General features: G+C 38.8%; 3 protein-coding genes and 1 pseudogene across 8 annotated transcripts; 1 reads left to right on the top strand and 3 right to left on the bottom strand.

Moving 5' to 3' along the window:
- Positions 1 to 52815: 52815 nt before the first annotated feature.
- On the bottom strand, positions 52816 to 54868 carry LOC132151249 (oxytocin receptor-like). Its single transcript, XM_059559360.1, has 2 exons — positions 53910 to 54868; positions 52816 to 53099 (listed from the first exon to the last, which is right to left on the bottom strand). Exons 1-2 carry the CDS (start codon positions 54784 to 54786, stop codon positions 52891 to 52893), a joined length of 1086 nt encoding a protein of 361 aa, XP_059415343.1. The 5' UTR covers positions 54787 to 54868; the 3' UTR covers positions 52816 to 52890.
- A 6992-nt stretch (positions 54869 to 61860) lies between these two features.
- LOC132151662 (CCA tRNA nucleotidyltransferase 1, mitochondrial) lies at positions 61861 to 68356 on the bottom strand. 4 transcript variants are annotated; one of them, XM_059559947.1, is made up of 8 exons: positions 68228 to 68356; positions 67833 to 67978; positions 67347 to 67540; positions 67010 to 67148; positions 66728 to 66854; positions 66325 to 66518; positions 65577 to 65830; positions 61861 to 62850 (listed from the first exon to the last, which is right to left on the bottom strand). In XM_059559947.1, exons 2-8 carry the CDS (start codon positions 67969 to 67971, stop codon positions 62602 to 62604), a joined length of 1296 nt encoding a protein of 431 aa, XP_059415930.1. In that variant the 5' UTR covers positions 67972 to 67978; positions 68228 to 68356; the 3' UTR covers positions 61861 to 62601. The 4 variants fall into 4 exon arrangements, with proteins under 4 accessions (XP_059415930.1, XP_059415932.1, XP_059415933.1 ...); XM_059559949.1 differs by having other exon boundaries at positions 67833 to 67933; positions 68228 to 68336; XM_059559950.1 differs by lacking the exon at positions 67833 to 67978 and having other exon boundaries at positions 68228 to 68277.
- A 2871-nt stretch (positions 68357 to 71227) lies between these two features.
- On the top strand, positions 71228 to 72058 carry LOC132151661 (PRA1 family protein 3-like; annotated as a pseudogene).
- A 5157-nt stretch (positions 72059 to 77215) lies between these two features.
- On the bottom strand, positions 77216 to 132627 carry LOC132151659 (FERM domain-containing protein 4B-like). Of its 3 annotated transcripts, XM_059559944.1 has the most exons (24): positions 132392 to 132627; positions 109419 to 109484; positions 109213 to 109307; positions 108351 to 108443; positions 107983 to 108067; positions 106284 to 106340; positions 105834 to 105856; positions 96254 to 96337; positions 94923 to 94988; positions 93762 to 93819; positions 93350 to 93436; positions 87226 to 87302; positions 83691 to 83829; positions 83428 to 83569; positions 83205 to 83338; positions 82990 to 83106; positions 82670 to 82898; positions 82420 to 82467; positions 82109 to 82232; positions 81342 to 81506; positions 80346 to 81055; positions 79705 to 79825; positions 78100 to 78297; positions 77380 to 77513 (listed from the first exon to the last, which is right to left on the bottom strand). In XM_059559944.1, the coding sequence occupies exons 2-23, from the start codon at positions 109482 to 109484 to the stop codon at positions 78126 to 78128; spliced, it is 2892 nt and encodes a 963-aa protein (XP_059415927.1). In that variant the 5' UTR covers positions 132392 to 132627; the 3' UTR covers positions 77380 to 77513; positions 78100 to 78125. The 3 variants fall into 3 exon arrangements, with proteins under 3 accessions (XP_059415926.1, XP_059415927.1, XP_059415928.1); XM_059559943.1 differs by lacking the exons at positions 78100 to 78297; positions 132392 to 132627 and adding an exon at positions 112879 to 113055 and having other exon boundaries at positions 77216 to 77513; XM_059559945.1 differs by lacking the exons at positions 107983 to 108067; positions 108351 to 108443; positions 109213 to 109307; positions 109419 to 109484; positions 132392 to 132627 and adding an exon at positions 106429 to 106749.
- Between the last annotated feature and the right edge of the window lie 6304 nt (positions 132628 to 138931).

Below are 138931 nucleotides of genomic sequence, written 5' to 3'. Positions count from 1 at the left end.
TTATTATGGAAATGACTGAGAGGCTACTACATCTTGCCACGGTGATCTACATTAGTAATGGCTAATTATCTTTTAACGAAGTTGGAAACCAAGCGGTGTGTTCTGAAGGGTCATAGATCACCATGTTCAATCGCCATTTCTCTCATTTCATCATATCTTTGGATTCCTTGTGATTAGAATGGATTATGTGGCATGAATAAAACATAACATGTATATATATGTAAAGCGTGCATAGGTAATGAGCACATGTCACAAAATAGGCCTTGTTGTGAAGAATATGCCTGGGGCTAGTGTCAAAATTTATAAAGATGACCTAAAAACAGCAGAAGTGGTTTTACCCCAGTCACCAATGTTCCATGATAAGCACGACCTTCTGCAAAGACAGGTAAGGCACATCTAAAGCATGCCAGTCTGTGATGACAGCTTCAGAAGGTTTTTGACAGAGAGGAGGACTCAGCCACCCTTGACAATATCCAGTTCTGTTGTCAGTGCTTTGAAATTAAAATGCAGTTTCCCGTTTCATATGGCACCAAAGATGTTTCCATGCTTAAAACAGGAAAACAACTTCAATCTGACTGATATTACAGGGAGGAAAGAGAACGAAAAAAAAAAAAAGAATGTTGCCATTCATCAGAAGTGTGGTAATGATAAATATGTTTTAGCGCATTAATGACTAGAGATATAGCTCAATGATTGGACCACCTACTGTGAGAGAATACGATTAGAGCTTTACAACTCTTAACAACAGCAACTGCTAGAACTTATGCAGTACGAAACAAATTTATAAACAAGACATGAAGAATAAAACAGAAAAAGGCTTTTTCAGACAAGACAGAAACTATTTTTCTATGCGTGATCATCCAGTTTAAGATCAACAAAACTAAGAAACTAAAGAATTAAGGCAAACATATTCTCCTGACATTTAGCGAACTCTGTGCATAACAATACAACTTAAAAAATTATTTTAAAAAATAAAATAAAAAATACTGGAAAATGTTTATAGAAAATACTACTTCAGAATTTCTAATTGAAAATTTATCTTTTTTTTCAATATTTTACTTGCAGTTTCTTAATTTGCGAGTGAAATTTGTTTCTATACAATAAATTTTGTTCAGTGTAGTACAATTCAGACATTTCTAAGAATTATAGAACTAGCCTACCTGAAGTGAAGTGTGGCCAAGTATGGTGACCCATCCCATACTCGGAATTTGTGCTCTGCATTTGACCAATCCATGTCCAAACACACAGTAGTGAACACACACACACCCGGAGCAGTGGGCAGCCATATTGCTGCGAGGTCCTGGGAGCAGCTGGGGGTTTGGTACCTTGCTCTAGGGTCTCACTTCAGTAATTGTACTGAGGGTGGAAGAGAGCGCTGGTTATTCATAAACACAAATCAAGCCAAGAAAAAAAGGGTCATTCACCCCTTTAACATTCATTTATAATCTTATGATACCAATTGTTTAATGACAAAAAAAGCCTGAATAAAATAAGACAGATTAGCCATCATTGCCTGATTACAGTATCTGCGTGGCAGTGACCTTCTGAATGCTGTGTGAAACTCAATTTATAATCCCTGTTTGACAGAGCTGAGATGAAGAGGTTTTTGGGATGAAAGAAATGCACTCAGCCACAGGGCCATCATAGGCTGGCTGTGTACATGCAGGGTGCTAGATTCAGTTTTATCACACAGAAAGCAGAAACACACCACCGATGTGACACACACTCATTTGTTTTAACTTATATATATATATATATATATATATATATATATATATATATATATATATATATATATATATATATATATATATATATATATATATATATATATATATATATATATATATATATATATATATATATATATATATATATATATATATATGTCAAACCAGAATTTATTCAGACACCTTCAACATTGCACACATCAGTTTATTCACTATAGTTTAGAAAATGGTAATAAAATATGACAAGAACTCAGAGTTAAACTGTGTCAGAACATATTTATCTTGATAACGTCAGATAACAATTAAGTCAAAGTGTCTGAATACTTTTTGGTCCCAAATGTTTATCAATTTTACTGGTGGTCCACTGAATGAAGAAGTTTTGGGTATAAAACATCACAGTTTACTTTATTTTGCTATCCTCACTTACATAAATGAACTATAGTGTCCTGCACCCACTAGCAAAAAAATAAAAAATAAAAATAATATAAATATAAAATTATATCTGGTGTCGGACTAAATTTTGGGTCGACTGTAAATATATTTTTATTGCAAAATAGAGGTTTTCTGCAGAGGAAATTCAGTCAAAAAGGTTTGGCACGACAGAAAAGCTATTTTTATTCAAGAACTGTTCCTGCACAAATAGAAGATTTAAAATAGAACAGAAGATGGCAACTCTTCTCCTGCACAAATAGAAGATTTAAAATAGAACAGAAGATGGCAACTCTTCTTTAAAATAGAAGATGGCAACAAACCACAAATGCATAAACATATACGGCTTTTGACAGCAGAGGATATCTGTGTGTGGTTTTCAGGTTGAGGCAAGAATTAGGAATTGTAAGGAGCACCAGTTCTTGTGCAAGCAGAAGAAGATTAGAGGGTTAAAAATCCAGAATGTGTTGCTATGGAGCACAGAAGAAGAATCCTTGGAAACACTATAGATTCATAGATACAGAATTTCCTGAGGGAAGGAGGATATTCAAAAAAAAAAAAATTACTTTCCTAACCTAACTTTAATCTTTCTTTCCAAAAAATAAACACCTTCTGTTTGCATCTAAAGTCCCCGCAGTGATGGACAGAGGCACAGACAGGATATGACATGCGGACAGGCAACCATGGAGCCTGGGCTGAATTCTGGGCAGATGAAACACAGGTGGTGGCATTGTGTGTGTGTAGTAAGTAGAGCTGCAGGCTAAAGTGCTAAAGACCTGACAACAGACACACTGAACTGCATCAGTGCTCAATGAATCGTTACAGTGCTGGCTGTCATTATGCCATTCTAATGGCTGGCCGCTGTTATCAGCATCACAAGCTGCCAAGCTCAGCAGATGAAAATCTGTTTGTAAATAGCTGAACATTAAAGGGCTATTAGAATCACAGATAATTATACAGCCTATAACTCGTGTGTGTGTGTGTGTGTATTTATATACAAAGTACTTCATTAAGTAAGGAAGTTACCAAAAGTATTTGTTATATATGAGTCACATTAAGAACATGTCTCTGAAATAAAGGGGTTTTCAAAACTGTTCTGGAGCAGCCCAGCAATGTCTCCTTTATCAAACACTCCCAATTCAACTTGTCATTTCATTAGTAGAGACTTTAAGACTTGAGGTGGGTCAGAAAAGGTAAAGAGATGCGTGTCAGATCTGCAAATCATGTGGCATTTTAAAATGAAAACAATTTAATCTGCATTGGCGTTTTCAATCTCTGTTCACACGGAAAAAACAAGAAAAAAAAATGCTTGTCACATGACCATTCATGCAGGTACAACAATAATCATGATGTTGTTGTTTACACGGTTGTCAAGGATACACCGAGCAAATGTGGACAACACGCCATCGTTTTCAATAGTCTCCATTTTGGTCTGTTTACACTGAAATGCAACCCTGGAGTTTTCTAAAGTGAAATGTAAATTCGGCTCTTCAAGAGGGCTTTAAAAGTAAAGCATTACTTAGACGTTCTCAATTAACCAAAATCTTGCATCAGAGATCCAAGTCACTTCTTTGCCCTGTCAGCAGCAGCAGATCTTAGTCACTGAATAATTTGGGGTGGGATATGTCCCAAGCAATTTGACTAAACCAACTCTCAAAGAAATATCATCAAGCTAGAGTTAGGTAAAGAAATATATTAATCATTCAAGAGATCAGTTCTTATATCAAGTGTACTCAACCAGAAAAAAAAAAATATTATCTAAAAGCACTATAATATTAAGCTCTGACGCTACCTTGCATCTAAATTTTTGCATCTAATTTTGCTGGACTGACTTACATGAACTATAGTGTCCTGCACCCACTAGTAAAAAAAAATATATAAAAAATTATATCTGGTGTCCGAATATATATATATATATATATATATATATATATATATATATATATATATATATATATATATATATATATATATATATATATATATATATATATATATATATATATTTGACTATGGATTAATTCTTGTTAAAACTACAAAGTAATTCAGTCAAGAGCAGTGAGTGATTTTACACAGGACAGACATTAGCCGAGCCGAGCCAAGCCAAGCGACGACAGAAAGATAGAGATGGCGGATTAAAAAAACTAAAGAGGAAAACGTCTGTAGAACAAAAGAAGGCTTACGATAAAGCAAGAAGTAGGACCCGGGTAAATTTCTGGTCAGCTTTCCAGTTCTGGAGAGAACTCAAGGAGCGGAAACCTGTGATAGGACGCCGAGGTTGCTTTATTTCTTCTCGATAGTTGATTAAAACTAGTTTTTGCTTGAATGTGTTTGTGTGTCATATGTGCTTGTTTGTTAATCTGCCTTCATATTGTCGTTCCCTTCAGCTATGATAAAGACACATTCATTTCCACACCCTATAAGCCTGGAGCGTCTAAACTTCCTCCACTGTCTGTTTCAAGTGTCAAAAAAGTGTGTCCGAAAAGTACGATATGTTTAATACAGCAGATAATAATCCTAATCATACAACAGATTCCATCATAATCGTTGCCTGGGTTGCGCACGTATATGTGGGGTGGAGCTATCAAAATAGGGGCAAGACCCTTTTGGGGTAGGTGTGTGTTTGTTTTGGTGATTTGAAATATCAACACTGGCTACCAGAAATTACTTACCCCACCTTTAAGAACACGACAGCAGCAAGCAGCTAAATTAGGCGGGGTCACTTTAAGAGACAATGCAGCCAATATAATAATAATAATATGTTTAATTTATATAGCGCCTTTTCCAAGCTCAAGGACGCTGAACATTGTACACCAAAGCAACAAAAATTGATAAAAAGGAACAATTTCATTGGACATTTGCCCAATGGAAATAATGCTGTTGCATATAACACAGATTATGTAGTGAACACATCCATCCATCCATCCATCTTCTACCGCTTATCCGGGGCCGGGTCGCGGGGGCAGCAGTCTAAGCAGAGAACCCCAGACTTCCCTCTCCCTAGACACTTCCTCCAGCTCTTCTGGGGGGACACCGAGGCGTTCCCAGGCCAGCCGGGAGACATAGTCTCTCCAGCGTGTCCTAGGTCTCCCCCGGGGTCTCCTCCCAGTGGGATGTGCCCGGAACACCTTCCCGGGAAGGCGTCCAGGAGGCATCCGGAACAGATGCCCGAGCCACCTCAGCTGACCCCTCTCGATGTGGAGGAGCAGCGGCTCTACTCTGAGCTCCTCCCGGGTGACTGAGCTTCTCACCCTATCTCTAAGGGATCGCCCAGCCACCCTGCGGAGAAAGCACATTTCGGCCGCCTGTATCCGGGATCTTGTCCTTTCGGTCATGACCCAAAGCTCATGACCATAGGTGAGAGTAGGAACGTAGATTGACCGGTAAATCGAGAGCTTCGCCTTGTGGCTCAGCTCTTTCTTCACCACGACAGACCGGTACATCGACCGCATTACTGCAGAAGCTGCACCGATCCGTCTGTCAATCTCCCGTTCCATCCTTCCCTCACTCGTGAACAAGACCCCAAGATACTTAAACTCCTCCACTTGAGGCAGGAACTCTCCACCAACCTGAAGTGGGCAAGCCACCCTTTTCCGACTGAGGACCATGGCCTCGGATTTGGAGGTGCTGATTCTCATCCCAGCCGCTTCACACTCGGCTGCAAACCGTCCCAGTGCATGCTGAAGGTCCTGGCCTGATGAGGCCAACACGACAACATCATCCGCAAAGAGCAGAGACGAAATCGTGTTGTCACCAAACCTGACCCCCTCCGGCCCCTGGCTGCGCCTAGAAATTCTGTCCATAAAAATCATGAACAGAACCGGCGACAAAGGGCAGCCCTGCCGGAGTCCAACACGCACCGGGAACAAGTCTGACTTACAGCTGGCAATACGAACCAAGCTCCTGCTCCGTTCGTACAGGGACCGGATAGCCCTTAGCAAAGGGCCCCGGACCCCATACTCCCGGAGAACCCTCCACAGGCCGCCGCGAGGGACACAGTCGAATGCCTTCTCCAAATCCACAAAGCACATGTGGACTGGTTGGGCATACTCCCATGAACCCTCCAGCACCCTGTAGAGGGTATAGAGCTGGTCCAGTGTTCCACGGCCTGGACGAAAACCACACTGTTCCTCCTGAATCCGAGGTTCTACTATCGGCCGGATTCTCCTCTCCAGTACCCTGGCATAGACTTTCCCAGGGAGGCTGAGAAGTGTGATCCCCCTGTAGTTGGAACACACCCTCCGGTCCCCCTTCTTAAAAAGAGGGACCACCACCCCGGTCTGCCATCCCAGAGGCACCGTCCCCGACTGCCACGCGATGCTGCAGAGGCGTGTCAGCCAAGACAGCCCCACAACATCCAGAGACTTGAGGTACTCAGGGCGGATCTCATCCACCCCCGGTGCCTTGCCACCGAGGAGTTTCTTGACTACCTCGGTGACTTCAGCTTGGGTTATGGACGAGTCCACATCTGAGCCCTCAGCCTCTGCTTCCTCAATGGAAGACGTGACACCGGGATTGAGGAGATCCTCGAAGTATTCCTTCCACCGTCCAACGACATCCCCAGTTGAGGTCAACAGCTCCCCACCTCTACTGTAAACAGCGTTGGTAGGGCACTGCTTCCCTCTCCTGAGGCGCCGGACGGTTTGCCAGAATCTCTTCGAGGCTGACCGATAGTCCTTCTCCATGGCCTCACCGAACTCCTCCCAGGCCCGAGTTTTTGCCTCCACAACCACCCGGGCTGTAGTCCGCTTGGCCTGCCGGTACCTGTCAGCTGCCTCTGGAGTCCCACAAGCCAACCAGGCCCGATAGGACTCCTTCTTCAACTTGACGGCATCCCTTACTTCCGGTGTCCACCACCGGGTTCGGGGATTGCCGCCTCGACAGGCACCGGAAACCTTACGGCCACAGCTCCGAGCGGCCGCTTCGACAATGGAGGTGGAGAACATGGTCCACTCGGACTCAATATCTCCAGCCTCCCTCGGGATCCAGTCGAAGCTCTGCCGGAGGTGGGAGTTGAAGATCTCTCTGACAGGAGACTCGGCCAAATGTTCCCAGCAGACCCTCACAGTACGTTTGGGTCTGCCGAGTCTGTCCAGCTTCCTCCCCCGCCATCGGATCCAACTCACCACCAGGTGGTGATCGGTTGACAGCTCCGCCCCTCTCTTCACCCGAGTGTCCAAGACATACGACCGGAGGTCGGATGAAACGACCACAAAGTCGATCATCGACCTACGGCCTAGGGTGTCCTGGTGCCACGTGTACTGATGGACACCCTTATGCTTGAACATGGTGTTCGTTATGGACAAGCTGTAACTAGCACAGAAGTCCAATAACTGAACACCGCTCGGGTTCAGATCAGGGGGGCCGTTCCTCCCAATCACGCCCCTCCAGGTGTCACTGTCGTTGCCCACGTGGGCGTTGAAGTCCCCCAGTAAAACGACGGAGTCCCCAGTCGGAGCACTTTCCAGCACCCCTCCCAGAGACTCCAAGAAGGCTGGGTACTCTGCATTGCCGTTCGGCCCGTAGGCACAAACGACAGTGAGAGACCTATCCCCGACCCGAAGGCGCAGGGAAGCGACCCTCTCGTTCACCGGGGTAAACTCCAACACATGGCAGCTGAGCTGGGGGGCTATAAGCAAACCCACACCAGCCCGCCGCCTCTCACCATGGGCAACTCCAGAGTGGTGAAGAGTCCATCCTCTCTCGAGGAGTGTGGTACCAGAGCCCAAGCTGTGCGTAGAGGTGAGTCCGACTATCGCTAGTCGGAACCTCTCTACCTCACGCACAATCTCGGGCTCCTTCCCCGCCAGTGAGGTGACGTTCCACGTCCCTAGAGCTAGTTTCCGTGTCCAGGGATCGGGCTGTCGAGGCCCCCGCCTTCGACTGCCACCCGATTGTCTAAGCACCGGCCCCTTACGGTCCCTCCTGTAGGTGGTGAGCCCACGGGAAGGCGGCCCCACGTCGCTCCTTCGGGCTGAGCCCGGCCGGACCCCGTGGGGGGAGGCCCGGCCACCAGACGCTCGCATACGAGCCCCAACCCCGGGCCTGGCTCCAGGGTGGGGCCCCGGCTGCGCCATACCGGGCGACGTCACGGTCCATTGATTTATTCTTCTCATAAGGGGTGTTGAACCGCTCTTAGTCTGACCCGTCGCCTAGGACCTGTTTGCCTTGGGAGACCCTACCAGGGGCATATAGCCCCAGACAACATAGCTCCTAGGGTCATTCGGGTACTCAAACCCCTCCACCACGTTAAGGTGGCAGTTCAAGGAGGGGTAGTGAACACATAAAAATTTGTTTTCCATTTTTTTTTTTTTTTTAGTGAACATAAAAATGGAAAACAAAATGGACAAATACACATGTAAATTAGTGATAGTGTTGATTAAACAAATAAGTTTTGACTAGAATTCACTAAAAGAGGTGACTGTTCTGAGTGCCAGAGGACCAATAATGAAGATAGGTGGAACCTAGGTACAGAAGGAAGTTCAGAATTAGAAGATATAATATTATGATACACATCCGATTTCTTTCTCCACTGTTTACTTCCACTTTAGACATAACCGACAGTTTTTTTGAGGATACTCTTTAAGACGGGTATTTTGAAATAATTTTGTATATTTGTCGGTACAAGAGCAAAAACAGGCAAATTCTGTGTTCAAGTGCATTGAGACACATCTCTCTGCATGCACCCTGTGCAAGTACTTAGATGAGTTTTTCCGTGTCTTGTGTTTAAATGCTTTAAACTCTTTTGAATTGCCAAGGCTTAAAAACACATGCAAATGATAAGCTTTCGTGACAATGCACAACAGTGGCTTGAGCGTATTTTTAGGCTGGCCTCAGCCAGTCGGCTGAAACAAAAAATAACTCCCCCTCCCCCCTCAGCTCAGTGATGGGCCTGTAATCATAAACTGTAGTATGTAATGGTCTTTGGTAATAATGCAGACTTCTCTTACACTGCCAGTGAACTCCTGCAAAGAATACAGCACTCATCCAGCTGTGCATCGTACTGATGAACATTGGTATACATGCATGTCAGTCGGCCCCATCCTGTCCCACTCCTGTCTTCAAATACTGCCGCACAACTGAGCCTTCATCCTGGGATTCTAGATAGTGCAACCTCCCTACTATGAATAATTCAACAGTGAGAAAAACAATTACATAAAGTGGGTGATCAATTATTTAGCCCAGGTTCTATGTATTATTGAGCATTCATGAAGCCTGAACTTTCTTATAACTTAGTTATTATTTCTGCAACCCAACAGAAAACTGCATAGGGGTTTGGGGACATGGTTAACATGATTGTGTGGGGTGACCACTAAGGGGTATTATGTATTTGCTCAAAGGGTAGCTTCCAAAAACACTGGACTGTGCCATTGTAGCATGTCTGGACCGGTCACCCTCACACACACAGAGACCACACGACCACTCTTCGATGAGATTTAGCACTTTCCTTTACTTGATCTGTAGTAAGGAGAAATAATCAGTGGATCAAAAGGCGACCGCTTCTCCCTCTCTGGCACACAGAGTCAATTACGGGGAGAACTCAATAATACATGTGCTCCTTAGCCTCGCACACAGGTAGACTGCGATTATGCTATAATGAAAAATAAATTATACTGTTTCCAATATGTCTCTGTCTTTCTTATACATCACATTTCTATTAATACATCACAAGGTAAGGGTATAAAATATTACAATAAATAGATTACAATATTACATTGGATATAAAATCTATGTAACATTAACTTATGCATTAATTCCAGTATTTACACATTAAACACACTGCAGTGAAATAAAACTAAATATAATACCATTTGTATGAATAAATCAGTATTCCTATACATTACATATCTAAATTAATCATTTAATACATTTAGCACTGTACTATTTGTAGGCCACACCACGTGCGTCAAGCACTGCATGAATCATTAAATCAGATTTTCTCCCATAACACTCTACATTGAATACATTCACAGTCACTAAATCTCTTTTCCTTTATAAAATAGAACCAATTAAACAACATACCTGTAGTAAGGAGAATTAATCAGTGGATCAAAAGGCGACCGCTTCTCCCTCTCTGGCACACTAATGATAAGCATTTGATGCTAATTAGTTAACGTCACAATGCACATCGTTAAGGTCAAATAACACCTCAAAATATACATTTTCATCATAACTAATACAATCAAGTGCTAGTATAAAATAAATCACATTCATCCAGCGATAAATACGCATTTTGGACAAGAAATATCGTCATACCAGAGTCAATTACGGGGAGAGCTCAACAATACATGTGCTCCTTAGCCTTGCACACAGGTGGACTGAGGCTAATCGCACATCGCACGCGGGGAAAACCCAGGCGGCAAGGAAGCCGACCGGAAGTTGAAGTCGGCCGGGTGCTGCCATCTTGTAGCAGAACTTCACTTGCGTTAGCATCCCATTGACCTCCCATTCATTTTGGCATCACTTTGACAGCGAATAACTTTACATCTGAGGCGTTTAAAGACTCCATTTGTCCATTATTTATTTCTAAAGATACACGACAATGTATAAAGGGCTCCATTACCTTCTATGTTACATTATGGCCCCGTAGAAACAGTTTTTGTAAAAAATAGGCTAACGATTGCGTCATAACCACTCGACTCTCTGTCGCACAGTAGAGAAATTACCGTACAGACAGGAGGAGAAGCTCGCAGGCAATTAACTTAATATGGCGTACTGGCGTTACATTTTAAAATACTATATAAAATAATTAATCAGAATACTTACTCCTGCTCACTCACGCCAAAGAACTCCCCGCTCAAGCTCGCCGTCTCTGCAAGATTAACGAAGGCAGTTTGCACGCACAGCCACTTAGAAGATTTACATCTGTCAGACAGGTTGCTGACGTCATCAAGCTTAGTTTGAGTCTGCGCGTCAGAAACGGAAGTGCTAAAAATAGCTAAAACTGGGCTTCACTTGTCTCTATAGATGGTTTCATCGGGCGCACGCGCCTGGACCTAAGTTAACTTCCGGTCTGTGTTGTGTATATCGGTCTGGCTGCAGTGCCTTCTACAAACGCAGGTAAAGTCAAGGTGATGAGTAGACTGAAGTTGAGCTCAGGTGGTTGTGGTGCGGGATGTGTTTCCCATACATTTATTTATTTTTGGAGACTCACCACAATTTTAAAACTGATCGATTTTCAAAAAGGCTTCGTTGAATAAACATGAGTAACGTTATGTACTGCACGTTTAATAATAATAATTCCTTACATTTATATGTTTAAATATCAAACCGAGGCACAGGTGTTTTTATATCGCTGTATTTCTGAAGGAAGACTTGCATGTTGTATGCCTGATAAAGCAGCGTGTGAGCGTACCAGCTCTGCTTTGTTTACAACTGTTACTGGGCAAACCTCTATTTCTCGCGCTTTATGTCTATGCTTTAAAACATCTCCTATTGGCAAAGAATGAATTTGCATTTTCATTAAGTCCGCCTGATCCACGCAGCAAAATTTTGTTTGTTATCAAAAAATATCTACTCTAGAGGGACTTGGCTGTTGTTATTGAGTTGTTACTATTTGGAAGTCTACCGGAAGTTAAGTTAGGTCCACAAAAGCGCGCATGCGCAGTATCGTTTGTTTATGTTGTTGCCGTTGAAACCGTCTATAGAGCATCACAGTCCCGCCCACAGCCCGAGAGAGCTCTGGTGCCGGAAGTAAATTTCCCATTCATTTCTCCCATTGACTTTCGGAAAAATCCGTATTTAAAGAGTTTTAGAGCATGTGTGAGGATAACCAGCTACGGCTGAACTCATAAGCATATAACATATCATTTTGAGTGAAAAAATCCAAATAAGAGAAATAAGAGAATATCCAAAAAAACTCAAAGGTACAAGACTGTGTACATATTTTCATTTCGAGCGCAGGAACTACTCATCCCATAAACCACCGCGCCTCATTGAATTCGACTGAAGCCACAACCGCGAACGAGCCTTTTGAGCGACTTCCAAATCTGATGATGGCCGCTCGCTCGAACTTTTTCCTCCAGTGAATTTTATTTTATACAGTGAACGTATTGAATTTACAATCGTGTAAATAAATAGTGTTTTATATAGGTATTGTGTATTGATTTTTATATTTATCATCGTGTATTTTATATATTGTGTGCGTGTGTGGAAGTTGTTAACAATAACGTCAGCAACATGGTGCAGTGCTTTGTACCTGACTGCAATCACCGCTCAGTCGTCAACACATGTCGTTTCCATTACACAAATGTTCAGTAAATGCACAAAAAGGTATGCCTAGGCTAAATATTGTTTTGACAGTGGCAAATGCTTGATATGACTCATACCATATGAAGGCTACGGGTAACTAAGGCTAGCTAAGTTACCAACCTCCCTGCAAAACTCTCATGGCAGCCAAGGAGATCATGATTGCACTGATAAGTCTACTGTGCAAAAACGCAACACTGGTTTTTATTTTATTTTATTTTTTTATTAATGATCTTCAGTCTTCACGGACCTTCGCGGGGTTTAACCAGACGGTTACACGAGCTCCACCAATCAGATGCATCACTGTGGGATTGTGGGATTGTTCAGGATTGTGGGTAATGAAGTACTTAGCCAAGACATCGCGAATAAAAGGCATTTATATCAAAACAAGGTTAGTGCCCCATGATCCTTTGGCATTTATATGAGCATATACTATCGCTTAGTACAGCCGTAGCTGGTTTTAAGTCTACCATGTATGATTACGTTTTTATGGCTTATACCCCAAATGTCAATGCAGAAATTGCATTGAATTTTTACTTCCGGCACCAGCTGTGGGCGGGACTGTGATGCTCTATTGAGTTTCAATGGGGTCGCTGTGTCCATTTCTTTTACTGTCTATGGGAAAACCCCGGATGTTTTCCACTGATATAATTCCCCTCCCCAGGCAGAATCCCAAAGAAAAAGTTTCACGAATTGAATATTATGTAATTGTATTTTGCAAACAATAGTAAATGAACAAAATTTTGTGGAGTTCACTAACCCATTCTTATTATGAACCTAACAGAATTTATAGTTGCATAAACAGAATATATACATACAAAAAAAGAAAAAATAAATAATCCTATATAGGCATTAAAAGAAAGCAAATTAAATTAAGTCAATTATACACACCAGTTACACCATGAAGTGAAATATGCCAGATTTGTAGAGATCCAAATGGTATCACTGTGATGAAAAGTCATACAGAGACACAATCTTTCTGCATGTTCTGTGGTGATTTTGCATTCCAAATGCAAATGTTAATAAAACATATAAAATTAAACAATCACAAAAACATCACAAAAGGACATGGAATATGTCAAGTATAACCTGCAAAAATATAGTATAGAACATACAGTATAGAAAGACTTATTAGTGAACATTGTCATTGATTTTAAAACTTTGACACAGAACCCCAGATTAGATTTTTCCCATGTGAGGGACCTCCTTTCCTAAAACTTGAAGACAGCTTTGAAAATAAAAATATTTCAAATATGTGTAAAATATTATTTGTAAAATGTATTTATTTCCCATTACTTGCTATCTTTTTCTACCCACCAAATTATGAAAACAAATATTAAACTATTGCTGTTAATAGAACAAAATAACAGAATAAAATGGAAATAATGTATTGGTGGTGCACAGGCAGCAGTTTAAAAACCTTTGGGATTTGAATGAAAAGATGTCTGCCTAAGCCAAGAAAAAAAAACAAAAAAAACAATCAAACTAGGTTTCAAACAGGTTAAAACAGGTCCAAAAATAGAGAAAGTGGAAATTCTTGATCTTTAAACGTGCCAGACATTGGCTGCAACAGAGGTACGTGCCACCTGAGAGACTGTCGGATGTGTCCGTGATATGAAGGGGATGCTTGCCAGAAGCCTTGAGAAAAATGTCAATAAAAAAATGTTTTCCACTCCACCTTAGTAAAAGAGACAGCAAATCAACAGGGATATCCATCTTAGAATTCAGACACACTGATCATACTGATAAGTATCCCATGTGCCGGCAAAAGTTTGACTCAAGTTTGAAGAAAACTGAAAATGGGTCTTTTTAAAGCAAGCAGAGCTCAACCATGAATCAATTTGGAGGCTAAGAAATAACGCTTTCACAATGAAACACAAACCCATTGTGCCTACACATGAAACTGTCATCTGGTAAACTGTGGTTTTAGTTAATTTTCTCATGGAAATTTAAATCAGAAGTCTCACCAAGATCACTGAGCTGCTGTGGGAACAGTTTCTTTCTCTGGTGTCAGCATCTGATTATAAGTCATGACAGAGTGTGTGAGCTTCATTCATGACACTGGGCTGGAGAGATGCTGTCCCCTCATATAACAATCACAGCAACCATATATCACACTGATTGTAAGGACTAACTTAACATCCAACAATGCCAAAGCCTAGACAAGCAAAATTACCTTACTTAGGAATTTGGTTTTCATTGTTTTCATACTGAGCTAATGAAACAGTCTGTATCCTAACCTCACACTAACATTTTCATTAAGACACTATTTAGCATATTTATTAATATGTTAAATTCATGGAGATTGTGGGCTAATTCTCACACTGCAGTTTTCAGGTTTTACTTTCCAACATAATCACACAAAAGCCTCACTCTGAATCAATGATAGCTGTTCTTTCAGTAAGAAATTCTTTAAATAAGAAATCGTGCAACACGTGTTCTGGGAGAACTGTTTCCCTCACAAGCTGTTGTAATAAACAAGGCCGCTAAGGCGAGATCTCAAGAGGGACAACAGTCAGAAAAAAACAAGCCCAGATCCCAACACGATAAGAGCCAACTAGTACTCCTGAGGCAACTCAAGCTTGTTTTAACCCAGCTCATGAAGTATGGTAGCACACTGTGCTCCACTCTCTAGATAGTTTCATTTCTAATATTGGGCTTGTTGCCAGATGATGGTCCCCACCAAGAAATATGGTCTGTCACAGCTGATTCTGTTGCCATATTCATCTTTAGGTGTGTGCGGTGGGGGGTTGGGGGGCAGAATGAGTTTCTGAAACTAACAAATAATAAAAGGCAATCAAAAACTAGAGCTTTGAAAGACAAACATTCAAAATGTATGCAGTACACAAGCTCAACAGGGCATTTTATTGATCATATGACCTTTATCATTACAATGTCAAAACTGTGGAGCCAGCAGTCAGCAGAATCCATCAGTATTTCAATGAAAAAGGCAACACCAAGACATCTCCAAGCTTTATACATGATTTTAAAATGACCAATTTGTCCAAAAAAATTTATTAGAATATGGGCTCATTTAAAAAACGAATATTCACCAATACAGACGTTCCAGAGTCACAAAAAGTCTCATTCAGACTATCAGTTTACATAAATTTTTTGTGCAAATCTGATCAAAATCCAATTTTATTTGGATAGGCTGAATGGCAACTTCAAAGATAACTGTGTGCTAAGTTTCTTACATCACTTTGTGTTTCCGATTCTTACACACTCACTCGATTCTTACGCTCTCTTCTAGGCTCACTCGGGCTACAGCTGCGCTGTGCTCATAAAACTCAGCACTGCACCTGAGGCTCTGCTACAGGCATTGTCCGGTCAACAACAAAATTCACAAACATAGGCAAAGAAATTCAATTATCCCAACCATACATTTCCACAAATGCCACTGCAGAGGAAACTGAATGTTGATCTTCAGATTCAGTTGGCTCTCCAATGACATGTAATAGCATTAAATAATTGAATGAGTGGGAAAATGACAGGGTAAACAGAGGCAGGATGTTAAATATGAACTGTGCTCACACAGGATGTTGAGGAGATCAGATACTCAAGGGCAGGAGTCAAACTGGACTTAAAAAGTGTTGATAATGTAGTATAGATTTTTTGTTTAAACAGTCCAAGACAGAAAAGAACTGAAAAGAAAGTACTGATTATGCATATATTATTCGGTACATTCACAAACATAACATGCTTGCTGAATTACTGAGGATATCTCTTTCAACAAAAGAAAAAAATTATCCTCAAACTGCTTTCCCCTGGAAAACAGGTGGCATGTAACCATACCCAGTGAGCTTGGAGTTATTCAGAATGACACACAAACAGTAGACCGAATCCACTGTCTGTTACAATAAAGATGGTCTTAACTACAATAATTTCACATTCCACCATCTGTCAACTTGCTCCTTAAAGCAAAACCCCATTTGAACAAACTACCCAATACACTACATAGGCCACACCCCTAACAGATGTTAAAGACTTCAGCACACTGGATTATGTCATAATAATTAGACAGCACAAAGATAAACTGATATTCATGTGAAATTTCCGTCATAAATAAAATTTTATGACAATGTCATCACTTAAATGTCTCACAGTCCCAGAGCACAAGTATCATTGTGATTTTTAATTCATTGATGTAGCAACATACAAGCAGGCAAACACCCAGACCAAAAATGTATTCAAGGAGAATGCAAATTGGTTCATTAATATTAATAACTTTTACAGTAAGCTTCCAGTCAGGAGAAAACGGCGGGAATTTGCAAGTCTAATCCTGACTTTAGGACTCAAGGAAGGGTTTGTTCCACATCACAGCAGAAAGATGTCTTACTGTAACTGGAGGGAACAAAATACCTCTGTTACATCAGATTTTATCTGTTTCGAGACATTAAAGGTTAACTAAACCCCTGGTCAGAGCCTGACTCCACCCACTGGCAATATTTGAAAAATGCTGAAAAGTGGGCAGAGCACAGCGGAGATAGAGGGGATGAACCGAAGGCGGGGCTGAGTGCGTGGGGCGTGAACCTGCAGACCGGCAGTGACGGATTGATTGACAGCTGCTGTCAGAGTCGCTAAAATGGAGAATTGTAGGTATGACTGTAGAGGCGCAAGTAGCTTTGCAACGGAGCGTTCATTTGAAGTAGAGGACTTTTCTCCCCCACCTTCACCTGAAAGTGGATGATGTCGAGGTGTCTGTGGCCTGAGCCATATCAATTCAAGCCGCTGGCTCAAACTGTGGTCTTAACTCCCGCACCGCGTCGCTTTTCAGTGCGAGCTGTGTGGAGAAGCCCATTTCCACCTCCATTGCCAAGTGCATGCAAGCACTGGTGCCTAATTTTAAAGTCTGCTGGAAAACTATGCAGGTCAGCAGTGCTGTCGCAACCAGCAACACTACACATACATACCATCCTGACCACTGTACTAAATACAGATAAATCTACGCCAACTTGAAGCTATCCTAACTGATGCAATACTATGCTACTAACTATGCTTCTAACAATACTAACGTTACACTAACAACTATGCTAATTAACTACATAGGCTACACGAAATAATCTACTATATAAATGCTATGCTAAATAGATGCTATAATAGTCTATCCTGGTCGTTTTCAATACTCGCAATTCCAACTTCTGACTCACTACTACAGTAATTTTGACGTAGCAAGATGGTTTTATACTGCCAAGGGCGTGGTAGCTCGTACCAAGGGGCGTGGTGAGCTGGAAACTGCTTACGTCACCTGCCACCGCTTACGTCACTTGCCACCACAACATCCAATAGGAAAAATCAACTGCAGTAGCCACCGTTCAACCTGAAGAGGGCAGCACTCAGACGTTTTTACACCACATATTTTAGAATTAAAACACTTTATACTCAAATGTCAAAAAAGCTACTCGAATCAATGAACAGCACTAATAAAGCCCCATTCTTACAGATCATTAACTAAAAAAAGTTGGTGTAGGGTTTAGTTACTCTTTAAGATAAAAAAATAAAATACAAATAAAATAAAACATAATATAAGTGAGTCATAAGGGTCACATCCACCAGTCTAGGCCCAGTTGCCATCAGTTTCATATAAATAACTATGCTGACCTACACACTGTCCTCTGATATACAGTAAAACACATCCTCTAATGTTGACATGCTAATACCAGACTTCCTTCATGTAATGGTGCATACCACATCAGCTCATCCCTCTGCTTCCCTGCTTTAGTTCTTTCCTCATTAAGACCCTAGTTCTGACTACTGACACCTATATTCTCCTTTGAGCTCTACTGCCTACTTATCCTTTGACAGTCCTTTACTAATGAAGCCTAATTTGTTGACTCTGTTGAATTTGTTGAATTTGTTGAGTGATTAGACTTAATCTGGTCTTAAAAGACCTTGAGGTCACAAATGCAAAAAGGCAAAGGCTTGTTAGCCTGGGAGAGTTTTTGTACAGGTGCATCTCAATAAATTATAATGTTGTGGAAAAGTTAATTTATTTCAGTGATCCAACTCAAATTGTGAATTAAATAAATTCAGTGCACACAGACTGAAGTAGTTTAAGTCTTTGGTTCTTTTAATTGTGATGATTTTGTCTCACATTTAACAAAAACCCACCAATTCACTATCTCAACAAATTAGAATATTTCATAAGACCAATAAAATTAAAAAAAAAAAAACATTTTAGTGAATTGTTGGCCTTCTGGAAAGTATGTTCAGTTACTGTACATGTACTCAATACTTGGTAGGGGCTCCTTTTGCTTTAATTACTGCCTCAATTCGGTATGGCATGGAGGTGATCAGTTTGTGGCACTGATGAGGTGGTATTCAAGCCCAGGTTTCTTTGACAGTGGCCTTCAGCTCTTCTGCATTTTTAGGTCTCTCGTTTTCTCATTTTCCTCTTGACAATACCCCATGGATTCTCTCTGGGGTTCAGGTCTGGTGAGTTTGCTGGCCAGTCAAGCACACCAACACCATGGTCATTTAACCAACTTTGGGTGCTTTTGGCAGTGTGGGCAGGTGCCAAATCCTGGAAAATGAAATCAGCATCTTCAAAAAGCTGGTCAGCAGAAGGAAGCATGAAGTGCTCCAAGATTTCTCGGTAAACGGGTGCAGTGACTTTTGTTTTCAAAAAACACAGTGGACCAACATCAGCAGATGACATTGCACCCCAAATCATCACAGACTGTGGAAACTTAACACTGGACTTTAAGCAACTTGGGCTATGAGCTTCTCCACCCTTCCTCCAGACTCTAGGACCTTGGTTTCCAAATGAAATACAAAACTTGCTCTCATCTGAAAAGAGGATTTTGGACCACTGGGCAACAGTCCAGTTCTTCGTCTCCTTAGCCCAGGTAAGACGCCTCTGACATTGTCTGTGGTTCAGGAGTGGCTTAACAAGAGGAATACAACAACTGTAGACAAATTCCTTGACACGTCTGTATGCCTTGACCCCAGCCTCAGTCCATTCCTTGTGAAGTACAAGTAAATAACAGCCCATGCCGAAAAGAAGACAAGCGAAGAAACAGCAACACTCCACCATCCGGAGAAAACACAAAGCATGACATTAAAAAAAGGTCAGCCTCTTGCTGTCTTTCATTCGCAGAGAGGTGAACACGCACCCACACAACTCAAGCAGGTATCCACACACAACCCTTACCACAACTTCCAGTTACACTGCCGAAGTCAAATCTATTCTTTCATTCTTGAATTATAAGATCCCATTTATTCCCTAGTTTTTACTAACGTGTCAGGTTTACAACAAAATAGTTCTAACAGTGCATGCATGACTTAAATACAGACAGCATGTAGTAATGCAGATTTTATATTAAGTAAGCAGTTATGAATTTTATGGCCCACAACAAAGAAGTTCTATAATGCCTAAAAAATACATCTACTAACATTCCTATTCTGAATATCAGCTTCTCAGCTGGCATATACAGCCCTAGAAATATGCGATGAAATCTGTGATATTTGGTCATTGTAACCACAGAAGACTTTGAGGCCAATCATTAGAGTTGTAAATATCATGTTACTATTGACATCATGACAACGATGACTAGACAATGCCGGCACTGGAACATGAGCATCTGAAAATGGGCATCTGAACATGTGTTTTATTTATATATATATATATATATATATATATATATATATATATATATATATATATATATATATATATATATATATATATATATATATATATATATATATATATATATATATATATATAAAACACATTTCAGAATGCAATGAAACACCTACACCAAGCTTATGTAGCTAGAAGCATCTGTATATATTAATGTGTATATGAAAATGCACACATGCAAACACAGTCAGCACAGTCTCTCCCAGGTTTCCTCATCAGTATTCCATGGCCACAGCATGCTGCAGTGACACTGCTGTTATCTGGCCTCTCTTTCACACTGCTATGTGGCTTTGGGAGAGGCTACATAGAGCTTCATGCTTATCTGTGACAAACCTGCCCATCTGAGACTGTTTGCATTCATCTACTCACTCAGTCTCTCTCTCTCTTGCTCCGTCTGTCTGCCTGCCTGCATCTCTCTTTCTCCCTATTGTGGTCATTCAGAGTCTTTTATCTTGATTATCTGATGAAAACGATTAATAGTGTATGAGAGCTTCAAAAAACTCTGGCTTTGCAGCTGTATTAAGAACTTGATATGGGGAAAGGGGAAAAGACTTTGTCACTTGTCTATGTTCTCATTTTAATTCTCATCAGCTTCAAAGGTAGGTAGAAAAGACATCTGGTAGAATTAAACTTCTAAAAATATCGATGAGGACACTCAGAGCGGTAGACATCTCACCATAAAAGCCAGAAGACATCAAAGATTTGTATGGAGCATATTCGGGGGCACAGTCTTATTGATTTTAATGAAGGCACTTTTTCTGCTGTGCTACCTTCACAAGAGTCTCCCCATCTGAGATTTATTAGCGAAAGAATAGTGGCTACTGCTAGCTTCCTGTTACAAAATAACTTTTGTACTGTGGCAACATATTTGATTGATTTAAAAAGCTGTATTACAGAGATCATTATATAATTGTTTTCATTGGAGAAGATCAGTCCTCTAACTAAATAAGATTAATTGAATGCAAACAGAGGAATCAGTGTCTTAAGCTCAAGACTAGCTGCCAAGTTAATTTCCTTTTCCAAAGAAGTGGAACAGTAGTTTGTTCACTGGCCCCCTGAATCAGTGCCCTATAAAAGGACACTCACAAAAAGAATGTTTCTCTTCATTTGGTTGACAGTCTGAGTTGCACTGCAAGCGGTGAGCAGTAAAGAATTTTAAACAGACTGTCCTTCAAGGAGCAATAATCTGTCGCCCTAACTATAATCAAATAATATGATTAAAAAAAGTAACAAAATTAACCTGAACCTTTTTTTAATCCACAAACTGTTCATTGAGTTTATTTACATATTGCATTAAACCAAAATTGTAATAGGGATGCAATGACAATATTATTTTAAGTTTTAGAACAGGTGAGTCAAAATAAATTCCTGGAGGGCTTAAGCACTGGAGCAGAGTTTAGATTCAACTAACCCCATCGACTTTATAATCATTAAAAAGCTGTCACTCCGCTCAGATCATCGCGAGGTATTACAGCCAATCACAAAAGCAGACATTTCTCAGCTAACCATAGACACAAATATACCACTACATTTTTATTATTATATATGGATATGTGCGGAAGTCTGATCGCTTTCATAGGCTATTGAGATAAAATATAGAAATTTAAAACAATATAAAATGACAAAATGAAATGTCATGGCCTAATGGTTAGAGAGCCTGACTTTTAACTAGTGGTTGACCGATATATCATAAAGGATGATATATCAGCAGGTATTTGGCATTTTTCAAATATTGGCATCGCCGATAAGTTTTTCTGCTTGGATAGAAGTCTGTATAATAAACAGATAGAATGGGTAAACAAAGGAATTCATGTATACAAAAAGTATTATAACGATTGTTTTTATATTATTATGAATAGAAAGGCAAACATTATAGTACTTTCTCATTTGCCGTCGACATTAAGCAAATACACATTTAAATTTAAACAAATCTTTGAACGACTAATGAACATTTATTTTCACAAACCTTGCAAACTTACTCTAATCCAGCTGTGAGATCTTGTGAAGTGTGCATTTTTATCCAGCATGATCACGTGTTTTTTGAGTGACTGTCTGTCCGTGTGAATTTAATGCTTTAAACTTTAAACTCGTCATTTCAGATTATGCTTGGCTTTATGCACTTGCCCACTGCCATGTGCATGTCATTTTCTCTATGTGCTGTATGTAAAATGAGTGTTACCCTGGCTTTAATGAAAAATATGATGCACACAGACTTTCCAGAATACTAAGTGCACTGTTGGTTACAGTGATTACTTCCTTTTAATTATTATTATTATTAAATATTCATTTATTTGTGAAAAAATACTTTCATCTAAAGTATAAGTATGTTTATTTTACACATTTATTTTTTAGTCCATTGTTTATCCATAAATATGAAAAAAAAAAATCGGCTATCGGCCCCTGCTTTTCAAGATATTGGCATCAGCTGTCAAAAAAAAAAAAAACAATATCAGTCGACCACTACTTGTAACCTAAAGGTTGTGGATTTGTCTCTCAGCACGGGCAGGGAAGGTGGGGGAAGTGAATGCTTGAGCAAAGCACCAAACCCCCAACTGCTCCCCAGATACCACAGCAAAAAATGGCTGCCCACTGCTTTGGGTGTGTGTGCACTTGGATGGGTTAAATGCAGAGCAATATTTCAAGTATGGGACACCACACTTGGTTGCACATCACTTGATCTTAATCTTTATTTTTTTTCTATGAACTAGAACGGCATCCCCACAGTTTCCACCCCTGGTTAAAACTAAACAAACCCATGCTTTCCCCTGCTCACCCGTCCTGTGAGAGAGGATGTAACTATGCAATTTAAATTTGTTACTTCGTTAAAGTTTTTTTTTTTTTTTTGCCATTCCATTGTGCTACTTTTCCATTGTTTGTCTATGTAAACCTTGATGTGCTTGATGACATGTTTTAACCATTGAGCCCACGTCTTGCTCTGCTGTGTTTCTTTCGTAAAGCTGCTTCGCCAAGCACACACTTGCAGTGTTGCCATGCCCACTTACATGCATCTTTGATGTGGATTGACAACTTAATTCAGTTGGAGTGTGTACATGGCCTTTGTGCCAGTGTCAGTTATTTGAATGAAGAAAAATCAGATGTTTATGTGGTCAAAATACTTGCGCAAAAGGAGTGGCACTGGCCACCACGTAGATATGCCCCTGACTACATGGTATGTGTTGTGGAGCAGGGTTGGATCAAAATTTTGCAGGGCTCTGGCCCTCCAGGAATTGAGTTTTTTACCCCTGCTTTAGATTATCAGAATGTCACATAATAAAAATATATCCTTAATATCCTCCATAACTAATGTATCAAACACATAACACACACTTTTCTTATTTTCTTAATGTATGCAGCAAATTTTCCTGACTAACTCTTGTCTCCCATTCACGATAATGGCATGCTGTTCTGTATCTTGCTGGTAGGGTAATTATTCCTGCCTCCTTATTATCTCAGATGCTGAAGATTATAAAGACAAATGTGAGAGCCATTTTTAGAAATGCAGAGTCATGCCTGCAGTGTCATTGCACCTCATCAATGTCCTTGGTAAGCATCTGCATTGGACATAATTTTGGCATGAAGGCACCCAACATAACAAGCCAACAGGGATAAGTCACTAACTTCTAATGTCTTCCCTCTGTTCTTGTGATCTCAGATCTCACTGCTGTCATAGGAACTTCACTTATCAACAATTCAGATGAATCACATGGATAATCTGTAGAACAAGAACTTAACTTTAGAAGGAATACAAAAAAAATTCAAAATCTTTCTGAATTATCTGAATTATATTCTCTCCACTGTACCAGTTCAGCAAACATGACTATGTCTAAATGCCCTTTGCTGATCAGTGGACTGGACCAGATGTTGTGGTGTAAGGTCAATTTCTTGACCACACTGCACTTTCTTCAGTCTGCTAAAGGTGGAAAGTCTTCTCTGGAGCATTAAGTCACAGTTAAAAGGCGACTCATCTTCATTCCTGCACTTCATTGCAAATGTATCACTCCTCACAGTAAGCAGGGTTGAGTCCTTATAATGGCTCTTTAATGCCCTCTAGAGCTCAATGCTTCTTCTTCGTTTTCTGTGAATAACATAAATATTGTAGTACTGCACACAACACACATACACACAGAACTACATTTGTGGGGACAAAGAGCCTATAGATTAGACATATTGGCTATTTATTTTTATACTGACATATACATTTTTTATCCACTAAACCTACCCCTCACATAAACCTTTTTTTTTTTTTTCATTTTTACATTTTCAATAAACGTCATTTAGCCTATTATTTTAAATACATGTACCTCGTGAGCACCGCTGGCCCGCCCCCAGAACATCAAAAATGTCAGTTTTACTATCCCTGTGAGGGCATTTGGTCCTCACAATGGAGTATAAACACGTACGTCTGTGTGTGTGTGTGTGTGTGTGTGTGTGTGTGTGTGTGTGTGTGTGTGTGTGTGTGTGTGTGTGTGTGTGTGTGTGTGTGTGTGTAAGCAGGCCACGGCCACAGCAATATGAAAAAGAACCAGAAGATTTCATACTCATTACCTGCCACACTGTACGTGTATGTAATAGATGGTCGTCAACAGCAATAATTTTTTTTTTTTTTTACAAAATAATCCTAATTTACTCACCATCATATCGTTCTAACAGCTATGCTAATTATGTCTCTATTTGTTTCTCTGTTTTTGCCACACGTTTCAGTCTGGATCCAGAACACCTGAGAATAAATTATTAGATTAGATTAGATTCAACTTTATTGTCACTGCACATGTAAGGTACAAGGCAACGAAATGCAGTTAGCATCTAACCAAAAGTGCAATAAGCAGTAAGTACAGAATATACAAGGTCTACAATATGTACAATAACTATACAGATAAGTATTATGAACATAATTTACAGATTTTAAATACTATTAGCATGATATACAGATAGGTGTGCTATGAACATACTATACAGGTGGATTATGTAAAAGTGTATGTACACTATAGGCAGAACTATGAACATATGAACATAATTAATTAATTAATTGTTTTTTTTGCTTGTTGTAAATAAATAAATAAATCAGTCAGATGTAGTGTTGAAGAGGGGGAGGAGTCTGTGTGTGTGGTGTTGAGGGGTGTCAGAGGGCCGAGTTCAGCAAGGAGACAGCTTTAGGGAAAAAGCTGTTCCTGAGTCTTGTGGTCCTTGTCCGGAGGCTCCTGAAGCGTCTCCCGGAGGGCAGAAGGTTAAACAGTCCATGGTCAGGGTGAGAGGAGTCCTTGAGAATGCTGCGAGCTCGTCGTAGACAGTGTTTCCTCTGGATGTCCTCAAGAGCAGGAAGTGGTGTCCCTGTGATGCGTTGGGCAGTTTTCACCACCCTCTGCAGTGCCTTGCGATCAGCCACTGAGCAGTTCCCATACCAGACTGTGATACATACTGGTCAGGATGCTCTCGATCGCACACCGCTAAAAGTTCACCAGGATGGATGAAGACAGCTGGTTCTTCTTCAGTGTCCTGAGGAAGAAAAGGCGCTGGTGAGCCTTCTTGACCAGGCTGGAGGTGTTTGTGGCCCAGGACAGTTACTCCGAGATGGTGGTTCCCAGGAACTTGAAGCTGGAGACACGTTCAACAACCATCCCATCAATCTGGATGGGGTCATGCGTGCTTCCTTTCTTCTTCCTTAAGTCCACAAAGAGCTCCTTAGTCTTATTGGTGTTAAGGAGCAGGTTATTGTCAGCACACCATGTGGCCAGGTGCTGTACCTCCTCCCTGTAGGCAGTCTCATCGTTGTCTGTGATGAGGCCAATCACCGTGGTGTCGTCTGCAAACTTAATGATGGAGTTGGATCCATGCACAGGCTTGCAGTCGTGGGTGTAAAGGGAGTAAAGGAATGGGCTCAGCACACAGCCCTGTGGTACGCCAGTGTTAAGTGTGAGGGTGATGGAGTGGGTGTGGCCTGACCGAACATACTGAGGCCTGTTGGTCAGAAAGTCCATAATCCAGTTGCAGAGGGAGGTGTTAATGTCCAGGTCTCCAAGTTTTGGGGTTAGCTTGGAGGGAATGACGGTGTTAAATGCTGAACGGAAGTCAACAAACAACATCCTAACATACGTGTTGTTATGGTCCAGGTGTGTGAGTGCAGAGTGCAGCACTGTGCATACTGCATCCTCTGTGCTCCTATTCCTACGGTAGGCAAACTGGTGTGGGTCCAGTGTGGGTGGGAGGCAGTCTTTGAGGTGTGCAAGGACCAGTCGCTCAAAGCAATTCATAATGATGGGTGAGTGCTAAGGGGCGATAGTCATTCAGGCACATTGGGGAGGAGTGTTTAGGTACTAGCAGAATGGATGTGGACGTAAAACATGTTGGCACAGTTGCTTGGGTGAGGGACAGGTTGAAAATGTCTGTGAAGACCCCTGCAAGCTGCTCTGCACATGCCCTAAGCACATGTCCAGGAATGCCATCTGGGCCAGCAGCCTTGTCCACACCTCCACAGTATGGACATCTGTGGAGGTGAGTTTGAGGGTTTGGTGGTCTGCTGAGTGTGTGATTTTGTTGGCCGTCTCCTTGCTGTCACTGTTGAAGCGAGCATAGAAGTCATTTAGCTTGTTAAGGAAGGAGACGTCTGTGACCATTGGAGTGTAGTTGCTTGACTTGTAGTCACTGATGATCTGGATGCCCTGCCACATGCGTCGGGGGTCAGAGTTGGAAAAGTGTTCCTCTACCTTCAGCTTGTAGCAGTACTTGGCCTTTTTGATGCCCCTTTTCAGGTTAGCCCTGGATTTACTGTAGGCCTGAGCGTCATCTGACCTGAAGGCAGTGTTGCGGGCTTTCAGCAGAAGTCGCACCTCCTTGTTTATCCATGGCTTCTGATTAGGATATGTTGTTATCTGTTTCTCTGTTGTAACACTGTCAATGGTGGTGTTGATGTGATCCAGTACAGAGGAAGTGTAGATATCAATGTCCATGTCAGAGCCACAGGCAGCCTGAGAAGCAAACATACTCCAGTCAGTGTGTTGAAACCTGTCTTGAAGTAAAGAGTCTGCTCCAATTGGCCACACTTTGATGGTCCTCACTGATGGCTTCACACGGTTGATGAGGGGTGAGAAACAAAGAAAGGGGATCAGACTGTCCGAGGTGGGGGAGGGGGGTCGCGATGTAAGCTCCTTTAATGTTTGTGTAAACATATTCCAAAGTTTTGTCTCCTCTGGTGTGGCAAAAAACATGCTGGTGAAATTTGGGGAGCACTGTCTTTAATTTGCAGTGATTAAAATCACCCGCGACAATAAAAGCAGCCTCCGGGTGAGCAGTCTGTTGTTTACTAATGGCTGCATGAAGTTCGTTCAAAGCAAGCTTGGCATTATTATTATGTTATTATGGTTATTATGGTGGAAGTGAACTCCCGTGGCAGATAAAAAGGTCTACATTTAACCATGAGAAACTCTAGGTTAGCTGAGCAGTGTCTCCCAACAATGACAGTGTTCGTACACCAAGCTTTGTTGACATAAATGCACAATCCACCACCTCTTGTCTTGCCGGAGTCATCTGCCGTTCTATCTGCCTGGAGCATGTAGCGTCCGGCTAGCTCAATAGCATTATTGGGTACGTCGCTGTGTAGCCATGTTTCTGTGAAAACCATGACATTGCAGTCCAAAAGTCTCTTACTGTGGGTGATGTGGAGTCGTAACTTTGTTCACCAGTGACCACACATTAGCGAGGAAAATGCTGGATAAAGAGAGCCGGAGCGGTGTTAGCTTTAGCTTGACTCTTAGACCTCCGCGCTTCCCCTGCCTTTGTTTACGATCTCGATGCCGCCTGCGAGCACTTCCACCCGGCCGGGTAGAGTGCATAGCCTCGGGTGTTCTAGCGATATCAGGGATGAGTCGAAGATTGGTGATAAAACTGTTGGAAAAGTCCTCACCGATATCCAAAAGCTCCTGTCGGTGTATGATGTTAAAGCAAAGCTGTTCAGTACGAACAGACCCAAGATGAGCAGGAATAATACTGCAAAATTGCAAAAACTGGAGAGACGCTGAGGCTTGCGATGTGTTCGCGCCGCCATCCTGGTCTACCTACCCCTGTAGAGAACCTCAGATGATGCCAACCCTGAAACAACATACAGAACTACCAAGTTTTGCTATAAGATAGATTGCTACATATAATAATTGCTGTTAGTGTTAACGTCTGTTTGATTACATCTTCAATTGATTTTTCAGCACATTTCTGCCATATGTACATTAACTGACAGTCACTACTGATAAGCTTCTACTAAATATATTGTAGAAATATAATTTTCTGTAAAGTTGCTTTGCAACAATCTGTATCATGAAAAGTGCCACACAAATAAACAAATTAAATTTAATTGAAAATATCAAGTTATTAAAATAAGCAGTTTTCCCCATTTGCATGCTTATCAGTAACCTAACAAGGCAAGTAAACCGCGTTTGCATGACTTTATTAATAAATAAATCCGGTTATTTCCCTTTATTGATGTCAAAACATAATCATTTGCATAACTGACTACGAGTATTACATATGTTGTCAGTACACCTGGTCACTTCATGCGTTAAAAGTCCAAGTGTAAATGCTCTCTGAACCACTTTCGAGATTTAAATCCGACCACTCAAATCACTTCAGGAGGTGGTACACATTCCAGACAAAACTGTCTTCACACGTGTAAATGCATCTGGTTGTTGAGACCACATATGTAAATTTTACTCCTCACAAAATATTGAAATGGGCTACTAAACACGTGAGAGCATTTTAAAGGATATATGACATGTCCGATATGACAGCGCTAATGCAACATGCATCACCGCGGATGACTAACAAATCTCTTCAGTGAAATGAAACGTACTTGGTTACTAACGTAACCTTGGTTCCCTGAGATGCGGGAATGAGTACTGCATCTGCTAAGACGCTATGGGTAAAGGCCTTTTTTCTCCTAAACTGAAGCCTTTTTTTCAATCATGGCCATTGGTTCGTGCAGTATATATATAAAAAAAGTTATATAAGCAGGCATTCGCCACAGGATTCTCAGGTTACTTCGACTGAAGTGACGACAGCACGACTAGCAACACAGTACTCGTATGTCAGGAAACTGAGGTTACATTAGTAACCGAGTACGTTCCCTGTCTATACTACACTTGTACTGCGTCTGCTAAGATGTTTTGGGGACACAGTACAATCATGCCATGCAATGATAGAGGAACGACTATAAGAATCATAACTTCCATAAGCAAACAGGTGACAGGTGAACTAATGCCAGAGAGTTTGAGCGATATGGTCAAGGGCTCTTTGTAATATATGTTTGTGTAACACAGCATGTGTCTCTTCAAGCGGAGAAGATCCTGGCCTGCAAGGCTGGGACTTCCAGGTTGTAAAACTTTAAGAATGTGGACAGCAAGGCCCAGCCAGCTGCCAAACAAATATCCGCAATGGACACAACGCTGGACCATGCCCAATACGAGGCGATGCCTCTGGTAGAATGGGCCCGTACTCCAATGGGACATTGAAGGCCCAAGGAAGAGTATGCTAGCATGATGGCATCTACTATCCATCCAGAGATTCTTGGCTCCATGACCGGATGCCCTTTGGTGTGGTTACCAAAGTTGACAAAGAGTTGTTCCAACTGTCTATAAGAGGCTCAACACTCAATGTAAATTCTCAGAGCTCTGATGGGGCAGAGCAGAGATAACTCTCTGTCCTATTCAGAGGGAGGAAGTGCAGAGAGTGTAATAACGTGTGCGTGATGGTTAGCAGACTATACAGATTCAGCCTCCTGGCGCCCCCTAAGAAGAGGATAACCATGCTGTTTCTGCCCAGCGATTGGCCTGCAATAGGGGCACGAGAGGCCACTATAGCTGCCACATAGACTTTGAGAGTGGATGGGTAGCATCTCTTATCCAGCAACTCTTGCAGGAATGACAACAACTCGGAAGTAGGAAGGTCTTTGCCGTGGTTTAGACACCAAGCAGAGAAAATAGACCACATAAAGGCATAGAGGCATCTTTTAGAATTTTGGCATGAAGGCACCCAACATAACAAGCCAACAGGGATAAGTTACTAACTTCTAATGTCTTCCCTCTGTTCTTGTGATCTCACTGCTGTCATAGGAACTTCACTTATCAACAATTCAGGTGAATCACATGGATAATCTGTAGAACAAGAACTTAACTTCAGCAGGAATACAAAAAAAATAAAAAATCTCTCTCCACTGTACCAGTTAAGCAAACATGACTATGTCTAAATGCCCTTCGTTGATCAGTCGACTAGACCAGATGTTGTGGTGTAAGGTCAATTTCTTGAACACACTGCACTTTCTTCAGTCTGCTGAAGGTGGAAAGTCTTGGGCCAGTTGTGGGCCAACGTTTCCTTGGTGTTTGAGTTATAAATTGGGCAGTGAGAGTTGTCTTCTGAGGTGAAGAGGTCTACCTCGGCCTTGCTGAAGATCTCCCAGATCCTCTGAACCGTCTGCGGATGGAGCGTCCACTCCTCTGAGGGGACATTGCTCCTTGATTGAATTTGCCCGGTACTTTGTAAAAGTGCGGGAGCCAGGGACAGCTCAAAGAGAAGGACTGTGTATTGGTAACCCACTCCCTCGAAAGCGAATCTCAAGAATCACCTGTGACAGGGGGCAATCTGGATGTGAAAATATGCAACCTTCAGGTCCAGAGAAAAGAACCAGTTACCTGAGCAAATTTCCACAATGATCTGTTTCAGCGTATTCATCCTGAACAACCTTTTCATGAGGGCGTATTTCAGGTGTCTGAGATAGTAGTAGGAGTAGTAGGTGTGGCCAATAGGAAGTAGCGGCTGTGGAAGCCTGACACGTTCTTATGCTGGGGTAACTGTTTCTATGGCTCCTATCGCCAGCAGATTCATCACCTCTGAGTGCAGGACGTGTGCTTTTTGCTCTTAACTGCGGTGTCAACAATGCAGCAAATTCAGAAGAGGAAAAATGCTTTGCTAGACTTAATGCTCTCATAGGGAGAGCAGTCAGACCCCGTGGCTCGTGGCCTCAGCATAGGCATGGCCCAGACGGGTCCAATTGAAGCTGTCAGTGATAAAATTCATTAGTGCCAACATTCTCTTGTAATCTGTCTAAGAAGATCAAATGGCTCGTTAGAAGAGGAGTTTTGATGATCTTTGTGTGTAAACACTCATGCTGCGGACATTCTCTCAAATCCGCTCATAGCGGACAAGGGGAGGGGCAGGGGCTGACTTCATTGAAGAAGGCAAGCCACCCAAGCAGAGTGAAACATGAACTTTTGTAGTAAGAGCGCTCTGTATAAGCAGCGCAGCCTCAGCATGTGTTCAATTACACGAGGCGTGTTCAATTACAAAGCTGTCAGCAATATTGAATCACTGGAGACAGCGTTCTGCTCCAAACTGACTAGAACAGCACAGTCAGTCTTATGTAATATTCTCATTCCCACGTTCAGCAGCAGCTGATGTCAGTCAAGTTTCTGTGCTTATAACACATTATTTCCCTGCTTGATTGCAATCAGCATCCCATGTTTGGACCATTTACTTTTTTTTACTTTTTGATTTTGACTTTTTAGAAGGTTTAATCAATTATGCATAAATTATATGTGAGTTTGCTGTGTTTTTATTGCATGCGGTCTGTTCAAAAATAGCACAAATTGTGTAACTATAACACATTAGTGTGTAAAAAAATTCAACACTGTATTAGCAGGAATAACACATGGTTGAGTTTAAAGTAACACAAAATGTGTTGTCCTTAACTAGACACAGAGGTGTATTAAGAAACAACACAGGTTGCATTATTTTCAACACATCTTTTTTTAAGAGTGTATAAAAATTGTATATACTCATAGGCATAAATCTATCCCCCCCCCCTTAAATTATGACTAAAAACCAAACTGTCTATTGTAAATAACAATGTTTTATTCTTTTATGTAATTCTGTAAGTAGTAAAACAACACAAACAGGGCAAAAATGCATGTTAAGTTTAGTTAAGTTTAAGTTAAGTTTCTCCCCGTCCTTTGCCTCACAGTGCTTTGGTCCAAATGCCTGTTTCCTTTTTTACATCACCTACACACACGAGTCCAGTGAGAGAGAACAAAGTCAATAGTTGTGGAACTCCAGTAAGTAAGGCTGTCAAGGCTATTTTATTCACTTAAACATAGGATGAAGTGATTATTTTCTCTTTAATACAGATGATGCCAATGTATTTTTCCATGAGTCCGTGTTAGCAATAATAATGTCACCTGTTTGATGGAAAAGGTTTTCATGATAAACCCACACAATTTGCTACTCAAAATTAGCCCTAACTAACCGCGTTTCGAGGGGGTCCCCTTGTAAAAATTGTATTCCTGGGGCTAAAATACACGTTATTGGGGTCGCTTCAACCTACAGACATGAAAAACAAGCCGTGGCAACAGTGATAAAGTAGCCCAATTCCACAGGAAAGCCTCAGACTTGGCAACACTTCAAAATTTGTTTTTTAAATATTTTATTTTTATTGCATAGCTGTTAGACGAAATTTACTTACCTGTATATACTGTAGATAGGCTAGCAAGATCAACAGATACAAAAACTCTTCTAGTTTTGAGTAGGCCCTCTGTGTTTGTTTGTAGGTAGATAACAACGAACTTCCCTCAAGTTCACCAAGAACAAATCCAGACATGGCAATCAAGTGAGACTGTCAGGTGAGGTCTTGCCATGACAGCTGATTAGCATGACCCCTCACCATGCCAAATGTGCACTATGGGCCTCTCATTAACATCTAATAATACCTTCTATCTACAAAAACTTCCATCAGAACTGTCTCTGATGTCCTTTTTCTTGACAAAATGATTAGCCATTGCTTTCCATGCTTCATATTCTATCAGTGGCATGTTTAATCCTTGTTCACATAATATTGGCTTTCAAGTGTCATTTAATCATGGAAACCTTGCCTGGTAGAGTTGTCCTTGACTGTGTTCTGGACACTGATAAACCTATGTACAACAAAAAAGTACAGGTACAAAAGATACAAAATCCTCAGGAATGGTTGCCCTGGACCACCATTTTGCAGCTAATGAAGTAAAAACATGGCATCTCACATTGTTCAGTTTTTTTTTTTACTGGAGAAACCCATTAAGAACGTGTGAAAATATTGACTCTCTCTGATGTCCTTTTTCTTGTTGTTATGGAAACCCTGCTGACAAAATCATTAGCCATTGCTTTCCAGGTCCTGCTAGTATATCAGTGGCATGTTTAATCCCTGTTCACATATTATTAGCTTTCAAGTGTCATTTAAAATTGTAATGAATCATCATGGTCATGTTGGTGCAGATAACATCCAAAGTAACCAACATTATCATAGATTTACTTACAATTCCCCAATTCACAAATTACTTGAAATTAAAGGGGGGTGATGCTTGCTTATGCAGTAAATGAGATCACATTGCAAAAACAGCAGTGACCAACATGGCCGGCAAGCCATTTGGTCCTTAGTCCTACTAAGTAATCAAATCAAATTCACTCCGATTTGTCTCCAGCCACAAAGCGTGCTGGAAACCAACAGTGCCAAAACCTTTTCTTCCTCCATTTTGACAAACTACATTCATACGTATTGACCATTATGTTTTGTTTGGTGGTCTGAAGTCATATTATTTTATGTTCTGTTCCCATTTATTGTACACAAATGTCATAAAATTTATTTTAAATGACTGAATTGAAAATACTCCATGGACTTTATAAGTCAAATTAAGTGAATAAAGAGGTTAACAGTCTATTTGAGCTGCATTCCGCACAGGTGAAGAGTGTGTAAATGATGCTAAACTACTGGACCAATCTGAGAATCTGCCATCACAAGAGAATCTTCAACCAAGATGCTGAAGTCACCTACTATTACTATATATATATATATACAACCCGAATTCCGGAAAAGTTGGGACGTTTTTTAAATTTTAATAAAATGAAAACTAAAGGAATTTCAAATCACATGAGCCAATATTTTATTCACAATAGAACATAGAACACGTAGCAAATGTTTAAACTGAGAAATTTTACACTTTTATCCACTTAATTAGCTCATTTAAAATTTAATGCCTGCTACAGGTCTCAAAAAAGTTGGCACGGGGGCAACAAATGGCTAAAAAAGCAAGCAGTTTTGAAAAGATTCAGCTGGGAGAACATCTAGTGATTAATTAAGTTAATTGATATCAGGTCTGTAACATGATTAGCTATAAAAGCTTTGTCTTAGAGAAGCAGAGTCTCTCAGAAGTAAAGATGGGCAGAGGCTCTCCAATCTGTGAAAGACTGCGTAAAAAAATTGTGGAAAACTTTAAAAACAATGTTCCTCAACGTCAAATTGCAAAGGCTTTGCAAATCTCATCATCTACAGTGCATAACATCATCAAAAGATTCAGAGAAACTGGAGAAATCTCTGTGCGTAAGGGACAAGGCCGGAGACCTTTATTGGATGACCGTGGTCTTCGGGCTCTCAGACGACACTGCATCACTCATCAGCATGATTGTGTCAATGACATTACTAAATGGGCCCAGGAATACTTTCAGAAACCACTGTCGGTAAACACAATCCGTCGTGCCATCAGCAGATGCCAACTAAAGCTCTATCATGCAAAAAGGAAGCCATATGTGAACATGGTCCAGAAGCGCCGTCGTGTCCTGTGGGCCAAGGCTCATTTAAAATGGACTATTTCAAAGTGGAATAGTGTTTTATGGTCAGACGAGTCCAAATTTGACATTCTTGTTGGAAATCACGGACGCCGTGTCCTCCGGGCTAAAGAGGAGCGAGACCTTCCAGCATGTTATCAGCGTTCAGTTCAAAAGCCAGCATCTCTGATGGTATGGGGGTGCATAAGTGCATACAGTATGGGCAGCTTGCATGTTTTGGAAGGCTCTGTGAATGCTGAAAGGTATATAAAGGTTTTAGAGCAACATATGCTTCCCTCCAAACAACGTCTATTTCAGGGAAGGCCTTGTTTATTTCAGCAGGACAATGCAAAACCACATACTGCAGCTATAACAACAGCATGGCTTCGTCGTAGAAGAGTCCGGGTGCTAACCTGGCCTGCCTGCAGTCCAGATCTTTCACCTATAGAGAACATTTGGCGCATCATTAAACGAAAAATATGTCAAAGACGACCACAAACTCTTCAGCAGCTGGAAATATATAAGGCAAGAATGGGACCAAATTCCAACAGCAAAACTCCAGCAACTCATAGCCTCAATGCCCAGACGTCTTCAAACTGTTTTGAAAAGAAAAGGAGATGCTACACCATGGTAAACATGCCCCGTCCCAACTATTTTGAGACCTGTAGCAGAAATCAAAATTGAAATGAGCTCATTTTGTGCATAAAATTGTAAACTTTCTCAGTTTAAACATTTGCTATGTTATCTATGTTCTATTGTGAATAAAATATTGGCTCATGTGATTTGAAAGTCTTTTAGTTTTAATTTTATTAAAATTTAAAAAACGTCCCAACTTTTCCGGAATTCGGGTTGTATATATATATATATATATTTTTTTTTTTTTTATTAGAGATTTTCAAATAATACAAACAACCGAGACAGAAACAATCAAACAAACAGACAAACAAACAAACCCCAAGTGCTGCAAGTTAAATAAAATGTACAAGTGTATCTGTTAACAAAAAACATAATAAATCAAAACAGAAGAAGCCAAAAATCTCTAAAAAATAAAATTTCAAATTTTGTGTAGGAAGGATTGGAGAGGTTCCCAAAGTTTCCTGAATTTGTCCTGTTTGTGGTTGAGGTCATAAGTTAATTTCTACAAAGGAAGAAAGGTTGACAGCTGAGAAATCCACATGGAAATTGTAGGGATCTGAGATGTAGACCATTTTAGTAATATACATTTCTTAGCCAGAAATATGAGGGTAGTAAACAGAGATTTGAGGTCCGAGTCAAAAAGGTCTTTAGGAATGTCATTCAACAAAAAAAGTGAGGGGGATAACATAAACCGTTTCCCTGTTATCTCCTGGATTGCAGAGTGGACCCCTCTCCAAAATGGTTGGATGTGAACACAAGACCAAAATACATGAAAGAATGTGCCCTTACAAGCTTTGCATTTAAAACAGAGGTCGGAACAACCTGGGAACATTTTATGCAGTCGAACAGGTGTAAAATAAATTCTGTGGAAAAATTTGAAATTTTGTTCATGTATGGAAATTGAGGTACATTTTGGAAAGATACCATCGCAGATCTTGGTCCAATTTTCAGAATTAAACAGAACTCCTAGGTCCCGTTCCCATAGTGGTTTCAAAGAATCATACACTGAAGAATCAGAATGAGTTAATAAGGCATAAAATTTTGAAATAAGTCCTTTGAACGATTTAACTGATAGTATGGTTTCTTCCAATTCCGATAATTTAAATCGGAATCTATTTTGTTTTAAAAGAGACTCTATAAAATGCCGAATTTGAAGATATTTGAAAAAGTCTTCGGAGGGAATATCGAACTCTTCTCTAATTTGTTCAAATGATCTCAAAGTTTCAGAGGTAAACATTCCTGAAAAGTCAGACAAGCCTTTAAAACTCCAATCCAGCAATCCAATGCTCCTAATCTGAATGGGAATGTCTGGGTTCAAAGCCAGAGGGGAGTGTATGGATATAGTTTGGGGGATATTCAAATGTTTTTTCACATCATTCCAAACCAGTAATGTATTATAGACAATCACATTATCATTAAGAGAGTTTGTCTGAGTTATATTATTAATAAACCACAGGGAATCTAATCTTCTTGGATGGCAAAATAAAGATTCAAAATCAATCCACATAGCATCCTGCTTATTCATAACCCAGCTTGTTATCATTTTGAGTTGAGCAGCCCAATAATAAAGCTGAAAATTGGGTAAGGAGAGACCCCCAAGGTCCTTTGGTTTACAAAGTTTAGAAAGACCAACTCTCTGCTGCTTATTATTCCAGATATAACGAGATATGTAAGAATTCAAAGTTTTAAAAAACGATGTAGCTAAACAGCATGGGAGATTTTGAAAAAGATAGTTAAGTCGAGGAAGTATGTTCATTTTTATGACGTTAACTCTCCCAAGAAGAGAAATTGGCAGAGGGGTCCACTTTTCTAAATCTTTTTTAACTTTTTGAACTAAAGGGGAGTAATTTGCTTCAAATAAATTATTCAAATCAGGGGTGAGGAGAATGCCAAGATACTTAAAACCTTTTTTAGAAATCTCAAAAGGAAATTGTATTGTAGGGTTATTAAAGTAATTAAAAGACATAGAAACAGACTTTTCGATATTAACTTTGTATCCCGACACAGTACTGAACAAAGCCAAGGAAGTCAGAACTGCAGGAGTAGATGTCTGTAAATTTTCTAAATATAAAAGGACGTCATCTGCATACAGAGAGCTGACGTGTTTTTTCCCGTTAATTATAATTCCAGATATCTCAGGATTAGTCCTGATAGACTCTGCCAAAGGTTCAATAAATAGTGTGAACAATAAGGGCGATAAGGGGCATCCCTGTCTGCAACCTCTACGTACTGAAAAACCTTCGGACATCAAACCATTTGTGTTGACGGAGGCAGTAGAGTCTGAGTAAAGATGCTTAATAACATTAATAAAATTAGAGCTTAATCCAAATTTTTCCAAAACTAAAAACAAAAAAGGCCACTCCACGCGGTCAAAAGCCTTTTCGGCGTCCAAAGATAATATCATTGATATCTTTTTCTGAGTATTAAAATAATGTATAGCATTAAGAGCACGACGTACATTATCCGAACCATGCCTGGATTTCACAAAGCCTGCTTGATCAGGATTTATAACCTTAGGAAGAATTGATTCCAGTCTGCAGGCCAGAACTTTTGCCATTATCTTATAGTCTACATTAAGGAGACTAATAGGCCTATAAGATGAACAATCTAGAGGATTTTTATCTTTTTTTAGGAGTAAACTAATTGAAGCCTGTCTCCAAGATGGGGGGATTTCACCTTTCCAGATATCATTGATCGCAGGCATAAAAATCGGATGGATATTGGGCCAGAATTTTTTGAAAAATTCCAGTGGGAAACCATCTGGACCGGGGCACTTCCCATTTGGCATGGATTGAATTGCTGCCCAAACCTCCTCTACTGAAAAAGGAGCATTTAGGTTAAAACGGTCCTCCTCAGAACATAACGGTAATGTGATATTACTTAAAAAGGCAGCAATGTCAGAGTCTGTCGCTTTACTATTACTATATTGTGCTTGAAGCAGACTTTTACGCACCTGCTGAATCTCAGACACCTTTTCTGGTAGAGTTGTCCTTGACTGTGATCTGGGCAGAGATACAACTTCTGTATAACAAAAAAGTACAGGTACAAAAGGTAAAAAAAAATACCATTTTGCAGCTAATGAAGTAAAAACATGGAATCCCATATTGTTCAGGTTTTCACTGGAGAAACCCATTAATAATGTGTACTTTTCCTTGATTTGTTTAAATGAGGCATCACTCCTTTCATCTATCAGATCTTAAAACCCTGTAATAAAAAATAGAAAATGAAAAGAAACAAACTCTTATTTTTTGTTTAGCTCTCAGATCCAACAAGGAACAAATAGTATGATTATAAAAAAGGCTCACGTGGAAGATACTAGGCAGCCTCAAAGTGTGAGATGACTCAAACCTTTCAGAGGTTCTGTCTAATGGCAGAAATATGACCAGGATGGGGAACGTGCACGTGAATGCATGGTCAGTGCATTCAGTTGTCTATTTAGTCCTGTGAAAGATATGTTCAACCTGCAGTCTTTGATGATTTGGATTTGAATATATGCATGGGCAGTTAGATGGATGGAATATAAAATGCCTACGAATTTAGAGTGCAATGTTCTTCATCCCCACTGTGTTCTAAGAGATGCTTTTGTGCCCTACTTTCAGCCAGATGCTCAAGCAGTGCACAGTGTGGCATTAAATGGAAAAGGTTACTCTGGTTGCATTTGTTTTATGTCCATTGGGTTGAGTGGAGAATATGGAGTGGGGACATCAGTATCTATGTTGAGTGCTCGTGCTCTACACACGTGTTCAAGAGGGAATAGATGATGAGCTTATTCCCCCGAGAGCATCAGGAATTAAGATCAAAATGCCTTGATCGGCTTCTTCTCACGTACATGTAACATACAATATAAGGCACAAGAGGGGGAAAACATGGTGCTGAAGTGGGAATGTATGATTTAGCAGTGGACACAGACATCTGCTTTTGTGGTAACTAAGTTAATTTTAAAAGAAGAAGAAGAACTGAAATAATAGAAATGATATATACTGTATTGGTAGTTGACAAATAGGCAGGATTTTTTGTAAAAGACAACTTTTTTGAAGATGAAACATACATTTATGTATGTATGTAAGTTTGATGTTTAATAAAATAAAAGGGGTCACTAACTTTGTCAATTCTTTCACAAGTTTTTTTTTTTTTTTTTGGCCAGCTTGGCCATTTCTAATTATTAGGGGGGACTGAAAATGTTCGAGATTTTGTTTGATTAATTCGGACAGTTCCCTCACGCACTGAATTGTTTAAAGCAGTTTGTTTAAGTATGTTAATTAAAAATCATTTTCAAAATCAAAACTGTCATTTTTCTGTGATTTTTCACCATCATAGGGTAACCATAAAACAAGAAAAAAAAATATGGCAGAGGTGTAATTGACAGAAATATTGAAGACCATTTTAGGTGACTACCTCTTGAAGCTCATCAAGAGAATGCCAAGAGTGTGCAAAGCAGTAATCAAAGCAAAAGGTGGCTACTTTGAAGAACCTAGAATATGACATATTTTCAGTTGTTTCACACTTTTTTGTTATGTATATAATTCCATATATAATTCCACATGTGTTAATTCATAGTTTTGATGCCTTCAGTGTGAATCTACAATTTTCATAGTCATGAAAATAAAGAAAACTCTTTGAATGAGAAGGTGTGTCCAAACTTTTGGTCTGTACTGTACTGTATATATATATATATATATATATATATATATATATATATATATATATATATATTTATATATGAAAAGCCATGAACTGTCTGTTGCTTTAATGAACTAGCCAAACATAAAACCCTTAAAGGGGAAAACTCCCAATCACAGGCAACTAAAACATTCTTAAAGGGGAAACATAACAAGCACTGTATGTGAACTCTGTCACATCCTTAAGTGTATGCAGTCACAAAATATAGTTTCATCTGATAATTTGTGCATTGATTTTTCTTGTTTCCCTCAACCTTGTGCATCATCACAATTATTATTAGTAGCTGTCATTTTATTACCAAGTAGAGAAGTATATTGAAGAGAATTGTCTCTATTACAGGAGCAAATCTCTTATGTTTGAGTGCATATAATCTCATTTAAATTAAGGATAGCAGGTAGTAGAGACATAAAGTGATTGATCCTCAAAATCTTGACTAGATTGATTGGATGCAGTGTCAAGCAGTGGAACCTTTATACAGAACACGTGCGGCTCATTGGTGTCATGGGGTTTTTCTGAGAATCCCAATGCTTATACTTAATATAATATTCTTAGATGGAGTTGATATGTAACATGTGGATACTCAGAGGACACGTATACCAAATATTCATACAAATGGTGCCACGCATGTGCACGGATGCTCTCAAATTGATCTCACACTGATTGAACTGCAGTTGCAAAGTGTTTGACTGTCCATGTAAGACAAGTCAGAAAAGAAGCCGGTTTCTGCTCCTACTATCTGTCAGAATAGAGAGTGATTGTAATGACTTTACTTTGAACGAAAGTCATTTTGAGGTCCATCTTCCCTACCACACTTTAACTCAAAGTGTACAGGAGCTTTTGTTTTTAGGATTTTGGATAAAACCATTCATCAGTGTTTACATTATACATTTTGTATTATTTATATTATTTTATTTTATAAATTATTTAAATAAAAAATTATACATTTGATCAGTAACCAGCATCTGTTTTTAGCCCGGAAATGCACTGGGGTGTTTCTATTCTTTTTTTGGTTAGCTATCCCTTCAAATACAACACGCATCTGGATAAATGATACCACCTGGATCTAAATTAATTAGAAATTCTGTATATATTTTTTTCTTTCTAAGATCTAACAATGCATGGTTTACATCGAATCAATCTGACCACATTAGCTAAATCAGTGAAAGTAAAAAAAAAAGCTTACTTTTTACAGTACTGTCCAGTAGTAGAGTATTATTATCAGAATATGCTCTCACAACGAACTGACATTGATTTTTTCCTTCTACATATGCCAGACCCTTTGTTTTTGTAAAAACCACAAGTGAATGTGATTTGGAAACACCTGTTTAAACAGCATGTGTACATGTAACATGATATAGGATCAGAGCAGACAGCTTCAATAATTGAGTCTTGGTCAGCAAATGTAGTTATTGCAGAGTTAAAAGCATCAACAACTGCATTCTGACTAAAACGGTCAACAACATTTCAGTGCAACAGCTTGTGTTAAGACAGTATACATTTTAAACACATTCATAGAACTGCAAAACACACTGGCAAATTCATATTTCAAACACATTCAGTAACAAAATTCAAGTTTAATATAAAAAATACTGCTTTTCTCTAATTAGTGAAAAGAGCTAGATTAAATTTGAAGAGTTCAAAGCCTGTCTGAATAAAGTCTTCCACAATTAATCAGTAGTAATCTTTAATAAAGTTTTGTTTTCCAGTAAAAATATGAAAATACTGTTAGATAAACTGATGAAAAATAATAGCTAATAGATAATTAGACATATTTTCAAAGAAGTGTATTTTCTTACCAAAATTTTATTTTTTACGCATAAATCTTACACCTAGATTTAACACAATAAAAAAAAGCATGTCAAATTTGTTTTACAGAAACATTTATTTGTAACTCATGATCTTGCTACAGACATACAATGTAACATGCAAATATTGGCCACTAGTAACCATCAATATGGGAGAAAATATTTTAGAAAAACATCAAGAGGTTTATTGAACAAGCCACTGGAAACACTGTCTCACATTTTCATCGTACAGCAGGTTCCAGCAGACATGAGTCACACAGAGATCTGAAGACGCTAAATGGGAGCAGTTGTGCAACACAAACACATCCAGCCTCATGCTGTTTTCACACAAATAATAAATCAATTCTCTGTTTTGTAGCCTGTAAGTGCTTTTCTCTTTGGTCTGTTCAACACAACCTGTTTTTAGAGTGTGAAGTAAAAAAAAAATCTAACAAAGCACCAAATTTAAAAAACTAATTAATGATATGTAAAATAATACCTGTGAAGACAACATGTTGTTTCCAAAATTGTATGTATGTATTGTTTGTTTGTCACTGTACTACGGTGGCCGAGAGAGCTCAATGCACTGCAAATAGAAAAAAAACACCTGCAAATTAAGAAAACAATGTCATAAATTAGACAACACACACACACTGTAATTTCTCACAACACAACCAGATATAGAAACACACTGCAAATAAAATTGCCAAAACAAATTATTCAAATATTAAAGAAACACTGTTTTAATTCAATGGAAATGTATTTGTATAGTTTATATAAAAATGAATTTGTTCCAAAGCAATGTATAAAAAAAATTATGAACATATGTACTTTGCAGGAAGAGAAATGAACTGAAACCTGAACTACTGTATACACAAATCAGGGTTATTATTTTATCATATATATATATATATATATATATATATATATATATATATTTATATATATACTGTACAGGTGCTGGTCATATAATTAGAATATCATCAACAAGTTTATTTAATTCACTAATTCCATTCAAAAAGTGAAACTTGTATATTATATTCATTCATTACACACAGACTGATATATTTTAAATGTTTATTTCTTTTAATTTTGATGTTTGTAACTGACAACTAAAGAAAATCCCAAATTCAGTATCTCAGAAAATTTGAATATTGTGAAAAGGTTCAATATCGAAGACACCTGGTGCCACACTCTAATCAGCTAATTAACTCAAAACACCTGCAAAGGCCTTTAAATGGTCTCTCAGTCTAGTTCTGTGGGCTACACAATCATGGGGAAGACTGCTGACCTTGACAGTTGTCCAAAAGATGACCATTGACACCTTGCACAAGGAGGGCAAGACACAAAAGGTCATTGCAAAAGAGCTCTGTGTCCAAGCACATTAATAGAGAGGCGAAGGGAAGGAAAAGATGTGGTAGAAAAAAAAGTACAAGCAATAGGGATAACCGCACCCTGGAGAGGATTGTGAAACAAAACCCATTCAAAAATGTGAGGAAGATTCACAAAGAGTGGACTGCAGCTGGAGTCAGTGCTTCAAGAACGATTACGCACAGACGTATGCAAGACATGGGTTTCAGTCGCATTCCTTATGTCAAGCCACTCTTGAACAACAGACAGCGTCAGAAGCGTCTAAAGACAAAAAGGACTGTACTGTTTCTGATTGGTCCAAAGTTATGTTCTCTGATGAAAGTAAATTTTGCATTTCTTTTGTATATCAGGGTCCCAGAGTCTGGAGGAAGAGAAGAGAGGCACACAATCCACGTTGCTTGAGGTCCAGTGTAAAGTTTCCACAGTCAGTGATGGTTTGCTGTGCCGTGCCATCTGCTGGTGTTGGTCCAATGTGTTTTCTGAGGTCCAAGGTCAACGCAGACATATACCAGAAAGTTTTAGAGTACTTCATGCTTCCTGCTGCTGACCAACTTTATGGAGATGCAGATTTCATTTTCCAACAGGACACCTGCACACAGTGCCAAAGCTACCAGTACCTGGTTTAAGGACCATGGTATCCCCTGTTCTCAATTGGCCAGCAAACTCGCCTGACCTTAACCCCATAGAAAATCTATGGGTTATTGGGAAGAGGAAGATGCGATATGCCAGCCCCAAGAATGCAGAAGAGCTGAAGGCCACTATCAGATCAACCTGGCTCTCATAACACCTGAGCAGTGCCACAGACTGATCGACTCCATGCCACGCCGCATTGCTGCAGTAATTCAGGCAAAAGGAGCCCCAACTAAGTATCGAGTGCTGTACATGCTCATACTTTTCATGTTCATACTTTTTAGTTGGCCAATATTTCTAAAAATCCTTAGAAATATTGTGGACAGTCCTATTGGTCTTAAGTAACATTCTAATTTTCTGAGATACTGAATTTGGGATTTTCCTTAGTTGTCAGTTAATCATCGAAATTAAAAAAAAAAAAAATCATTTGAAATATACCAGTCTGTGTTTAATGAATGAATATAATATACAAGTTTCACTTTTTGAATGGAATTAGTGAAATAAATCATCTTTTTGATGATACTCTAATTATATGACCAGCAACTGTACATGACTATGAAAATTGTAGATTCACACTGAAGGCATCAAAACTATGAATTAACACATGTTGAATTATATATGGAATTATATACATAACAAAAAAGTGTGAAACAACTGAAAATGTCATATTCTAGGTTCTTCAAAGTAGCCACCTTTTGCTTTGATTACTGCTTTGCACACTCTTGGCATTCTCTTGATGAGCTTCAAGAGGTAGTCACCTGAAATGGTCTTCCAACAGTCTTGAAGGAGTTCCCCGAGAGATGCTTAGCACTTGTTGGCCCTTTTGCCTTCTGTCTGCGGTCCAGCTCACCCCTAAACCATCTCGATTGTGTTCAGGTCCGGTGACTGTGGAGGTCAGGTCATCTGGCACAGCACCCCATCACTCTCCTTCTTGGTCAAATAGCCCTTGATGCCTTCAGTGTGAATCTACAATTTTCATAGTCATGAAAATAAAGAAAACTCTTTGAATGAGAAGGTGTGTCCAAACTTTTGGTCTGTACTGTATATAACATAAAAAATATCAAGTTAACTGAAGTGAAATAAAAATTAAATAATTAAAACAAACCCATAAACTTATTTTATTTCAGCTAGTTGCCAAGGCGATATTTCTTGTTTTAATTTAAATTCACAAAAATAAATAAAACTAAAATAAAAAGTGAATAAAACTATACATTTAAATCACTAATAAAATGTCAATTCATTTTTTTACTAAAATTAAAAAGAAAAAAAAATAGCTAACAGGATCTAAATGAAACTAAAGTAACACTGCAGATTTATTTACTGTAGTTATTTTTAAAAGCCTGTCCTGAACAAGATAAAGTGTTTATCATCACACTGAAGCTCAAAAACCATGTTGTTTGTGCACTGATCATTTGGATAAGATAGGCTCACATCAAAGCACAATTTTGGATAGTCTCCCTTTAACTTTCATATCACAGTGTTACAGCAGTGATACATGTGACCATCTCTACCCTCTGTGCTACTAATTTCATGCCATGTGTTTTCTTCCATTCAACACTCAAAGCTCACAAACCTGTTTCCATGGAAATCCAAAAGACTCACTAGAACTGAGTTTCCATCACCACCTTGGAACTATAAGGTTCTCTCTGCACTCTGAGCAGTTCTGAGATATTGAGCTTCAAAGATTTTGCAATTTACATAATTTATAGATAGGTCTTAATTTATAACATTTCAGAAAATTTGTAATAAAAATAAATAAATAAATAAAATCTTGAAAAGAGTATTTCACCCAAACATGAAAAATTGCTGAAAATGTACTCACTCTTCGGCTATCCAAGATGAGTTTGTTTCTTAATCAGAACAGATTTGGAGAAATTGAGCATTACATCATTTGCTCATCAGTGGATCTTCTGCAATAAAAAAAATGCAGCTTTTCGCTTCACGTGGCATTAATTTTGTGGACTGGAGTAGTGTAGATTACTCATGGATTATTGTGACGTTTTTATCAGCTGTTTAGACTCTTATTCTGACGGCACCCATTCACTGCAGAGGATCCATTGTTGAGCAAGTGATGTAATGATAATTTTTTCCATATATATATTTCGAATAAATAGATGAATCACTGTGTTCCACCATATTTATTAAAGTTTTCGTCTAAGCCATCAAATAGTAACATTGGCAGGAATGGTTACAACCAAACTGTATACCTCTACTTTTATAATCCCCATAAATGTAGCATGACAAGGACAAAAAAGCAGTCATGATTGCTGAAGTGTGAAGTGGTTTACATACCCGATGCCAAAAATATTATTTACTTCTTACCACTGTACCACTTCAATAGATTAACCATCAATGAGTCATGCACGCACTGTTTGTCATATGCTGTTGACATTCAACCACTCAGTATGTTCTCAAAATCATTCAGAACTCAAAAAATATAATTAAAGTCAAAGCGGATTCAAATCAGTCCAATATTAAGTTCTAAAGTAATTGAAAATGAAAGTGGCTGTGTGAGGAAAAGGGAAATTAGCATGCAGCATGTCACCACACTGTGCTCTAAGCTGCTCAACTGTGTCCCGACTGCAGAGAACATTTCAAAAGACTGGCATGACAGATGAACATCCAAGATCCGGCTTCTAGGAATCACGTCAAAATGCATGGAGATGTGAGCTTCTGCTTGTCGATATCTGGCAACATCCCACAGCTAGAGCTTAAGATCCTCGTTGATTCAGGTGTAAAGCAGTCACTCAAAATTCACTACAATTTTTTCTTTAGTTTTTTTTTCATTACTTTCCTATTACTTCATTGTTCTACTATTTGGTGCTAGATGTCCACCTGTTCCCGGAGGACCACGGTCCTGCAGAAATTAGCTCCAACCCTAATTAAACAAACCTGAACCAACGTTTTGGAGTGTTGGAGCCGGTCGAAGCTGGTCCAAATAACATTTGAAGTTATATTCAAATACAAAACAGCTTTTTTAAATTGTAACAATATTTCAAATATTATATATATATATATATATATATATATATATAAACACATTTCCCTCTGTGAGAATCAGAACTGTATGTACTTTTTTTATTTGTCATCCTTTGGGGAGGGGGGGGGGGGGCTTAATTAAAGGGGTCAAGATCACATGGAGTCACACAGTCTTACCAGCTGAAAAAATACTGTCATGCTCTTTTACACTTTATCCTGTTACAGGTGCATCTCATTAAATTAGAATGTTGTGTTAAAGTTAATTTTAGTTATTCAACTCAAATTGTGAAACTTGTGTATTAAATAAATTCAATGCCACAAGACTGAAGTAGTTTAAGTCTTTGGTTCTTTTAATTGTGATAACTTTGGCTCACATTGAACAAAAACCCACCAATTCACTATCTCAACAAATTAGAATATGGTGACATGCCAATCAGCTAATCAACACAAAACACCTGCAAAGTTTTCCTGAGCCTTCAAAATTATCTCTCTGTTTGGTTCACTAGGCTACACAATCATGAGGCCATCCTTAAAAATGTTTTGGTTTGCAGTAACAGTAATTAAAATAAAAGGGTCGGGTAGGTCAGTCTATATATATATATTTTTTTCCAAGTTTCAATGTAAAAAAAAAAGAAAAATTTTGGTGATGGTGGTGACGTAGGTATGAATTTAAACAAATTAGCATATCGTGACGTCACTGACTGGGCCTTCAACCCGTGCCCTCGGGCGCATAATTGCAAACCTCATTTTGATGCAGTCTATATACCACAAACAAATTAAAATCTTTGTCAAAAACATGTTTATTGCATGAATTTGCAGGTGAGAAGCAAAAAAATGAGGTACTGTTATATAGTTTTACTTGCACCGCTAGGTATCAATGCATCCTACAAATGAGAGACTGTTTACTTTGCTTTCTTAGATTGTCACTTTTGTGAAAAAAAAATCCTGTTTGATTTGAGTGACGTGTTCATTGAATAGATTGTAAAATCGATTTTGCATGTTAAATAATTTTTATACAGCAAATAACACCAAATATAGGTAAATCCACGGACAACAGGCAGGACGAATGTAAAGACCAATATTTCTGATGATTTATTGGCGTGAAGTTACGTGCACAATGACAAACAGGAGTGCAACATTTTCGGGAAAAAAAAGCAGAGTGGATTGCCACAATGCAAAACATTTACTGCAGGCTTCAACATGGCTGTGTTTACGATTAGAAATGTCAACAACAACATAGAATCGCATAGGCGATTCTAGGGCTGTCACAAAAAAAAAAATCAAATTTCGAATATTTGTCGAATTTAAAATAAAAATCCACATTCGAATGCAAAAATGTTGCATTCGAATTTTAGGTGTGCATTACGCAAGCTGCCTTATGAGCCCCGGTACTTCACAGTCAGTGTTCCATTCCATCTCGCCGCGCGCACAGCCGTGTTTACACAACTTTCAAAGGTGGACGAGCTCGACACGCAGTAGCTGCTGTCTCATCTTTCATCGTGTGTACGCTCACCATCCGCGCGGTCTCAAAAAATGCCCGCACGCAGATGACAAAAAGGACATAATGCAGGCAGTGTGCAGATGGCCGAAGTATACTTGATCTTTATCAGTGGCGCACGAGAAAAAAAGCTTTTCTTCACCCTAAGTGAAATTATGCATTTTAAAAATTCGAATTTAGTTTTTCAGCTATTTTGACAGCCCTAGGCGATTCTAGAGACTGTCTGAATACCGGCAGAATTCACATTTCTGTTGTAAAAAGAGAAACATTGTGCAGAAGTATTATTTGCTGTTATGCGTGTGTGTCCGAAGCTGCAGTTGCTGTTTGACGCGTGTTCCAAAAAAAAAAAGCGCTCCGAGAGAAGGTCGTTAAAATAAATTTCCTATTTTCGTTTTCGAAACTTGTGTTGGTTGGTCCAATCGATTCGTGCAATAGATTTTCGAACATAAAGTGACAGTCGACAAGGTCACGGTTTTAGACTAGACAGGAGAAAGGATGAGAAAATATCTGGGCACAGTTTTTCCAGAACTTCGTGCCAAGTTGAAGCGGTGTCGAGCTGTTTTAATGCATTTTTTTAGATGTAATATGGTGCCCGAACACGTATGACTTTGAACAGTGACCGTGAACATTTTGTTTACTGCAGCCGCAGCCATCATTACCAAGCGTGAACCGTTGACTCTGACAGTGAGTGAGAGTATGAGACTAAGCGAACGCACAGGCTATAGTGTGACATCCGTTAAACAATAGTGTAAACATAGATGACGTCACGTTTTTTTTTTTAATTAAGGAAGATAGCCTTCGTTTGTATGTAGGCCTAGGAAACATTTATATATTTACAATACTTAAATATAATTAATATTATTTTATTGATTTTGTATTAGTTGTTTGAAGAGTAAAAAAAATTGGTCGGTCTTAACGCAAATTTACAATCGGCAAGTCGGTCGGACTAAAAGCAAAAAATAAATAAATAAATTTAGTCGGTCCAAAATTGACAGGGTGGGTTCGGGTTACGGCAAACAAGAATATTTTTAAGGATGGCCTGAGGAAGACTGCTGATCTGACAGTTGTCCAGAAGACAATCATTAACACCCTTCACAAGGAGGGTAGCCACAAACATTCATTGCCAAAGAAGCTGGCTGTTCACAGAGTGCTGTATCCAAGCATGTTAACAAAGTTTAGTGGAAGAAAAAGGTATGGAAGAAAAAAATGCACAACCAACCGAGAGAACTGCAGCTTTATGAGGATTGTCAAGCAAAATCGATTCAAGAATTTGAGTGAACTTCACAAGGAATGGACTGAGGCTGGGGTCAAGGCATCAAGAGCCACCACACACAGACGTGTCAAGGAATTTGCTGAACCACAGACAAAGTCAGAGGCGTCTTACCTGGGCTAAGGAGAAAAATAAATGGACTGTTGCCCAGTGGTCCAAGGTCCTCTTTTCAGATGAGAGCAAGTTTTGTATTTCATTTGGAAACCAAGGTCCTAGAGTACAGAGGAAGGGTGGAGAAGCTCATAGCCCAAGTTGCTTGAAGTCCAGTGTTGAGTTTCCACAGTCTGTGATGATTTGGTGTGCAATGTCATCTGCTGGTGTTGGTCCATTGTGTTTTTTGAAAACCAAAGTCACTACAACCGTTCATCAAGACATTTTGGAGCGCTTCATGCTTCCTTCTGCTGACCAGCTTTTTGAAGATGCTGATTTCATTTTCCAGCAGGATTTGGCACCTGCCCACACTGCCAAAAGCAACAAAAGTTGGTTAAATGACCATGGTGTTGGTGTGCTTTAGAGCTGAAGATCTTTGCCCCAACCCGACGGGACCCAATGGAACCCCAGTCGGGTTCGGGCTTAATTTATATCATCTTATGCAGGATCGGGCTTGCGCTCCGGTTTGCGAGGTAAACAAGCAGTCATGTGATGGGTTTCGAGTAGCGTGAGAAAGATGCGAAAATGGATGCAGAGTAGGTGTAACGGAGGCTTCCCTCTGGTGATTACGTTTTGGTTGCACCAGCAACTAAAGCAAAGTCTGAGGTGTGGAAAGTTTTGACCATGTCTATAATGAGAATAATGAGTGAATAATGACGCACCATCAGTGAGCGCAGGAACGCGCTTCAGCCATCTACAGTGGATTCAATCATTTTCCTCCACAAAAACATGTAGGCCTAGGCTTAGCCTAATCTCTGTGAGTAAAGGTTTTTCAAATGATAACTAAATATTAATTTTTTTTTATTGAAGTGTGAAGTGACATTCAGCCAAGTATGGTGACCCATACTCAGAATTTGTGCTCTGCATTTAACCCATCCGAAATGCACACACACAGAGCAGTGAACACACACACACACTGTGAGCACACACCCGGAGCAGTGGGCAGCCATTTATGCTGCGGCGCCCGGGGAGCAGTTGGGGGTTCGATGCCTTGCTCAAGGACACCTAAGTCGTGGTATTGAAGGTGGAGAGAGAACTGTACATGCACTCCCCCCACCCACAATTCCTGCCAGCCCGGGACTCGAACTCACAACCTTTCAATTGGGAGTCCGACTCTCTAACCATTAGGCCACGACTTAATTGAGTCTTAAATGCATAATGTGGACAGAGTATTTACGCTAATGTTGGCATTATTCTTTTATTAAATGTCAGCTGCTAGTGGTGAAGAAAATCTGGCGGAGCCTTTATCTTAATTTCGTTATTGCCAAATACCCAACTTAATTTAAAATTTATCTTAATTTGATTTGTTAAAAAAAGGCTTGTTTTTATTGGTGCGTTGGTCTATTTATAGGCTAAATGAGCCTATGTCTATTTAGAGTGCTAAGATGTCACAGAGGACTTATTTTATTTCTTTATTACAACTTCCAAGTGGTCTAGTCTACGTTAGTTATGAATAAATTGTGTTAAAACGTATAAATGACTCATTCTTGACAAAAGGCAAGAGATATGTGTGTCCGCACATCTGAATAATGTCGGGCTGTAAACGGGTTCGGGCTTTTATAAAGCTGTCAATCAAAATGTACTTGTCGGGCTCAGGCCAAAACCTGTCGGGCCTAACTTTTATGGCCCGATTACAGCTCTAATGTGCTTGACTGGCCAGCAAACTCACCACACCTGAACCCCAGAGAGAATCTATGTGCTATTGTCAAGAGAGAAATGAGAAACAAGAGACCAAACAATGCAGATGAGCTGAAGGCCACTGTCCAAGAAACCTGGGCTTCCATACCACCTCAGCAGTGCCACAAACTGAACACCTCCATGCCACGCCGAATTGAGGCAGTAATTAAAGCAAAAGGAGCCCCTACCAAGTATTGAGTACATGTACAGTAAATGAACATACTTACCAGAAGGCCAACAATTCACTAAAAATCTTTTTTTATTGGTCTTATGAAGTATTCTAATTTGTTGAGATAGTGAATTGGTGGGTTTTTGTTAAATGTGAGCCAAAATCATCACAATTAAAAGAACCAAAGGCTTAAACTACTTCAGTCTGTGTGCACTGAATTGATTTAATACGCGAGTTTCACTTACTGAGTTGAATTACTGAAATTAATGAACTTTTCCACGACATTTTAATTTTCTGAGATGCGCCTGTAGTTAGGTCTTTGTTTCTCTCCACACATGGCTAAATTCTGCTGTTAGTCATATCTCACCTTTTCAAGCTAAATTATAAACATACCTTTTAGACTTTTAGATTCCAATGCCAAATGTTTCAGAAAAGTAAAGCACTTTATTGATACACATAACAGTGAACATTTACAGGCATTTTCATTACAATATCCACCACACCAGCAGTCAAATGTTTTTTACAGTATTTAAAGACACTGTATTTTGTACACCACTGTGTACACACTGTGAGCAATTCCCTGCTTGTTATGTACAGTTAAATAACAGAAATAATAATAAAAATCACTAAGTGACGAACCAGTTTTTAAAGAAAAAATAAATTTCAGTGGTGGAGGGTAGGCGAGAGGTAAATTAGCATAATGTTAATTAAATGTAAACATTTATCTGAATTTGATATGCTTCAATATATAGAGACAACTCCACAATCAGATGCCTAGTGATTTAATTTACACAGAAGTACTGTGCTGATGTGGTACTGTGATATATACAGTGGTGAACCATATGCATGTTCTATTTACATGATCGTTTCCCTTTAAATTTGACAACTTTACATTGACAGGCTGACAGGATTTGGCAACTGCCCACACTGCCAAAAGCAACAAAAGTTGGTTAAATGACCATGGTGTTGGTGTGCTTTAGAGCTGAAGATCTTTGCCCGAACCCGACAGGACCCGACGGGTTCAGTCGGGTTCGGGCTTAATTTATATCATCTTACGCAGGATCGGGCTTGCGCTCCGGTTTGCGAGGTAAACGAGCAGTCATGTGATGGGTTTCGATTCGAAAGATGCGAAAATGGATGCTGAGTAGGTGTAACGGAGGCTTGCCTCTGGCACACCAGCAGTAAGATGTTTTTTACAGTATTTAAAGACACTGTATTTCGTACACCACTGTGTACACACTGTGAGCAATTCCCTGCTTGTTATGTACAGTTAAATAACAGAAATAATAAAAATCACTAAGTGACTGACCATTATACTCCTTAGTAGTTTGAAGAATACTAATATGGTATGTTCATCGCATTTGGACATTTGTATTGTGTTGTTTCATTTTCATCGTATGTCAGATTGGCTTTTAAAGCTCAGATACAGAGAGCTGACCATCGTAGCCTCCTCAGGTAGTGACTCCTTCATGTCTGTGTGTTTCATGCACAGGAGAGTTCGCAACAGTCTGGGGGACTTCACGGTGAAAAGCAGGTAGATACACGGATTGGCAACACTGTTCAGGCTTGCCAGCAACATGAGGATGGTGAAGGTTACAGCTGAAATATAAATATATATATAGGTTAGATAGCAGTCATTACATTTGAATACATTCTTAATAAATATCCCTAAACATTTTATATTGATTGAGCATAGCTTTGTGTAACATGTAGGAGAGAGTGGGGAAACTGCAACATCTTCAATCAGAAATGAGTTACAGGGATGGCATCAGTTTCAGAATCACCCATAAGTACAGGTAGGCTACCCATGTTTAAAATATAAATATATATTCAATATAATAGAGATGGATCGCTTTTATTTCTTTGGTTCATTAAAATGATTTGGTGGAAGGTGCAGCACTACTTCTGTCATGTTAATATTCGACGTGAATCTCAGCACACGCCTCTGTCTTTAGTGTGGTGATCTATACATACAACACTTATTTCACGTGGCAGCAGTGGTGATGGGAGAACGTGCTTGAGGATCAGTTTAGAAAGAAGACATTACATAATAACTCTCACAGTGATTAAAAATAATATAGGTCTACAAATATTTAAATAATGATGATAAAACACCATCATTCAGGGTGTGAAATTCAAGGTTCTCCTGCTTTTCATCACTTTATTTTATATTTTGTTAAGTTGGTCAGTAGGAGAAGGTAAACAGGAATATTAGCACCCCCCCCCCCCCCCCCCAAAAAAAAATAAAAAATAAACTTGTGTCACCTTGCATCAGCCCTGTTATTTTTATAAAGGCATAAGCTAAAGTATCTTAAGCATTTTACATGTAGGTTAGATTAAGACGGCACAGTGTTATATTAACACTTAAAGAGCCAACACAACAGTGTTTGTTAGTAGACTTTCTCTTACTCTCAGTCGGAGCGTCCGCGTCCCACACAGACCACAGCTGAACGGTGAAGAACGGAGCCCAGCACACGGTGTAGGAGAGCACGATCACCACCGTCATCTTCACGGTCTTAATCCGAGACTTAGACACCGATGCCACGTTGCTGGTTCTGGAGGAAAGAGGGTGCGTGTGTCCGCCATCACCTCCTTGCTGCTGCTGCTGGGTCTTCAGGTACAGATTGATCTGGAGCGCCCGGCAGATGCGCACCTGGAACACCGTCACAGTTACGATTGGCACCAGAAATATCACCAACGTCGTCCACGTCACGTACGCTTTAGGTCCCCAGGGCTGAATGAACTCTGCCCAGCAGTCGTAGACACCCGGGGCGATCTGAACCCTGGAGAAAATAAACAGTTGCGGGAGGCTGAAGACGAATGACAGGAGCCATGCGACGCACACGGGCAGGTTCCAGCGCGCGCGCCGTCTTTGGAAAGTAACCATGGGGTTGCAGATCGCCTGATAACGATCAAGAGTCATTACAACTATCATATAAGTGGAGGCGAACATGCCGACGACCTGCAGATACTTGACCAAACGGCATACGAGGTCAGGACCAATGAAACGGTCTGTTATGTCCCACATCAACTGTGGACACACCTGGAAAAAGGCGACCACCAGGTCCGCCAAACAGAGATGGGTCACAAACACGCGCATCCTGGACATCTGCTGTCTCTTCTTCCACAAAACCAGCAGCAGACCAAAGTTCAGAGCTGATGCGCAGAGAAAGATGACGCTCAGCAGCGCGATCTCGATTTGAGCTAAATGCTCGTTCCGGGGTTCGTCTCTGGTGGCTTCTATCTCCAAAGTTGCATTGCTTAAGTTTAATGTAAGGATAGACATTTTCTTAATATCTTAAGCTCAAGTTCAGTGGGTGCAGTTTAACTGTCCCAGTGCGCACAAGACCGGCACGCGTCTGCGCATCTATAGTGTGTGTGTGTGTGTGTGTGTGAGAGAGTGTGAGCGGAGACTAGAGGATTTATATTTTGCTCTGATGGATGGGGGAGGGTCCTTCATACAAATAGGAGCATAAGATGGCATTCTGAAATCCACAAGCTGAAATTATGGACTATATGTTCTTTTACAAAGACATTCGTTCTGGCAGTTTTGCTTAATAAATATTTACTCAGGACCTTCCAGATAGAGTTGTGTTTATAATGTAGCCAACATAGGTTATCTCCATTTCATTGCTTAAGTGGTTATAACCGATCAGTTGCAACAATTATAATTTGGGAACCATATTAAAGTTCAGGCACGTACAGAGGGTGGGGGGGCGTTGAGTGCTTGAGCACCTTCCCCTTTGCCCCTTGGTGGCCAAAGTGCCCTTTTATCAAAACAAAATTTCCTCAAATTTTTTTTGTCATAACATACCCTTTTGTGAATGTCTGCCCATGCCCAATCTAAATATTAGTAAAATTTCTGAATAATAATTTAGCCGTCAATAAAATGACCCACAGGATGACCTTTCACCTGACGACGATGACCTCATCCGACCGGGACGATTCGTCATGACGCACACACATGTTTTAATTGCCAGAGGATATTTTCAACAAGTTGGTAAGAGGTGTTTCATTCTCAGCGAAGTGATTTTGATGTTTATTTACTTATTATTATTTTACAAGAAAGATGTGATGTGAGAACATGCAGATATGTTGTTTATATTGCTGTGTGTAGCCTGTAGTGTAGAAGTAACATTAGCTTGCTGTTTGAGGGAGAAACGTTTCACAGGCATCGAGGGCAGAGGCGTCATGCCCATTCAAAGTGAGGGAGCACGTGCCCCATCAGATTTCTGAGCCAAGTGGATTTTAAATGCAGCTTCCAAACCGAGTAATATTTTTTTATATATTTTATACAATCACAGCGGTGTGATTAGATAGTTCAGTGCACAGCATCAGCTTCTAAATTCAAATCTGCGTTCGCTGGCTGGCGCTGAGCCAGAGACAGATGCGTTCGTACAACGATTCATGATAACCAATCAGAAACGATTCTGTTGCGCTTATGAATGCAATGGCCAATCAGAGACGCGCAGAAGAGTCATCACTGAAATGCGGTGTTTTGTTAACTTGCTCACTGGCTGAATTATTTAGCGAATTCTCTCATCAGAAACAACAAAAGTGCAGATGTGCATAATGTAATGTAAAGTGATTTTAATGGGAGTTTTTGAGAGTGCCTGAACTCTGGCTAGACTGAATGAAAATGTTCTTTGATAATGTAAATGTTCTTTACTCCCTGTAAAATGAAAGTGTTAAAATAAGTAACTTACAATATTTGCAATATTGCAAATTCAGTTGTACTAAAAAGATTTTATGGCATGATATGGCACTTAAGTAAAAAGTCGGGTTTTTATGTGTAGTTAATAGATTACACTACTTTTCCATTTATTGATCAAATAATCTATAAAGGTGCAAAACGCGTTTACTTAAACATGTTTGAGAATCGAGATATTTCCTGATATATTAAGCATGTTTGGAATTGTTTTGAATAAATAGGAAAAATTGATAAATAAAACATAAGCCTTTATCAGTTATACAGTGCTTTCGTAGCATGACTTATAGCTACCCCCCCCCCCCCCCCCAAAAAAAAAAGTGCCCCCTCAAAAATCATGAATGCATGATGCCCCTGATCGAGGGGTCTGGTCTTTTTATGTTATTTGACTAAACTATTATATTAAAGTTTTTTTTTTTTTTTTTTTTACACGTAGAGTGCCTTAAAAACAATTATCACAACACTGGTAAGGCTTATTCAGATTTTCCCATTCTCTGAATTATCATAATGAAAATAAAAACAATTCAGAAAATTAATTAAAATATAATTATATTTTAAATGTGACACAAATATATTTTTTTCTACAATAGCAACAGTGTTTACAACAGCAAGACCACTTTAGCCTGTAAACTCAATAATATCTCGCTGGAAATAAATGTAGAAATATTAATGTCAATATAAAATGAATAATACACCTGACCTGACATCAAAGTGCAGTGTGAAGGAGATGAATAACAAATGTAGCCTGTCCTTTGTTTACATTGCAAAGGTGTTCTATTCTAGACAACAACAACTACAACAGTAATAATAATATTAATCACTATATTCCAGTGTATCAGTTGTTTAATGTTTTGTATCAATATTTAAGGTGGACTTATTAATTAGGTGCAAGAGTAGTAGTGATGGTTAAAATAATAGATTAATGCTGAAATAGTAAATTGTGCCTTGTTCCTAGACGGACAGAGGGTGAAAAGTAATAGATCAGATGAGGAGATGGAGATAGAGGAAGAAAAAGAGGGAAATGTAGAGGCACAAGTGACAGAAAGAGAGTAGGGAACAGCAAGCCAGGAGACAGAGGCTGGTGAGAAAGATGAAAATGTAGAGGCATGAGTGTTTTCTATAGTTTTTACTATAACTGCTGTTCTTAATTATTCTGTAGAACAGAGAAGAAAAAGCCATCAGGTTGGGACAATTTAAGACATTTCAGTTTCTAATCCCAGAGCTATTATTAGGTGGAAAGAAAATATATTTTTTTACTTTTAAACTTAAAATTGTCTTTTCTAATCTATTGATGTGGGCGCAGCTGTATGCCCTGGAGGGACTGCGGCAGTGCCAGATTCACCAAAATGGAGCTATGTTGTGAAACAGGGCCGAAGAATGAGGAAGCACACACAGGGGGAAAAGAGCGTGCAGACAAACCAGAGTGGAGGATATCTAAGCCTATTGTTGGCACGGGTGCGCAAGGAAATATAAAAGTGGTTCGGACGAAGATGGTAAGTGTTTTTGCTACCAAATTCTCTCCAGACCTTGACGCAGAGACGCTGGCTAACTATCTTAAAGAAAAGCTTGGCCGTGAAGTTACCTGTCAACGGGTTGTCACTGTGAGTAATAGATACAGTTCATTTAAAGTGTGTGTGGAACGCAGTGAAGTCGCGGAGATGTACAACCCCGAACTCTGGCCTGAAGGTTCTGTTGTGCGGCGATATTATGAGCCCCGTAAGGCGGGAGTGACTGCCCTTACGAAAAATAACCATGGTTTTATTATAGTAAAACTGTAGTAACCCATGGTTTTTTGGCGTGTTGACTACCATTTGTATAACCACAGATTTACTACAAATACCATGGTTAAACTATGGTTAATTTAGCAAAACCATGGTTAATTTGTGGTTACCATGGTTTAACTATAGTAACCATGGTTTTTTGGTTTTATTTGTAGTAAAACCATGGTTAATTTTCATAAGGGTGGTAGTAGTGTAACCAGTTCAACACTTGGAGCGGTTGTGCCGGTTAGGGCTATGGCAGCACTGTCCTCTTAAATTCTCCCATACGTATTGCATCTTATAACTGTCGGGGGTTGTGTGTCAGCAGCAGCGCAGGGGACAGGGCTCGGCGTGTAGTTGTGGATAGCTTGATGCAAAACTGTGAAATTTTATGTTTACAGGAAACTTTTTTACCTAAACAAGATTTGGAAAAATTGAACTCTTTTAAAGACAATTTCTACGGTGCTGGTGAATCTACAACTGATCTCTCAATGGGAATAGTGAGAGGAAGGATAGCAGGAGGTGTGGCTATCCTTTGGCACAAAAAAATTGGACTCAGTGATAAAAGTCATAAGGCTTGAAGTTGACTGGTGCATTGCAGTACAGTTAAAGGTTAACAATAGAGAGTTTATTATTCTTAACATATATACACCATATGAGTGTCAGCAGAATGAGGATGAATATTTGCATAGACTTGCTTTTATAAATTCTTTTATTCATTATAATCATTCCATGAGTGTATATGTGGTTGGTGACATGAATGCTGATCTTTCAGACAGAAGCTCAGCGTTTGCTAAACATATGTTACAGTTCTGTGAAGACAATAACCTTATATTATCCAGCCAATTGTTGTTACCTGCAGATAGCTATTCTTACATAAGTGAAGCCTGGCATATAACATCATGGCTTGATCATTGTATTAGCACTGCAGATGCCCATGCTTGTTTGCGATCAATGAAAATCTTGTATGAAACGTCCATGTCTGATCATGTCCCGTTTGTTATGTTGCTTGATGTTGACAGTCTTCCTGAAATGACCAATGTGGGTAATAGTGCTTGTAAAGCTAAACTGGATTGGGCTAAGCTCTCAAATGAGGATGTTTTGTTATATTGTTGGAAAACAGATGTTCTTCTGAGTATTGTATATTTACCAAAAAGTGCAATTATGTGCTCTAATGTAAATTGTAATGACAATGCTCATTTTGAAGCTTTATGTGCAATGTATGATTCTATTGTGGATGCTATGTATGAGGCAAGTAGATCATACTTTACTTGCTCTGATAAGGCACATAACATCAAGCCAGGTTGGAATAAGTTTGAGGCTGCACATAGGGCGGAAGCCAAGGAGGCATTTAAAGCTTGGGTTCTGGCTGGTAGACCCAGACAGGGGCCTGTCCTGGACCTCAAAAAGATTACTAATGCTAGGTATAAATATGCAGTTCGTTATGTTAGCAAATACGAGCAAGTCATGAGAGCAGACTCTTTGGCTGAAAAGCTACTTTGTAATAATACCACTGACTTTTGGAGGGAGGTAAGAGCTCTAAACAAGGTTAATACTCTGCTACCATGCACTATAGAGGGAGTTTCTGGAGTCGATAATATAACGGAGTTGTGGAGGCAACATTACTCTGCTTTATTTAATTGCGTCAATAGTGATCCTTATAAAGTGGGCAATATTGCCAAAAGAGACATATTGGGAATCACAACTCATGAGGTTCATCAAGCAATTTCTCAGTTATCTGATAATAAAGCAAGTGGCTCAGAATAAATCACAGCAGAGCACCTTAAGTATGCAAGTCCAAAGGTTGCAGCTCTTCTTGCCTTTTGCTTTAATGGCTTTATGACCCATGGAATGTTACCAGACTCGATGTTAGCCGTTACTCTTGTGCCTGTAATTAAAGACAAGACTGGCAAGGTTGGAAGCGTAGAGAATTATAGGCCAATCGCACTAGCCAGTGTGTTATCTAAAGTTTTAGAGAGGATTTTATTACATCGTTTGAGTGAGTATATTGAAACTACAGACAACCAGTTTGGCTTTAAGGCTAAACATGGTACTGATTTGTGTATATATGCCTTGAAAGAAGTAGTTGAAGTGTACAGGAGGCAAAACTCCTCTGTTCTAATTGGTTTTATAGATGCCTCTAAAGCTTTTGACCGAGTCAATCATCGGAAGTTGTTCCTGAAAATGAAACTAAGGGGCGTGCCTGACAGCATGATAAGAATCTTGGCAACCAACCAGAGTATGCAGGTCAGATGGGGAAATAGAGTCTCCCCTCCGTTTAGTGTTGGTAATGGAGTAAGACAAGGGGGGTTACTCTCCCCGGCCCTTTTCAACCTGTATATGAATGACTTATCAGAACAACTAAGAGGCGGCAAAACAGGTTGTATGATTGGTAACGTTTTAATAAATCATTTTATGTATGCCGATGATCTGGGTATTGTTTCCCCTAGCAGTGCTGGATTTCAACAGTTGTTGAATATATGTTCTGATTATGGGTTCAAATATGACGTGCAGTATAATGCTAAGAAGAGTGTTGTCATGATATGCAGAACAAAAGGGGATAAAGACCTCAACTTTCCAGTGTTTTATGTGGCAGGTAAAGTGATAGGTGTTTGTAATAAAACAAAATACCTGGGGCACTTCCTCACAGATCAATTGTCTGATGATGATGACATGTATAGGCAGTGTCGTATGCTTTATGCTCAAGCTAACATGTTAGCAAGAAAATTCTATATGTGTTTAGACAATGTTAAGATAAGGCTTTTTCAAGCCTACTGTACTCCTCTCTACACTGCCCCATTGTGGGCCAAGTTTAAAAAGACAACCATGCATAAGCTTCAGGTGGCTTATAATGACTGTATGCGAATATTGCTTCAAAAACCTAGGTGGTGTAGTGCAAGTGAATTGTTTTGCAAGGCAAGAGTCAATACTTTTCAGGCTTTATTGAGAAATCTGATGTACAAATTTATTGGCCGACTGGATGGTTCTCAGAATGGTATTATTAAGTTACTGGCAAATCCTAGTGAAAGTGTCGTGCGATACCAGTCACAGCTGTGGAGGCACTGGTATAACTGTCTTTTATAATTGGTAATTGTCTGTTTGTTGTTGTGTTGTACATGTGTGTTCCTGTAATGTTGTATGGTTTTCTAATGGACCCTGAGTCTGTCAATAAAGTTGAACTTGAACTTATTTATTTTTCAAAACTGCATCGCAGCATTTGCTACCATATCAATACATAATCATCCATATCGATATCAGTGAATCAGCAAGGAATGCATCACAATATATTGCTGTATTGATATTTTGAACAGCGCTATTTAAAGTCTTGTTCCATGTGCCCCTTTTAAACTTTGAGCACCTGCCCCTCCAAAGGTCTCTGCACGGCCCTGTATTAAGGTTAAAGTTCACCCAAATTTGCTTATAATTTACTCACCCTCAGGCCTTCCAAGATTATTATTATTAGGATAGTTCAACCAAAATGTATTTTTAAAAATCAATAGAGTTTAAACAACAACTTTTCATTCTATAGACAAATCCACACACCGATTTTTATTTTTATTTTTATTTTTAATTTATATCTTTTTAGTTCCACAGAAAAAAAATAAGTCATACAGGTTTAAAATGCATGAGGGTGAGTAAACGATGACATATTTTTCATTTTTGGGTGATCGTTTCCCTTTAAATTTGACAACTTTACATTGACAGGCTCTAAAGAAGCTGTGGGACTGTATAACGACAATAAGCAATGCAAAAATGATATGACAACTTACCACTAATGTCAATTTGAAATCATTATCATATTAAGTAATTCACAAACATATGAAAAAAAATACCTTAGTAATTGCCGGACATCCATGGACTTTAAAGCAAGACAGCACGACACTGGAAGACATGATGTGGGCTACTTTATTTCAAAGTAAACACCTGGAGAGCTGGTTGCATAACCTTCTAATAACTATGAACTGTTGACAAAAGGAACATCATTTTTCCTCATAATGAAACCATGGCTACAGCTTCATACGAGATGTCTTCTCAGCAGGAGAGCTAAATTACTCCCTTCACTATAATAATTACACCACTCTGCTGAAAGGGCAAAATCCCACATCAAATCAACAAAAAACAAAATTAACTGCATCATTGCGTCATTCAATTTGCATTGATGCATCCTTGTTCAAACCAATTACATTAATGAATTAATATGATATAATGTCAACTAGGAAACTTCATGAATAATTAATAAAGGAAAACATTTTAGAAAGTGTTTATGATGCTCATGGTTCAACGGCGGGGTAAATACTCCATATGTTAAAGCATTCTAAATGTGAAAATGTGCACTTTGATGCTCTAAGACATTTGACAACCATGCACACTGACAACCATCCAAAAAGCCAATAGCCAATACAAACTCCCAAGATAGCAACAATAGATATTCCTAAACATTTGGTTGCATTGTATCTGCAAAGGCATAGGACAAAATTAGAAAAGTGTTATATGACTGCCCTGATGGTTCCTTCTCTCAAAATCCACTGACACTATGGAGGTACACCTTCTCAACCCAGACTCATAATGCATTATTCCACATGCATGCAGAGACATAAGCACTTCTGACACAAGTGTGTTTTCTTATCTGGCATCAGGATGTGCTGAGGGTGGCCAGGAGTTCCTCTTTGCACATCTGATAGTGGCTCTTCTTCCATGTGTCCCTTAGCTCCTGAAGGATGGTGCCGATCTCTTTACCTGAGGTAAAACCTAGTTTGCGTAGGTCATGGCCACTCACTGGGAAGCGCGGAATGGACCACCTGCTCAGCTCAGCTATGAGTTTATTTTCTCCCTGATACTTCAGCAGCTCCAGTACTTTACCCTGGGAGTCCGGCTCTCTAGACTTCAATGGAAAAAAAGAAATTATATATATATATATATATATACACACACACACACACAAACACATACACACAGTGCAGCTTAAAAGTTTTAGAACACTTTAGAATTTTCTCTATTTTTGCATAAATATGACTTCAAAAAACAATACAAATTTCATACAAGTCCTGAAAACAGACAAAGAAAACCCAAACAAACAAATGAGACAAAAAATATTTTCTTTGCCATTTGTTTATTGAGACATATAGTCAGGACAGAACCGCTTCAGCTCTGTGATGTTGGCGGGTTTCCTCCTATGAGCTACTTGCTTCAGCTCCTTCCACAAAACTCCAATTGGATTAAGGTCCAGACTTTGACTTGACCATTATGAAACATTTGGTTTGTTATTCTTTAACCATTTTTTGGTAGAGCAACTTATTAATTCATTCACTGACCGATGTCCTGACATAATAATAATTAATCGTTCCATCAATGAAGGCAAGCTGTACTGGTCCAGATGCAGCAAAGCAGGCCCAAACCATGATACCAGGACCACCGTGTTCCACAGATGGGATAAGGATCTTATTCTTAAATGCAGTGTGTTCTTTTCTTCTAACATAACACTTTTCATTTAAACCAGAAAGTTATATTTTGGTCCCACCTGTCCAAAAAACATTTCTCCAGTAGCCCTCTGGCTTGTCAGGGTGATCTTTAGCAAACTGCAGACTGGCAGCAATGTTCTTTTTGGATGTACCATGCACACATTGGTTGTTCAGTGTTTTCCTGATGGTGGACTTAAAAACATTAACATTAGCAAATGTGAGAAAGGCCTTTAGTTGCTTAGAAAGTTGCCCTGGGTGCCTTTGCAATCTTGCATCAACTATTACACATCTTACTTTTGGAGTGATCTTTGTTGGTCAATCACTCCTTGGAAGGGAAACAGTGGTCTTGAATTTCCTCCATTTGTACACAACATGTTTAACTGTGGATTTGTGGAGTCAAAACACTTCAGAGATGTTTTTGTAACATATTCTAGCCTGATGAGCAACAGCAACTCTTTTTCTGGGCTCCTCAGAGATCTCCTTTGTTCATGCCATGATACACTTCCACAAACATGATCAGATTTGATAGATCCCTGTTCTTTAAATAAAACCGGGCACGCACTGACACCTGATAGTAATTGACTGATTGAAAACAACTCTGAAAAACAGATGGACACTAATTTCACCTTCACATTAACTGCCAGTCCTAAAGATTTACAAACTCTTGCCACTTACAGATATGTAATATTGTTTCCTGAATAAATAAATGACAAACATATTTTTTCTCACTTATCTGATTGGGCTCTCTTTCTCTACTTTCAGGACTTGTGTGAAATTTTTATTATGTTTTGAGTCATATTTATGCAGAAATATAGAACATTCTAAAAGGTTCAAAAACTTTCAAGCAGCACTATCTATCTATCTATCTATCTATCTATCTATCTATCTATCTATCTATCTATCTATCAAAATACTGAGAATAAACACACTTGTTTCATGTTTGGACAGCGTTTGCAGTGCCGCAGGTCTTGAGAGCAATGCTCGCGAGTTTGTTTACACCTTCGGCTGAACGCACTCTTCTTCCTTTTTTCATCACATATCACATCAGATACTATTTACACTAAGTGAAAATAATTACATTCTATTTACTCTAAGTGACAACAGCAGCCTTATTAGCGATGTGCTATTTACACTAAGTGAAAATAGCAATTCTATTTACACTATGTAAAAGTAGCAGATATAAGTGTAAATAGTAGTTAGATGCTATTTATACATAGTGACAGATACTATTTGCACCTCAGTATTGTCGTACATTAACAGGATGAAATAATAACGGTGTAAATTATTTTATTTATTTAAATTATTAAATATTATTATTACAACAAAGCCCTCCCTGTAGTCTACTTACCCCTAAACCTAAACAATTAATACATCATTATTACACACTCGTTAGGCAATTGATTTCCACTTTTACAATGTGATATGTGATGAAAAAGGGAAGAAACAAACTCTGGTTGACCGCATACGTGAGCATTGCTCTCTATGACCTGCGCAACTGCAGACGCTGACTAATACAATCCAACAAGATAAAATGAACATGACATGAGTGTGTTTATTCTCAACATTTAATTTAGAGTTTTTCTCTCTCAATTTAATTTTTTTTTTTTTCTCAAAACAAAACAACATTATTCTCGAAATTAAATAAGTTTATACTCAACATTTTATTTAGACATTTTTCTTGAAATTTTATGAGTTTAATCTTGTATTATAATTACTTTAATCTTGAGATGTTTCTCTTTTTTATTGCTTGGACCTAATCCTCTTCCATAGTGTTGTTATTATTAAATAAAACTGCTTTAAAAATTACTGGTAATTGAAATAAATGTTAAATAAAAATAAAATATTTTGAAAAAAATGAATGACAAAAGCACATAAAGTGACTTAAAAACAGAAAATATAAAAATAAAAGCTAATTCAAAATATTAATAACCACTACAGTCGTAAATAAAACTAAAATACCACTGGAATGACAGTTTTAATGATTATGGGGATAAAGTAGGCCTTACTGATGTTTGTTTAACAATTGCATTTTGTTGTATGTCAAAATGTTTTATATGAAATTCATTTAATTTTAATTAAAACGTTGTACAGCAAATTATGTGATGACATTTTTTGTACTAAACATTAGAAGGGAAGTAAAAGTACATACATCAATGATGAAATCTGTGTACTGTTTCATGCCGTCATGTTCATCCTGTCCCTTAACGAGATCTCGCCTGTATTTAACCAGGAACAGGCCCAAGTTTTTCTCCTCTCTGGATAGTTTCAGTCGCAGATCCAGTTTCTCCACATCCTCCTGGCTTCGGAACAGAGCAGCCAGGATAGTCATGGGTTTAGGAGAGCTCTCATGAGCCTTCTGCCAGATCTGCTTCATCTCCTCAACATTGCCATCTACTGGTAGACCTGCAGGAAAAGACACAGCAAGTCTGGACATTTATAACATACATTTATTCTGATATATAAATATTACATTAAAAAAAAAAAAAAATTTTTTTTACATCTCCAGAAAATTACATTACCATTTTAATGCGCCACAAAAAACATCAAAGTTAACTTTAATTCAGAAATGTAAAGCATGTTCATTATAGAAAACTGTCCATATGAATTCCATTTTTTCAATGGGGTAGGAGTTTTCTAAGATTTTTTTTTTTTCTTCATCCTACTCCTGTTCTCCTTGTCATGGAATGTATTTTTGTTGTGTTTGTTGGATTGTTGTTGTGGCATTTCGTGTTGCATTACCATGAAAAGAGAATAAATAAAGAAAATGAAATTTTTAAATGCATTTGAATAATAAATTAGAATGGAAACCAATTAGTGACAGGTAATTGTCCATTATATTTTTGGATCTTCAACCACAGTCCCTTACAAAAATTTGCACCACTTTTTTTGTTTCTCACCTGTGTACTGGGCAAGGCCCAACTCATAGACAAGCTCCAGCAGGTGATCAGCATGGTTTCCAACCAGCATCTTCTTCAGCTCCACCCAGATCCTCTCACCTGAGATTCCTGCCAATCCTCTGCCGTTCTCTCTTATTGCCTCCAGAGTCTCGGGTTCATGTTGCCCAGGCTCAGTTGCCACCCGACCATAAAATCTACAGCGCAATCCGACAGAAAAAAATTAAATAAAGATAAAACAACATTTATAGGCTATAGAGTGGACTCTACTTTATAATCTTCATTGAAAAAGTTTAATGTAAAGAATATATATAGTCAAATTTAAATGGATACCTCTGTTATAATTTCTTCACCCTTATATCATTCCAAAGGCATATATTTCTTCCCAGTATCAGCATATAATTACCTGAAGTATCTCAGAATTCGAAGGTAGTCCTCTTGGATCCGTAATGAGGCGCTGCCGACAAACCTCACTTTCCTGTTCTTGAGGTCCTCATATCCTTGGAAATAATCATAGAGAGTCCCATCCAGTCCTGTAAAAACACAATAAAGGACCAATCAAATACACAAAAAAATTTAATTATTCCAAATGAAATGTAACAAATCAATAAAGGATTAATTTATGCCAAATTTGCAAAGCAAAGCTCATGTAGGTGAAGTATTCTGTTAGAAACTCCATTTGTTTTACCGAGAAACATGGAGTTGATGGTGAGATCTCTGCGCTCTGCATCCTTCTGCCAGTCTGTGGTAAACTCCACCTCTGCATGCCGCCCATCAGTCTGCACATCCACTCGCAATGTGGTCACTTCAAAGTTCTCGTCATGAAGCTATATAATGTATAAATCCTTATGTTTCAGTTTGCATACATGACATTAACATAAGCATTATGTGAAAAACTGTCACAAATGAAAACAGATCACCTAAATGCATTGCGGAAGCTCAATAATATGAATTAAAGGTTTAGTAAAACAACCAAGTAAAATGTCTAATGATATCAATGTAAGAAGCTGCATACTTCACCTTACCCTGGCAGTAATGGTCCCATGTTTTTCTCCTTTGTTGTTAATCATCCTGACTCCTGCTGCCTGGAACATGCTCTTCATCTCCTCTGGAGTGGCTGTGGTGGCAAAATCCACATCTTCAGGCCGTTTTCCGGACAGAAGATCCCGCACCGCACCTCCTGCAATCCTCAGCTCAAACTGGTTCTTTTCAAATATTTCTATTTGAAAAATATCACGTTCTTGTTTATTGTACAAATAGCATGGTACATTAACACTGTAATCATTCGGAGTTTGGACATGCCTGACTTAATAAATCTGTGTTATTTTGTATTTTTGGTGACGTTAATATTATTATATAATATGCAAATGCTAATAACAAACACTGAGTAGGTGTGTCCAAACTTCTCACTGATACTGTATGTTAAAAGTGGTATACTATCACTGTACCATGATGGTACCACCACAGTATTTTTGAAAAGGTGATGATGACTTAAGATAAAGTGAACTTACCAGCAATACCAACCAGCCCGTCGGTAAATAAGGACTCAAACTCTTTAGTTTTCAGCTGCATTGTGACTAATAATCTGCGACTCCACGTGAGATGAACTCGGCTGATGAACGAGCGGCGCAGAAATAATTTAGCCCACATCGGTGAACTTAAAAGACAATAATGTCAGTGTATGTAAAGTTCACATGTCATATAAATAATGCTGAATCTAAAAGATGCTTAAAAGTACAGTTAATAAATAGCTTATGACTTAATGTGACTCTTCGAGGCTAGCTCTCAAGGTGATAAGCACATAATGTGATATTACCAAAGATAACACGGTGAGGTTATAATTGGAGTTACCAAAAGAGACAATACATTTATCAAATGTGACATAAGACAAGTTATATTTATTCACCTAAGAAAAACTACATGCTTTAGTATTTCATCACATCTGTAGTCTCACTCACGCCGTGCGCAGCCATGACAGACATTCACGGAAAAGGCGTGGCCAGAATACACCGAGTTTCCGGGATAGCTACGTAATGACCGTAACAACCAATGAAAATTGTTTATTTACTTTTTTTTTTTCAGGCTCCCAGACAGTCTGCTGGATTTAACCGATTTAACGTTAGTAAAACTAAAATGTATTTGCATTTCTTGACTGTAATTTAAATAGGGTTTTAATGCAATTTATTAAAACGGAACCTTGTTTCGTATTCCTGTTGATAAAACTGCCATATGTTTATTATGCTTTATGTAAGCTATTAAATTAATTTGCTTTTCTCCACATCATTATTCGATGACTCCAGAATCGCTGAGTATTATTCATTCCGATTCAGTTTTGTGAAACAGTTCCAATGTTTTATTTAAAAGATCCGAAAAAAGAGATTCATCTCATCGAGTTCCTGGTTAATTCAATCAGCAGTAAAACAACCGTAAAGGAACATATGAGTAGCATGATAATAAAAAGCAGTATCTCTCTGATTGCTTCAAGTCCTAAATATTCAAACTCGATAGTTTGTCTACATTTATAGTTACCGCCCATTTAAAGAAAAAGCGCATTTAGAGAGTGATGAAGTGACAGGCTGCTGGCATTTGAGGTGAGACGCTGCTGGGATCCGGTCAGTCTGATCTAATGGCTAAAGTGGAGATCGCCCCTTTGAGAAACTGGGATGATTTCTGCCCAGGCTTAGACCGATTCGCCAGACCAGACACGCGAGATCTGGTGAAGTGGAACAACAGAGTGGTCAGCAACCTCCACTCCACCTTATCAAACAAACTATATGCTACTGGCAGTCATTGTATTCCTGGTTGTAGGGTAAGTCCAGTTAGGTTAGCCTGTCTTCTTGGTGAATGTACAATATGGAATTTAACTGTTAAATTAATATTTAAATATTATTTCTAAATTGTCGTTGGCACGTCAATACGGACATCGCATTACACAAAGTATCGCGAGAAGTGACTGTTAAAACAAAATATTATTAAGTCAGCTTTAAATACAACTTTAAATGCACTATAAATAAAGTCCTAATAAAGTTCACCTAATTTTTTAATGGTACTTTGATACTGTATTTTTTATCTATTTTGTTTTGATTGTTTGTTTTTTTAGAGAGAATTGTATGTTGCACTGAAGAAAATAAGCTGTTCTCACGTGAAGTTTTTGTCCTGTACAATTTAGAACATGAGATAATTCTTAGCTAAATATAGTTAGTGGACAGTTAGTTGATCTGGGCACACATACTGTAGTTGTGTTGATATGTGGGCAGCTGTGTTTGTAAGATGAAGGCCAATCTAATGTCTGGGTGATTATGGTTTGTCTCTAATATTATATCTAGTTGCTAATACGGAACAATATTTAAGAGTGTAGTAATCAGATGACACTGACCAGGAGCAAGGGGCACGAAAGCAGTTTTAGTCATGCAGTCATTTCACAATCATTGACTGCATGTCTATTTTAACGTTTCAGAGTCAAAATTATCAAACTGTCATGTTATTAATTATTTAAATATTTTAAGTCCAACATGGAAGATGCCTGCTTTTTGCCAACAATATTTTATGGTGTTTACACTTTATAACCGTTAGGGGTCACCATTGACATATGCTTGTATTCTCATAAACAGAAGGCTGTGGTCTAAAACAGGGGTTTTCAAACTGTGGGTCGCGACCCACTCGTGGGTCACGGAATGGAACAAGGTGGGTCGCACAAAGTCACTTGGCTGCAGCTAATTTTGCGTTTCAATGACACACAGACACTAACACAGTTCAGTCTAGGGCTGCACGAATGTGACGAGTGGGGCGGGGCCTAGTGCCATGGGAACAGAGCTAGGCCGGTGGAGTGATTGGGAAATGAGCAACACTCACCGGTCTCAAGAACCACGGAGGAGATCGGAAAGATACAAAAGAGGAGCGATGACAGTGAAGGACGAGAGAGGACCAGGCCTGGGTTTTATTTTGTGTTTGTTTTTTATTTGTGCACGGCAGTCATCCGAGAGGGGCTGTCGCGCTGTTTTGTGTTTATTTGGTTATTAAAACTTTGTTTGATTGTCCGCCGGTTCCCACCTCTTTCCACGAAGGAGTCATCGAGGCGGTGGGCTGGAGTGAGTTCGCCCCCCCCCCCCCCCCCCCGGCAACTCACTCCAGCCCACCACATCGAGCACCCTCGGCGGCAGACTCCTTCGCCCTGCTCGATGGCACTGCGGATTCACCCCAGCGGCGAAGGATCTTCGGCAGCGCGCCCCTCCTTCCTCCCTGGCTTCGGCACCAGTGTAAAACATTAAAATCTTCACAATCACAGGAAGAAGGAGGCGGGAACTGGGAACCCACTCATCACAACGATATAGCCCACCAACATTAATAATGAACTGCAATATCCTTAGTGTGATTTTCAAATTGCAATTAAGTCCGTGTGCGTTGCGTGTTTTGAAGGTCTCAGAGCAATGTCATTAAAAGGTTCAATCGGTCTTTTTTTACCTATTTCACAATTATTTTAATCTCCAAACTGTTTTAGATAGTTCTGCTTTGCTTCTTATGCTTTTCTAAAAAAGTGTTGGATTGTGCTCCGTTCTCGCCGACACACACGGAAGGATCATGAATGCAACAAAACACAGCAGCGCAGATCACACTTCACTGGAGTGAGCCTGCTTCACGTTTTTATGGACACTACATATTTTAACGCCAGTAAACAAAAATTAAAACTTGTAAATTTGTAGTGAAATTTTCAGTTGTACTCTAAAATAAAATGGTTATTTTTCTTAAATACTTAATTTCTGTCATAAAAATTTTAAGTAAGATTAGGTTTAAAGTAATTTCACTCGTTGTTTTTTTTTTTTTTTTAATATTTTGGTGGGTCGTGAAATATATTACACTTGTCTAGGTGGGTCGTGGAATGGAAAAGTTTGGGAACCACTGGTCTAAAACACAATGAGTACAACTTTAATGTAATGAGTACCCTGCTTATTTCTAAGTAGACTTTGAAGTAGCCTAAAATCCCGTCACTGCCAAATTCTCTGTTCACAAGTGTTTGCACCCTGTGAGCATGTTCACGGGTGCAGCAGTGGTCGCTTCTGTCTTGGCTCTGTTTGGGCAGGGGAGAACAAGGCGATCATCAAAAAATTCAAGAAGGAGAACCCTGCTTTGTTTGTATTCTTGGGGATGGTCGTGAGCTATTTCCTCATGTCGCTTTTTGGTGGAGTTATGGTGTTCCTGCTTGGAATCCTGCTGCCTCTTATCTGTAAAGTTTCTTAAGAAAATCATAAATTAAACATTTTTAGATTTTTTTTTTTTTCGTAAGATTTTAACCTATTCGATGGAAAACAATAAGACTCTTTGTTGCTTGCAGGAAAATAAATGCAAAACAGCAGTTTATTAAATCCAGATATTATGTATATATTATGTATATATTTGGCATGCAACATGAAGTATCTGGAAGCTTAATGTTTTTTTGTCATTTTGCATTTCAGTGATCTTTGCACATGCATTGCTTCGCCTACGGAACATGAAAAACAAACTGGAGAATAAGATGGAGAGTGCTGGACTCAAAAAATCACTCATGGGAATCATACTTGAAGCACTGGGTCAACAAGAAGAGAACCTCAATAAAATTCAAGACTTTCTGGAGAGTAAACTCAAGGAGTGAACTCCTTCAACCGTGCCTTACTGAGCTTCTCACCAATACATAAAGGAAGAGCTGGCACAATTTGTGAAATTCACTCCTTTTCTTCCAACATCTTTCATTAGCTAAACAAAACTTAGAAAACAAGTCTGTTTTTTCTATAATGGAATGAAAACAAAATTGAATTGAAAATAAGAGGTTTTTTCTGTTTAATTCTCAGGTCAAATGTAAGAGTATGCAATTTTTTTCTACGACCTATAGGGAAAGGTGTCATATGTGCATATTTAAGGTGTTAGTATCCTTCTCTCCCAAAATACATTCATTCATATATTAAGACAGTTCAAATTATAATATGACAATATGTTTTTAGGTTTATGATCTTCAAATATTCTGCAGTGTGATAACTTTAACTCTACAAAAGTCACTGTGTTTAACGGCAACTGGAAACTCCTGCGGTACTGATAATGAACTGTATTACTCTGTAGCAGTGGTTCCCAACCCTGGTCCTGGAGGCACCCCAGCACCCTTTTTCTGACACACCGATTTCATTTCTTGGAGTCTCTACTAATGAGCAGATGACCTGTATCAAGTGTGTGTTAGATTAAGGATACATGCAAAACGTGCAGTGTTGGGGTGCCTCCAGCACCAGGGTTGGGAACCATTGCTTTGTAGAATTGTTTACTTCTGTTTGTTGTTGATGTGAACTGTTCGTTGAACATTGATGTCTTTTAACACATTGCTGATGTAGCTGTGTTGCAAAAGCAATATGAGGGTTTTAGATACTCAGTTTTTTGCATCATGCCTAAGATTAACTCTTTGATTAATGCACAGACTTTCAAGTCTTATTGCTTTCTTGTTACCTATTAGGTTAAATGACCCAAAAGTTGAATTTCCTGTGGCGCTATCAACCTTAATTTGCAATGTGGAAATAAGCTTCATTCTATTAATGTGCTATTTGCATTATAAACCAGTGTGTTTATGATTATGATAAAGTAAAATAATAACCAATAGCAGTTTTTTGTATCTAGTGGCATAACCGACTGGTGGGTAAAATAACTGTATAGGTAAATGGCACCGGAAGCCTCACACGTTCAAGTTACAAATGCATTTATGTAAAAGAAATTAGGTGGATATTGTTCAATCTATGCAAAGTGTGTTAATAAAGTAAAATTGTTGTGTTTTATTTGAATCAAATATAGATTTACTTTGAAATCAAATGAATTGCTGTGGTTAAATATGCCATCTTGCAGTGTGAATTCAGCATCATGCAGAGGATTCTAATTACCATTTTAAAAATGCCATATTCACAATCATACATGATTCATTTATTCCACAAGCAAAGTGTTTGAAAACATTGGTTTACAAAGATAAGTCAAGTAGTAGTCAGTCATGTGAGCTCAGCATGTTGGCCCCATGCAACCTAATCTATGTAAAATAAATCAATCAGCTTTTCTTAGGCTACTGATATGGCTGGAGTCTTCAGCTACTGTGAGTGTACAGGACTTAAAACATGTTTCCAAAAGTAAAACCTTTTTAAAGAGGAACAAATGGACCAAGCAGTGCATATGACTGAGCACAGTGCTCTACAACGGTTTTTCAACAGCTGTCTCATTACAAGCTCACAGAATGACTGAACTTGCGGACTTGTATAAAAAAATGAGGAGTCTTTAAAATGTATGAGGAAATATGATTTTAAAGGTAGTTTATTCCCCTAGCTGATCCAGATCCTGTCCCTCACTCTTCTCCTATATGCAGTAGTTTCAGAGCAGCTCACAACATCTGTGCAAATTTACCTACAGTAAATCATGCTTAGCTCCTCTAGAGCTGAACCGGCTGAATCAGCAACTTCACTTTCATGTGTTATCGTTTAAAAACAGAGCCAAACCTGAGCTCTTTGAATTCTAAAATGCTGAGTACATAGCTAACAAGGAATATCAGAAACAGCGGTGGGGGAACGTAAGCACTTTTTTTTTCGCAGCGGATGACTATTATTCTGTTGCACGTCACTGAAGAAGACGTGATGACAGCATCATTTAATCTTTGTTTGACAATCAGTGGAAAATGGTGTTTCATTACCACCCACTCACGTGGAAATCAAATATTCAAGCAGTTTATACATTTTCTACCCTTGAATGTAAAAATGAAAAATCAGTCGAATTCTTTTTTTTTCTTCAGTGAAAACCAAAAAAGGGAGCTGTTTTCTCATGTTTCTCTTTTCAATATTAAATATTATGTAAAAAAAATTATTTCATTTATTTTTTTCTTTATTTTTTCTCCTGCATCCTATATAAAACTATATTAAAAACAAACATGCAAAAATAATGTAATGCATTACCTTCCATAAAAAGTAAAGCTATTACTTTTTAGGGAGTAACACAAATTGTAATGCATTACTTTTAAATGTAACTTTCCCCAACATTGATCAGAAAGGTAGGGAATAATTCTAAACTGTTGGGTGCACATAAAATATATATATTTTTTTTTTTTTTTTTTTTTTGCTAAGTGGAGATTAAAACAAACCTATTAAGATATGTAGTTAATCTATGATGGAACTCATGTCTAATGACTTATGTCTAATGACAACTCAGTTGTTTAAGTTGACTATTGTTGCATACTTTTACACCGCCATTGAATGTGATATCAGATGAGCAACAAGCCCATTAATGAACTGACACGTTGTTTGGAAAAATTAGGTAAATAAAATGCCAGTTCCTCAGTTACAGATGTCTATGTACTTTGAAGTTTAATAGGGTGCATAACCACAAACCCACTTGCAACTGGAAGGATGGTGTGTGTGTATTTATGAAGGACTAATAGATGGCCATTGTTTGCATAGGTTTGGAGTCAGCTGTGGATTACCTGGCTGATATCTTTGTGCCAGCTGGTGGCTACAAGAGCAAGAGTTTAGACAGAAGGGTACAGCTGCAGCACAAACATCCCAGCATACTTCAGAAGCAGTGTAGGGTGGACGGCCCCAGGCCCCAGTTCATCAGAACAAAGTTTCTGTATCTCACTCAAAGTCAAGAGCAGAGGGCAATGTGAGGTGAGAGCAACCACTTCAAGAGCTGTAGGGTGAATGTCATAAAGAAATACCACACTAAAATCAAAAGAAAATAAAAAATAAATAATTATATATATATATATATATATATATATATATATGAAGAGTTCAGATGCAAAAGCCTCTAAGTGCCATCTGAAATTTTAATCTAAAATTAGGATTTTTATCAAGCTCCTATGCTTAGGTTGAGTCATTTTACTTTAATGGCAGTGTGCAGGTCCTTTTCCAGGCTATTAAAGTGAAATAACTGAACATAAATATAGGAGCCTGATAAAAATCCTAATTTTAGATGAAAATTTCAGATGGCATTTAGAGGCTTTTGCATCTGAACTCTTCATTATATATATATATATATATATATATATATATATATATATATATATAATTACCCATTAAAATTATTTGCAATATGAAATTATTCTCATGATTAAAACACTTCTCATCTCAATTGAGAAAAATAAAATAATAAATAAATCATATTACTGCAATACAATGATGAAAATCATAATGCTAGAATGTATTATTAAATGTTTAATATTTTATTATATCCAACTGAATGTATTTAATATATGATTAATGATTTTTTTCGTAATGCAATGAAAAATACTGTCAAGAAAATGGAGCAAAAAATATGTATTATAAGAATGACACTGACTTACAATTAATAGGTCAGAGGTAACAATACTTTTTTTTTTTTTAATGGACCAAATATAAATATCTTTGTATTCAATGCATTTTAAATGTTACTTATTTTCTATTAATCAGTCCAAGTGCGAACATAAATACATGAATTATGGATATTTATCAAAGGTGTAGCATAAAACGCCAGCCACATGATGTGTTATGAGCTCTTTCTTTACATAGATGACCGATTGCTTATCTTTAGGGAAGTGGCTCATGTGTTCTTAGCTGGGAGTCTCAAAACTTGTTTTTCTAGTTTTATACTGTACTCCAAACACAATGATGAATGCTTTTTCTCATGAGAATTCAGTCTAAAGTAATGAAAACGTTATTAGTGTGTGTAGTTTTAACACAAGTGGTTGTTTTTTATGTGAGAACTTCCAATTCATTATTTCAGCTATGAATAGACAAATGTATAATTAATCACTTCTATTGCTAGCTGTAAGCTTTTTTTTTTAGATAAGCATGTGTTATATAAATGTTACCAATATTGCATTGAATTGACATTGATATTAAATAATTGTATAGTCCCAATGGTGGCTTACTGTCACGCTCCGTGAAATTGTTAACTTCCGTATTGCATGTGTCCCAGCAGGTGGTATTTCCTTATGAAGCCACAAGAAAGTTATATTTCTAAATATAAAAACTCAAACCATTCATGCTCAATACTGACAAAAGACGAGGGCAATACATGTTGGTTTTCTCTTTTAATTCCAATGATTTTTTTGACAAATTACTAAGAACCAGCTTGAGAAATCCAAACTATATATTATATGCTTTAAAAACAAATCTTTCAAAATGATAAAAACAAATCTCTCTAAAAGGTGAGAAACGTATCAAATGTTTTTACAGTATTTTACAAACACATATACAGTTCCCTTCTGAAGAGAAAGAGAGATGCTGTGCTCTCATTCATAGTTTCCAAAAGTCCATTAGGGTATAAAAGTGCAGTAAATGGCCACAATTATTGTACCAGGATATTTTGTTAGTGACACTATAAAAACAATTATACTCCCATACAGTTATGTTTCAATAATTAGAGTTGTTGCAGTCCATTTTAACAGGATTAGAAAAGAAACTGAATACTTGGCACTGGCTGAAGTAAAGTAACATGTTGACAAACATGATTTACTAGAATTTGCTAGTGCGAAAAAAGGAAAACTTCCTGTGATTGGTGCAAATGTTAGTTCCGCACTAATTAAAAACAGCACTGCTGGTTGTAAACTAAATTAAAATGGTACACAAGAAAATACTGAATGAAGGCTGTTGCACAATCACATTCCAAGTACGGAGTTTACGAACACCACACACACACACAACACTGTTAAAAGTTTGACTAACAATCCAAGTGTGAAAAAGCATTGTAGAATATTTTGGTGAGGATTTTGCACATGAAAAAAATCTGGGTTCAATCCTTCATATCATTGATTGCTTGTGCCTGATGAAACATTAATGTTGCAATATCCTTCAATCTCACAGTGTGTGTATTGGGGCGATACACCCAGTTCATTCTGCCCACAGTGTCAAAAGTTTCACCCAAAGAAGTGAAGACGAAGTGCTATCCCACAGGTTTGTTCATGAAGAGAATGTATTGTCCTTCACACACATGTTTTAAAGGCTCTCGTCCGGTGACATTCCTACCTTTGGAACTCGCTGGCATTAATAAGCAAACGGGATGTGAGCAAGGCACATAAGAGTGAACAGGAAACGGTTTCTCTCAGTCTCTACACTATTGTTCCAGGTTTGGAGTTCTCATGCCAATAGAGTGTCTGCTGGTCTTCAGAGTCAAAGCTGCTGTCCATTGGGCTGCTCGTGTGTGAATCATGGTGGTTGACATCTATATAAGATCTGCAAACAGAAAAGAGAGTAAAATGTTTTAATAATGCAAAGATCTACAGAAAATATGGACAAATATACTGATTTATTAATCATTTTAAACCCCAGTAGCACATAATATATATGAATACAATACCAGATATACAAAACAGAGTCATGGTCAATACTTTTGCAAGAAACACAATGTTGCAAAAATAACTCCTTGTGCAGCTGGTTTTGCAGCAATGTGTACTAAAGAATTCAGTATATCTGGTCAAGAAACAAGCCTTGTTTCCATATTGATGATTGATACATGTAAACATGTTCGCAGATTTCAAGTAGGTTGAGTTAGACATCACTGAACAGTGTTAAACATTCACACACCTGAAGCAGACCATACAAAAACACACATGTATGCTAGTCATAACTTGCACACAGCAATAAAAAAAAAAGTGCAGGGTTAAAATGCTTCCCTCAAAACAACACCTCATCATTTTTTGGAAGAAAACACAACCACCCCACCACCAGTGAGTAAGCAGAAGAAAATACTGCAGTTTGTTAACCCCTGAGTGATTCGACATTATAGTTAGAGAGTCAAATGCAGTCCTTCATATCTCACCAATGTTTTACATGTTGTCTGAGTCACTAGAAATGAGTATAAATGTATTCCGGGTCATAACCGCTGGCAACTGCACCAGGCACCTCTAAAGGCACTGGCAATGGGCTTCTCCTGCCCGGAGTCATCCACCCATACTCGGGTGGGTATCTGTCCATAAGAGGGTGAGGATGTGGAGCCAGCAGATGGGGGTCAGGGCTGCTTTGGAAGGAAGGGTAAGTAGCAGTGAGATCAAATTGTTAAGTGTTTGTTGTGTGCTCATTACGAGATCATTGGATGTATGTTGACACTTAAAGGGTTCACTTTTGATCCATTTAAAGCATCCTTGCTGGAAAAAAATATTATTTTCTTAATAAGTGAATGAATGAATGACTCCAAAATTTTGAATGGTAGTGTTTGTGTTGGTCACCCGATTGGGCCAGCAGAAGAAAAAAACCCCATAAAAATGCTGAAGCTTGTGAGGAATGCATTGGCTTTAAAAGACATGGAATAAAAATGCTAAAGTTGTATGGATTGTATACATATGGACGCTTGACACGATCTCTATATTTGCATTTTTACAGAAAAAAGAAACTCATTCGGGTTTGGAACGACATGAGGGTGAGCTCACAAGTGTGAACTACTCCTTTAACGGTTGCTTGGAAAAAGACGAGCACATTTAAAAGGAAGCCATGCAGTTGTACTTTTACAACACACAACAAGCCAGACATCGTGAGACGCTGACTAAACAACAAATCAAGCTGAGTACAGACACAGCAACACCACACCGCTGGCGCTTTACTTACGATTAAGGGCTACACTTAGCAAATGAAGCTTTATTAACCCTTGCACCACCAGTTTGAGGCGGGGACAAACTCAGCTGCTTCATCTGATAGCAAGAGTAGGAAGAAGGAAGAAGAGGAGGAGGAGGAGGAGAGAGGGAGGAAGAGCAAGCTTGGGAGAAATGTGAAGGATAGTACTGAGGGCAGGCGGGGTAGTGCCAAGCACTTTTAGAGTGCGAGCTGGAGCCTCTGTGAGGAAAAGAATGGTCATAGGGAGAACAAAGCATGAGAGAAGGTACTGCACCAATGCTCCAGCAGAAGTAACCAGATGCATGGTGTCAGGCAAGCTGTTAGCTAGAACATGCCCATAAACAACTGTGTATCAGCTAGATACACTCAGAAAAAAATCGAATAAAATACAAAAGTTGTCACTGGGGCAGTACCCTTTCAAAAGATACACCACTCTACCTAATTTCCCCCTAAAGGGTGCATATTAGTACCTTAAAGTTATGTATTAGTACCTAATGAGTAATGGTCGTTACTAATGCTTTTGCTATGTGGTTGCTAGTACATTTCAAAGTGATTTATAGGGTATTCTTGGTGGATATTTACTGTTAGGTCAAAAAAGTTCAACCTAAGCTCCTATGATATGACGTGGGACTTTCATTTAATGTGGCTCTATAACATTTTTTCAACCTTTTTACTGTGAGGCGCTGTAGACGCAAGCAGTAATGAGTTTCTTGCATGCCATTGAAATGGTGGGTGGGTAACTCTGGTTCTTTATCAGGTTCAGATAAAGGCTAATGAGGCAATCAGTGAAGGACGATGGAGCACAGAAGAGTCGTACCTGCTGTGTAATGGTTGACTGTAATGGACAGAGTTGTAGCCGTAGGACTGAGGGTGTGCGGGAGGCATATCATACTCTGACATTGCCATGACTGGTCGACTGTGCCAGTTTTCCGAAGCAACTGCGAATTTAGGATGAAATTAAGATGAAAGGAAATTAATGAAGGAGAACCTCATGCAGATAACATTACTGTTCAAGAGAGAAGAAAAATTACTCAAAACAAGGTTTTTTTTTGTGGTCAGGGTAATTAAACAGCCGATATTTGACTGTTATGGCAGATTAGATGACCATTAAGTCATTTTCAAATTTAATAATATATAAAAGGCATGTCTAAATTATACAAGAAAATTTCTGAATTTAATTTAGTAAAAAAAAAAAAAAACGAAACAAAAAAAAAAAGACTAAACCGGATGAGAATGTTTTTTCCACATTACATTACTGATATATTAACCTGATAACAATGTCACAATGCAAATGTCCTAATGCTCCTAATCCAGGCTTCGTTTTTCTTATTCATAATATTTGTCCTTTTTCTTTTGATTTTGAGTTTCACCCATTTAAGAGGACATTAGAAGCCCAGAAAAATTTCTAACATTTCTTACCATGAGCGCAAGGTAGTATTTTTTTGCAACACTTCTCACCTGTCGAGTAGGAAGTTGTACTGTCATTGCGTACATATCTTGATGACATGGTCCTATAGCCCAGATTCTGCTGCGGCCCCCTGTAGGCTTCATACCCTTGTTGTCTCTGCTGTCGGTTGTACCAAACACGCAAGTGTTCCACCACTTCAGCCCTTTGATTGTTTGTGACAGGATTCTCAATCCTGGATGGAGGACGGTTCCTTGACGGCCTTAATGTGGCATAAAGGTTATGAGCCAAACCATCTATCTCATCCTGGCCATAGTTCCCATGAGGGTTGTGTCTGTAGTAGGAAGGGTTAACATTATAGTGTCCCTCCATCTCAGTCTCATACATGTACGGTCCATTTGGGTACACCTCAGGTTCGATGTAACGTGGATATCCAGTAACGTAATAGGCTGTGGTGGTTGGTTGTTGCCGAGGTTGGGGTGTATATCCCTGTGTGTCATTCTGTGCAAGGTTGGGCATGCTGCCTGTGTTGGCATATATGTTGCCCTGCCTTCGCCGATGGCGGTTTTTAGCACGTGAATGGCAGCCAGGTACAGGGTACTCCACGCTGGATTGGCTGGTGTAGGAGGAGCCATCATCAAGTATCTCAGTACTATTGCTACGGCGAGGAGGAGAGATGGTGAAGACAGGCTCGGGTGGCTCACTCTCCGTAGGGATTGTTGACTGAGATTCCAGACTACCGCTGCGCTGCCGAAAATGAGTGCTGTATGCAGGAAGCAGCAAAATAATTATTGGAAACATTTTCAAAATCATGAATAAAATAATTAAAGTATTCAAAAATAAATAAGAAAACATAAAAAAAATTTTTTTTAAACATTTTACTAAAAATAGTGTAATAATGCACATTTCTATGACTTTTCCAATCCTGGAAAACCCTGACATTTACAGGTTTGCCATGATCGTGGGAACACTCTTTATTTCTTACCAAATGTCATTTAAGTGTCACACTAGTGAGCGGGTGATGAAGAGGGCTCAATTGTGTTCTGTACCTGAGCTGGATGCTGCTGTAGGCATTGCGGGGAAGCTGAGGGGTAGGGGGCATGCTCCGCGAGTCAGAGGGTTGGCGTGAGGGTTGACGGTAAGGGCTGCTGGGTGTCGATAAGGCATCTCCGTACATATAAGCCACAGGATCTTGGACTTGACTATAATTTAGTCTAGAATGCAGATAAGAACAATGCTTTATCAAACCAAACTTCCTTCATGGGTGGAGTTCTTATTGTGCACAAAAACCTCCAAGGAATTACAGAAAAACTTTTCACGGCATTCCACCATAGTACTTGGTTAAATCTAATACAAAAGCACATTGGATTTAGAGGAACAAATAATTAAATAACAAATGACTGAAGAATTACATATCATTTTACAGACGGATTTCAGTTGTCTGGCCTAAATGAACTTCCAACTCATTGGCTTATTCTATTTAATGCCTGTTGTTCCTGTGAGACTTTCCAGAACAACTTTCCTGCTTATGCCCCTTCCGCCCCCACTTTGTGATTATTGCTGGAGTTTTTGCAGTCAAGCAGCGACATGCTTATTCCTGGGGGCACTATTTTTAACACTTGTGAGTGTTTGGGCTGATAAGAGGAGATTGAGAAGAAAGAAGTCGAGGCAAGGGAAGACTGGAATGCAGGGCTGATTTCTTGTTCACAGGTCTCTACTAGCTCAACAACACAAAAGCAAACAGTAGCCATAGGCAGGAAAAAGTAAGATGTGCTCAAACTTAAAACTGAAGAGCTGTAGTTGGCAGGACTCTTACCTGCCACAATCCTGGTAGTTGTCATGAGTGTGATCAATGTGATTTGAATGGTATGATGCAGCAAAGGAGTTTGAGGAGTTGGGACGTGGAGAATACTGCACTGAATGTCTCTGCAATGGCTCGTCTAAGATAAAACAAGTTAACAAGATTAACAGGATAGCCACATAGTCTAACCTGTACCGATAAGAGGCAATGCCATTTATACACTATTGTTTAAATGTTTACGGTCAGTAAGATTTTATTTTTTATTACACTGACCAAAAGTAATACACCACATATTCTATTATATATAACATTGTTGCAATACTCACCATCTTCCAAATTCAGGCAGTCAGAAAGGCTGTCAAGGTTTACATCATCTGCAACAACAATAGAGATTATAGTTCTGCATGTAATACTTCCTTGCGCCATTATCCATCACTTCTACATAAGTGAAGCATAAAACCATGACTGTCAACACAGTGCAAGTTTGCATACACTGTAAAAGCAAGCACGTTTTCAGGGTTCACACACATTTTGACCCAATACATATCATGACTAATAAATAAACCAGGTATGCACCAGCAATGATGACAGAAGCTCTTTGTGTGGGCTCCTTGCCAATCTTCACTCTGTAATCATTAATCTGATTTTCGATCCCCTGGAGTTTTTTGGTAGCATCCAGTAGGTTTCTCCTGCGTTTCTTCTTCATCGTTTTACAGAGCTCATTTTCATAGGCAAGTTTTTTCGCTGCCTCCACAATCTTTTTCTGGAGCGCAAAGCAGCTCTCCAGGTTTCTTAAATGAGGGTCCTGCAAGGAACAAAATTTAATTAGCAAAGAAGTACACAAACTGCAAGCAGCTCTTACAGTATTCCTGAGAAAAGCAATTGAGACAGCCTACTGCATCATAAGGGAAAAGGTCATCCAATTGGAAAGTAGCTCCCACGCGCCTTCGAACAGTGGGGGGCTTCTCTCCTGGTGCCAAAGGATACTCCTTAGGTAACACACCGGTTAACTCCTGATTACATTAAAAGAGAAAGCAAAGAAAATCTTAAGATATGACTGTTTAAATTGACATACTTGAAAAAGCATATTTAAATATGACAAGCCACTAACAGCTTCCCGGAGGCAAATTTTCTTCAGCTCTTCTTCCTTGAGTGCAAGAATTTCTTTTATGCTCTCCTGTTTGTTCTTCAGTTCTGCAATCTTCTCTTTCTTCTGTTCCTCATTCACTTCATTGTCTATGGAATCTAAATGAATGCAAAAGCAAGCTCAATCTTGACATCTGAACGAATGTTCATTAGGCTGTTTTCGCGATGGAAGAAACAGATTGTCTTACTGGAAGAGACCAAACTTCCATTGCTGGCCATGATGAGCTTGTCTTTACTCTCCATGCTGACCAGCTTACTGTTCCTTGGAGCTCCAGTCTCTGTGAGATCCATGGCAATATCCCCCAAACTTCTTGCTGAAGTTATTTTAGCCTTTAGGTACGTTAAAAAAAGAGGTTATTACGTCATCACTTTTGCATGCTATCAGTCCAGAAACTAAGCAATGATTTATGCAATTATAAGAAATAAGTATTAAAGAAGCACAAATACTGACTTTGCTCTGTTTGCGGTCCAGGTAGAACTGGTGTTGGCTGATTGCCATCACCCAGATGGTTTTGATCAGAGAATGGCTGGCATACCACGAGTAGATGACCTGACCAGACTGACCAAATGTGCGTCTAGAAGCTGTTCTTCTGTGGATTAACATGGGCACACTGAAGTCAAACATAACACAATTGATCCTATGTTGTGTCAATTCAATTAAAATATTGGCTTCTGTTACAGTAATCATTTGAATAGCCATAAATAAATAAATAAGAACAAAAGGTGATTCTACATTTAAAGGGACAGTTCACCCAAAAGTGAACAGTATTTATAGCGTTTTTTACCTCAGTTTTATGCAATGTCCGAACTGTTAGAACTCTCCTGGGTGCATCCTCCTGGGCACGTTCTCAGCAACAGGCACGTGAGGCCTCTTCTTCTTATAAGTGCATTACCGCCACCTATTTCTCAAATGGACGATTGACACTCTATCTACAATCTCTATTAGGAGTGTCAATGGACCACTTGAGAGATAGGTGGGGGTGTTAATGCACTTATAAGTCTGCGATCCGCCATTAAGCAAGAAGACGCCTCATGCACCTGGTCGCCTGCTGCTGAGAACACGCACAGGATGATGCACTCAGGAGAGTTCTAACAGTGTAGACATTGCGTGAAACATGGAGAAAAAAAACGATATAAATACTGTTCAGTTTCTTGCACAGACTGATCGTTTTGTGTCTTTACACATCAATGTATCGTCATGAGCCGCAGGGTTTTCATTTTGTTAATGTTTTTTTTTTATTGTATGTTTTAGCTATGATTCCCATCCACTTACATTATATATATCTCGATATTTTCAAATTTTTTACGATATTCGATATATATCTCGATATGTTTGCATTTGCATTTAAATAATAAAAAATAAAACATGATTTTCTTTTGCCCATTAAAAAAAACAAAAAAACAATTTAGAATAAACAGCTAATTTAAGCAGTTAAAAAATCTAGACCAAGAGATCATTACTGCTTTTTATTAAATGAATACATGTAGGACTATATGTAACTGAAGCAGTGCAAATTAAGTAACAGTTACAGAAAGTGCATTCTGTCAACTTTTTAGTGCATGCAATTCACAATTTAAACTATGCAACTGGGATAAGTATTTTATTTTAATTTTTTTAACAAGTTTTTAAGCTAAGAACACAAGTCTGTCAACTGTCTGCGGTTTTAAGAGAAGCTCTGTGGTAGGGCTGGGCGATATATCGAATATTAGCGATAACATCGGAATAATTTTGACGACGATGTACAATTTGAATATATCGGGAATATCGAATATTTCAAATTCAAGCATACTTTCCCAAAAGAACGCGCCGAATGTCCAAAAAAGGAACCTGTAACTGCTGACTGCTCTACGCCCCTCTACCATAAGAGCTTTAATGATAGCGGTTGCCAGATAACAAGAGTTTAAATCTCCGAATCAGAGCTCCTCTGTTACAAGGATACATTTTCTGCCCGGTGTTTGCTTATTTTAAGCAATCTGGCAACCATGCGCACGTGCTCACTCCTCATTGCGGAAGAGCCGCCGCCGATAATCTGAAAACACTAACAAGCTGGAATTGAGCGATCTAATGAAAGCGTCATTCAGCCGGTCTGTGTTCTGTCGTGAGATCTCAACTGTATTGTTTGCATTTTTGATCGCAAAATAAATGCACTTACTCGACCGCTGATGTTTGATTAGAGAAACCTAGGCTATGGCCATTTGGAATTACTATTGGGGAATTTAACTGATATGTTTACCAGTTTCCATAATATAGACAGAGAGAATGCAAAAGTCTTTGGTATTCATTTATATTTATTTATATATAAGAAATAGCTATGTGCTTCAGCAACTAGCTCCCCATCTAAGAGGGTTTTTAGTGTCAGTAGGAACATAGTTTCATACCACAGAGTAGGGCTGGGCAATATATTAAAAAAAATTATATCTCGATATTGTCAAAATGTTTACGATATTCAATATATATCTCGATATGTTTGCATTTGCATTTAAATAATAAAAAATAAAACATGGTTTTTATTTTGCCCATTAAAAAAAATAAATAAAAAAATAAAAATTTAGATTAAACCGCTAATTTAAGCAGTTTAAAAATCTAGACCAAGAGATCACTTACTGCTTTTTATTAAATGAATACATGTAGGCCTATATGTAACTGAAGCAGTGCAAATTAAGTAACAGTTACAGAAAGTGCATTCTGTCAACTTTTTAGTGCATGCAATTCACAATTTAAACTATGCAACTGGGATAAGTATTTTATTTACATTTTTTTAACAAGTTTTTAAGCTAAGAACACAAGTCTGTCAACTGTCTGCGGTTTTAAGAGAAGCTCTGTGGCATGAAACTATGTTCCTACTGACACTAAAAACCCTCTTAGATGGGGAGCTAGTTGCTGAAGCACATAGCTATTTCTTATATATAAATATATATAAATGAATACCAAAGACTTTTGCATTCTCTCTGTCTATATTATGGAAACTGGTAAACATATCAGTGAAATTCCCCAATAGTAATTCCAAATGGCCATAGCCTAGGTTTCTCTATTCAAACATCAGCGGTCGAGTAAGGGCATTTATTTTGCGATCACAAATGCAAACAATACAGTTGAGATCTCACAACAGAACACAGACCGGCTGAACGACGCTTTCATTAGATCGCTCAATTCCAGCTTGTTAGTGTTTTCAGATTATCGTCGGCGGCTCTTCCGCAATGAGGAGTGAGCACGTGCGCATGGTTGCTTAAAATAAGCAAACACCGGGCAGAAAATGTATCCTTGTAACAGAGGAGCTCTGATTCGGAGATTTAAACTTGTTATCTGGCAACCGCTATCATTAAAGCTCTCATAGTAGAGGGGCGTAGAGCAGTCAGCAGTTACAGGTTCCTTTTTTGGACATTCGGCGCGTTCTTTTGGGAAAGTATGCTTGAATTTGAAATATTAGATATTCCCGATATATTCAAATTGTACATAGTCTTCAAAATTATTCCGATATTATCACTAATATTTGATATATCGCCCAGCCCTAGGCTGAGCTACACATCTTGGTTTGTGTTCTACTAAAGAAACAAAGTCACCTACATCTTGGATGCCCTGGGGGTAAGCAGATAAACATGAAATTTTCATTTTTGGGTGAACTATCCCTTTAAAAATGATAAAAAGTAGTCAGGTTGATTCAAACAAAATGGTTTTTTTTTATTGTACAAATCCAATTATATTAAATACATCTTTGTTTACAGGGCAACCCCAGTCCGTATTATTACTACAGCATAAAGTGATCAATTGCTTCACTGCAACAGTTCATCACTAGAAACATTAGCTACGTCAAAAGGCCGTAGTCTATCCAAAGTCTATTCAAAGGCCACATTCTATAGTCTATACGTACAAAAATAATTCTTAGTAAATCACAAACTGTGCTCACTGAGTGCTTTAGCCAATCTCATTTATAACATGGAAAATGTACATCAAGACATGACCTATTGTAGATTTATCTTGTTCTCACCTCTGAGGCTCGTTGACTTCTACAGCAAACTTCTTCTCTCGGAAATACAGGTTTTCAAGCTGTTTCCACAGAAAGAGCTACAAAGAAAAAGGAAACTAAAGTTAGAAAGGAAAATTGTTATGTGAAACATCATGAAAATATATCAATGACAAAAAGACCTGCAAACAGGATTTGCACTAATTTCTATGATCTAGACATTTTTTTGTGAGATTCACCCATTGATACTTACATCCCTGTATTTTAGCATTTATTTTTTTCTCTCTGTACCAAACAAAGATTTTAATGCCCTCCTTGAAACACTGTACTCTGAAACTGTTCACAAAAACATCACTACATCCATATGGATATTGATATATTAAGCTAGAAGCACAATAGAGTTGCGTTGGGTATGAAGACAATACAATCAAAGCACTGCAAAGCGTCCACTGTGCTCATAACTTATTATTAAATTCACCCTAAAGGGAGAGCACTGAAAAACAGGTTTGTGATAAAAGCATAGCCAAAACATCTGCCATTCATGAGAACTGTCCTTTCAGATCTTTTTTCCAGAGCGCCATCATAGTTCTTCCCAGCTTAGGGCAGGGAAAGTACAATATCCAACTACTATCAGTGTGCGGGGGTGAGGATTTTCCAGGAATGTTAATAAACGCTCCCCACCAGGTACAGCTCGAATGCAGCTCTGAGTAATACGCATAGGAAAAATTTGATCCAAGCATGGCTCAAACAGTAGATTTGACTGCCGAGAACATATTAAAACTTAACATATTTCTGACAGTCATATTTAATAACAACAAAATTAACAATGACAACTTATCCTAATTTCAGAGATCTAAAAAAAATAAATAAAACCTTACCAGTTCAGTTAGAAAGCCTTTAAAGTCCCTGGATAGTTGGACAGGTTCAGTATAGTCCTGATCTAAAGTTTCCCACAGGGTTGTGGCTTCCTTGAACAATACTCTCTTGTCTGCTTTCGAAGAGACCGAAAGGTGTTGCAAGAGTTTCAAGCGATTGAGCCCCACCCCTTCCCTCCCCCTTTCTGTGACATCACTAGCACCTCAACTTTGCTCTTACCCACCTTGAGCTAGCCTTGCACTTGTGTCTCTCTCTGGTTTCCGTCCACAGACTATGCAATCACATCTCTAAAACTCTCTAACCCATATAATTAAACCTTCACAACTTCATTCTTTCTCTATGGTCACCTCCCTCTTAGTATGACACCCGATTCCTGTCCTTGTCAAACCAGACAAACGAGTTACACTCTCTGAAAATACACACACATATAATGATATTCCTCTTGTTTCGTTTTGGGAGGGGATTTGTAGCATTGATCATAATGAACACATTTCTATAGCTATACATTAATCCGTGTTCCTTTTCCTAGCATGTCTCATTTTTACAGTCTGTATCGTAATCCCTCATCCGTTGGTTTGGATGCTCGCTCTCTTATGCTTCCCAAGGCAAATATGCCAGGAATCTACTACTTTCTTGTAATCATTAATGGCTGGCCATGGCACTCTTAACCTCCTGGTGAATACAGGATGCCTCTCTCACAGTGTCTAAATAGCTGATGTGACAACAACAGGAAATCTCTCACTATCTAACAGCATGAAAGTTCCCTGACCTTTATTTTACAATTAAAAAAAAACATTTAAAAAATTTATAGTATGTCATTTGTTGAATTCCAAATGTGGAATAGATTACCTAAAATTAGCAGTATAAATGCACGACTGATCCAAAAGCATAATTTATTTTGTCATGCCATTATCTTATTACAAGATCACGTTATTATGCATTTCTTACGACCCTGAAATGCGACAATGGGCTGAGCGAGACAAGCTACTTCAGCATAGTTCTTTTATCCTATTAAATGACAGATAATTTGATAAGTCTGAGGGCAAATGAGAGAGAGCATACAAATGGGAAGACAATGGGAACAATCTTCAACACCTCAGACTGTCTGTGACTGATAAAGCAAGACAGACAGTCAGGCAAATCTAGGATGTCTGCAGATGTTATGAATTAAAACTAAATTAAATGAACAAAAATAAAATTAAACTAACAAAAATAAACAAATACAAAAATGGAAATAAATTAAAATACGAATGAATAAAAATGACAATTAAAATAAAATAAAAAATGTTAACTTGCTGACCCAAACCCTGCACACAACGTATTTTAAAGGTATCACTAATCCTGATGTAACTGTAACCAACCTGTGATACCAATAAGCACCGTAAGAAATTTATAGAACTAGTATCGATACCTGTGGATTCAGTTCATCCACATCTAAAAACCATCTTATACATAAAATCTGGATGTGTCAAAGTAGTATTTTGTAATCGTACACACCTTTAAACTCTTTCCTGTCACTGGGCTAAATGATGATGCAGTGCAGAAATATGTTGTGAATATGGACACACCCTCATGATGTGTCGCTAGGCCTTCAAGACAGGCTTCATCCAAAAGCAGCGGAATACAGTTATCAGTCCTTTTTTGGAGTTCCACATTAAGTTTTATATACACTAGATATATTAGGAGAGTGATGACTGGATTCTATAACCAAAATGACTTAAATGACAAAAAAAAGACTCACAACCATATTGTTTTGTAAACCTGTGCTATGTTAATGGAACTGCGCTTTGGACTGGACTGTCACCCTGACTGTGTGAACTGCCGCAAAACATTAAACCTAACCAAAAGAACAAAAAAAAGACTAACGTTTCAGATAAGCTAAGGTATACAAAAATATAAATAGAAGCTATGCCAATACACGTGATCAAACATGAGCTTGTGTGAAGTGTTGCTTCTTTGAAAGGTTACTAAAAAAAAAAAAAAAAATTAATTGTCTGGGAATTGTCTTAGTATCTGTGTGTCTATGATTCATCATCACCAAATTTACAGACAAACCAGACGCAATTGTCAGCTCAGAATGATGACTCAATCATATTCTGTATCCTCCTCTCTCAGGCACAGACACACTCATACATACAACATCCCTAAGGAGGTAACCACAAATAAATAGTTAAAAAAAAATTAGAAAGAAATGTGATGGCTGTTTGCATACGCAAAACTCGCCACATTGCTGGGGTATTGCTATATGGTTGTTAGGATCTTCAGAGTGGTTTTTAAATACAGAGTGAATATAAGGTTAGTATTTTCCAGGGAATACTTTAATAATTTGCTTTGGCTTTAGTGCAACATTTATTTTTTTATAATTACTTAATTTTGCAAACAACGGGTTATATTTATATAAGATCACATTTTCTCACACATTATAAATGGATTGTTATACTTTAAACTATATTGCCATCATTATATTTTAGGAAGGTCATCCCTTGCAAGTAGATCGTATTTCTTTGGCATCAAAATGTTTGAAAACCTCTGCTTTACAGGATGACAACACTATTTCACAATATAACTGTATAAAAGACTGCAACAAATAAGTCTAGGAATATAAAAAATGATATATTATCAGATAATCTCTTTAAAACAAAACAAGTCAAAAAACAAGAAACCGTCTAGGCAACATTATTATTATTAATAGAGACGTATTATTATTACTACACAGAGACATAGCTAAATCTACTGTAGGCTACAACAGTAGCTTAATATATTGTCAATTTACTCACGTTAAACCGAACATTTATTTTGATGGGTTGCCATGAAGATCTTTGAGTGTCTCTGTTAATGATATGACAGTTTTCTCAAATGAAACGGTAAATTCTCATGAAGTGATGGTTTATGCGTTCGTGTCCTCATATAGTGACACACGGCAGAGACTACAAAACAGCGAGCTCCCGCGCATCTACGCCCGTCACCCACAGAGATGTAGAATTTGCAGGAGTAATATTTAAATAGTATTTTGCAGTTTAATATTCACAGACACTAGTATATATTCGCCTACAGTCTGGAGCCCTGCGCTTAGACTAACACGGAAGCGACTGAACGCAGCTGCGGGTACCGAATATACTCGAACTTACTACCGGTACTACAGAGAAGCTGGTATCATCACATTTTTAAATTTTCAGCACCGACTTGGTAGTGAAGTGGCAGTACTTGTGGCATCCCTAGTCGCCGTTTTACTGTCTGGTTGGTCCAGTCTGAAATACTGCTAAACAGCGGACATACTGCTAACCACTGATCTATAATATAGAAGCAACTTCACTGTCTGTTGGCAATTTAGAACGCGATGAGCAATCCAGTCATATATAGATCAGTGCTGCTAACGTGTTTTCATTTCTTCTTCGCTGCTCTAAACAGGGGTTGCTTGTTGCAACACAGCACAACTTCCTGTGTTTGCAATGCATTCTGAGCAGCGAAGAAGAACCGTGCAGCGGTTAGGCAAAGCTAGCGGTCATAACTAGGTCTTGTTTAAGAAAATGGTATCGGATCGGTATATGGGTTCATGTACTCGCCGATGCCAGAATTTGTTGTGGTATCAGTGATATTTCCGATACTAGTATCGGAATCGGAACAACTCTACTTTTAATACTCCAGACCCCCAACAACTCTTGCATGAGGAGTTACGGCAGCAAGACCCCTCGCTCTCCTCTATGGCCCCCTGCTAAGCTAATTGTGTTCTATTGCTTGATCAATTGTCTGGGCTGAGTGAAATGCACAATGACGGTCAGATTTGCATAATGAGCTTGATGTGTTGGAAGAAGATTGTGGGGTGGGTGGACACAAAGACTGCCCTCCTTGGCAGGAAGTACAATCAATACAGGCAAGATCATGGGTTGCACTCTGAAAGGGCCAAGTGTATTTTCAAAAAGAGAGTGTAAAAACACTCAGTCGAGTGAGAAATTACACAAAAAAGGAGAGGGAGGGAATGAGAGAGAATATAACCAAATTTATTACCTTTTTTGGACATGGTACCTTAAAAAATTTGAATATATGTATTACAAAATACTCTAGTAATACTATGTGATAGCTACACTGCACTATGGTGCCACTACTGTACCTTTTTATGGCAAAAGGAGTAATAAAAAGGAAGATTTTTACTCCCGTAACACCCCGTACACCCTCTTTGACAGGAGAAAAGCTAACTGGGGCTCCGTCAATAGAGCCAATACCCCTTCAGAGATCACTTTGCAGGCTTCACTCCAGTCTCTGCCTCTGCTGCAGCATTGCTCCTCCATAATTACACCGTCCACAGGGAGAGAATGGTGTTCATTGCAGCCATGCAGCAGGGTTTCAGAGTGGGACATGGCCATTAACACTGGCACAGGGCTGAATATACATACACACCCAGCTGCATCATACAAAGCACTGGTGTAATGGATGCCAATTAACAGACACTTTAATGAGAGAGAGTGGGGCTGAAATATAGAAGCTCTCCTCATATAAAAGAGAGCAATGGTTACTAATCTTTCATAGGACAGACTTGTGATGAAAATGTGATAAATGAGCATGTTCATTAAAAATGCCAAAGAACACAAAATTATAAATAAGAGACATCCAAAGAGGAGGCACACAAGCATGCTTGGAAACAAAGTTTGTTTCTGATGAAGAACGAATGACTGAATTACCAGCTTATAGTAATCCAATCTAAAAGATATTTAGGATTTTTAGGCACTTGGTAGCAAGTACACTATATTTACAAGAAGAATTGTACACTACCTTTCAAAGTTTGGAAATAGTGAGAATAAAAAAAAATAAAAAAAAAATCTCTTATGCCCACCCAAGGTAGCATTTATTTAATCAAAAATATACAATAAAATAAACTATGCGATATATAGTATTAAAAATTTAAACATCCTATTTTAACTTATTTTAAAAAATATAATTTATTCCTGGAAAAATCAAATTTTTTCAGGATTCAGATTTAATTCACGAAAATAAGAAAATATCTTACAAACTTTTATATTCCACTTTTTCTCAGTTACTAATCTGTAGTTCCTATTTTTTATTCAGTTTCCATTCAGGCAGTATCACTGCTATGCATTTATTTGAAATACTTTTTTCCATGCCTAAAATTGTGATATTAAGCATTTCTGATGAATCCACCCTAAAATTATGATTGTGAACCTAGATTTTTTTTTTTTTAAATTTTCTCCATCACCTCTGTGACTTTTACCAGGTTCTAAACAAAACAGAACAAAACAAACAAACAAACACAGCAAACCTTTCGTGGCTTGAGCTTGTCTTGCAGGTCGTACTGGCCAATGCCTTTGTAGCTAACCCCCAGCCACCACGGTATGCCCTGTTTGTCCTGTGAAAGAGTTGAGACTTTTTTGAAAATTAAAGGTTAATGCTGCTTTTTTTCTCGTATCAGGAATTAAATAAAGAGATCAAAAGGATTCCAACCTACACAGCTATTTAAATACAGTAGCAGCTATTTTAACAGCTCTGTTTGATCTCCAAAGACATTTCTAATGAACTAAGCACAATTATAACTTTACCACACACATTTTACTTGTGGTTAATTATTTAACCAACCATAAATCAAGTTAAGGACGTATTAATTATGACTTCAGTATTTATAATGTCTAGTTCTGTATTTCCTAAAATATCCCATGATAAATCAAACCACACACCTTCACTTTGTAGTAATGAACTCCATATGCAGGCAAAGACTCAACTAAGGTCAGATACCTGTTGAACAACAGTATAGCACAGAAAGTTAATAAGGCAAATTTTTAACCCTAGTAAATCATATATAATGCGTCACTGACAACAGACCTACAATTGATTTCTCTTGGTGCTTTCTCAGTGAGGAACACTGTCAATATATCAACACAGCAGCACAAATCAAGCTGACAGAAATGACCTTGTCTCTTCCCAATGAGCTAAAAATAAAGTGGCAAAGAATCAGCAGGCCTTATAAGAGCAGTCACTTTCAGTACTGTGGTCTAATTAATTACACAGTTTTGCCTTTCCACAACCAACTGTGCAGGAGTTATCAGAGGAAGAGCAACAGGCTCAGACTTGTAGTTCCTGTACCTACGCTCCTTTAGATCATCATTAGGGCCTTTCGCACCACTTTAGTTCCAGAACTAAATGTACAGTACTAAAGTACTGGGACGATTTTGCGCAAACTATTTCCCAGTACCATTTAAAGGTTTGCAATCGCACCGACAGTGTGTACTAGGGAGTGATGTAAACCGGTCGACAGCGACGTCATTTGTGCGTGGTGTTCAACAACATTAAAAAAAGAACGTTAACAACAGGAGGATGAAGGACGCTGTGATCAGAACTGTATTTTGTTGTGCCTCACGGGTTTCACAATATTGGACATGGAATGTCGACATATATGTAAAGCGATTGAAAGAATAGAAAGGAGGACTAAGAATCTCCAACAACAACTGGCAGTGCTACATTTGTCACAAGTGCCTGCACTTCAGTGTCAGCCAATTTATCGCTCATCATCATACTTGCAAAATAAGCTGACACAATGTTTACAGTATGTTTACACAGCGTTTTAAATCATGGCGGGTGAGGGCGTTTTGAAACGTGTCTGGCCAATCAATGTCTACTTACGTCACAGATAGTACTAGCTGTGCTGGTTAGACCCCGCTCCGGAGTAGGAGCTAATTTGGTTCTCAAAAAAGGCAGTCTGGTACTAAAACCGCACCCAGTTCCGGCGGTGCGAAAAACATCCAAAAGTGGGTCGTTCCACAATTAGTTCTGGTACTATGAAAATGTTGCCGCAGTGCAAAAGCCCTTATGTCAGACATATAAATGATTAGTGTGCTTACCGTACGATAGCCTGTCCACGACTAAGGCCTTTCAGCTTCTTATAATGCTCGATTACTTTATCTTCACTATAGGGCAAGAGAGAGGAACATTACCACCCACACAAGTGCAACAAAACAGTAACTGAGTATGAAACTTGTACACCAATAAAATGACAATATACACATATTTTTAATGTATATAAACTAACACAGCTGCTTTTGCATGCACTTGCACAGCTGTCTCTTAAACTCTTGCACTAACACATAGCTGTGTCCTCACACACTAATTTCCACACACACATTTCAATAACTGCTGTCTGTTTACTGGTCTTACTGCTCCCCAAACTCTATAGGCATTGATTATAGGGGCCACATCAATCCTTTTAAGGTGGGAGACTTCAACATCTAGACTTCTAGGGCTACAGATGCCAGAGGGCAGGGAAAATTAACAAGCAAAGTAATTAACAAGGTTTATTTGAAATAAACAGTCAGCAGCTTCCCCATTACAAGATATGGCCATAAGAGTCCAATTACATACATATTCACACTTCAAACATGATATATTAGGGATGGGACGATAACCGGTTTTATTGATAACCGTGATAAAATGTGCTGAAGGTTAGTAATATCGTTTAAAAATGAATTATCATTAAAACCGTGTTTGATTATCGCGGTTTTAATAACTCACTATTAAATCATGTCCAGCCAGCAACAGTCTGACGCAAGCGCAGCGCACAATGTTTTTTTTGTTTTTTTTCGAGAAGGAATGGCGAAAGTCAGTGACTTTTCTATGCTTTTCTATGCTTCTACACTTTTCATTGTAAGGAAGGAAATGCCACAGAATTTAATCTTTCTTTAAATTAAGTGCATAGAGTTGCTTGTTTTATTAGTTGTTTGTTGATTATTAAATATAAAACTTGCTGAAATGTTTTCAGTGTGAGCATCAACTATTTTTGAACACTTTCATCTCGTTTCAACAAAACCGTGATAATATTGATAATCGTGATAATTTTAGTCACTATAATCGTGATATTAAATTTTCATACCGTCCCATCCCTATGATATATCTGTGTCATTTTTGAGTTATAGACATTGAATAATGTTCTTAAAGATAAGAAATGACAATGCACACATTTACTTCCTAAAAATGCACATAATCTAATGCTGATAGGCCAGTCCTGAGGCTGCACAGGTCTTTAAAATAACTAATAACATCATATCCCATTTTTTAAGATCAATCAAAACCCTAGGCTCTGCCTACATCACTTCTTAATGAATACTGTGCTTCACTCATGAAAATGTCATATTACAGAAACTACCTGTATTTATTACAACAAAAAAAGTAGTCTTACCAGAATACTAATGACGGGTGCTCCTTCAATACCGCAGTGGGGAAAGCTGGAAGCTTTTTTAAGTCTGATCTTGTACTTTCATCACTAAAAGTTAAAACAAAACAACATGTTAAAATTAAATAAAGGGTGTCCTAGCTAAATATATGCTAGTGTTAAAAAAAAAAAAAAAAAACAGCAGGATTGTAGAAAGAATGTATGCAACAGTATTACTGTAACTCTCAGCAATATGTGCTTCAGCAATATGGGTGATTCTCATTAAATCTTTATTTTAAACATGAAATGTTTAAAAAGACTTTCCTCAACAACACTCAAAAAAAATATTTGTTGAACGAACTTAATTAAATTAAGGAAAGGTTTTCCACGAAATTGAATTACATTGTTCCAACAATATCTAATTTGTTTGATATGATTTGTTGTAATCTTGTTGTATGAACTTGAATTCATTTAGTCAAGACTTCAAAAAAAAAAGTGTTATTCCTACTAGATAAAGTTTTGCCATCCCTAATAGAGAAACTCTTTTCAGGTTAACTAGGTCTAATTTTGCCATGCCAACTCTAAAAAATAATGCCCTGTTAACTACATTTAATTGTGTCATGTCTAATATATCTAACAAAGCCATTTCAACAATATACATTTTTGTCCTGCCTACTAGATAAAATTGCCAACATTATAATTTTAGCTAACTTGGCAGGTCCTCAACCCAACCACAAGCTCCACACTTCACCACAATGGTAACTCGCACAAAATACACCAATATAAAGTCTTTTAAAATGCCCACATAATAGAGCATTAGATATGAAAAAGTCTCCTTATCACATTTTACTAAAAACTGCATAAAATAACACTTTATTTCAACATTTTCTCTCCCCATATCCAGTCCTGTGCAAAGCATGATGGGAAGTGTAAAACTTATTTTGAGGTACTTGATTGAAACATGTTCTTTCAAAATGAAAACTATGTTAAACCAACGAGTGACAGTTTTAAGTCAGTTTAATATGACACAATCATGTTGAACTGAAAAATAGCCAAAATGGCATTAATTCAACATGAATTGTTCAGGTAAAGTGAACAAAACTGAAAAATCATTTTTTTGAGTGAATGTCAACCTTCTTGAACATATTCTCCAAAACACCCTTTTAAAAACCACAACAGTCTGAAAACGTCAGTAACATAAGTAATACATTGTGCATGACTGTTGTTATCATTAAACTTTTTTTTTAAAATCTGACAGTTATTTTAAACACTGAAAGAATAGATTTTTAAAATTAACATTTGTATTTATTTTTGACTCGATTCTGTCTATCATTACCGCAGATCCTTCCAAAATTTGAAACCTAATGTTTTTTTTATATCTCACTGCAGCTTGATGAATGATGTGGCAAAGCTGAAAGAATATAATGTATAAATTCTGTAGAAGCAGTACTTGTTTGGCCAAAACAAGATGTGATTTAAGAGATAATGATGTTTGTTTTAGGAGAGCAGATATCATTCTTCTGAAACAGAACTCTGAGGTGAGGAGTGATGACACTGATAGGTGGATCCAAGAGCTTCGTGATGTTTGAAGAGCACATTGGTTTTTATCTTTTATCATCCTGCTGGAATTCCTTTTTAGGTACACGTGCTTCCACCTCAACTCTTATACTTTAAAACAATCAGTGTTTGAATTATATATTACGAGATGTGCAGTTTTTTCTATTCTGCAACTACAAAAAACTTGGCTTGACATATTATAGTCACTCAGAGCCAACATAAAGAATAGATGTAAATTAGGGTTGCACGATGTGTCGTTTAAGCATCGATATCGCGATGTACGAATCCACGATAGTCACATCGCAGGATGTGCGATGTAGGTTGTCGTAGTTGATCCGTTATTCATTAAGTGTACGGGCCAGCTGCTCCCCGGCCCTTGACGAATGTGATTCGCAGATTAATTGCACAGCTTATCCATCATAGAGTGAAAGTTTTGACAGGGCAGAGAGAGAGAGCGCGCGCACGAGAGAGAGAGAGAGAGAGAGAGAGAGAGAGAGAGAGAGAGAGGGAGAGACCGTCTTCAAACAACACGAGCGCTGTCTTGCTCTCTCTCCCTCGCTAGATTTCATATCGCAATAGGGCTGGGCGATATACAAAAAAAAATTATCTCTCGATATTGTCAAAATGTTTACGATATTCGATATATATCTCGATATGTTTGCATTTAAATAATAAAAAATAAAACATGATTTTCTTTTGCCCATAAAAAAAAAAAAAACTATTTAGATTAAACAGCTAATTTAAGCAGTTAAAAAAATCTAGACCAAGAGATCACTTACTGCTTTTTATTAAATGAATACATGTAGGCCTATATGTAACTGAAGCAGTGCAAATTAAGTAACAGAAAATGCATTCTGTCAACTTTTTAGTGCATGCAATTCACAATTTAAACTATGCAACTAGGATAAGTATTTTATTTTAATTTTTTTAACAAGTTTGTAAGCTAAGAACACAAGTCTGTCAGCTGTCTGTGGTTTTAAGAGAAGCTCTGTGGTATGAAACTATGTTCCTACTGACACTAAAAACCCTCTTAGATGGGGAGCTAGTTGCTAAAGCACATAGCTATTTCTTATATATAAATATATATAAATGAATACTAAAGACTTTTGCATTCTCTCTGTCTATATTATGGAAACTGGTAAACATATCAGTGAAATTCCCCAAAAGTAATTCCAAATGGCCATAGCCTATGTTTCTCTATTCAAACATCAGCGGTCGAGTAAGTGCATTTATTTCGCGATCACAAATGCAAACAATACAGTTGAGATCTCACAACAGAACACAGACCGACTGAATGACGCTTTCATTAGATCGCTCAATTCCAGCTTGTTAGTGTTTTCAGATTATCGTCAGCGGCTCTTCCGCAATAAGGAGTGAGCACGTGCGCATGTTTGCCAGATTGCTTAAAATAAGCAAACACCGGGCAGAAAATGTATCCTTGTAACAGTGGAGCTCTGATTCGGAGATTTAAACTCTTGTTATCTGGCAACCGCTATCATTAAAGCTCTCGTAGTAGAGGGGCGTAGAGCAGGCAGCAGTTACAGGTTCCTTTTTTGGACATTCGGCGCGTTCTTTTGGGAAAGTATCCTTGAATTTGAAATATTCGATATTCCCGATATATTCAAATTGTACATCATCGTCAAAATTATTACGATATTATCGCTAATATTCGATATATCGCCCAGCCCTATATCGCAATATATATCTCGCAGAAAAATAAAATATCGCAATGTCATTTTTTCCCAATATCGTGCAGACCTAATGTAAATGTAAAACAGATTCCCCATGTAAGGTAACAAATTCAAACTGTAGTTAGTGATGATGTAGTACTTGAGCTAATAGCATCCTATCTCACTAGTGATTGTGATATACTTCAATGTCAAAGACTGTGACCTGTTAATTTACAGGTAAAGCAAAGTGCATTTAAATTACAAATCATGTTAAAATAGTGCAGTTTCAAAACCTTCTTTCTTCTGTGGAATAAAAGCATGCAATTGCATTAACAAACTGCATCTAATGCTTTATTAAACTTTTCTTCTTGTGTTTTGCGTTGAAAAAAGGAAGACAAACAGGTTTGACAGAGACAAACAGGTATGAGGGAGAGTAAACAATGAAAAAAATGTGCATTTAATTTTTTTGTGCAAACTATCCCTTCAGAAGGAGGCCACACATTTAACTACAACAAAAGCTACACACACACACAAAAAAAATCAAAGTGGCACCATCATGACTCTTGATGGAACAAAAGACACAACACCTGAATTCATAAAACAGGACAGCAGTGTTATCAAAAACCCTCATGTCATGGGCTTCCAGACATCTGATCTGCTTTAGCAAGCTGTGATTTTTTCCAAAACCGTCTTGAGGGTGCAGTGGGCAATATTGTTTTCACAGGAAGTAATTACTCAGATAAAGCGCAAGAACTGATCTAAATGTGCAGAACACTGTAAAATAGGGCTGCACGATGTGTCGTTTAAGCATCGATATCGCGATGTACAAATCCACGATAGTCACATCGCAGGATGTGCGATGTAGGCTGTCATAGTTGATCTGTTATTCATTAACTGTACGGGCCAGCTACTCCCCTGCCCTTGAGGAATGTGATTCGCGGATTAATTGCACAGCTTAACCATCATAGAGTGAAAGTTTATAATTGACAGACCCATTTCCTATAAACTGCATTTACACAACATTCAATTGCAAAATATCTGCCTGTTCTATGTATGTGGGCTGTATAAACCATTTTCCAGAATGGACTATGTTAAAAAAAAAGCCTTAGATTACAGTCTCAATGACTAAACAATTGCACATCAAAAGTATATATTTTTTAATGATCAAAAAACAGTCTGGTTTTAAACATTTAACACTTTTACTTTCTTCCAGTTGAAGCTGGTTTTAACAGTCTGTGTGTTTACTGTAAATAAATTATAATACTAAAGTTAAAGTATTTGCAGAAGTAGTCCCACACTTTGCTGCTACAGCATTCACCTTTTTCAGCCATTTGTAGGCAGAAAGAGAGACAGAGAAAGAATAAGCATGTGTATTAATAATATCACCATGTATCATTACTCATGTCATCATTAGAATTATAATAATAATAAACTGGGATCTCCTACATAGGCAAAAATGAGAAATATATATATTTTTTTTTATTTGTCAAGCAATAGGTATTACCTACTTATATTTAACAATATTATTTCAACATTTTCCTGTTATGTCTGTAAAGCTGCTTTGAAACAATATGTAAAAAAAAAAAAAAAAAAAAAGCGCTTGTTCAGCTCACATTTATTTACATGTCCCCTCTGGTTTAATCATTTCTGACGCACCTACTGTAGTTACTGTAACTACTCTATATTTGCTCTCACAGACACATTCACAACAGACCCGTATATCTTCTCTTCTCTTTGTGCAATCTGAATCAAAACATCGTCTTGCCTACTATTACCGGAAGATTACGGAATCAATTCGAAGTTGAATGGTTAACGTTAGTGTCATGAACACACCGCTGTCAATTTTGAGAAGAACCACCTTCAAACAAGTTAATAGCAAGCATTTAAGGGGCCTGCTAAAAAGGAAGCTATTAGCGTTAGAGTAACGTAACCAATTCACCAAATTGTTCTCTGGACCTGAGGGTAGCCTCTTCTTCCTTGCTTCTCTCTTAATTCTCATCAGCAGGACTAGCACTATCGCTCGCTTCTTACAATGGGACAGATACATGTTTGCTGCTGACCGAAAGGAGGAGGAACAGACTATGAAAGAGCTCCCGCTAAACGTTTTTAAAACTCCGCCTATGCCATAGCGCAGCGCAAATCGCGTTGTATCTGAAGGGCAACGCTGAGCCCAGCGGCAAGCGCCGTGCATACCGCGTACTGTGTGAAAGGCCCAATTATGTGGTCATTATGTGGGAAACACACCGCAATAGAATAAGAATAAGTTAAACGCTAACGTTATAGTTTGACCTCCTATTAACGTTCGCGCTTTTCCACTGATAAACATGGTATTAGCTTTGTGGCTAATCTAATATAGCAATGCATTAGCGGCTGTAAGTGATGTTACAGAATATTTAGAAGTAATAATGATAGGACCGTTAGCTAGAACTACCACACAGTTTTTATATACAGGGTATGAACTAAATCTACAATCATTTCACATGACGAATGACAGACTCACCGTCAAAACAGTTGATCGCTTTCTTCTGTAGTGGACTTCTGGCGCTGTTGTTAACTCTGGAGCTGCAGAGCTCCCTCTGGTGGGCACACTGTGCAACACTCATAACATGAGTGAAGCATGAGACTCTGTTTCTCATGTTTCATCGGCCGTTATAAATGCCGATGCCAATTTAAATGCAATTAGCTTATATCGGCCGATAATATCGGCCGGCCGATATATCGGTCGGGCTCTAATTAGAAGTACCATCAATGTTTATAGAAATGTATATGGATTTATTTTGCATGTAATTTTTTTTTCTTATGAATATATATGTATTTTTGTTTTGTTTGTTTCTATTCTGCGATGTACAATGCTTTAGGAATATGTACCTTTGTATGTCATGCCAATAAAGCAATATGAATTGAATTGAGAGAGAGAGAGAGACCGAGAGAGAGCGAGCCGTTTTCAAACAACACGAGCGCTGTCTTGCTCTCTCTCCCTCGCGCATATTAATCAATTGACACGATGGTGTCGATGTTTAAATCATTTAAAATGAGAATGTAAGTGTGCTCACCCCATTTTTGTTTGTAAGAAAAATAATCGCAATATATATCGCAGAAAAATAAAATATCGCAATGTCATTTTTTCCCAATATCGTGCAGCCCTACTGTAAAACCATAACATCAGATTCAGAATACTTAAATTAATTGAAAACAAAAGGAAACCGGTGACAGAATTGATCAAATGAAAAACCTTTCTAGCCTTACTTATCAGCCCATTAATACCTTGCTTGACTAAGCAACACTATATTCCATGGTGCACTTTCCATTTCAATCCAGCTGATTCTGTAGTTCAGCAATTTATACAAATACTGAATGTTTAAATCTATCAGACCGGTTTGATAATGTGGTAAAATACATAAGAGTGGTGCCCTGAGACTGCAGTGCCTTGTCAGCAATCTGGAATTCATTATACTGTCTGTACTATCAAACAGCTGGCAAGGAAGGGTGGGCAAACACTTAACCCAGCACAAGCAGCGCATGGAGGAGTTAGAGCCTTGTGTCAGCTTTTTCAAGAATATACCTACCCTCATTATTGGAAATAAGTGGGAAATAGGTCATTTGATGCCCATATCCTTGAACTGAAGGCAACTTCTACTTAGAGTGCTCACTGTTTATTTTAACAGTGCCACCACTTCCTGAACTTTCTATATTCTCTCTAAAGGTCTAGGACATATAGGGGATGATCTTCTAGGGAGAACCCTCACTTGGTTGCTTCTGACATAAACTGCAGACAGATGACATCAGTGTCCTGCATGACGCCCTGGAGTCTGTCAGCGGGAGATGTCTCCACTCCCTCTCCCCGAAAATCTATGCAGTCTTAACAGTGGAGAGAAGGAGGTTATATATGGCGGTTTATATGGAGAGAGGTGGGGGTCTTCCTACTTCCTACATAAACTTAAATCCCTGGGCCTCCAAATGCAACCGCTCAGGCTTTATGAGATCTGAAAGCCTTTATCCACATGGAAAGAACAGAAACAAGAGGAAGAGAAGGTATGAGGGCTTGCTGTATCCTAAGCCCACTTAAACTAGAAAAGCACGCTATCAGTAACGATATGCTGCTTCCAGAACTGCCCAACTACACTGTTTAATTATGTGCCAGAAAAAGTAAATTAAATATCAGCTATAAAAATTTACTCATATGACCTATCTTTTAAAAACTAAAAATTGGGCATACAGTACCGTTTAAATAGTTTGGGGTCGGTAAGATTTTTAAAACGTTTTTGAAAGAAGTCTTATGCTCACCAAAGCTATTTATTTGATCAAAAACACAGTAAAACAATAATATTATGTGAAATATCACAACTAAAAATAACTTTTCTTTTTTAATACAGTTTAAAATGTGAATTATGCCTGTGATATCAAAGCTGAATTTTCTGCAGTCATTATTCCAGCCTTCAGTATCACATTATCCTTCAGAAAATCTAACTTGCTGATTTGGTGCTCAAGAAACATTTCTTATTATTATCATCCATGTTGAAAACAGTTGTGCTGCTTAATATCTTTGTGGAAAACAAGACACTTTTTAAAGTATTCTTTGATGAATTGAAGGTTCAAAAGAATTAATTTTTTTTTAAATAGAAATCTTTTGGAACATTAAATCTGTCTTTATAGTCACCTTTGATCAATTTAATTAGTATTATTTGATTTCTTTAAAAAAACGAAATCTATGCCCCAAAACAGTGGAACAGAGAACAATTCTGTACAATAATCTCACTGTATAATTTGAAATATAATTTATTTAAATACACAGACAATGTACATCTGTTAACTCATTGTCATATAACCAAACACACATCATGTGAGATCAACGCGATTCCACAGAAAAGAAGAGCAGTGCCAATGTGCCACTTCCTGTTGTAGAAGTACTAGACATACAGTAAATGTAAAAGGCCAGAGTGAAAGCAGTTCCAATATGCCACCTGTGGCTGTGTACTCTAACCTCCCATTTTCACGCCAAGCCCTTTCGAAATATGCCTTCCTGTCCATTTTTGACACAGAAAGAAAATAACGTTTGTCAATCCATTTCACAAGGCTTTAACAGGTTCCCCACAGCTAAACAAAAGCAGTTGTTGTTGCAATGTAAACTTTTTCAGCGTGAAAGGGAAAGTGTACACACACCTATGTTCCCAATAGTGGACAAGCTTTGTTTTCTAATAATGAACTGCAAGGCTATTGAGAAAGGGGCCAACACATGTTCAAACCTTTCTAAGGACTTCTCGCTTACATTTTTTTGTGTTACTTTAACAGATTGCTTTATCCCTATGCATCCCTTTAACTGCCTCAAAATTAATCCATGTTAACAGAGAAGGCAAAGAATGCCATTACTTACAATAACTAATCATTTGGAGTAAACCTCCTGAAAATTTATGAACGAAAAACTAGGTAAAATGCCTACCAGTATGATGACTGTGGTAATAGACTTAGAAAATGGGCAACATTTATAAACAACAAAAATCCCTAAATTGAATTATGCTCCGCCTTACACAAAATGCACACACCAAGAGTCCTTTTTAAGGTTTAAGTCCAGAAATATCCAAGCCAAGGACATATACATCAGACATATTGACTGCCAGTTCTACTCACTCATTAAATGTGTCCTTTGGAAATGATCAACTAGGGCTGGATTCACAAAAAAAACAATGAGGCAAACAGCCTAAACATTAAATTAAAATGCTTGCTTTGAGAAGGATCTAACTTACAAACACAAAATTCCACTACCAAGTCGGACAAACACTAGTTTTAGCATTAAAAAAACAAAAAAACAGAACACAAAACATGACATTTAACTATTTTTAAATGATTTTGTAACATATGGTGCAACCAAACTCGAGCTACATTTTTATTAATTATTTGTCCAGCTCAAATCAGTATCAGATTAAGAAAAAAAAGAATCAACACACTCACAAAAATGCACACAGTGACCCTAAAAGGTATCTGTAAAATTTAGACACACCCATTGTATGTAATTGAAAAAAAGAAAAAGAAAGTTAAACACCAAATAAAATCTTCTCTCAAATAATGCCTAACCTTTTCTCAGAACTAGCTTTTTATTAAATTGCATTGTCTATGAACCACCTGGCTCCAACCTTATTTTAGTGGATTAAATCAGTTTCAAGGCAGGTGTATGTTACATTAAGTTTGACAAACAGAAAATGTTACTCTTTTACTAGGTGATAAGCATTTACTAGGGCTTTCCTAATTGTGAACAATGTCTATTAAATATTCAAACACAAACAAAACTTTAAAAACGAATTAAACATTATAATCATCTATTTTAAAAGGGTTGATTACCCCTGATCTAATGCAATCTTAAAACCAAGATGTAAGATTTCTCTTACCTTGTGTAGTCTCCGTATGCCTCCTAAAGAAAAGAGACAAAATGCTTGTGTTGATGAATCATTCAGATTGAACATTTACACATGCTTGAGTCTTGAGTCAATGCGGTAAGAAGCTTAACTCCAGAGTGGGTTTACTACAGCCCACAGGTCTCTAAAGTATGTATTACACATTTGCCAAAAAGTGAAAAGTTGATAATTAGTTACGTCGCATCCTAAGCATTTCAATGCACAAACGTGCAGCGAGGGGACGTTGTTCCATGCGACATTTTAGCGAAAATATAAATGCTATCTCTTACGCAAAAATCGGACATACAGTACTACAGTCGCACGCAGTTAAAACCAGTTTAGTTGTAAAGCAGCTTAAAAACAGCTCGAATACAAATTGCGTATGAAAATGACTCAGAGCGAGTCTGTCAAAACTAACCCAGAGAATGAAAAATACTCACTCACCTGAACAGTGTATGCGGCTAACTTAAAAACGATCTCACTCTCCACTTCAATATTTTCCTGTAAGTTTAAAAAAGGAAGGAGTTAAAAAATGTATTTCCACTCTTGGCTTTCGACAGACACAACGTTAACTATTTATCCCACCAACCGTTTCAACACACACAGGTTCCACCGAGGAAGATACCATCTTTCTAAACAGACACAGGGTGTCTTTACAAAAATAATCACTTTATCTATCTCACACACAATATACTATTACAGAACTGACCAATTATCACAATAACACATAAATCTAGCATTTTAAATGTCACTAAATATAATAGGAATGACTGCAACAAACAACTTGGACCACCCCAGGATGACATGGTACAGTCTGGGAGCAGGTTCAGCGCTCTTGTTACAACATACATCAAAAGAAGATAACTCTAGTGTCTCTCGAAAGCAAATGATAAAAACTAACTTGATGACTTTGAATAAATAGTTTTCGCCACAATTAGTTTTCGGTAATTTTAAATAAATTACAAAAGTAGTAGTACGTAGTACGACCGTTACAAAAGTAGATATTTAATCGGTCAACATGGGGTCGCTGTACGACAACGAGTAAAATCCCTCAACCACTCAATCACGCCATATGCAGCGCCCCGAGAGGACTGAGCTCACACCACTCTATCGGTCAAAGAAACACAAATGTCTGATTACTAATGACAATGTTTCAAAAAAAAAAAAAAAAATTAATAATGATAATAATAATATATATTTATAAATTGATATTGTATATTTATATACGTGTATTTTTTTATATAACAATTCAGCGCTAATCAACTTGCTCAGGGGCCATAATGTATAAAAAAAAAATCTTTATTTTTATTTATTATCAGGGCTGTAACAGATGAAGTTTTTAAAGATTTAAGCATTAATCCTTATATTACAACAAAATGCTAAATACTAAATAAAATGCTAAATAAAATTACATACAAAACCTTACTTTTTCTTAAATGTGCATATTTATTTCCATATACAGAAAGTAGATATAAACAATTCTGGTGTCCCTGTCAAAAATCAGTAACAGTAAACACAAACAAGGTTCAGCATCACACTGGAGATATATACCCATTTGCTTCGAATGGCTTGAGAAACAAATGATCAGTATTTCCCACCTTTTATGATACAGTAGGAAGCAACAAAATGCAGCACAGGATAGTCAAATACTATATATGATTATTTCACAAAAGAATGTGATTTACAATAGTGTCTATGCAAACACACAGATCAAGGAAATCTGTCAGTGAGTTCAATTTATACTTTCTTTATCAAAAGTGTTAAGCTGAATTAAATTTGTTGGTTCAATAATAGCCTTTATAGTTGTAAGAGGCTAGAGAGGAGCCAGCCAACCCAGCAGCATTCTGCTGTGTCAGGGCTGTTATCTGTTAATCAAAAAGAACTTAATGGAAGCCACCTGCCAAGCTCTTTTAAAGCCTTACAAAATATAAAATAAAATAAAAGGGAAGAATAATACAATCGACAATTGTGGTATATTAAACATAAGAAAACCCCACGACTGCAATAAATTATTGATAACATATGATAACTAATTATTAACTGTTATCACACAGTCCACTACAAAAGTACTGTAATGTTTAATAAACCTTTACTGTTTAGTTGTTTTGATCTTTGACATGATTTTAATACTTGGATCACTTACATTGTAGATAGATATCTTAGCATTCCGGAAAAACAGTTCAACGGTGGTAGCATCTTTCAAATATGCAACACTCTCGATGTAAAACCTACAAAAAAAAAAAAAAAAAAAAAAAAAAAACTGCAATAGTCAATGCAGAACATAAATTTACTCCTATTATAAATGTAAACTAACAATATTTACATATGGAGAGAAAAAAGGTGAATGATTACATATTATTATTGTCAATCCAAAATGCCAAATCTTCTCTAGGCTCCATCCAAGCATATCTCGCTTTTGTGTACTGTATTTAATTGCATCAGCATGTCTATGCAGGTGGCGCCCCCTATTGGATGGCCATTGAACATGCAAATGAGTGAATCTGAACTAACCTGACTTGGAATTTGAGCTCAAGTGGTCCAGTCTTTTTGGAAAAGTCATGGTCCAGCACCCTACGATCCAGTTGAAGCCAGTTTGTCTGACCCCTGAGGAATGTAAATAAGATTAATTGAATACTTTGGTTAAAGTGACATAAGAAACATGTATCTGCTATAATGAGAGAACTAACTACATCATTTAACATGTTGTGTGTGATCCTGTATAAATGAATGGATGGTTAAAGGGTCTTAAGGACAGTTCACACCAAGAATGATATCTATTAAGATAACTATATTAGCATCTACACCAGCCGACGATATCGTTTGTTAATTCTAAGTGCATGTTTTCAATTCTAGAGCTCATTATGGCAGGATTGATTCTGATCGGGTGTCCATGTTTTTATCATTCATCAGCTGGAAAAAAATTGTTCTGAATGTGAATCCAACAATATTGTTTCTCTCCGCGTTTAAGTGCATTTACCATTTGTAGTGTGGACAAATTTTTAGAACTATAACTTTATTGTTATGTTTATAGTAATCATCCTTGGTGTGAACAGGCCTTTAGAATTCTTGACTAGAATCCATATCAAGCAAGTATGTATTTAAAAAAGCCCTAACTAAGCCTTTTGTTCAAAAGCATTCAAAATGACAAAGATGTATAGTAGTTCAATAAAAGTTTAGTTATTATTCAGAGGTCGTCTGGCTAATGACCACATACTATAAATTAATATTATAATTAAATATCTACTCAGTAGGGTCTTTGTATTACAGCAAGTGGTGAAATAGCGCTTGCTTATGGCTTATCAATGAGCAAGAGTTCAGAAAATCATAACTGCATCTTTCTATACAATGACAACAAATCACTTCACCAACTTACTTCTCATCTGTGAAGGATATTCCAAAATATTCTTTCTCTTTCAGGTTAAAATGCGATGAAACCAAATCCAGGAGGTCCCGGGACAACAGTTTTGGCTGTATTAAGGAAAACAGGTGATACTCTTAATATTGTGTCTGTTTTTTTTTATTTTATTTCATATATTATCTGTCTGCCTGTCTATCTACGAGTTAGTGAGTTAGCTTCACCTGGACCAGCAGTTCCAGCTGCCTGTCATCTAGCAGAAGCACCTGACACAGCCGACCCTCTGTCATCTGTCAAAGTAAAACACAACATCCAGTTAGTCATAAAATATTCAATATCTGTATTTAACTAATTCACAAAATATGGTAATGAACAACCAAATTGTTCAAATGTTTGGGTTTTTTAATTAATACCTTTATTCAGCAAGTATGCAATAAACTGTATATCAAAAGTGACATTTTGTAATGTTACAAAATATTTTTTTTTTATTAATAATAAGAAATGTTTTTGGAGCACAAAATCAGAATATTAGAATGATTTCTAAAGGCTCATGTGACACTGAGGTCTGGAGTAATGTCTGCTGAAATTTCAGCTTTGCCATCATAGGGATAAATTAAATTTTTAGAATTAATATATTATATATTTTATACTTTTTGAATATTATATAAAATATATTTATTTTATATATATATATATACAAAAATTGGCATAATTGCTGAGCATAAGAGACTTCTTTCAAAACCATTTAAAATTATCAGCCCCAAACTTTTAGACAATAGTGAATTTGCTATTTTTATTGACCCTGTATGTATGTAATATTTTGAATGTACTCTTCAATGACCTCTAATACAGATTTAGTCATCATCATAACCTACTGCTATACTTCTAAACACTAATCTATTGATGTGAGGAGAGTGTGTAATCAGATACTGGGTTGATAAATTGGATTGTTTTTCCCATTGGGAGGATTGATCTCCTTGTAGAGTCAACTGGATGTAGATATGATCTTGGCAGACTCTTGTCTGTGACTTTAGGAGTATCCAACAAAATCACAGAACACTAAATTATTTAATTAAATGAAAGTACTAATTATGCTTTTATACTATTTAGGGTGTAGCATTTGATTTAGAATGGGAAAGAGGAGAAAACAGAGAGAGTGTGTGAGTGAGAAAGACTTAACACGAGCCTAAAAAATCTGAACTGACGTAAACAAAGGCACATTGTTCTCTTCACCATGTCTAGTACAACGCTTATATTTATTTTTCATGGCTTACATCATGTTTTCTTACACATTGGCTGCACAGCTGCAGCTAAAAGCCCTTTATGTACAAGACCGAGCCTTAATAGAATTCAATATAATCTGAGTGAATCATAGTCATGTGAGATTTCAAACCACAAATCTTTTTACTGTTCAAAGCTGCCCCTGATAAGATTTATCATGATAATATAACTATAATTATGTATAATCAATCCACCCTCATTTTATATTTAATATTGCATTAAATCAATTGCAAAATTAGTAACACACACAATTAACTTTCATGCATTAAAACTGTGGTGAGCTTGAGGTTTCAACATAGAGCATGCGTGAATTCTGCTTAATTAATGAGAACCAAACTATCTCTCTTCACCAGATTCACCAGTGTACAAGAACTGATAACAGTTGATTAATTAGCCAAAATTAGCCACTCTCATGTGACTTTACCAACTGTTTTGTGACTCACATTTTTTCTAATAATATAATATAACATACAATTATTTTAGAATTTAGTACTTGGTATGAAAATTTCTTTGGGATGTGGTCGACATTCATTAAATTTAATTGTCATCAAACAAGAGCTATAAGTACTGCTGAATAAAAGAGAAAAATGTGAGGGCTAGCCGCTATAAAAAAAACTAGGTCCTGCATTTAAGCCGTCTTACTGGAGAGAATTATTGGTGTTGTTAATTACACAGGCTCCATTGTCTAAGCTTGGATTAGTCACTATAGAAACTCTTTACATGACTATAGCCCAGCCTGATGAATGTTTAAAGTCATGCTTTAAACAGTTTTTTTTTTCCTTTACATTACGTGGAATTCATTCTTAGGCAATGATTTGCTTTCGTTAAATATTTACATTTTGATTAGATCAATACCTTAGCAGTCAATACCGATTACTATACATTAGTAAAATATGCTCCACCAGCATTGGCTTTGAGTTTAACTTTATCTTCCAAAAACAATGCTCTTGAAAGTACTTTACACTAGACTCAGCATTAATTATGCTTAATGCGGCATCACTTCCCTTCCCCCCTAAGACTTTCTTGCCCCCCACTAAAAAGCCCACTTATCCCTAAAAAACACCCACTTATGTATTTTCTGTTTGTCCAGTATAGATTTAGTCATGTAGAGATCATCTTTGTTTTGTGTGCTATCAGACTAAAAGCTGTGCCAGGCACGGAGTAGCTGTTATAACATTCTGCTAACTCATGTTATGGTTCAATGCAGACAAATAAATTAGTATAGATTTTTGGATCTGTAAAGAATATTTAAATTTGTGACTTTAAACTTTATCTGAAGACAACAGAAGCATAACGGATTTGTGTTTGCGTATGAATTAAGTTATATATGCGCATATGGGGGTGGAATGGGGAGGGAATGAGTGACCATCCTAAAGAGAGGGTCATGTGACATATAATGCTCTTGACATATAGGTCATTCACCCAGAATTATAATCTGAGTTCAAGCAGAGCCCCATACACCCTCCTAGAAAAATACACACATGCTAAACTGCAGCAGGTGACAGTCATTTTAAGGGAGCACTGAAAGAATACTGTAAAGATGTTTGCCGATCTGCTTGCTTTGCATGTCTAGCCTACATAAAGAATATGGCATGCAGTTTCCCCCATAAAATAAGTATTTTAATGTACATTTTATGAATTGACATTAATAGTCACAATTACAAAATAATTTTTGTTATAACTCTGCAATTTTATTTTCTAAATACAAAACCCCTGAAGAAAACTGACAACATTTTCTGGTGAAGGCCCTCTTTTTACTGACCATTTGTCGACAAAGAAAAACAAATTTTCATATTCACTGCCTATTCATGGAAAGTATACAAGCTGACATGTCTTTCACACAACGTCCACATGTTCAAAAAACATCTGTCTTCACAGATGTGGTTCCACAAAGACTTTAGAAACTTTCTCCAAATGCTTTACACAAAACTAACATACAACATTAAAATAAAATATAGAAAAGCTCATGATTATTTAACATTGATTGATTTCTCTGATAACAACAACCTGTTCATCTTGACTTCTGAAGAAACCACATCAGTGTTTAACAGTATATATTATATATTAGATGTCATGAATGACAGACCTACAGTACTACAGGCACAACAGTAAGAGCTCATGTAGCAACCTCATGTTGCTCCAAACCCATATGCCGTTTTATCTTCCATGATGCACAAAAGGAGTTTTACATATGTGAAAGTGAGTGGTGACAGCAACTATCAAGATTTTCAAGAATTGAATAATAAATACATTTCATTTTGTTCCTCAAATGGCTTCATAAGACTTGGAATAATTCATAAAGGCTACTTTTATGAATCTTTTTATTTTTCTTTGTTTAGTAAGACTCTAGACAATCCCTGGTCTCCATTCACTTTCATTATATGAAGTAGCTAGATCTCATACCTGGTAGACATCTCCCAGATGACACCATGTCTGCAGGAACCTCCTACAGGGCTCAAGCCCATCACTGTAGCATCTCCTCAGCACCTGTTCAGCCACAGTCCACACTAACTGACTTCCAGAGGCCAGCAGATCCTCTACGCCACAAAATAAGCCCAGCGCCATCCCTGTTTGTCTGGCACACTAAGAAGCTGTGTGCTCCCTCTGAGGCTGATGTAACCTAACTGGAGCCTGAAGGAGCCAGGGTCGGAATGCCACTGGCTGGGTTTGAGGCTCTGTGTGTAGGCTTTTGTCCAAGACTTTCCCCCTTGGAAGAGCGCACAGAGAGAGGGCAAGCCACAAACAATCCACACTCAGAGACAAGCCTACCGAAGCTACTAGGCACAACACACTCATATACAAAAGAGTGTGAGGACAAATAAGTGCACTCACAAACACACACATATTTACGCAAATTGTTCACAATGTGACCGTCCCAGTCGTGCCAGGCCCTTCTCATAAACAAAAGTTGTGGTTTCTCTGTGCTTGTCACAAGGGTATGTCTTCTATGACCAACATTTTAATTAATTACTTATATTAGACCAATCAACTGAAAAAGTTTTGTTAGTCATAGCGATTAAAATAAAGACACAGAAGGTAAGGGTTATGATTAGTTGTTTCTGTATGTGTGTGTGAAAGTGTTTCTGTTAAGGGTGTAGTTTCCGCCAGACACCACACTTCTCCACCCGGCATATTCCATGAAGGAAAAATGTATAAAAATACCTACTTTCATTTGAGCCATACACAACATAGGAGGCTGATGTGTTATGATAAACACTCAAACTCTACAGCCAATTATAAAGGTAATTTAAAGGTCTTCATTGGACAAAATGCAATCATTTAGGACATTTTCCATCCTCTCAGTGAACCCCTCAATTAAATCTATTATCCATCTAACCTCTAGTTTTCCTCAGCATCACTTCCTGTTCCATGTTTGTTTAGATTACATTCAATATGTCACATGTTCAGGTTGTAGCAATCCAAGAGGATGTTTTTCTTTCTCCTCCTGCTGTGTGTGTACGGATTTGGGGTCTTGCATTACACATTTTAGTGTTGAGTTCAGACTTAAAGGTCATTCTGAGTGGGATTTGTACAAATCGAAGAGGAACATGCAGACACAGCTGTTATATTTGGCAGTAGTTTCAAGAGAAGTTTATATGTCTTTATGTATGTTTGTAAGATTTAAATCTTCTAAAAAAAATTAAGAATGAACTAGACATAAGAGATATGACGCAAACAGACTATTAATACTAAGAGAAAATTAGCTAGAAATGAATCAAACACTTGAATAGGATTTAACTTGCTAAAATTGCTTATTCCAAGAGGTAAACAAAATCTCAAAATGATGCAAATAAAGCCCAGGGAGAAAAGAGAAACACGAAAAAAGTAAACAATTCTGATAAGTGATAGCTCCAAGAAAAACAGGCCAATCAATCCAAACCATATGATTCTATGAAAAAAGGACTAGGCTGCAGTTTTACGAGGACACAATAAGTGATGTGATAAATTACTATAGCTGTGCGCACAGACATTTGCATGGAGTATAATTAATCAAGACAACAAATACAATATATTTGCTTCAGTGTAACTGGTAAGAGAGATCATTCAGAAATCATTCTAATATGCTGATTTAGTGCATTTCTTATCAATGTTGAAAGCAGTTGCGCTGCTCAATACTTTTGTGCAAAACATAATAATTTTTTGTTCTTTGATGAATAGAAAGTTCAAAAGAACCTCTTTCAAAGAGTAGTCTTTTGTAACATTCTAAATGTCTTCACTGTCACCTCTGATTAATTACATTTGTCCTTTTTACCACATACTTTGTAGCTCATGAAAATCAGCCTATACATGTTAAACAGCATTATAGACACTAAGCTAGCGAAAGTAAACACAATTTATTATTTATTATTTATTTATTATGCAGTTTTGGTGATAGTTAGTTAGTTCCCAGCATGCTTTGCAAATGGCTGGAAATGGAGAGTAAATATTGAAGGTAAGTGCTATTTTGTGTGTTTTTGATTGAAGGGAAACATCTATCAATGTTTAATTTTCATTTATGTTTGATATTTGAAAGAGTTTCTTTTATGTTGAAGTTCTATTGTTACATATATTGCTATATTCTATGTTCTATTGTTACAGAACATTGTGTAGAAGAGTATGCATAGTAACACTGAGAGGCATGATGCTTTAATCACACTAGTGCAGTAACAAGTATTTTCCTACTTGAGATGTGTACACAGTCTTTTAGTTACAAAAAAACTTAAAGTCAAATGCAAACAGGCCATACTTGAAATCAAAGAAATTTGAGAATCAAATGAAAAAAAATGAGCAAATTTCACTAATATGAAATTCATTGCGTCATAGATTAAATAATTTATAATGATTTATTCAGGGAGATTCCATTAAAGAAAACAATCCTTAAAAACAAGTCAAAAATAATGTGTGTAATATTATTACCAATTGATAAGTAGATATGATTTTTTCAGTAGCATTACTTTTTATATGGGCAAAAAAGAGAAAGAAAAAATACAAGCAGTTGCATTAAACAAGAATTTGTTTAAAAAGCCTCCAACCATGACTGACAGAGTTGTGTGACTCGTGCTCAACAGTTCCCTCACAGAGCAGACATTGAAGTTAAGCACTGACTGGATGCTGGGAGGCAAAGAGTCAAGGTTTTATGTGCATTCTGGTAATTCAATGAGCCTGTGGCATTGGAAAGAGCAAATACTTTTTAGAGGTTTGAAACATCAGGGCACCCTGCAGTCTTGCATTGATCTGTAAGAGCCTTATACCCTCAAACCTTAGTGTAAAACTAAAATTCAAAAACAAATTAATTAAAAATAGGAAGTGTTTTTTTCCCCCCATAATAGTCTCACATAATGTGATAGGTTTATGATTGAGGCAAGATACTTGCACAAAGTTTTCGGCTTTTTTGCAGGTACTCTAATGCCATCTCTCTCATCATGTTCGTCCATCCTCGATTTTTTTCCCCAAAACTTCAACAGAAAATCCCGCCCTGCAGCCGATTCTAAAGATTTTATTGGTTATGTGAATCACAATACTGATTGGCTACACCAAACACTGATCCCCCAACCTACCCATCTACCCAGTCGGATTTTTTAATTTTTATTTTATAGAAATATAAAAAATATGGGAGAAATACGGGAAAATATTTAAATGGGATGATAGCAGGATAGCAAGGTAAAATATGGGAGAATCACGGAAAAAACAGGAGGGTTGACAGGTATGGCCAGAAGGGGGTGTGTCCTCTATTCATATTCCTTTCTCCAGTCAAAAAGTCATCTCATCTGAATCAGGAGAAACATATGCATAGATCAAGCAGTATTTAAAAGCGAAAACAATCTAAAACTGTTCTAAACAACTATGTCATTATTATTGGACTATGTCATTATTGATGTGACAGGGCAACAGGACATTGACTTTTTCACTGGATGAAGCATTATTATGGATTACGGACTCTTTTTCTTCCTTCCTTTTTCTTTTTTTTTTTTGGCCATAAGCGACCGTTTAACGTTTAAACACCTTAATGATGGATCTGTTTCTAACAAACATGATTCTTTTCATTTCACAAGATGTTAACTGATGGACTGGAGACTGTAGATTACTTGTGGATTATTGTGATGTTTTTATCAGCAGTTTGAACTTTCATTCTGATGGCACCCATTCACTGTAGATGATCCATTGGTGAGCAAGTGATGTAATGCTAAATCTTTCCAAATCTGTTCCAATAAAGAAACAAACTCATTTACACCCCAGAAGGCCTGAGGGAGAGTAATTTTCAGCAATATTCAGAGACATTTTATTGGCTGAAATGGTTTCTCTGTCTTTTTCTATTTGTTTCTGTCTTTTATCTTCCTCTCCCTTTTCAGCGCTAAGAGAAACTCCCATGATTACATTCATACACTGATTTGTATTAATGATGTAATTTCCACTGAGAACCCAGAGGAGGGCGGCACAGAACTGCCATCCTCATCATCCTGTGCGGTCCCCCAGCATAGCAATAATGTGACATCAATTACCAAATGCAATATGACCATATTTAATTGGCTGAAAGGGGAAGGCATTTCATGCATCCAGAGGGCACATACACTCAGACATGCTAGGTATGCAGCTGGTTCAAAGTACACGTGTGCATATCAACAGCTGATGGCCACAAAAGTGTGCAGTGTCTGCATTACCCTGCCATTACTGGGATGCCTTCCAAACCTTTCAGCTACTGTACAGAGCCAACACCAAACAACTGTTTGACCAGCCCACTGACTGACTGAAGTCTCTGATGGGTTACAGATGGCTTGACAGGTGGATTGCTAGGAAAATCAATAAATTTCTAAAAGTGAATTAAGAGAGTTCTAATATCAAAATGCTGGTTTCACAATATGTACAAATAATAATGCTTTTTAATAACAGAGAGAGATCAAAATCAGCTCTGTTGCATTTGAATTTAAAATGCCTTTGAGGGAAAAAGCATGGGTCCCTGATCTTGTGTTCATAAGCTAAAACTATGAGCTTTAGTTCGTACAGTTACGTTAGTGTGAATAGTGAATGATGTCTCAAATTGTGCTGCTTGATGAAGAGAGGTGTGTACAACTTTTTATAAAGCAATCAAACATAAAATTTTCACTTGGTGGATGATAAAAAAATTTAGTGGCAGAGGTACTCCATCCATACACTATTGATCAAAAGTGTAGGGTCATAAACATTCACCAAGATGACAGTAAATACATTTATATTGTTGAAATAAAAACGCTGCACTTTTGAACTTTCTATTTACCTAAGAAACTTGAAAAGGGGGGAAATGATCACAGTTTCCACAAAAATATCAAGCAGCATAATTGTTTGCAACATTAATGTAATGTTTCTTGATCACCAGATAAAGATACTAGAATGATTTCTGAATGATCATGTGACTGTGAAGAGGAGTAATGGATGCTGAAAATTCAGATTTGCTGTTACAGGAATAGGTATGGGTATCGTTAAGCTTTTAACGGTATTACTACTCTTACCGATACTGCTTAACGGTCCGGTACTTTAACGGTATTCTTATCGGTACTTTGTGTTGTGTTACTTTGTGTTGTGTTAGGCATTCGAAAACTTTGCATTTCTCTGTCTGCACATAATGCACTTTTGAAAGATGCTTTGACAGATTGCTTGTGTTTCCGCCCTTACATTAAAAGATTTTGTTGCACTTATGACAACCAGCTTTGTCTGCATCAACTCTAGTGAAGTATAACCACCATTTGGAACGTTTTGCTCTCTCCGCCATCGTCACTCTTTGTATTAAGCAGGAGTTTTCGTACTGTTAGGGGCAGTTCACATATCGCGTCTAAAAACGCGTGGAAATGCTAGGCACGCCGCTTTCTGATTTTTTTTCCCCAAAGCCTTCGGGCACTTGCGTTCCTGAGGAGTCTGCCGTTGCTAAGCAACCATGACCTGCTCTCTCCATGAAGACGCAGAAATTTCAGCAATGGATAAATGGATTTGCAGCACTAAACACTGCTTGCAGTATCACTGCTACTAAATTAATTTAAAAATCCACATACAGCTATCAGCTGTTCCTTCATCTTGGCTGAGCTTTCAACGTTGTTACGGAAAAAGTGAGGAAGCTACATGACCTGCGGTGCGCTTGCGGCATTCTGAAAAGTTGAGATGTTTTTAACTCGATGCAGTGCGGACGCGCCTGGAAAAAACGAGCTCTTCGCACCACGTGCGCGTCGCAACCGTGTTGCTTCCATTATTAAATAACGAACTTGAGCGCGCAAAAGACGCGATATGTGAACGGCCCCTTATGCGTGTGTGTGCGCCGCGCTCGTTCTTGTTGTGTGTGTGTGTGACTGACAGACAGCCTCCGCGGCGCACATGAGAGATCTTGCAGATTTCACAGACAAACGTCTTAATAATATCGAAAATTAGAAATGTTTAGTAAGATAAAATGTGCACGATAACATTATTAAGCAAATCTCTTCGCCATCGTCACTCTTTATTATTAAGCGTGAGTTTTCATACTGTTATGTCTGTGCGTGCGCCGCGCTCGTTGTGTTGTGTGTGTGTGAGACTGACACACCAGCCTCCGGGGCGCGCATGAGAGATCTCGCAGATCTCACAGACAAACGTCTTAATACGATCGCACATTAGAAATGTTTGGTGAGATAAAATGTGCACGATAACATTATTAAGCAAAAATACCCCTCCAGTACCGAAAGCAGAACCGATACCGTCAGATCTTACTGATACTACGGTCTTTCATAATTTAGCCCCGGTGCCATTTTAAAACCGGGTTTCGGTACCCATCCCTATGCAGGAATAAATTAAATTTTTTTATATATTCAAAACAGTTACTTTAAATTGTAATAATACAATTTAATAATACAAAAAGTTAGAGTATCTAATGAATATTAATATCAGAGACTTGGGCATGGGCACTTTTGACTTGGGCTAGTGAGCAACTACCTAGACACCACCTCAAACAACCTAGAAACTATATTGCTACACATCAAAATCCATTCAGAACACCTTAGCAACAGCATGACAACACCCTAGCAACCACTCACAGCACCTGCCCTTTCCTGAGAAAATGTAAAAATCTTTTAGTCTTTACTGTATTGTCAGAGCAGTTTAAAATTTTTTTTATAAAGATTTAAAAAATATAAGCTTCATGAATATTTAACATTAGGCGTTTAGATTACAGTAAGTCTTTGGTTTATGTGTCCTGGTGGGGTTTTACTATCTGGGCTGTCACAGTGAACCTATTGAAGTGTCTGGGACTTGGGGCTGATGTAGGCCATAGCACAGAGAGCTGGGTTATGTTGGAACCTCTGAACCATGACATAAAGGATGGGTGTGAGCGTGTGTGTGTGCGCATAACACAGATGCCCCGGATCAGACGGGGGAGGTGTTCACTGCTGCTTCAGCCCGGCACTCTGCATGTACTCTCTGTCTGCCCCCTGTAATAAGGTCCCCACAGGATTGTGGGTGCAGCGATGAATGATAGATTGAGAATGTGGGACCACTGAGTTTAAATATCATTTGCAAGAGATGAAAACCATGAATGGATTCTCTTAGTTTCACTGTAGGGGTGGGGGTGGGGGGCGGGGGCAGACAATGGCAGAGAAAAAAAAATCTGTGAGAAAGTGTTCGGGAGTGGTGAAGACACAAGCAGAATATATTTTTGTTAAGTTATCATACTTATAAGCAACTCAGAGTTAAATTCAGAGCACAAATAACGAGCATGGGACATCTTGGCTACACTTCACTTCACTATTATCTATTAATATCTACATCTATATCAACTGATTCAAACACTACAAACTGCTTATTGTACAAAACCAAACAAATTGATTTTAAAATCAGGCAATGAAATTTTTAAATCAACTAGGTCCAACAATTTGCTAAATTATTAACATGACATACTGTAAGCTAAAAATAAAATTGGCCTATTTAATTTCTAAATCTTCTAAATTCACATTCCACACCATAAAACATTGTGGTCACCAGATTTATCCTTGTATATACTCCTTCTCTCTCTCTCGTTTTTTTGTTGTTGTTGTTGTTTGCTGCATTGTTCATGCTCTCATCAAAACCCATGACAAGCTACTTTTTAATGCTGCCATCCAACTTTTTGGCTGCTTCTGTAATATACGTTTTTGGCTGCTTCCAAATGACAGATGAATTAGCACAAAAATACTGTATATTTTGAATAAATGTACAGACTTTGATGTAAACATAAAATTATTTTCATCTCCTTTTTAAAAAATGTAGGACTAGAATGAAAAAAATATCTGTGATTAATATGTCTGTTTAATGCACTTAAATAATTAATGTATTTAATGTAGTCTTCATTTTTCTCCTCTTGTGGCTATGATTTTTTTTGTGTTATATGCTCATGTTAATAATCACACAAACCTGTGTGATTTTTTTTTAATCGATTCACAGACTTACATATTTATAATAATTTGTATTTTTTAATTTGGTTATGGTTAGTTTCATTTCATTATTTTTATATTTAGCACTGTCTATAAATTATTTGGGTCATAACTTGAAAATTACTGACTTAGGGCATTTTCCATGTGTGACATAATTCTTAGAAAATTATGTGTACACAATAACTAAAACATTCTGATGCCATAATCACACTGATATGTATATATGTGCATTTTTGTGAATTTCATAGTGCTACTGAAGCATAAGAAGTGTTTAGCTTATCCCATCTCTCTTGGCTCTTGTCTTTATTAATATTTAATGTTCCCTCCTGCTTCACAACGCATCTCCAACTATACATTATACAAACTACCACTGTGTTAACATTTCAAAACATTTGTGCTGAAATGTATGTCCTTGTCTCTTGTCATATCCTTCAAAATCAGTGTGACATATTTCACCTTATTTCAGCCATGCTAAAAGGACAATTTTCCTCCTTTCTGGCCTTAAGATATGGAATAATTTTTGGAGGTGGAAGAATGTTTTATACAGAGGAGTTACAGTATACTGTTACTGCAACACAACAGGCTGAGTTCAAGCTAAGGTCACTGTTGTAAAAGGCCATGTGTAAGTTGTTTTTTTTTCAGACAAAGAACACAAGCTCAGCATCTTGTAAAATTGTTAAAATCTCATTTAACACTAAAATTGGCATTGGAATTAAGCAAGCATGGGAAAAATGTTCCTGTAATAATACACAATCCTTGAACATGTTGTGGAAGAGAAAATTTGTGTTTATTTAGGCTATTAAGAAAGGGAAGTATACAAAAATAGTGTGTGAGTTACATACTATTTGCATACTACGTACAGTATATACTAACGAAATAGTACTATAAGTATAAGATGCTTTCCTGAACATTGCCATAATTCTACTGTACTGAGTACATGAACAGGAAACAGAGGACAGAGCAATCAAATGACTTTATCCTCTCTCATGCCGCTTAATGGCCCACAGACACATGCCATGTGTCAGCATAAATAAACAAGACAGCGCCAGCAGGGAAAGCTAATGCACGAGCAAGTCATTCACAAGCATGACAAGCTGGATCACAACATGCCACCTGCACTCTACACTCTTCATACTTGGATACTAGGGACTGAGCTGGATCTGAGCAGGCATACTTTAGTCTGGCTTTTATGTGGAATCATCTTTACATTGGATTTCGAGCAGGCACAGACCAGCCTTAACTTGGCTCTGTCCAGACACCTCAGTTTTTAGTGTATTGCTATAGTGTTTCTTGTGGTTATTAGGTGGTTGCTAGGGTGTTGAAGGTCTGTTACTTACTAGCAAGTTTCAATGATATTTTGATCCCTAAAGCCTTGTCAAAACATAAAACAAGAGAAAAATATGTTGTAGACTTATATTGAAGGAGTTCAATCTAAAGGTCTGTTCACACCTAGTACGATAACTGTAATGTTAACTATATTAGCATCCACATCAATGACCAATAATTTTCTGTTTATTTTAAATGTGAGCTGCAGTTGTGCTGTCTACTTTTTTTAGTGAGCTTTTTAAGTTTAAGTAGATTCTGATTGGCTGTTCCTTCGTGTCATAGTTCTGAAAGTGATTTCAATGACATCGTTCTTCTTTGTCTTTATCATTTTAGCTGTGATGTGGACTTCCCAGTTCTCATAGAATTAAAATGATTATTAAAACTTTATAGTTCTAATTATTGTCCTTGGTGGGAACATTTTCACTTGTTTTATCATTCACCAGGTGAAAATCCAATACACTAATGGCAATTTGTAACTATTTTATGTTTTCGCAAATTGGTGGCTAATTCATACAATCTCATTAATACATTTTCATAAGATGTGCTTACACCACACTAATGATTCGTTTTTGGAGTGAACCTATATATTTGTGTGTTTTCTAAAAATTGCACATTTCCATACAGATCACAATCTACAAATTCATACAAAATCGCCACCAATACTTAATCATTTCCAATACTTAAATTATAAGTCAGATAACTTAGAAAAGTAGCACCTCTCCCCAACAACACCACACAAGTTGAAGTATACAATATCTGTAGCACAAACAATGAGGGACAAACCATAACTGAGATAAGGCTGAGAGGTTTGTTGAAATGAACAGGTTCCACTAATAACGCAGCATCTGTCTCTGAAAAATTGTTTCTTTAAAGCTGAATAATTATTAAAAAGCAAATGGCATGTGGTGGATTTGTCACTCATTGTCATATGAAAAGCAATTCCTTAACCATCTGCTAGATGAAAAGAGCTCCTGACCTGTGTCCATTTCCTGCCTGCAGTTTTATTGTCACTGTGGCCTTAGGGCTGTATGTGTGCTACTAACCTAACCCACTATTTATGAAACCTCATTCTGATAATATTTACCATATTACAGGACATTGTATTTACTCTATCCATCTCCCTTGAAAATAAGCCTTAATGGAGACAAAACACAGAAATATTGAAGAATCAGCCATGACCCCTCTAGCGCTATCACTTAAGTGGAGCAGCACAATACAGAACTATTGATTTCCACTGTATCCAGACTGTAGGCCAAGTCTATTTTTCAGTGAGGATGTTTCCATACCATGGCCTCTCTTGAGAGGGGAAAAATACATACTTATACACCAGCAGTGGTAGATGAGACAGCAGCTGATGGCCCATTATCATCAGCGCTTCCTCTCTGTGTCTACTGTAAGGTGGACTGATATTAATAGCCACTTTCACTTTCGGCATTGATGGAATGTAATTGAACATATGCCTGCCAGTGCAATAGAGAAAATGAGTTAATTCTCAGTTTTCCCTGGAGAACAGTAGCAGGGCATCATGGAAGCTAAAGTTCAATTATAATGTGATGCGTATCTGTTCCAACAGAAACATTAAGCTTTTTCATTCATATCTTTTCTATGAGTCTTTAATTCTGGTTTATAAAGTGAAACAGACAACGGGATTATATTACACAATCTATATTTTTACAGACTGACACCCTGAACTGAAGTCCTGAGGACAGGTTTATGGACTCCCAAACCAACTTTGGATCCTTTGTTTTTCAAAGCTGTCTCTGGACAATTGAAAGAATCCGGTAAAGACAAAACAATGGAAAGGCAAGTCAAAAACAGCTCTAAAACACACAAATGCAATGACCCACTATCATTTTGACACAATTTGGATATTTGAAACAGATATTCTGATTTCCATATTATGCTTAGAAAACTGGAGTACTAGACGCATCTGCAAACATTATCTGGTTTCATCATGGTCTTGACAATTACAACCCAAAAACACAGTTTCACTCACTCTGTCTATATGTATATAGAGATCTATAAATGTACTTTGTAGTTTCAACATCACAACCATCTTATGGCATATTAATCAGCATGCCTTTCTAAGGACACTGTCAAATTGGACTGAACCAGTGTCCTTAATGCAATAAGGGATCAATTATACGACATTGGGTCACACTTGCTCTGTAACTGCGTTGGTTTAATTGAATTGAACTGAATCCACATACCCCTCTGAGGCATTGCCAGCACCACTAAATCCAGAAGCTTTGAATTGATTTGTACTTCCAAGCTTAAAGATTACTGCCAGTGCCAACCCATAGAGAGAAATTGACAATCAGCTCCCTAAATCTTAAACCAAACTTAGATCCAGCTGGAATCAAGTGTAGAAATTTAATTGCTCTCTTCTAAAAGAGCCAAAATTTACTCACACCCCTAAAATGCAAATTTTCAAGTTACACTTCTGGATGTGTCAGCCTTCAATGTACACACAAAGGCATGGAAAATTATCTTCTGTGGTCAGCCTTCCTTTGTTGTGCAACAGGAAGGTAAGCTGGTTATCAGGTTACACATGGTGAACATACTGGATTTACAACTATATCATATAACAGCATCATGTAGTGTTAAATGGATACCAGCTGAAATTTGACATGGGCAGAAAGACAAACTGGCCCTACACAACATACAGAGAGTTATGCAATCATGAGAAGGGGGATGGTGACTGTTTAATATGTGCTTCAAAATATATGCACTCTACCCTTAAAACCTCCAGAGGAAAAAAAAAAAACATTGCTTTAAATGGTAGTCGAACATTAAAAGCCTGGTTTCTACAGGCATATCCATTAACACACACTTACTGGCAAATGATTTTGAGTGCCAAATATAGAATTCACTATATAAGTTAAATGTTTAAAGGAATTGGGAAAATGTATCTTATTTAATGCATGAAACTGAACTGCCACAGTAGGATCAACACAATGCCTACCTAATTTTTAGTATGCATGTGTGTTTGAAGGTGTGTGTGTGTGCCTTTAACAGAAAACCAGCTAAAATATAACCAATTATGGCGTAAATCAAATTTTGAATCAAACATAAAAATAAAATAAAAACTCCTCACCTTTAAAAATATAATTGACTTATTCCCTTAATTTTCATTTTGATTTAGCCAAATAACATTATCTGCTCCCCAAAACAAGCCCTAAAATTTAAAAAAGCACTTCTTATCCTTCTTAAATTTGGACTAAAATGCATCACCCTCACAGACTATCAGGATGTATGCTTCTGTCTCCTATTGTTGGTTTTTTCTCAGGAAACAGGAAGTTCAGACTCAGCGTCTGCAGGAATGATGGAGAAAATGGGCTTTTTTGATGGAGTTCTGTCTTTCTTGGTGCTTTAAATTGAGCCTGGGTTTCTAATCAACAGCTTTCACGTGTCAACAGGAAGCAAGCACACACCTTACTCCAGGTAGTCCCTTGAGTGTCATATTGTTCAAGGTTTGACCGTCTGACACAAGGCTTAAAACCCAGTTCTCTTATGAGAGCTCTCTCGTACTGCGTCTTAGCTAAGACGCTACAGGAAAAGTCTCTTTTCACGAAATACTGAAGCAAAAAATTATCCTTAATTTTGTATTTTTGTAAAGCGCATTTGCAGCAGTACACAGCCATAGGCGAGACAGCTCGTTCGCTCATTGGCTTGTTCTGCGGCAATTGCACAGCCTATCGAGCGCGGGCTGATGCAACATCAGACCAATAAGGACGCTTCGCACCCTTCTTGCCACTTCCCGCCGAAATGGGTGTGGCCCAACCTATAAAAGGAGCTCGAAAAGGCTGACTCACCTGATTTTTCATCTCTTCAGCGAAGTTCACGCATCGCTGGATCACGGAGGAAGCAAGCGCCATCTGAGAAAGCACATCAGCAGGACGAGCCATTCTGAAGCTGCTGGCATCGCCGCCTTCCACTGCCGTTCCTGCTGCGCTATCCGACGCCTATATCCTTTCAATTCTGTTATATCCAAGCTGTTCTTTATGTGTGTGTGTGTGTTCGCCCTGCGACACACACTCGTAAAAGAGCTCGCGTCTTTTTTAAGATGCCTTCCTGCGGCTCGTCAGAGCCCCACTCAGCGAGGGAGACCGGTACGTCATCTGTGTCTCCTGCCTGGGTGAAGATCATGCAGCGCTCGCGCTCGCTGACGGCGGATGTTCCCACTGCGAGCTGTTGCCATGGTGACTCTGAGGACTCGCCTGGCCTTTTTCTCTGAGCCTGCATTCTCCGCTGCGCTGAGGCGCCGTAAAAGCATCGCTTCCAGCGGATTCCGGAACCGTCTTCAGCTCAACCGAGCTCGCCGGTTCGCCCTGCTTGACCGGCCCCCCCTGCATCACTTCCCGGTGGGCAGCGCCCGCTGTTTGCCGGCGCGTCGTCCGAGGAAGTCGATCTCAGGGCCGCGTCGGAGGAAGAGGACACGCGCTCTCTGCTAGCTTCGGGCAGTGAGGGCTGGGCGAGCTCCGAGGATCTCGCGCCTTCTGCTCAGAAGCCCAGCAGACGAGCTGACATCGAGAAGGAGCCGGGGCGAATGCTCGTGTTGGCCGCGATGAGTCTCGGCTGCGAGTGGTTTGCACCAGCGCCCCCCCTCTCGTTCCCGGCTGGATGGTATTTCCCTTTCGGATGAGCGTACTTCTCAAAGCCCGCCTCATTTCTTCCTGAGCTTCACGAAGAGGTGGCGAAGGCTTGGAACGCTTGGAGCGCGAACTCGTTCGTCTGTCTCACTAGCATTCTCCACACTGATGATGCTAAAAACAGGAACTACCACTCACTTCCGCCGGTGGAACAGGTGATAGCGACGCACCTTTGTCCGCCCTCTGCTGGACGGCGGCAAAAGCGGTGTTGCCATCTAAAGCCTGCTGTGTGACGCTGCGTCGACACTACTAACGATGGCTGCTTCATCGAAGCGCAGGTGTACGAGTTCCGCTGTGGCCGAGCTCTCACCCAAGCGCGCCGCTGTTTCAGTTCCAGGAATTGTGACTGTCTCAGCGTTTTCTGCAATGCGCAAGCCTGCACAGTTGCCCGCTTGCCTGCACACAAAAGCCGTTATCACAACAGCTTCAGCAACGCAGCTCGAGACCTCCGTTCTCGCTCCACTGGCCGTCGCCCCGCGCCGCGGGGACCGCGGCAGAGGATTACGGTGAGGCCGGGAGCCCCGAAGCCATCCTAGGAAAGCCATCTACGCATGCTGCATGACGCTGCGTCGGCACTACACACGATGGCTGCTTCATCGAAGCGCCGGTGTACGAGTTCCACTGTGGCCGGGCTCTCACCTAAGCGCGCCGCTGTTTCAGTTCCAGAGATTGTGACTGTTTCAGAGTTTTTTGCAATGCGCAAGCCTGTACGGTTGCCCGCTTGCCTGCACACGAAAACCGTTATCACGGCTACCCAGATATTTCCCGAAAAAGGTGTAATTTCTGGTGTCCCGGCCACGGCCGATGGTGCTATAAATGTAGTGACGATGCCCACTCCTCAGTGCCCATCTCCACATGTAAGCACAGCCCTGCACACAGGGCCTGCGCCCATAAAAGCGACTCAAGTCGATCGCGCACACTGCATAGTAAGCGTGCCCACCCCCTCAGTGCCCACAATTACCATGTCACACGCGTCATGTGGTTTCTGTAAAAACAAAACCCGTGCACACCCGTCCGGCCACGGCCGATGGTGCTATAAATGCAGTGACGATGCCCACTTCTCAGTGCCCATCTCCACATGTAAGCACAGCCCTGCACACAGGGCTCGCGCACATAAGATCGACACAGATCGGTCGAGCGCGCCGCATAGTAAACGTGCCCACTCCCCAGTGCCCACATACACTATGTCACATACGGGACGTGGCTTCTGTAAAAACGAGGCCCGTGCACGTACGCTCTGCACAGGCAGACAGCGAGTTGAAAGTGGCATATGCAGCCCACAGTCACTCGCAGGCATATCGAGTCCCACGGCACCTGTTCAGCCTTCCCCCAGTCGGTTAAGCGCCGGGACGGGGTCGAGGAGGAGCGATCTGCCCACTGTGATCAGCGCGCTCCCCGCCTCAAATGCGCAGCACACCCGAGCGCCGCCGTTGCCCGGTCAACAGAGCGCGCTTCGCATCCAGCCCTTAGCCATTCATGCAGATGCATGGTCAGCGCTTCCAGGGGTATCGGATTGGGTGCTAGGCATTATAAAGAGAGGCTACTCGCTACAGTTTTTTTCGACGCCCTCCGCGCTTTTCAGCGCGCGTCGAAACTATGGTCAAAACAGAAGTAGCACACATACTTCGGGCCGAAATATCAAAACTGTTGAGCAAAGGGGCTGTAGAGCCTGTGTCTCAAGCTCAAAGCGAGGGGGGGGGGGCTGTACAGCAGGTACTCTCTGGTGCCCAAGAGAGACGGGGGTCTCAGGCCCATACTGGATCTAAGACAGCTGAACAAGGCATTGATGAAACGCAGTTTCAAAATGCTTACGACCAGGAAACTCCTCGCGCAGATTCGCAGAGGGGACTGGTTCATGTCAATATATCTGAGGGACGCGTATTTTCAAATACAGATAGCGTCAAACCACAGGCGATATTTGAGATTCGCCTTCGAGGGCTAGGCATACCAGTTTACAGTCCTCCGTGGCTCCTCGTACGTTTACGAGGTGCATGGATGCAGCGCTCGCTCCTCTCAGACTCAGAGGCATACGAGTGCTGAATTATTTGGACGACTGGCTGGTTCTGGCCCGATCACGAGCGGAGCTCGTGGACCACAGGGCCGTTTTACTCGATCACCTCGAGAAGCTCGGCCTCAGTGTCAATTGGGCAAAGAGTTCGCTGAACCCCAGTCAGACGATCCTGTTTCTGGGTATAGTTCTGAACTCGTGTTCCATGACGGCGCAGCTGTCACCACAGCGCGCGATGGGCATTCAGCGCGCAGCGAGTTCTTTCCGCTGCGGCGCGACCGTGTCGCTCAAACACTGTCAAAAGATGCTGGGTCTCATGGCCTCAGCATCTCCGGTTCTGCGGCTGGGCCTGCTCCGCATGCGCCCCCTGCAGTTCTGGCTGAAGGCTCGGGTGCCGTGCAGAGCGTGGGCGTCTGGCCGGCTGCATTTCAAGGTCGATCAGAGCTGTGTTGCGGCTCTAGCACCTTGGACAGCGAACGGCTGGTACCGATCAGGTGTAAGCCTGGGGACTTCCCCGAGTGTGAAAATGGTGTCGACGGACGCCTCCACTTCGGGATGGGGAGCGCTGCTCGAAGGCAGACCGTCCTTTGGCCTATGGTCAGAACGGGAAAAGCTCCATCATATCAACTGCGTGGAAATGCTGGCAGTGGAGAACGCGCTGACGCGCTTTTGTCCCCATATCAAGGATCACCACGTCGTAGTCCGTGCGGACAACATGTCCGTGGTGTCCTACATAAATCGCCAGGGCGGTCTCGGATCCCGAAACCTGTGCAGGCTGACGGAACGCCTCCTGGTTTGGGCTCAGCGCAACGTGCGCTCGCTGAGAGCAGTGCATGTGCCTGGACTGCAGAATCTGGGTCCAGACAGGCTGTCCAGAGGCAATGTTCCTACGGGCGAATGGTCTCTACACCCGCAAACAGTCCGGCTGTTGTGGGAGAGATTTGGCATGGCGGAGGTGGACCTCTTTGCGTCCCACGAAAACGCTCACTGCCCCGCGTTCTTTTCCAAGAACGAAAGCGCGCTGTCACGGAGATGGCCGTGCTGCCCGCTTTATGCGTTCCCTCCCGTCTCCCTCCGTCCGCAGGTGATAGAACGGGTGAGAGAAACGAGATGTTCAATACTGCTTGTAGCACCTCTTTGGAAGAACCAACCATGGTTCCAAGATTTGATGCAGTTAGCAGATGTCGCCCCGTGGCCGGTACCGTTGAGGAGGGACCTCCTCTCGCAGGCCAGGGGCTCGATTTGGCACCCTCAACCGGAGTTGTGGTCCCTCCATGTGTGGGCGCTCAACGGTTACCCGCTGATCTCGCAGTGGGAGTGCTAAATACCATCACTCAGGCTAGAGCTCCGTCGACACGATGTCTGTATGCCTCGAAGTGGTCAGTGTTCTCCAGCTGGTGCACAGCTCGAGGTTATTCACCCCTTAGTTTTGAGGTGACGGAGGTCCTCTCCTTCCTACAGGAGCTGTTGGATAAGGGCAGAGCCCCATCCACGCTCAAAGTTTATGTGGCGGCCATCGCGGCGTTTTCTGAAACGGCGTCCGGTCAGTCAATAGGAAGGAACGATTTAGTCATCCGGTTCCTCAGAGGAGCTAGGAGGCTGAATCCTCCCAGACCTCCGTCAGTCCCTATGTGGGACCTCGCGGCGGTTTTGGAGGCCTTGAAGGGTCCCCCTTTTAAGCCTATCCAATCGGTTAGCCTTCAGCATCTGTCGTTCAAGACAGTATTCTTGTTGGCTCTCGCTTCTGTGAAGCGTGTGGGTGATTTGCACGCGCTCGCGGTGAGCCAGTCGTGCTTGGAGTTTGGGCCCAATGACTCAAGGGTCATACTCAAACCTAGGCACGGTTATGTGCCGAAATCCCTCAACACACCGTTTCGGGCTCAGGTTATTGCCCTGTCTGCCCTGCCGGTGTCAGGGGAGGATGGAGACTCGAGTCTTCTTTGCCCTGTCAGGGTTTTAAGAGCTTATGTGTCTCGCTCTGCTGCCTTTCGGCAGACGGAGCAGCTGTTTGTCTCGTTCGGTGGACGTTCCAAGGGAATGGCTGTTTCGAGACAGACTCTATCCAGATGGATAGTTGACGCCATAGCGTTAGCTTACGCTTCCAGGGGCCTTCAGTGCCCGTTGGGCGTCAGAGCACACTCCACAAGAGGCGTCGCCTCGTCGTGGGTGTGGTCTACTGGGATCTCCTTGCAGGATATATGTATGGCGGCAGGTTGGGCCTCGCCGTCTACATTTATCAGGTTCTATAACCTGGAGGTCCCCGCCTTGCAAGCAAGGCTGTTGTCGGTATAGTCGAATCAGGGCCCTGAGGGGAATTCTGAGTTCACGGGCGCTATGCGCTGCCGACTGTTATATGGGCAGTATTGCATAAGACCCGCATTGCCACATTGGTCAGGCCTTGCCTCGGCTGTGTGATGTCATATTGCCGCATCTACGGATGCTGCTAGATATAGGACGGAGGGCTTTTTCCCTTTTCTGTCCTGGACTCTCTGTGAGTCCCTCAGGTGACTGTGCACTGTAAATCCTGGGCGTTGCTTCAGGTTTATTGGTGTGTGATCCCTGCGCGCACGGCGTTTTACATTGGGTTCCCGTAGCGTCTTAGCTAAGACGCAGTACGAGAGAGCTCTCGTAAGAGAACGTACTCGGTTACTAAACGTAACCTCGGTTCTCTCTAGAAGAGCGAACGAGTACTGCGTTCTCTGCCGTGCGCACGATTCACTCTGGTTCGCTTCGGCGATTAAATAAATCAGGTGAGTCAGCCTTTTCGAGCTCCTTTTATAGGTTGGGCCACACCCATTTCGGCGGGAAGTGGCAAGAAGGGCGCGAAGCGTCCTTATTGGTCTGATGTTGCATCAGCCCGCGCTCGATAGGCTGTGCAATTGCCGCAGAACAAGCCAATGAGCGAACGAGCCGTCTCGCCTATGGCTGTGTACTGCTGCAAATGCGCTTTACAAAAATACAAAATTAAGGATAATTTTTTGCTTCAGTATTTCGTGAAAAGAGACTTTTCCCGTAGCGTCTTAGCTAAGACGCAGTACTCGTTCGCTCTTCTAGAGAGAACCGAGGTTACGTTTAGTAACCGAGTACGTTTTTATATTTGTGAAAAAACTACAACTTTACAGAGAGTAACTGTGTGATTCAGCTATTACCATCAAGGAAAACGTGTTTTTGTACGTGTAATCAGTAACTGAACGTTCATTTATGAGGAGTCAGGTGCTCCCGGCAAAATTATACCCTGTATTTCACCACCAGAAACGCTTTCCGCAAAGTTTAAATCATATCTGTCTGTTTGCATGATCCTAGAGAAAGAAGAATAAGCTGTTTGTGTATTCCACATAGTGCGCATGAGGTGAAGTTTCTGAAGTCAGTCAAGATTTAACGTATACGGACCGTGCTTTCGTCATTTATCAAACATAACGTAGGCTATATGAAAGAAGCTGAACTTCTTATCCTCAAGCTGTTATAATATTGTATATTCTTTATCCCTAAAGTACAACATAGGGAAAAAACATGCAGAACACGCAGCCCTTTCAGTAACAAGCGGAACTCACCTCTCTTTATTGTCGGTATTGTTGTGTTCAAGCCCCCAGGTTTGCGAAAATCTTTTGTCTTTTTTGTTACCGGAGGCTAGGATAACTCTGTTGTCTCCGTGACCTCGCGTCCAAAGTCATGAGCACAAAAGGAAAACCGTTGCCCAAAACACAAGCAGCCGGTGATACAGTTCATGTCAGGTTTGAGGACACAGGCTCTGTCGGTCGAGTCCCGTCCGTCCGTTCACACATTCACCCCTCCTCCGTTCAGTCAGTCCAGCCTGAGCAGACGGAGTCCCCTCTGAAGTTGCCATGGTGATGCGCCATTGACGCGAGCGCAAAAAACAAACTAAAATAACAATAATAAAAAAAACGTATAGTGTCAGTGAGTACACAGAAATAGTTATATGCACATGATATACAAAATATTACCAAATGATTTTGGATATTTAGCATAGTAATGTTGTTGTTTCTTTTCTTTATTGAAGAATCTTAGTTTGTCATCAAAAAAAATAAATCACAAATTACATTTATTTGACTTGGTGGGTCCAAAGAACACTGTAAATATACAATTTTAACTTAGCAAATTATCCTTTGTTTGAAAGGAAGCTCCCACACATTAAAATTTCCACTCATAATCATGATGACAAGTTCAATCCAATGTCCTACACCTCTCATATGTGTGTGCAGTTAATAATAAGTTCTGTATAACCATCTCTATATAAAATACATAATAAAGTTTTTTTTTTTCTTAGACCCTTATCTTGGATAAAGAAAAGGAGGAGTGTGAGAGATTGCCACCTCATCTTGTCCAGCTCTGTGATTTCACACATGGCTAGATGGCATTGCGATGCCTGCTCACTCTCTCACATCCATTCTGATTCAGTTGATTATCCAGTAAGATGGGTTAATGAGTTCTCTGGGCATGTCACTGGAGAAGAGTTCCACCTCAGCGATCACAGCAAATGAATGGACATTTTCACAACATATATTTGTTAAGACCTATGACATCCCTGATGAAGGACATGGTACCTTGAACTTCATACTGATTGAAGTCAAAAGTGTAACTGCATGTAGGCTTGTAAGTTTTTTTTTCAATAAGTCAAAAAGCATTGGGGAGTGTGAGTCCTCAAAACAACAGAAAAGCTCTCAAAAACAGAAACAATAGGCCTAGTATTGCAGGAAAATGGAGGGGAGGGGGCTTTGCAGTTGTTAGTTTCACATCAAAACAATAACAACAGCAAAAAATAAGAACCCATTTACTGACATACTATCAATAAGATAAAATAAAGTACTCTTACAGGACCAAATTTGATGCCTTCAGAAAAACATGATTTCCCTAATAAAGGATATATTCATAAATTCTCTGCATTAATGTTGAAACTAATAAATTATATTCTCTTATATCTCTATCATAAGAGAATAAAATGACCTGTGCAAAGACAATGGATTTCTATTCCCTTTTCCTCAAGATAAGCTATTGTTTACTACCATCTAGTGGATAAAACATCTCTGACTGGTCAGGTAGAAATGTTCAGCACCATCTACTGGAGAAACATTTAATTAAAGGCTGAAAAGACTGATTTAACTTGTGTCAAATATTGTGTTAGTTTAGAAAAGGCAGTGCTAGTATTATTTATTTAATAATTATTGTTTGTTATGTAAATAATTATAAACATGCTGATATATGTTATCTATAATTATTGTTCATCTCTTAAACTGGACATGTTCTAATATTATTACTATATAAAAACATTAAACAAAATAAAAAATACCACTATATTATAATATTTTACAGTCACTGTTATGCACATTGATCATAAACACAGCTAAAAGGCTTCCTACCAGTGGCCATTCAAATCTTTAACCCACAAGAGAAATCATCCCACGGCAACAGTTCAAAAGTAGCCAGATTCCATGAAAAAATTGCGGACTTGACAACCCTTCATCCAATTGTCACGAAACCAGTCAATTCTCACCATGGACTACATTTCCCACAAACCCGTACCTGAAACAAATTACACTCACAACTGTTCTCCATCAGCAGCACGTTTCAACAGCAACAACATAAACAAATTGCGCAAGCACGCTTTTGTGACTAACTTAACTTCCTGTAAACTTCCAAATAGGATTAATAACAACAGCTAAGTAGTCCCTCTAGAGTAGATTATTTTTGATAACAAACAAAATATGTTTGCTGCATACATCAGATTTACTGAAAATGCTAATTCATTCTCTGCCAGCAGGAGGTGCTTTAAAGCGGGAGAAACCGAAGATTCCCCAGTAACTGCTGTACATAAACGCTGCTTTTTTAGTCATATAACATGCAAGATGTAAAGAAAATGACATCAACAATTTAATTGTCTTTTTAAAGATAGTCTTCCTTCAGAAATACTGTGATATATATAAAAAAACACCGTGCCTCGTTTTGATTTTTAATTATATAATACATGCTCAAGTTTATTCAATGAAGCCTTTAGGAAAATCGGTCAGCTTTGATATTGATATTGATATTGAGTGCCAAAGATAAATAAATGTATGGGAAACACATCCCACAGCACAACCACCTGAGCCCAACTTCAGTCTACTCATCACCTTAACTTTAACTGCGTTTGTAGACGTCGCCATAGCCAGACTGATAAACAAACACAGACAAGAAATTAACTTTGGGCCTATGAGGTTCCATTTGTGCCAAAATTATGTCGACATGCTGTCTGTCTATCCTATGTGTCGCCTCAACTTACTAATGTCATCTGTCCTTGACCGTGTCGTCTTGCGTGTCAATGCTGCATGTGTCATGACTATGTGTTTTTTTAATTCTGTCGTTACTATGCGTCGTTTCCCTCTGTCGTTACTATGTGTCATCTTCCATGTCGTTACTATGCGTTGTTTCCCTCTGTCGTTACTATGTGTAGTCTTCCATGTCTATGCTATACGTCGTTGCTATGCGTCGTTTCCCTCTGTCGTTACCATGTGTCGTCTTCTATGTCTATGCTATGCGTCGTTGCTATGCGTCGTTTCCCTCTGTCGTTACTATGTGTCGACATGGAAGACGACACGGTGTACATTTTAGGACATCCTCAGACCTCAGTCATTAAATGAAAAGGCGTCATGCCTCAGACTAATAGGCTTCAGTCATCGGACAAAACGGCATCGCGCCTCGGAATGAAAAGCTTTAGGTCTCAGGAAAAACGAAGACAGGTGTCAGGTCTCATACAATTAGGCATCAGACAAAACAGACTCAGGTGGAGTATCGCGTTGCCCTGCCCCATGTGACGTCACACGCACGCCGTTCAGAGGAAGTGGTATATAATGGTTGATTGATGGCAAAATGAGGTAAGCAGTGTCTGATATATTATATTTGAGCAGTTTTATTCAAATGTTACACTAATTAAGTTATGTAGGGAAGAGAACATGCATTTCGAGAGTCATGTATGTATGAAACGACGCATAGTAACGACGCATAGCATAGACATGGAAGATGACACATAGTAATGACAGAGGGAAACGACGCATAGTAACGACATGGAAGACGACACATAGTAACGACAGAGGCTAACGACAGAATGAAAAAACACATAGTCATGACACATGCAGCATTGACACGCAAGATGACACAGTCAAACGACAAGGACAGATGACAGGAGTAAGTTGAGACGAAACATAGCATAGACAGACAGCATGACGACATAATTTTGGCACAAATGGAACCTCATATGGGCCAGGTGCGTGTGCCCGATGAAACTGCCTATAAGGCAAGGCAAGGCAAGTTTATTTCTATAGCACATTTCGTACACAATGGTAATTCAAAGTGCTTTACGTAAAAGAAAGTAAAATAATAATAAAAAAAATTATAACAAGAATAAAACAAGCAATTTTAAAACTTTTAAAATTATAAAAAAATTACTTATTTAAAATGAATTTAAAACAGTTAGAAAATGATTTTACATAAAATAAAATAAAAAAAGCTGTGACAATCAGTTCGGACATTGCACAGTGCTCATTCAATAAATGCACAGCTAAACAGATGGGTTTTGAGTCTAGATTTAAATGTGACTAGTGTTTTAGCACATCTGATCTCTTCTGGAAGCTGATTCCAACTGCGGGCGGCATAGTAACTAAAGGCGGACTCCCCTTGTTTTGTGTGAACCCTTGGTATTTCTAACTGACTCGATCCTAATGATCTGAGTGGTCTGTTAGGCTTATATTCAGTGAGCATATCTGAAATATATTTTGGTCCTAGGTCATTTAGTGACTTATACATTATAAGGTTGCTCACACACACACACACACACACACACACACTCAGTGCGAAGTATTGTTTGTGTATGCTACATAGTGAGTGTTCATATGTTTTCTTGCCTTGCCTTGGCTTGTGTTTTGACCTTGGACTGTTTGACCTGGACTATTTGCTGCCTCCCATGACCAGTGCCTGTTTATTGGAATACTCTTTTGTCTCACCCTGTCTATACCTGTTTTGCCTGTGTTTGACCCTACTTGTTCAGCTACACTGATTTAATAAAGCTGCATTTGGATCCAACCCTGTCTTCACGCTCCCCTATACGTAACACCAACATGAGCTGCAGGAGTCAGATTTCACAGACTGACAAGATCATGTTGGAAGATTGGCTGTTCAACAGATCCTGAGCTCATTGATATATATCTTATCTTGTAAGATGTGCTTCCTTTACCCAGAAGCATGCATGATCGTGAAATAGAAATTGATACTTGATACAAAAAAGTGGGCAGTAATGGTCAAAAATTTAGCGGGAACGAGATTAAGAAAACAGGGCACACAATGAATGGCGACTATAGAAAGCAAAAGCAGAATCCTAGACATTTTGGGCATTTCAAATTTTTATTTATTTATTTATTTTTGGTTGCCTGAAGATGATGGGGGCGTGTATGTGGAGCAGGTGACCATCTTTTGGACAGGCTAAAGACCAGCTGTTTTTGTGTCACAAATGTTTAAGTAGATAGATCTCTAACATGCACAAAAAGATTGGTGAGTCCTTCTCTTGGTTTCCTGGAAGTATTTCATTCGCAGTAGAATATTTTAAATGTTGTACCCCAGAACTCCCAAGAGCTGAATTAAATGGTAAAATCCATTTGAACAATCTTAAGTGTTTCAAATGGTATTGCACAATTAAAGATGAATTACAATCCAATTCTTGTTCCTTGTATTTTATTATATTATTGGCATTTATTCAAAATTTCCCAGGCCTTGAATCCACCCTTCTCAAGTAATTGTACTCAAGTATTTGGGTTTATAGTTTTCATTCTTGATGTGAATGTAAATGTTTTTATTGATTTCCTTTTTTTTTTTTTTTGATTAACATGCTCTATCTTTAAGGCTAGTCTGCAAGTAGCTTGCGGACTGGGAGCACTGCTCTCAGCTTGAGAAAGCACAGTTTCATTCGAGAGGTATTTTCCTGGAGGCTGTTTGTAACATATCTGAACTCAGTCACCTCGGTTGCTCACATGTTTTTCAGGTGTTTCTATGCTATATCTGTCCCTCTGGATAAGTGAAGGTTTTGTAACAGTGTTATGAATTTTGGCATTAGGTTTGGTTGTTGATAAGACATGTTCCACACAGCCCTGAAGAGAGATGCCTTCATTGCTCATGTAAGAAAAGTGAATAAGCACTTATATCATACACAGTTCATCATTTCAAGTCAAGTCAAGTCTGCTTTATTGTCAATTTCCACATGTACAGTACATACATACAGATAATCGAAATTGCGTTACTCTCATACCCCGGTGCATACAGATAACATTAACGTTAAAGCCTAAAAATCTAGATCAAATATAAAATGTAGATACAACTATACAGTAAGGGAATGTAAATAAAGGCATATAATAAAATTAAAGGTTCGGGAGGGAGTTCAGCTTCCTGACAGCCTGGTGGATGAAGCTGTCCTTCAGTCTGCTGGTCCTGGCCTGGAGACTCTGCAGTCTCCTCCCTGATGGCAGACTGAAGAAGCTGTGTGATGGGTGAGTGGGATCACCTGCGATGCAGAGGGCTTTGCAGGTGAGACGGGTTCCATAAATTTCCTGGAGGGAGGGGAGAGAGACACCAATGATCTTCTCAGCTGCTCTCACTATGCGTTGCAGAGTCTTTCGGCAGGACGCGTTGCAGGCGCCGTACCACACAGTGATGCAGCTCGTCAGAATGCTCTCGATGGTGCCTCTGTAGAAGGTGTACATGATGGGGGATGGGGCTCTGGCTCTGCTCAGTTTGTGGAGGAAGAAGAGAAGCTGTTGTGATTTCTTGGCCAGTGCAGGAGAAGTCCTCTGTGATGTGCACACCCAGGAACGTGCTGAGTGAGTGCTCTCCTGAAGTCTACAACAATCTCCTTCGTCTTCTCCACGTTCAGAGAGAGATTGTTGTCACTGCACCTATTGGCCAGGCAGCTCACCTCACTCCTGTAGTTTGTCTCATCTTTGTTGCTAATGTGACCCACCAGAGTCGTTTCATCTGCAAACTTAATGAAGAGGTTGGAGTTGTGTGACGGTGTGCAGTCATGGGTCAGCAGAGTGAAGAGGAGGGGGCTCAGCACA

The sequence above is a fragment of the Carassius carassius genome, chromosome 10 (genome assembly GCF_963082965.1).
Source record: "Carassius carassius chromosome 10, fCarCar2.1, whole genome shotgun sequence".
Taxonomy (NCBI): Eukaryota; Metazoa; Chordata; class Actinopteri; order Cypriniformes; family Cyprinidae; genus Carassius; species Carassius carassius.
The sequence above is the reverse complement of the archived record's forward strand: the minus strand, read 5'-3'. Positions and strand labels throughout refer to the sequence as shown.

Bases quoted from the DNA above. Each gene is read 5' to 3' on its own strand.
- LOC132151249 (XM_059559360.1), bottom strand. From the start codon at position 54,786: ATGTCTATCCTTACATTAAACTTAAGCAATGCAACTTTGGAGATAGAA. The intron at 53,100-53,909 runs GTAAGAGAAAGT...TTTATATTTCAG, and splicing joins CGCGGACGCTCCGACTGAGA to CTGTAACCTTCACCATCCTC.
- LOC132151662 (XM_059559947.1), bottom strand. From the start codon at position 67,971: ATGTGGGCTAAATTATTTCTGCGCCGCTCGTTCATCAGCCGAGTTCAT. The intron at 66,855-67,009 runs GTAAAACAAATG...GTGTTTTTACAG, and splicing joins CATCAACTCCATGTTTCTCG to GACTGGATGGGACTCTCTAT. The intron at 62,851-65,576 runs GTATGTACTTTT...TTTCCATTGAAG, and splicing joins ACACAGATTTCATCATTGAT to TCTAGAGAGCCGGACTCCCA.
- LOC132151659 (XM_059559943.1), bottom strand. From the start codon at position 113,040: ATGGCGCTGGGCTTATTTTGTGGCGTAGAGGATCTGCTGGCCTCTGGA. The intron at 83,830-87,225 runs GTGAGAACAAGA...GTTAATCCACAG, and splicing joins GAAGTCAACGAGCCTCAGAG to AAGAACAGCTTCTAGACGCA. The intron at 82,468-82,669 runs GTGCATACCTGG...TTGTTGTTGCAG, and splicing joins AGCTTCTGTCATCATTGCTG to ATGATGTAAACCTTGACAGC.